Source organism: Cryptotermes secundus, unplaced genomic scaffold (assembly GCF_002891405.2).
Source record: "Cryptotermes secundus unplaced genomic scaffold, Csec_1.0 scaffold286, whole genome shotgun sequence".
Lineage (NCBI taxonomy): Eukaryota > Metazoa > Arthropoda > Insecta > Blattodea > Kalotermitidae > Cryptotermes > Cryptotermes secundus.
Window position 1 is genome coordinate 910,120 of NW_019736399.1, and position 116,857 is coordinate 1,026,976.

The window sequence follows — 116,857 nt, forward strand, 5'->3', positions numbered from 1 at the left end:
TACGGCGTGAAGTTATTTGTCGCGTTATACGCCCAATACGCGACAATATATATATATGTTCATATAATGTACTTTGAGGAAGCCACGCAAAGTGAGGTGCGAGAACACCATAAGACTCGAATCATGGATCTCTCAGACAAAATTTGAAACGTTTACGCCGCACTAGCCAGCTCAGTACGGAGAAATGCAACATGAACAAATACAATGGACAATTTATTTCAAATTTAATTCTGGCAGGCTTCCAACATGCAATTTGTAATGAGTCCCATGCGTTATCGAGCAATTAAAACGGTCTGTAATTAATTCTCATTGGTCTGTTTACACGTGTGACCTAATACACTCCATTACTTCGAAAAGTACAAGAGAACATTGACTTCCAATTAGGTGTAATTAATTTCAAATTCTGTTTCGGATTTTGCTTGATGGCTATCTGCTCCTTCGAATGTACCGATTCATTAGTTTTAAAGGATTTATTTTTCGCGGATGCAAACGGGAACAGGGGCGCATGGACGCTATGTACGTAGTTCCAGTGTGCTTCAGTCCGAGGAAGCAATTTTCAGAGCTTTAAGATGTCATAACTACCTTCCCAACAATGATATATATAGAGCGCACGCGGTAGCGTAGTTGGTTGAGGCACTATGCTATAAGCCGGAAGGTCTCGGATTCGACTCACAGATGAGATGGAGACTTTCAATTTACATGATCCTTCCAGCCTGGGGTTGATTCAGCCTCTAACAGAAATGAGTATCAGTAATCTTTCTGGGGGGGTAAAGGGCGGCCGGTGTGTAATGCTGACAACCTTACCGCCATCTGTGAGCCGATTGTCTAGAGAAAATGTGGGACATCTCACATCCTTTTGGGCCTTCACGGCCTGTTACAGAGATAGCGCAACTCCTCAAGCGTGTGCGACACACCATATGCATCCGCTGTTACATGCATCTAGCGTGAATTTAAGAGGGGGTACTTAAATCCCTCTCGGTGCTTTATTTTCGCAAGCATTGAAGGTTTTGTGCAGACATTTACCTAAATATTTTTAAATAACGAAATCGCTATTTGAAAAATTCCAAAAAATTATATTATATTTACAGTTGTTTACAGTTCATTATTATANAGGTTTGTTTTCTCTTTCCGTTTCTAAGTTTCGGTTTTGGGATTTTCTCGAATGAAATGCTGTCCCGTCAATCTCGTACATTCCATGTCGGTATCTGAAGGACGCCCTTTACACTTTTCTAAATTCTGTCCGTGGGACTTTGCTATGATCTTATTCACTAAGTTTATTCTGAATAACAGATTATCTCTCTTGTTACCAGCCTTGCAGTACAGAATGTAAGCATTCAACACTGCCGTATTTACTAAGTGGTTGAATAATTTCTTGTACCACGCTTTTTGCCTTTTCCTTTCTAGCAAGAATGTTTCTAGTAGCTGATCTTTCAAGTCTACACCTCCCATATATTTATTATACTCTATTACACACATAGGTTTATTTACAAATTCTAACCCACCCTTTCGACTTACGGGTTGCATTTCGTCTGAATGTTTAGTAGTCAGCACTGAGACATCGCGCTTATACTTACACTTCAACGCCACCAATTTCCCACACTTTGCACTAACTACTTCTCCTTTCTTCAGTTTCTTTTTTAGATCTATTGGCATACCTTTGCGCATGATTTTCACTGTTCCAACAGCATCTGTTGTCCTCTGAACTAATCTCTGGAAAAGATCGGGACTGGTATAAAAATTGTCCATATAAAACACATCTGCCCGAGTCTCATAGGTTCTCGCACAAACTTAGAACAACTTTTGTCGAGAAAAGATCTGTGTCTTTGGTGATTTCACAGCCTAATTTTGTCCTTGATCCACTGTAAATTATAAAATTCCACAAATATCCTGCGGAATTACAAAGTTCAAAGATTTTAATCCAAACCCGGGAAACTTTCATAGGAATATACTGTTCCCACGAAAGTCTACCTTTCCACAATAACAAAGAATCATCGACACTTACTTCTTTGCCCGGTATGTACACTTTCTGGAACTTCTTTTTCAAATATTCACTAAACGGAAGAATTTTGTACAATTTAGATTCTCTTTTCGCCATTTCCTTATTGGTAGTTATCTACGAAATGGAGAAATCTGGTCAGCAATAAAAACATTTCTTCATTCATTACAGTGGGAAAAAATGGTGCTTCTAACATATGTTTCCTACTAAAATACACCCTGAGGTTTGGTTTCTGAATTATTCCCATCAGCATAAGCAAACTTAGGTATACCCTAATTTCATTCGAAGTTGTAATAACCCACTTTTGAAACGGTGATTTTTTTGGGTCAGGATTTTTTTCTTTCTGATGAGCAAGAAAGTCTTCCGCATAACGGTTTGTTTCATTCACTATCATCGTAATCAGATCGTCATCAAAAAATAACTCAAAATATCCCAGAGGATCATCTGCACACTGAACAGGCATTATTTGCTTCCCAACTAAACCACACGCAAAAGGTAGAGGAGTATTAGCACTGTCGACTTCTTCCCAAGTATTACCTGGAGTATTCAGAGAAAATTGAAGTTCTTCCTCTTCCTCTTCGGAACTGGAATCGAGGGTATATCCACATGAACCCACAGAGGTTGTATCCGAATCTACTGAACAGATTCGTCCAAAAGATCTAGCACTCCTTCAGAAAAGTTACGAGAGCAAGATGCCATGGTGAACAAAGTAGCTCAGCTAGGGCAGGGTCCCAAGGCAGAAAAGAAACCTCTGGCAAACTCGCCAGGCAACCTCGATCCCTAGGTTCATAACATCGTAAACAAGACACCAGATAGTAAGTGGTTAGTAAAGTAAATCCAAGTCACGACAACTCACGTCAAATCACGGCAAGTCACAAGTCATGCCAAGTGACGTCAAATCACGCCAAGTCATGCCAAATTACGCCAAGTCACGTGAAGTCACGCCAAGTCACGTAAAATCACGCTAAGTCATGCCAAATTACGCCAAGTCACGTAAAATCACGCAAAGTCACGCCAAGTCACGTCAAGACACGTCACGTCACCTCACCTCACCTAACCAAACTTAACAGCAGGGAATGGTACCANGTAAGTGGTTAGTAAAGTAAATCCAAGTCACGACAACTCACGTCAAATCACGGCAAGTCACAAGTCATGCCAAGTGACGTCAAATCACGCCAAGTCATGCCAAATTACGCCAAGTCACGTGAAGTCACGCCAAGTCACGTAAAATCACGCAAAGTCACGTCAAGACACGTCACGTCACCTCACCTCACCTCACCTCACCTAACCAAACTTAACAGCAGGGAATGGTACCACTCAGTAACTGATTGATGCGGACAAGTCTACTGCGCTAAACTAACCTAACCTAACCTAGCATAGCCTTGCTTAGCCTCGCCTCGCCTCGCTCTGTCTCGCCTTGCCTCTCGTCAAGTCATGCCAAGTCACGTCAAATCACGCCAAGTTATATCAAGTAACGTCACGTCACTTCATGTCATTACACATCACCTCACCTCAACTCACCTCGCCGCCCCTCACTTCACCACACCTAACTTTTAGAGAAGGGAATGGTACTCCTCAGTTACTGATTGATGCACTCAAGTCTACTGCGCAAACCTAACGTACCCTAACCTAACCTAACCCCACCTAACCGAAACTAACCTAAACTAACTTAACCCAACCTAACATAACCGAACCTAACCTATACCAACCTAACCTAACACAACCTAATCTAACCTACACTAGCATAGCCTAGCCTAGCCTTGTCTCGCCTCGCCTCATGTCAAGACATGTCAAGTCACGCCAAGGACGTCAAGTCAGGCAACGTCGCGCCAAATCACACCAAGTCACTTCAAGTCATGTAAAACCACGCTAAGTCACGTCAACTAACGACAAGTCACGCCAAGTCGCGACAAGTCACGTCACGTCACCTCACCTCACTTCACCTCACCACACCACACTTCACCTCACATCACCTAACTTAACAGCAGGCAATGGTACCCCTCAGTTACTGATTGATGCGCACAAGTCTACTGCGCAAAACCTAACCTAACCTAACCCAACCCAAACTAACCCAACCAAACCCAAACTAACCGAACCTATTCTAACCTACCCTAGCCTAGCATAGCCTAGCATTGCTTCGCCTGGCCCCGTCTCGCCTCGCCTCATGTCAAGTCATGACGAATCACGCCAAGTAACGCCAACGACGTCAAGTCACGCCACGTCACGAGAAGTCTCAAGTCACATAAAGTCACTTGAAGTCTCGCCAAGTTATGTCAAGTCACGACAAGTCACGTCAAGGCATGCCAAGTTACGTGACCTCACCTAACTTAACAGCAGGGAATAGTACCCCTCAGTTACTGATTCATGCGCATAAGTCAACTGCGTAAACCTAACCTAACTTAACCTAGCCTAACATAACCTAACCTAACATAACCTAACCTAACCTAACCTAATCTAACCAACCCTAGCATAGCCTAGCCTAGCCTTGCCTCGCCTCGCCTCATATCAAGTCACGTCAAGTCACGCCAAATCAAGTGAAATCACGCCAAGTCACACGAAGTCACGTCAAGTCACGCCACGTCATGCCTAATCACGCAAAGTCACGTCAAGTCACGCCAAGTCACGTCACGGAAATCACGTCAAGGCACGCCAAGTCAGGCCATGTCACGACGAATCACGCCAAGTTACGTCAAGTCATGTCACGTCACTTCTAGTCACCTCACGTAACCTCACCACACGTCACCTAAATTTACAGCAGGGAATGGTACCCCTCAGTTACTGATTGATGCACACAAGTCTACTTCACAAACCTAACCTAACCTAAACTAGCCTAGCCTAGCCTAGCCTAGCCTAGCCCAGCTTGCCCTCGCCTCACGTCAAGTTACGTCAAGCCACATCAACTAACTTCAAGTCACGCTAAGTCACGTCAAATCACGTCAAATCAAGCCAAGTCAAGTCAAATCAAGCCAAATCACGTCAACTCACGTCACCTCACCTCACCTCATCTAACTTAACAGCAGAGTATGGTACCCCACAGTTACTGATTAATGCGCACAAGTCTACTTAGCCAACGTAACCTAACCTAACCTAACCTAACTTAGTATAATCCAACCTAACGTAACCAAACCTAGAAAAACCTAACCTAATCTAACTTAGCCTAGCCTAGCCTAGCCTAGCCTCGCCTCGCCTCTGCCTGTCTCGGCTCGCCTCACGTCATGTCACGACGAGTCACGCCAAGTCACGTCACGAAAAGTCACATCACGTCAAGTCACGCCAAATCAAGTCACATCACGCCAAGTCACGCCAAATCACGTCAACTCCCGTCACGCCACGTCACGTCACCTCACCTCAACTCACCTCACCTAACTTAACAGCAGGAAATGGTACCCCTCAGTTACTGATTAGTGCCCACAAGTCTACTGCGCAAACCTAACCTAACCTAACCCAACCTAACCTTACCAAATCTAACCTAACTTAGCCTAGCCTAACCTCGCCTCGAATCGCCGCCTCTCGCCTCTCCTTGCCTGACGTCAAATCACGCCAAGTCACGTCACGTCATCTCACCACACCTCACGTCACCACACCACACCTCACCTAACTTAACAGCAGGGAGTGGTACCTCTCAGTTACTGATTGATGGGCAAAAGTCTACTGCGCAAACCTAACTTAACCTAACCTAACCTAGCCTAACCTAACCTAACCCAACCTCACCTAAACAAATCTAACCTAACTTAACCTAGCCTAACCTCGCCTCGACTCGCCGCCTCTCGCCTCGCCTTGCCTGACGTCAAGTCACATCATATCACGCCAAGTCACGTCAAGTCACGCCAAGTCACGTCATGTCACCTCAACACACCACACCTCACCTCACCAAACCAAACCACACCTCACCTCACCTAACTTAACAGCAGGGAATGGTACACCTCAGTTACTGATTGATGCGCTTAATCTTAATCTAACCTAAAGTAAACCAACCTAACCTAACCTAACCTAAACGAACGTAATCTAACCTAGCCCAGCCTCGCCTCGCCTCGCCCCGTCTCGCCTCAAGTCACGTGAAGTCACGCCAAGTCACGTCAAATCACGCCAAGTTACGTCACGTCACTTCACGTAACCTCACGTAACCTCACCTCACCTAACTTTACACCAGGGAATGGTACCCCTCAGTTACTGATTGATGCACACAAGTCTACTGCGCCAACCAAACCTACCCTAACCTAACCTAACCTAGCCAAATGTAACCTAACGTAACCCAACCTAACCTAACCTAACCTAGCCTAGCCTCGCCTCACCTCGTCCCGTCACGACTCGCCTCACGTCATGTCACGTCGAGGCACGCCAAGTCACATCAAATCACGCCAAGTCACACCAAGTCACGTCAAGTCACGCCAAGTCACGTCACGCAAAGTCACGCCACATCACGTCAAGTCACGCCAAATCACGTCAACTCCCGTCACGCCACGTCACGTAAACTCACGTCACCTCACCTCACCTCAGCTCACCTCACCAAACTTAACAGCAGGGAATGGTACCCCTCAGTTACTGATTGATGCCCACAAGTCTACTGCGCAAACCTAACCTAACCTAGCCTAGCCTAACCTAACGTAACCCAACCTAACCTAACCAAATCTAACCTAACTTAACCTTGCCTAACCTCGCTTCGACTCGCCGCCTCTCGCCTCGCCTTGCCTGACGTCAAGTCATGTCAAATCACGCCAAGTCACGTCACGTCACCTAACCTCACCTCACCTCACATAACTTAATCTTTTTTTACCGTTATATAGCATAGCCTAGCCTAGCCTTGCCTCGCCTGGCCCCGTCTCGCCTCCCCTCATGTCAAGTCACGTCATGTCACGCCAAATCACGCCAAGTCAAGTCAAATCACGCCAAGTCACGTCGCGTCACCTCACGTCACCTCACCTCACCTCACTTAACAGCAGGGAATGGTACCCCTCAGTTAATGATTGATGCGGACAAGTCTACTGCGCCAACCTAACCTAACCTAACTTAACCTTGCCTAGCCTAGCCTAGCCTAACCTAGCCTCGCCTTGCCTCACGTCAAGTCACGCCAAGTTACGTCAAGTCACGTCACGTCACCTAACCTCACCTCAACTAACTTAATCTTTTTTTACCGTTATATATATATATATATATATATATGAACGAATTCTCGAACCTACTTTGTAATATTTTCTGTTTACTATGTGTTGGTCATTCATCGTGATACTTCTAACGAATGGGGTACGCGGTAGAGTAGTTGGTTGAGGCACTATGCTACAAGCCGGAAGGTCACGGGATCGAATCCCGATGAGGTCATTTAATTTTTTTCAATTGACCTAATCCTTCCAGCCGCATTATGGCCCTGGGGTCGACTCAACCTCTAATAGATATGAGTACCAGGAATATTCTTGGAATGTTCTTGGGTGTAAAGGGCGGCCGGCTCGTAGGGCTGACAACCTTACTGCCATCTGTGAGCCGATTGTCTATAAAATGTGGGAACCTCAACATCTCACAACCTCCACGGCCTGTTACAGGGATACATTTACTTTATTTTATTTTTCCTTCTTACTTCTAGCGATCTGGAGTGTGTAGCCATCTCTGAAATCTCGGTAGACGAACCCGTACCGTAGTCAGTATACTCACTTAGCTATCCTCGCTCTTTGCAGCAATATAGACCGATGAGGGAAGACGGCAGAATTCACATATTTTCCGGTTGCCAGATTCTCTGTCCAAAATTACGCCTGTCAGTTGGAATTTAAACAATTACATGTAATAAAGCTATACCAATTACAGCAGCCATGCGCGATGCGGTCGGCTTGGTATCTTCGTGGCTTAACGGTCTGGCCGCTATCCAGAACACAGGTTCCCTCGCATGAAGTCTGAGCGCCACTTCTTACAGTCAACAAACTGTTCCGAGCATAACAAGGCTGTGAACAGACCTGCACAAATCCCGGACCCCCGGTCACTATGGAGCCCAAAATTTCTAAGATGAGGCTTAGAATTTTCTTTCTATTCTACTACTTCCATTTAGGAGAGAAATAAATTATTTCTCTCTTCCCAAATTTCCTTTACTTCTCTCTCCCGTTTTGATTTCCTATACCATTTTAATTGTTCGTACTTCCTCGTTGTTCTCCCCATACCTTCTTCCCTCTCCTTCACGTTAAAAATTCCCTCACATCTCATCTTTCGTTACTCTGTCCCTTCTTCTCTTTCTTCCTTCCTTTGTCTCGTATTCGTTTCCTATTCTATTCACTTGTCCCCATACTTTTCTCCCTCTTCTTCACTTTAAAAATTCGCTCAGCCCGTTCTTCGTTCCTATGTCCCTTTATCTCCTCCCTTCCTTTCTTTCTTATTCCTGTTTTTATTTATCTATTTTATAGATATTCCTCTCTCTTTCTCCTATATACGGATCATTGGATTTCTCTCAAGCGTGGACGGAACTCGCTGTTATTCACGTGGATATATTTCGGTTTTCTTCTTACCAAGATGAGCAACGTTTTGGAGGGGCATATTTAAACCAGTTATGGAAATTCTCCGTATTCCCCTGCACTTTTTCATATTCTGTGTGTATTTAAAACACTTTGCGGATACATCATCATCAGATTTATTTCATCACGTTACCATTAATAGTTACTACGTAGATGTTATTTGCAAAGCATGATGGGAACCGGAGATATCGCTGAAAACAAAAGACTTTTCCTCCTACTGAAAGCATGATCTGGACTGAAAGATGTTTCAGACAGATCTACTAATGGCTCTTGTAACAGATGTTACTTTACTGATCAGTTCTCTGTTGCGGATGCAAAATTCAGTCTATGTAGATTCTGAATATATCAGTCTGGGAAATTCTGGCATGTTACCTTTTCCAGAACTATGGATTTGAGGAGGGTTATTGGAGTGACAGGGGGTGGAGAGACAGAACTTGGAAACTATTCGAGCAACCGTGAATGAGGGTTCTGATGCGAGAGGGAGGTACATAGGTTTGAGAGAAAGGAGAACGCGAATTCCCGCCAAAATGGATTCAGTGAACCAAAAAAGCGATCCAGACAGGCCACCAGTGGAAGTTCAGCTATTGGGATGTCGTTGAAGGAGGAATTCAAGCATTTCTCTCTCCCCTTCTTCCCAGCCACAAACACATAAACAACAATGAACAAACAAAACAACAGGGGGTACCGCTATTGTTCACCAAAATGTCATAAGCACACTCAGAATTAATAATAGAGAAATGTTCTGAATTCGGTTTTCAAAGCGACAGCCAAGAGGCGTGAAAGCTGTACCACAGAACATTTGTAGCAAAACCATTTTCGAGGAAAAGTGATCTATGCAGGTTTGGAATCTTGAATACATTCTGTTTCAGTGATTACAGAAAGAAAATCAATTGTTACCGTACACAAATAAATTTCTTTATCAATCTACCAACACTACGTTTCAGCCCAAAGATTCCGTCATCATGTGATTCATGTGGAATATACAGATGGTGACGGAATACTTTTTTACAAAAAAAAAAAATACATTCCCCGTTTAGAGACAGCTTAGAATACCTCCACCAGAGCCCCGCGAGTCGTAGAAGGCGACGAAATGAGAACCCAGTGCCTGGGGGTGTAACTGGGCCACCCTGTCACTGGGGGACATAAATACAGATACCTGGTCCTCCAGGCTGGAAGTTGGACGAAAGGCTGAAGACCTTGCTCTGTAAACTTTTTTTTTTTGCACTACAGCCCCAATTGGGCACGCGGTAGCGTAGTTCGTTGAGGAGCTATGCTACAAGCTGGAAGGTCGCGGGTTCAAGTCCCGATGAGGTCATTGGATTTTTTTCAATTGATCTAATCTTTCCAGCCGCACTATGGCCCTGGGGTCGACTCAGCTTTTAATAGAAATGAGTACCAGGAATTAATTAAATAGTTTTCCTGGAGAGCGTAAGGCTGACAACCTTACCGCCATCTTTGAGCCGACTGTCTAGATAATGTGGGACCCTCAACGTTTCACAACCCTATGGGCCTTCACGGTCTGGTACAGGGATAGCTTTATAGCTCACCCGGCACAGCGGCGGGCTACGGCTGGACGGCCAAGGAAGCGGGGTTCGATTTTAAGCAGGGACAAGCGATTTCTCTTCTCCAAAGTGATCAGACCGCCTCTGGCGCTTACCCAGCCTCCTATCCAAAGGGTCCCTGTGGCTGTTCCAGGGGCATGACAGTGTCGAGGTTTAGAATGGACAGACAACTTCTCCATACATCTTCATGGCGTAATTCTTAATTAATTGAGCAAAGGAACGTCTTGCATATAAGAGAGAGCTACCAGGGCCGTGTCCCCGGGGCCTCCACGAAGCAGAAATAGAATTCACATCTTTTGAGAGATTTTTTTTTAATTCGCTAAGTGGGGCGTGGAGTCCAACTGGGTCCACTCGGCACAGTGGCCACTGATTGGCCTATTGTAGCCTACCCCGGGTGATTATGATGATGGAAAATTTGGTGGAATGAAGACTGGCAGGGGAAACCGAAGTACTCGGAGAAAACCCGCCCCAGCGCCACTTTATCCACCACAAATCCAACTTGACCAGACCCGGGATCGAACCCGGGCCGCCGCGGTGGGAAGCCAGCGACTAACCGCTTGAGCTATGGCGCGGCCTTTGAGATATTTGTTTCTCTAAAATCATAAAAACTTGGGTTCTACTTTTAGTTATTACAGGAAATAAGAATAAAAAATGAATTGTCGGAACCTAAATTTGTTGTTACTGATAGGGGCCTCGACGTTCTTTTAGTTCCGGGACCCTCATAAATATAAGTAAGTTTTACTAAAGTTCTCACAAAAACCAATAACTTAAAGCACTTATACACTAAGAGATTGAAGTATCTCTCATGTAAACAGGCTTATAGTTTACCAGCACATACATACATTATACAGGGAACAAAACATAATAGAAATTTATACTGGCCCGCGTCCCTGTAACGGTTGGAAAGGGGGGGGGGGTTCTAATATCATTATGCACTACGGTACGGTCTTCCTTTGTCCTCAAAACTTTCCTCTCCGAAATCGCAAGGAAGCCGCAGTTTAATCAATGCGATGTTGCACATTCCACAGAAATAATAAAAATTGTAATTAATTGCTGAACGCTAAACCGTAGAAGCTTCCCTTTATTGTATATTTTTTTTACTAACTTATACGTTCAATTTCCGCATATTCTAGTATCCTAAATCACAGATTCAGGGTCAGTTACATTACCCTGTGAATGGCTGCGCCATAGCTCATGCGACTAGTCGCTGGCTTCCCACCGCGGCGACCCAGGTTCGATCCAGGGTCTGGTCAAGTGGGATTTGTGGTGGACAAAGTAGCGTTGGGGCGAATTTTCTCCGAGTACTTCTGTTTCCCCCCGAAATTAACGGCCGTGAGGATTCGTTGCGCTGACCACGCGGCACCCTCTATACGCAAAAGTTGGCACTAAACTTCGCCGACAAGCGGCGGTCGCTCGGTCGGTATAGTTCGCTTGCGGACTAAAATCACGGAATTTACTTCAATTTCCCTGTCAATCTTCATTCCACCAAATTCTCCATCATCATAATCACCAGGGGCAGGCTACAATAGGCCAATCAGTGGCCACCGTGCCGAGTGGACCCAATTGGACTAAGCGAATTAAAATAATAAAAAAAATACACTGTGAATATCGTTACTGAAAACTTAACAATATAAACGGAGACTGACAAACGGGGTCGTTCTTTATCGTGGTTACCGGGTGTTTTCAAGAAAACATCCTTGTATTCACATCTGTCTCGAAATACTGCAAAGAGCTCGTCAGTGGCTTCGAATATTGAAATGTCCTGTTCGATTATATATTATAGAGCCGAGGTTAAATAATTTGTGAATGAATAAGAAATGATTTTGAAGGAAACGGTCTGGTCCTAACCGAGGTATCGACCCAGCATTTACCTCGATTAAAGAAAACCAAGAAACCCACAGCCGATAGCCAGGATCCCGGCCCAGACTCGAATCCAGCACCGTCGAAACACCAAAGCCCACCACTGATACCTGTCCTCAACCAAATGAATCCAGTGCATATCATATATAAGATCCATTTTAATATTATCCTCCCATCTACATCTTGGTCTACCTAGTGGTTTCTTTACCTCTGGCTCTCCTATAGAAATCCTGTACGCATTCCTCTTCTCTCCCGTGCTACATACCCTTTCCATCTTATCCTCATTGAATCGATCATTTTAATTATAGGACCATTTGGCGAAGAGTACAAGTTATGAAGCTCCTCATTATGCTGTTCGCTTAAAGCTCCTAATATTTCATCTCTCTTGCGTCCAAATATTCTCTTCAGCACCGTGTTCCCCAAAACCCCCTCAGTCTATGTTTTCCCAAGTTTCACAACAACACAAATTACACACAAAATTATAGTTTTGCATATTTAATCTTTACGTTTTTGAATAGCAGACGAGGAGACAGAAGGTTCCGACCTGAATAACGACAAGTGTTTCTGAGAATCTTACGAACACATAAATACATTCCATGGGGAAAACGCAGTTCCTTAGTACTAAAGGATGTATTCTATACGGTAACCAGTGTTCTGTAAATGCTTAAAATGGATGTACTTCTGACTTATGTCACTTTTACTAACTATTTCTTTATTACAGTTCGTCACAACACAACAATACAAAGGTCAAGGCTAAAATTAGCTTGGCTACATGGTTCGGGTATTAAAGCCATCATCAGGCAACCACATGACTACCATATTTATATTGTTGTGTTGTGACGGACTGTAATAAAGAATTTGTATATAACAACACTTTTACTTACTTTTTAGTTCAGGGAAACGCGACAGCGTAGTTGGTTGAGGCACTATGCTACAAGCCGGAAGGTCGCGGGATCGAATCCCGATGAGGTGGATTTTAATAGGGCCGCGCCATAGCTCAAGCGGTTAGTCGCTCGCTTCCCACCGCGGCGGCCCGGGTTCGATCCCGGATCTGGTAAAGTGGGATTTGTGGTGGACAAAGTGGCGCTGGGGCAGGTTTTCTCCGAGTACTTCGGTTTCCCCTGACAATCTTCATTCCACCAACTGCTCCACAATCACTCTCACCTATCATCTGGGGCTGGTACAATAGGCCAGAAGTGGCCGCAGTACAAGGGACTTAATCCCACCCCACTAGCAATAAAAAAATACTTTTTAATCCAACTAACACACAAGTTAGTGAGGTGCAAACGTATAATCTGCAGATACTTGTCCACATCTTGGCCAAGACAGCGACTGTGCTAACACGCAAGTTAGTGAGGTGCAAACGTATAATCTGCAGATACTTTGTCCCCATCTTGACGGAGACAGTGACTGTACTAACACGCAAGTTAGTGAGGTGCAAACGTATAATCTGCAGATACTTTGTCCCCATCTTGATTAAAACAGCGACTGTGCTAACACGCAAGTTAGTGAGGTGCAAAAGTATAATCTGCAGCTACTTTGTCCCCATCTTGACTAAGACAGCGACTGTGCTAACACGCAAGTTAGTGAGGTGCAACGTATAATCTACAGATACTTGTCCTCATCTTGAACAAGACGGCGACTGTGCTAACACGCAAGTTAGTGAGGTGCAATGTATAATCTGCAGATACTGTGTCCCCATCTTGACTAAGACAGCGACTGTGCTAACACGCAAGTTAGTGAGGTGCAACGTATAATCTGCAGATACTGTGTCCTCATCTTGACCAAGCCAGCGACTGACGTGAATGCAATTTTTTCGGTGTTTTTATTAGTCTCTCTCTATGAATGCTATGATAGTGTCTGGAGCTAGGCCGTATCACCCCAAATCAATACCCGTTAACTCTTCGCCAATTTGTGACGCAGACCGTTACGTCGTTATTATAAAGTTACTAGGTGCTATTTTCAACATACTTCCGGTTTTCATATGCCAGTGGGAAATTCAAACATATTCCTACGTATGCAGGAATTCTGTTCCGTACGGTTGCCTGTGCAAGAAATACTGTACTTTGATTTGTAGAATGGATGTTTTTAACCCCTTAAAGCCTGGTGGTTATTACAGAGTGTAGTAGTATTTTTCGTACGGTTCTCACAGCAAACGGCGATTATTTCCTTAAATAGCATTAACCGGTTGATCTTTGCAGCTGATATGTAATGTTTCCTGTGAGGTATGAATTGAGATTTCATCAATTATTCAGAAGAAATTCAGTCTTCGAGTCCAGTAAATTGCTGCTGGCCCTCGCCAGCTAAGTATTTCTTGGTTTTGGGCCTTGTCGGGACCCATGACTATACTTTAATTTCGAAGAATTTTGCGTGTTTTGAAATGGGGCCTTCTCTTCGACGAGAAGGGTTTGACTACCACTGGTCACCCCCTCTACTGGGCGTGGTGACTCGCTATACAGCGAGGAAGAATCGTTTTTGCCTAAAGTCTTCACTTCAGAACTCAACCGTGGATAATTTGATGAGAGTTACTAAACCCATGTGTCAAGTGACAGCAGGGAGGCGGGAGGGATTTTCAGCATCTTCCGAGTGTAAATAGATCAAATTATAATGGTGGCAGTTCGTAAATCTGCAAAGGAATAGGAAATTGGTAACAGTGTCACTACCTTCAAAACGATCCGCTCTGCCTTACGGCTGAATATCACAGGCCAAGCAATCCACTGTGTAAGTCTGTTAGACTGAAAGAATCCATTAGCAGTCAGCTCGGGGCGCACAAATACAGGCACAAAACCCAGTGTTCGAGATTTCGATGCGGCCGAAGTTACGGCAATAAAAAACAGCTCTTTCCAACAAATGTTACGTAAGTTCTTAATCTTTAATGCCCCCACCTAAATGCCGCTTTTGAGCGAGTACTACTTTCTGTTGGTATTCTACATGCACCGATTCGACCAGGAGACAGATTTATCGTAGTTTTATGAAGTCCTACCAGTCAAATAATGGGATATATCTCGAAAAACGCCATGACCGCTTTCATTCACGAATTTATAGCTTATCATCTGCATATAATTCAACACTACGACCCATAGCTTACGAAGAAAAAGGTAACATATTATATTGGATTTGCGAAGTTACCTCTCAGAACTAAAAAACTACGTGGATTTAGTCCAAAAGCGAACTATACCGACCGAGCAACCTCGGCTTGTCGGCTAAGTTAGTGCCAATTTTAGCTAATAGAGGGTGTCGCGTGGTCAGCGAAACGAATCCCCACGGCAGTTAATTTCGGTTTTCTAGACCGACACCGCTATTTCATTGAAATAACTCCTCAATTATCCTCCCGAGGCTGAGTGGACCCCGTTCCAGACCCACTACTTCTCAGAAAATCTGGTAGCGCAGGGAATCGAACCCGGACCTCCGGACCTGTAGGCAAGAACTCTGACCACTGGACCACAGAGGCGGCCCTCAAAACTCAATACTCTTCAAATTATAGATTGCTTAGAAACACAAAATTAACCCTAATTACAATTAATGAAAATTAAGTTTGTGGTGGAAAAATATAATGTACAGAAAAACTAACTCCGTGGTTTTTGTCCGCAAGCGAACTGTGTATCCTATGGAAAATAATCGGAAACAGACTATAGACTCCGTGACAAATTACTATGCAGATGGAAGCTCCTGATGACAAATTACTCGAAACTGGACTCATTTCGTGATAAATGGCATACAGGATTTCATTAATAAAGTTTAACTAATTTACATTACTGGGTCCATAACGCCGAGTATCATAAAATAATCCTCTTTAGAGATATATCGATTACAGCTAAATCAGGCGCCACGTGGTCCAGAGTAATACACTATACTCGTACAGTGATTTCCAATTACACTTCATATTTTGCGTGGAGGTTAATGGTTTTTTTCTGTGGTTCACTTTACGACGCGGTCAATACCTAGTCTATCGCGCCGAAAAGTAGGATGACGAAGATGATTATCGGTTTGAAGGGTTTTGCAATGACGCAGTAGTCGCGTAATCAAGGTCCTATCTTGGCATTTTCATAGAACCGAGGAAAATCATGAAATGGCCAATGTCTCGGCCAAGATTCGAACCGATCATCTCAAAAAATACAAATCTAGGGCATTACTGCCATGCTAACCTGCTAGGTTAAGGCTAATGTTGATGGCGATATCAATAAATGATGAAATACTTAAAGTCATTAAATCTGAGAAGAAATTTGGAATGAATAAGGGTATTTAATTGGAACTAATTTACAAAGTAAATATAAACGTCATGCGAAGACCTTCAGTCTTCACCTTCAAGCATAGTTTTAAGTTGTACACCCTTTAAGGGTATAGGAATTTTATGTTAGTCACATATATTTACACTGTTAAACTGCAGAAAGGCTTCTGTATAAATATATACTGCTTACAAACTCACCAAATTCGATGGAGATTTCAGGTCGGGTTCTGGTAATAAACTCTTAAATACCGAATATGAACAAAAGCATCCAATCCTTCAGGCACTAGCAAGGGTCACTTTCACATTTTCTCATTATCAGAGAGGCTCAAAATATGTCAAAATGTTGAAGCAGGTTTCCTTCACAACCACAATAATTTATCATACTACGCACATGAGACAGCAAATACCATATACACAAACCATAACTACAAGTATTTACAACATAATTGTCACTACCCTTCCCCTCTGTTGGTAAATGAAATCAGTGCCTTCTATATCTTCTGTGCCTCAAGTTGCCTGTGAAATGAGTAATAAAGTTGTGAAATACAGCAACATAGATCTAAAAGAAGGTAGCACATGGGGAAGCATACCTGATATATTCCTGCATGTTTACTAAGTCAAAAAAGATGACAAACTACANCTACAAGTATTTACAACATAATTGTCACTACTCTTCACCTCTGTTGGTAAACGAAATCAGTGCCTTCTATATCTTCAGTGCCTCAAGTTGCCTGTGAAATGAGTAATAAAGTGGTGAAATACATCAACATAGATGTAAAAGAAGGTAGCACATGGGGAAGCATACCCTATATATTCCTGCATGTTTACTAAGTGAAAAAATATAACAAACTACACCAGTTTATTGCTGAAAATACCTGATACTGACATGCAGCTTATATTGGCATTTGCGTGTCAGTGATCATGGGGCATGCAGTGGCATAGTGTGTTACAAGTTCATTCCCAATAAGGTCACTGGATTTTTCAATTGACCTAATCCTNGGTTGAGGCACCATGTTATAAGCTGGAAGGTTAGAGGTTCATTCCCAATAAGGTCACTGGATTTTTCAATTGACCTAATCCTTCCAGCCATACTATGTGTCTGGGGTCAACTCAGCCTCCAAAAGAAATGAGTTACCAGGAATCTTCCTGGAGGGGGTAAAGGGCAGCCAATGCATAAGGCTGACAACCTCACCGCTGTGAGCCAACTGTCTAGAAACTGTGAGAGCCTTGACATCTCACAACCCTGTGGGCCTCCAAAGCCTGTTACACGGATAGCTTTGCCGTTTTATGTCAGTGATCAGCATGGTGATGCGTATTGAAGCAGTTATACATACATACCAATGGCAAGGCTGTCTTATTAGCTTCGCAGAATGCACAAAATATACAGATGTTTTGACTTGGGATATAATGATTTACAGATTTTGAGGATGTATAATCAATGACAGCATTTTAAATCCACATTAGAGCACCTGGCCACAATTTACTGAATTGTCTGTATATAAACCTTCTAGATGCCTATTATGAAGAACATTTTCTTACTCTCCTTAAATTATTAAATTGTGATCTCTCTACAATATCAAATTATTATTTGCTTCCCTTGGTAAGATTTACTACCAATATTCAGACAGCATATGACAATGAAATGAGGAACTGTGCACATGTAAATAAACAGGCCTAAACAAGACAAAGACATATGTAAACCAATATCAGAGGAAAATTGACATCATATACAACACAGTGTACTGCAATTCACGTAAATGGTTAATGTGAACATAAAAATACATTCCATCTGTAATAATTCACATCAATCGTAAGGATGTAAGTTCAGTAATAATTATCAAAATTAAATATTATAAAATAATCCTGATATGCAATAATCTGCTGACACGGAAATTTTGCAAGCACTGGCAAGCAACAGTCAGCAGGGGGCAGTGCTCCTACTTCTGGACTACAAAACGATACAGTATCAGTGTCAAACATATATGTAACGTGTATGGCATGGAAATCCATAGGCCTACAATTTACAGCTCCTGAAACACACAAACCCATAACAACTGTAACAACTACAATGTAACTTTCTGTATTTATCTGTTACAGCTTCTATGATCTTGCTGCAAACAAAACACCTGTGTCACAAGTGATACAAATGATGCCTCTGTTCTTGTGTCTTTGCTCAGTGTGGATATGACCACTGTTTTCAGTGTTTCAGAGTACATGCTGCCTCTGTCTTCAGGTTCAAAGTGAGTTGGGTGAGTGCCCATGGTTTTTGTCCAACAGACTAATGGTACAAGCAGTGAGGGCTGGTACCCAGCCTGGGTCAACAAGGATAGTGAGCATGGAGATGTTACCAGAAAAAGCCAATCAGTGCGTTAAAAAAACCGTCAGCCACTGGCATTCCCAAGTGCTCACCAAGCACAGTACTGGTCAACCTACTGTGCTGTGGGTTGGGTAATTTCAAAGGCAACAAAATTCTGCCTCCTCTAAGTGGATCTTACACATTCCCAGTCAGTAATCTTCACTAGATGAAAAAGAACAAGATTCAGATGCATAAAAAACAGATAAAACTACAGCTTATTTTAATTTTTGCTCATCTTTCTACTTTCTTACCAGAACTATAATGATTTTCATTACTGACTTCATTTTCAGGCAATGCCAATAAATGCTCGTGATATCCAGCTGCATCGTACGATGCAACTCTCTCTTATATAATGATGTGACTTGGTACTGCTTCTGGGAAACGGAGGGCACGATTTTATTTTTGCATTTCCATTCTGCTTTAGTTCCATTTACTAGTTTCTTAATCTGTGAACAGCATGACTGCTACATTCATTTAGTTGAGAAAGATATTCTGTCCTGGCATTTAAATGTATTCTTACAGAATTTCCTTGCTGGCTACTGACTGGATAACTATAGACTTCTGAAGGAAGTACCATCTCAGGCAGCACGAGAATGGGATATAAAACACATATCATAGAACACCTTTGAAATATATATTCCTTTAAGAACAGAGCTCTAATTCATGTCCAGGACAGTAATTCCGAAACCCTATCAGTCTGAGGCTCTCTTTATATTAAGAAAAAATACAGAGGCCTATAAATCCATAAAAATGACTCAAATGTGAAGGACCTGAGGTTCCCACATCGGTGGTTCTTCTGGGATAATACATTGCGTAGCATGTTGAAAGTCAACTTACATTTCAGAGCAACATGTCACCTCAATCTTCAGGGCCAAAGAATAAGCAGAGCATGAAACCAGCATGAAAACAAGTGGCAAGTGGAGTTTGGTTGACTTTCAGTGGACTACACAGCATTATATCCCAGAAAACAGCCTCATTCAAAGCAAATGCCAGTGCCCAATTAAAAAAAAAATAATTATTAGTAATTCTATATGTTATCTAAGTACTTATTACACTAAATTTTATGTTTGTATTCTAATGTCGCTTTTTAGAAATAAAAGTAATTAACTCTTTGACTGGCGCGAAGGGTATTTAAATCCCACCCATCCTGGCAGGCCNTCTCTGTTATTGGACTGTTTTCCAATAGTTCCTACGCAGTATGACTCCCACTAGGGGAACAGTTTAGGATATCCTTTAGAGGACACAGAAAGAAATTTACAAAAGTACAAAAAAAAAGATTCATTGTCTAACAGTTCTGGTGTTCAGTTACTTGTATTTTTTAACATTGCATACAGTCTCACTTAACACAAAATCAGAATACATAATCAGTATATTAAATATAAAATTGCCTTCACTGTGAGTAAAGTCTAAAGCTTAAAATTATGGGATATTGGCAAGATAATCTTTTACATTGGATGGATCGAGTCTTCTGAAACCTTGAGCATCACAAATTCCAACTTCAATATTATCTGCTGTCATTTGACCTTCAAACCCTTCCTTCAAGGTCAGAATTGCAGTATGAACAGCATCATCCAGTTCCAGATCTTCACTGTACCTACAGAACCAAAACAAAGACATAACTGTCATTTAAGACAGACAGACATCTAGATACTATACACCAAAGAGTTGCATGGATGTAAGAATACTTACGAAATGCAAATAGAACATAAAATGACTGAAAGAAAACACCAGTAAGCAAAGGATACTGAGATATCCAATGGTCGGAAGGAAAAGTGAGAAGTCAGAAAACAGGTCTACCTTTTTTCAAGGAATGTCTTCCCATTGACGAAGTTCTTGCCCATGGCCGTTGCTTTCCATGCAAAGTAGGCTCCAGACGGATCACATTGAAACAGGTACGGTTTCCCCTCATCCCAACCACATATCAGTAAGGACACTCCAAACGGTCTCACGCCACTAAAATGTATAAGAGCAGGGCAACAAGTCAGCATGTCCTCATGTTACGGAAGGGATGTGTTTCAATTTGTCTGTGTCCTGCAAAGCATCGGGGCCAGACCACAAGGCAACACATCTAGGAAAACAGTTATCTTCAAAAGGAATGATTTTGGCACCATAAGCATATGAATCAGAGAGCCAGGAAAGCACAGTCCTGGAGGGCCCAGCAGTTAGAGTTCAAGCCCCATTAGGGGCAACATCTTTCCCCTCTCCACATAGTCCAGACCAGTTACGGGGCCTGCTTAGCCTCCTATCCAATGGGTACTAGGAGTAAAGCAGCTGCAGAGTGAAGCTGACCGGTCACCTCCAACTAGCACCAAGGTCAAGAATACATCGATCTATACATCCACTCCCCCATACATTTTCTTGGCACAGTGCTTCAGCAGTTAAGGACAGGGACAACTTTAGGCATCTGAATTATGAAAAATGCTGATTTAAAAATAGTGACGTATTTGCGCTATGCAGGACACCCCTCCAGCATTGACATAGCAGCATCATAGCAACTGCCGCTGCTATGGTGACAGGCAAGTCAACACTCCATCACCCTCACCCGCGGTTACGTAACAAGGGGACACCGCTGTAACACGAGGCAACAGGGAACATTATAAAAACAGGTTGAGCAGTATGTGAAGAGAGTGTGATCAGGAGCGACACAATGTGGATCATGAAGTCGCCGAGGTCAGTTTCAATCTAGCAGTCACCGAGTATGGTTGCATTGAGTGCATGGCAGGGACTCCAGCAGGAGAAGTATTTGTGATACTGCCGATGGCAGTAGTTGTGGAACTGTAAATTGTGTAATTGTGAGAGTGAGTGTTCAATAAATTCACTAGATCCAGAAAGGCGTGAAGTTATTTGTCGCGTGACCTACCCAACATGTGACAATATATTCAATTTGAAAATAAACATTTTCTATCATATAAGAGACATGTAATCTACACTCATATAAGCTCTCTACAAATGTATTTCTTCATCTTCCTCCCTCTTTACCTCTGTTCTGTTTCTTCAAACCATGCCCTAAATTTCAAACAGATAAAATTTAAAGTCGTCATACCCTGACTGGGTGTACTCCTGCATCACCATGGCCACGCGCTGCACCAACTGTGCTGTCGGGATGGGCTCCCGATATACCAAAAAGTACTGCTGTGCCATCTTTCGTGCCCCTTTCACCAGGAGACGATAATCCGGCCCCATTCCTGCAAAAGAGATTCACAGGAAACTACTGCCGCATTAAGAACCCAGTAACAAAGAAGTTGGTTGAACATTACATCAGGGGGTCTCTTACGAAATTATTCAAAAAGGAAGTTTGATTTCATCAATGGCAGACTTGTAACTGAGCAGTTTAACTTCTGCTTCCTAACTCCCTCTAAATACATACCTTTTTAGTTGCAACAGTATGTACTCACCACTATATATCATTCCTATGTGGTTTGTTATCATCTCAACCTTGTGAACACTGTGTTCCTCATACAGAATTGATTTGTGCTTATTCTCTGTAGCAAGCACAACTCCATTGGAGGCTACAAAAAAATCAAAATATAATATTCATATTCACTGAAAACTCCCTGAATTGCATGATATTCATTACAAAGAAAACAATGTAAAACAGCCCAAATATGTTAGATTTCCTTGAAGTAACAGAAGTAAAAATCAAGTCCTTCTTTCGGCTTATTTTGGACTTCATCCATCGTCTGGTATGTAAAAGACAAAAGAAGTACAGTATACACCATCGTCAGAATCCTTTCAAGTCTAACCAAAAATCAAGTCATCTCTGAAACTCGAACACTAAGCAGTGCAGCATAGTTTGAGTTCATGTCACGTAATATTATCTTTGATATCAAGGAAATAGGCAGAGAGGACAGAAGGTGGATGGAACTGGCTCAGAATCATGTTCAATGGTAGGCTTTGGTATTAATGGTGTTAAATCACTGGATTCTACTACCTGGGATTTAGTTGTGAGTCTGGGAATAACTGATCATACAGTCAATATACTCGTAACTGTTGAAGTACTGTAAGTATACCTTTGATGCCAACAGATGGAGCTCCTGCTGCAACTGCTGCCAAAGCATATTCAATCTGCACCAGTTTCCCTGAAGGGCTGCAACAGCATCAGTATGAACTCAAATATAGACCCAAGTTTCAAAAATATATTTATATTTTTATATAAATGGAAGTCATCAGTATATATTAAAAGTTGATACACCCATTCAGTGCTAATCTCTAAATGACTTTCTTGCACCTTCCTAATGGCATATAGTAAAGAAGCAAAGTTGAAATAAAGTTACAATGTTTCTGACCATTCCAAAAAAGGAAATACATCACAGAAATGTTTACTGCATGCATCATTTAACACATTTTAATCAACCCAACAAATTTCATAGACTGAACTGAATGAAAATGTGTATTATTTCTCTAACCACACTGCATGATGTCTTTATGTCTATAAATAGCTCATGTAGTTCCCCATTGTACTGTATCTTCCAGATGCTGAATATCTGATCAGTAGTTGATACATTGCATTGAAATGCACACTGCCATTCCCCAATAATTTTGTTTACATAAGCTTTAGAGAAGAAATGTTGGATGTTTTCAATGTAGTTCACAACAGTGATATTCCTCATTATTTGGTTCAGTCAGTGTTACCGCAATCTTCAAAAACTGGGACAATAACAGAGTCTTTCCACTATGTTAATTATTATGCATCACCCCTGACTTACTATAAAGTCACATCTTTGTAAATTAAGATATTAAAAATGAGCTTTACTATTAAGTCAACTTTACTCCCTGGGGATGCACCGATTACATATTATGTTCACTTGGGCCCCCCCCCCCCGGTTAGAAAAACTAACATTAAACATATAAGCACAACTGCACCAGTCAAAATGAGGTTATGTTTGCTTAAAATTTAAATCATGAAATAAAAATCTGCAGTCCTAAAGAATAATACAGCATATAAACACACATATAGCAAAAGAAACTTTAAGAAAATAATACTAAAATGGAAGCAGCTCTCCTGTTTTACAAATACACAAGTCTGAGTAAATTACTGATATTTCAGCAACATTTAATTTTCGCGAAATGTAATAGCTATCGTGTAATCTTGTTATACTGAAACAGCCCTGCAAATACATACCTAAATGTTGTCAACGAGAAACTGTACCGCTCAGATGCCATGATTACTACGCACACTTCACAACTTGAATAACCCCATAGATAACACACTTATAGATGCGTAACTCCAATGCTGTTGCCTAGTGGGGCCAAACAAATTATGCTGCCATCTATGTAACAACTACCGGTAAATACAACGGCGACGTGCGTGGTGTAACCAGTAGTCAGATCGGAAAGGTTACCCACTCTTCAACCTTCAAAATACCTACCACCCCATCCATACCTCCAGTAAAACTAAAACTACACACATTCCACGAATTTAGAAACCCTGATTCGCAGAGGAACCTTCACCGTCTTTATCACTCTTACTGAAAGCCATAAAATATACATAGCGACGGGCTATGGGCTGGAAGGCCCGGGTTCGATTCCCAGCAATGCTAGATTTTTCCTTGAGACCCATCCATCCTCTTATCCAATGGGTACCGGGGGCTCTTTAACCGAAAGGTAAAACAACAGGGGCGTGAAGCTGACCACTCATCACCATCTAGTGCCGAGCTCAAGAAAGGTGAAGCTGTACCTTTACTACCCTGTGTCGTGAAAACATAGTGCTTAAGTAATTAAGCACAGGGACAGCATCTATCTATGAAGAAAGCAGTCTTCTGGGCTTTGGCGCCGTGTATATGTTGTGTTAACCGACGTTTCGGAGGNCACGTTTATATAATATGCAACTACAAGCCATAGCTTCTATCAATTTATGGACTCTATCGAATAATTCGTACCACACATAATTCCACAGTCATCAACGTATTCATCATCATTCACACCTTCATCCGTGTTTTTTCGTTTACACCATTCGATAGTTCTCACTCGATTCGCTCGATTCTGGCCGCCACCAAGTCGACTAGCTGTAATGCTAACGGTCGAACGATAGTCTGCCTCTTCCCTATTGGTGAATTGTTACTTCTGCTAGTAAAATAAATTATTATTATTGCTGTTACAATTGGGCATCATATATTTACTGTTGAAGAAAAGTAATTGATTCTCAACACTATATCAGCGTTTTCCGATTTAGTAGAAGAAATGTCTACTGTGCCAGATTCCAGAGCATCTCCGATGTCTGATGCCCCATCAGAAAGCGGGTTTACAACTTTGTCTTTGCGGGATAAAGCTTTAATTAAAAGAAATATTAATAGACACCATAATAGCAATTTCAGGTTCGTATACAAGTACGACGTGTAAAATTCATGTATGTAACTTTAATTTAGGATACTGCTAAGTGTTATTAGTAAATACAAATTACAGATTAAATACAGTAAAAGAAAACCTCATTTTTCGTGTTCATTTACCAGATATTAATTCTAACATCGTAAATTTTATTCCTGTGAAGAGGTTTGTACATTGTATTCTGTTGTAGAGCCGGTTATGTCCCAGTCCATGAGCAGTCACTCCACAAAACTGGATTACGAGGCAGAAAAACATATGCCTTCTGGACACTGGTAATGCTACTCTTCTTCCTTGCATTGGGAAATTTACTACTGACTTTCATCATTTTGGGTGTACTTCGTCTTGGTCAGGGCATGGAAAGCCTTGAACTTGTACCAGAGAAGTCACTTATCATGTTTTATGGAAATACAGACTTGGACAGGATATACAAACGTGATGGCAAATTGGAAGGTTTTTCCGAATGTCCCGTGGAAATGATAGGTGACAATGGTTCAGTTTATATTAATCTTGTAGACAAGGAAGGCCGGTTGACTGAACCTAGGATAAACATTAATCTCAGCATCACCACAGTAACTGGTGTTCATTCTTTTGATGTTCGTGATCCTCTGACTGGACAATCTGTCTTCTCAACGGGCTTCCCTAATTTTGGACTTCCTCGTGGTGTGAAGAAACTTGACATCAGGATGGCACAAACTCAACGAATTACAAGTCCTGTGAATGCCAGTCTCTTCCTACGTTCGGACACCTACACTCGGCTTCGTGGTACTGAGGGCACACGTATGGAAGGTCGGGAGATCGTGTGGTCAGCAGATCAAGATATTTATCTCAAAAGTGTTAATGGAAGCGTAATTCTGAGTGGGCATGAAGGTATTTCTGTTGATATTAAAAGCATTCCTATTGCATTAGGTGATGGAGGAAATCCAGCCTCAGTGCAATATAAAGTATGTGTCTGCATGCCTGAGGGCAAACTGTTTCGAGTCCCTGTTCCGTCTGGTGGGAATAACATGCATGTTGGATGTCATAATGTGAATCTCTCGTCCCAAACCAATCCATGCATGTAACAGTCAACTGTTCAATGTCGACTGTAGAATATCTAGTCATAATACTTTGTTCTTATTTGTGTATAGAACAGCTAAAACAGGCTTCCATGTGAGTGAACATATTGTCTAATTAGAGTGTAGAATTTGTATGTACATAATTAGTGCTGGGAAGAACATATTGTCTATGTGAAAATCATGATTGCTGTATACTGGGATGTGATGCCATGTGTGCACCAGACAGAGGCAGCATGCCCCTTGAAAATGTACAAAGGTACATGATGTCACATCCCAAAATACCATATTTATATTGTGTCCTTTATGTCTTGTGTTTCAGTCTGTATGATGAAGCTAGCAAGAACTGTAAATAGCTATAATGCAATTTAGTCATGCATTGACGTGTATAGTTTCCAGTAGTGAAGAGTGAAGCTACAACAGATTTTCCCAATATAATATCAGAACTGTATCACATCATTGCCTCTTTTGGGGGGAGGGGGGGAGGTGAACCAGCTGACACACAAATGTTTTGTCCAGAATTTGTAGGTATGCAGCTGATTAACTATCATGACCAAACTGAAAGACAGTTGACTTTTTTTATGGCTGCCATGTTATTGCTCTATATTCTACAAAAATTTACCGTAAGAAATGTGCATATTTTATGAAGATCTATTCATCATGCAAAATTTAAGGAACAATTTTTGTCGTTCATTGTCATTTACATTTGATATCTTTAGAGAATTGGACTCTCATTATTTTCGTGACCTTAGAACACACCTCATTACCACTTCTGTGGAAACATACAAAGGTTATATACTCATTGTCATGGTCCCCATTTATTTCTTTATGGGGGGGGGGATTGACTTGGATTCAAATTGATCAAATAAAATAAAAAATAATTGTCTGAAGCTTTTTTGATAAAATGCCCTGTTATCATTAGTTTCCAAGATATTAAGCATGATGGCCAGATACCATGAATATACATATATTATTATAAAGAATATGATGTGTATAGCATACATGTATCTTACCACATTCAGTACAGAACACAACACGTCTAACTCTAGATGTTACCAATTTCAATTAATTTACTCAAAACATACCAAAGGTATGCAAAGTCAAAGCACAGTATTATGAAGGCGAGACCTGACGCATCACTAGGAGGAGAACATTTTTCCTGTTATAAGTGAAATATAAGTGAAAATTATATTTCAGAACTATATGATCGACCTAATCGACCAGAAACCTTAGAAGTTGAACCGGAAGAAGAAGTAGATACAGACGAGAAAGGACCATATATTTTACAAAGTGAGGTGGAAAAAGCTATCAAGGAAATGAGGAAGGGAAAGGCTACAGGAGATGATGATGTACCTGGAGATGTGCTCAAGTTACTGGGGGAAGGTGGTTTGAAAACACTGACAAAACTAATGAACACCATATATGAAAGTGGAGAGTGGCCCAAGGACTTTACAGAAGTTACAATGATTGCCTTAAAGAAAAAGACAAAAGCTACAAAATGCAGCGACCATCGCACAATAAGTCTTATTGCACATACAGCAAAGATANATGAATATACATATATTATTATAAAGAATATGATGTGTATAGCATACATGTATCTTACCACATTCAGTACAGAACACAACACATCTAACTCTAGATGTTACCAATTTCAATTAATTTACTCAAAACATACCAAAGGTATGCAAAGTCAAAGCACAGTATTATGAAGGCGAGACCTGACGCATCACTAGGAGGAGAACATTTTTCCTGTTATAAGTGAAATACCTCTAAAGTCGTTGTGTAAATGACTCAGTTATCAAACCACATACTAACCTTACTGTCCCTGTGCTTAACTAATTAAGCACTACGCTATGAAGACGTGGGGGTGGATGTATAGCTCAACATATTCTTGACCTTGGCACTAGTTGTACGTGAGTGGGTCAGCTTCATGCCATGGCCACTTTACCCCCAGGGAGAAAGCCCCGTTACCCATTGGGTAAGAGGCTTGGTGGGCCCCATAACTGGCCTGGATGATGTAGAGGAGAAAAATCTTGCTCCTACTAAGACTCGAACGCTGACCCCTTGACCATCCAGCTTATAGCCAGTCACTATTATGACTGCGCTCAAAAGCTCTAATACCAAAGTCATTCACTGGACACAACCATCTACACATCTGACTACCAGTTTCAGAAAGATCTGAGAATAAATACTTGTATCATCTACCAGGAGAGGGACATCAGTGTGATTTACAGCCTGACATATCCATTGGCTATAGGTGTTTGTCAAGTGTTTGGCAGCTGCAGATCTTCTATGATGTTGAGAGAGGAGCTGCAAACTAACATTTTGCTATAATGCAATATCAACATGATTGAATCCTCTGGAGGGTATATATGAAGAAATGTGTCATAATTTTGACATGATAGGTCTGATGAGGTCATTGGATTTTTCAATTGACCTAATCCTTCCAGCTGCACTACGACCTGGGGCTGACTCAACCTCTAACAGAAATGGGTACCAGGAATCTTCCTGGGATAAAGGGTGGCTTGCACATAAGGCTGACCACCTCACCACCATCTGTGAGCGGACTGTCTAGAGAGTGTGGGAACCTCGATGTCTCAAAACCCTATTGGCCTCCATGGCTTGCTACAGGGATAGCTTTGGTTTTTTTAGGTTAATGAACATTCTACAACATAGATGAAACAAACAGAATTATATGATTCTTTCAGATATATTTTTAAGAACGTGAAGTTAATTTATGTATTGAACATCTATTTCTAGTGTAATACATGACTGTAGCCCTGATGTATGTACTAAGATACCAAAATTCATCATGTGATTAGTCACTGTGTTCAAAGTATTATGTTTTACATGCATCATATATTAACACTGTAAGCAGATACAAAATAAATTATGTAATATTAATATACTGGTGAGCAGTGATTTTTACATCCCACATCTACGGTACAAGATTTTGGGGCACAGAAATGATGCATGATACAAGCCAGTAACAGAATGGATCATGTCAAGATTTACATTCATCGCTCTTTTTATTCGGCACAAAATTGATATAACTACACACATCAAGTACAATAAGAAAATACACAAATTGACAGTAAATGCACAATGAGACTGAATATGGTGATGGCGCAACAGTCTTGTCACAATCTAAATATGTGATCAAAACAAATATTTCACTGGTACAGTAAGAATGTTTTTCTTACTGCTGTGCCTAGTTATCAGCTGTTTCCATAGCTTCATCTCCACCTCCATCAGCCTCCATATCATCTTCCTCACCATCCTTCTTTTCTGGGGGTTTCTCATATGCCTTATCAAGAGGAGACACTACCACTCCTTCCCATACTGACATTTCAGTTGCAATCCCTGAAAGAATAATTATGCCAAGTCTGTGTTCAAAGGAATAAGTAAAACTGTCATACCATTAATAAGCAAGAATGGCCTTAAGTATCTGTCTAAATGCAAGAATGCAGCTACATCCCCTTAAACAAACAAACTCCATGATTTTAGTCCGCAAGTGAACTATACCGACCAAGCGACTACCACTCGTCGGCGAACTTTTGCGGATAGAGGGTGTCGGGTGGTCAGCACAACAAATCCCCATGGCCATTAATCTCGGATTTTTAGACCAGAACCGCTATTTCCTTGAAATAGCTCCTCAATTATCATCTCAAGGCTGAGTGCATCCCGTTCCAGACCCAGAAAAAATCTGGTAGCGTCGGGAATCGAACCCGGACCTCTGGATCTGTAGCCAGGAACACTGACCACTAGACCACAGAGGCGGTCACATCCCCTTATCTAGATATTATATAGTTTAAATACAATAATTTCTAATAATTATGGGCCTCCAACTTAATAAGCAGTTACAATGCATTCCTAACCTTAGCACTGTTAAGAAGGTGAGTTTCCCATTCCACCTGCTTTACCCCAAGAGAATGAACTCTTAGTTCCCACTGGATACAAGGCTGGGTTGGCCCTTGACAGTGGTGAAGAGAAAAATCTTTGTACCTACCAGGAATTATATCCTGGTCACCCAACCCATATTCTAATCACTATAATGACTGAGCTACCCGAGGTCCTGTAGTTTTGATGATGTACTACTATTTAAAGTTGAGCTAGAAGCATCTCTCATGAAAACTTTCTTCAAACTATATCACTTGACTGCTTCTGGCTCCATTCAATTTCATTCAAATGCCTTGTCATGCACATGAGCAGAACAGTCACCTATCATGTGACTCCTGCAGGACGCTTACCAATCTCATTCTGCAGAAACTCCATGACTTTAAAAAAGGACAAGAGGAGAAGGTGAGGGAAAGCAGCAATGTGGTGGGATAACTCTTCAACATGCAGGCAGTACATGCTATACCTGAAAAAACAGCATAGCCATTATAGGATAATTATCTCTATGCCAAACCATGCAGTGCACTGACCTGCTTCACCGCTTGGCTCATCATCTGGCCAAGCACAATTGTCCATTTGTGTATCATTCTTAAGTTTAAAGGGGGGATGGAAGAGCCCATGCTAGCCCTACAGGATGGTCAGTGATGCAAAAGCATGAGGTAGAAAGAAAATATTCTAAGCATTTTCTTTGTTATTTCCCACGATGCACTGACAGCTATTCTGCCGCACAAGTATTAAGAAAGCAGAGGACGAAGACTCTTACTGTACCCCATACACGCTCTTGATGAATGAGGACAGAAGAACACTTTCCTGCCAGTAGCTTACTTGACTGGCAAGGAATAGAAATTAGTATATAAGCCACACTGTCAAGTGTATATTTACATGAATCCAGAAGTGAGAGAAGAACATTCACTACAAACAAATCCGTACAAGAAAATGCTTGTTGAAATAAGCTTCTTGTTATAGGCCACACTCATTATATGACACTTCTATTGCATATGAGCAATTACTTTACTGACAAGATAGAAGTTACTATAACAAAGTTAAAATGAGAACTTGAAATATCCGTACCACCCAAATCTGAAGTCGCTACGCTATAACTAAAAATATTTTAAACATGTAAAAGCCTTCAGTGTGTTCGTTTAATAAAAAACTGTGGTCTTAGTCCGCAAGCAAACTATACCGACCAAGCGACCACTTGTCAGCGAAGTTGTTGCCAACTTTAGCGAATAGAGGGTGTCGTGTGGTCAGCGCAATGAATCCCCACAACCATTAACACAGTACAAATTATACTATTCTTAATTACTACCAGTCGAAACTTACACCAATACAGATGCTGATGAATTAACATTCATACTGCTTACATCATTTACTTACATGAGACCGCAATTATCCAGTTGGGTAAAAAAGAAGGGGGGGGGGGAAATAAAGAAGTATATCTCTATAGACAGCAGTATTTATAAGTTACCTATTTTAGTTAATTGTACCAATATTGCACACCTTCACAAATATCCACTTATTACACAGAAAGTTAATATATAAAATACGATACATTCCATGGATGCAGGAATGAAATACACATACCTCCATGCCCTTCAAGACCCAGGATACGCCTGTACCCACCATGAGCTAGGACTCGTAGCAGAGTCTGGGCTGTTAGACACACCATGTCCTGCTGCTCAAGGCTCATGGCTGTGTGCACCCGAATGTTTCCTCCCTCACATGGGTCTGAGATGCCTACCAAGAGCATACAGATATGTAAAGTGGACAATTAATGAAATTTACACATGTAAATGAATAATGGCATACATAAAGTTTAATCAAAATCTGTCAAAGGGTTCAAAAGATGTATGTACAAGTTCATGTAGGTCAGTATGTAAAGCGGTCCTTAAAAATACGTAAACCTAAATAAAAAATAAATTAACAAAATTTAGTCTTTTTGAAACAAACTTAAAACTTAACAGTTTTACTGCCTTTATTATATGGAAGGTTAACAGTATTTGCATTCTGAACATTAGAAGGTAAAGGTAAAATTGCTCCTGTGCTTAATTAAGTACCATGCCATGAAGATGTATGGGGGAGTGGCTGTACAGTTCCATGCATTTGACAGAAATGAGTGGTCAGTTTCATGCTATACATAAAAAAGGTAAGAAGTAAAACTATCCCTGTAAGAGGTTGTGGAGACCCACAGGGTTGTGAGGCGTCAAGGCTCCCACATCTTCTAGATAATCAGCTCACAGATGGCAGTGAGGTTGCCAGCCTCATGTGGCAGCCACTCTTTTCCCCCAAGAAGATTCCTGGTACTCATTTCTGCTAGAGGTTGAGTCAACCCCAGGGCCATAGCGTGGCTGGATTAGGTCAACTGAAAAATCTAGTGACCTCACTGGGAATTGAATTCGCAACCTTCCAGCTCAGAGCACAATGCCTCAACCAACTATGCTATCGCATGCCCCCAGCTTCATGATATACCTGATTTAACACAAGATAAAGCAAACCCCAGCACCTACTGGACAAGAGAAAAGTCTGGCCCCAGAGCTGTCTAGGTGTTGTGGATAAGCAAACAATCTCTTGCCCCTGCTGGGAATGGAAACCCAATTGCTCCTCAGTCATTCAGCCAATAGTCTAGTCACTATATTGACTGAGTTAGCATGGCTTCTTTATTGACATTAGACCTATGATAAAACTATTAATCTACTTTTGATTTTCAATTTAGTTGCCAAAACTGATACATACAACCTCCAAGACAGGATAACTATCACACCAAGAATCAAAGTCACATAAAATTTAGAGCGGTCCAGAGTACACTAAACACACCAGCTGATCCAGGAAGAAAAAGACCGGCAGCTAGAAGCTGTAAGACCCGTCGATAAGCCTGGTTGATAGGTAGGGCCTGACGACTTGGATTGTTCATGATAGAACTGTGGGCCTGCAAACAAACAGAAAGATTTGTAGTTATAAAGGAATTTGATAGCACAGGTTGGGCTTCTCAAATCCATCATTCCATGGAAGAGCACCATGCATGGTCCAGCAGAAGTTCACTTTGGATGATGGCCCCTAAATATGTTCCAAAAAGACCAACAGGTGGCAGCAGCCGTGTCAGTAATTCTTGTAGGCACAAACACTGTACTCTATTCCTTGTAACAGTACCTTGAATTTGTTTAACAATGGTAATACATTATAGTTCAATGACTTATTTAGGTATTTTGGTGTTATAACACACTAATCACATGTGGTTTAGGAAGTTCACTGGTCCACCTCCAATCTGTTCCCAAGGGGGGGGGGGATGAGAGTTCCAACATACACCACCACTTACACAGCAAGAGAATAAGAACACAAGCAAAATGATTCCTCTATGACTTTTCATATCAAATAACCTACTTAATTACTATATTTCAAAGCATAATTCACATAATTTCTCCTCAAAACTTTCTGATTAAGAACTTGGCTTCACAATTTAAGAAATTGAGATGCCATCACTGTCTACCTGAATTATTTGTATAAGTGAAACACTTTCTCTGATTAACTCTTTGACTGGTGCTGGCGTGTTTTAACGCTGGGGTGATGCCAGCCGTTCCCTGGTGTTGGCGTGTTTTAACGCTTTGAAAATCTCTTCCCTTATTTGCTCTCTCGGCACTCATCAACCAAAGACATATATATGGTAGTTTTTGTGCATGGTTGTAAAGAACCCTTGTAAACTTTGTGGGGGTCTATATTACTGTCAGAACCCTCCGAGAAGGAAAAGTTCAAAAAATATTTCACATTCATTCAGTTTCACCATGGCTTCTCGCAGCAAGTGTCGACGTGTTCCTACAGACCAGCTGGAAAGTGTTGTGAAGGAGATTTGTGCTGATGATGATAGTGGCGATGAAATAATGATTCCTGAATTGGATGAAGTTGATAGTGACAATAATACAGTGATAGACAATGATCCACAAGACAGTAATGATGAACATTTAGTTAACACGAGTGCGGTGCCTGACACGCCCAGAAAAATACAAGAAGAGAAATTACAAATTCAAAGATTTTATATTGGACTGTGTAGAAAAAATGACAGAACCAAACAAACAGTGTGGAGAGGGAGAACAGTCAAGGAATGAAGTGAATGACGAAACTAATGCGTCAGACTCGAGTGCAGTCACGCCTCCGCACGCGACCTTGAAAAGACCACCAGTGAAAGACCCAGAAAATCGTCTAGAGGGTGGCCTGAAAGTTCACAAAATGGTCCATGTTCCTCCCAGTAACAATAAGAAGAATGGTGCCATGAGAAAGTGTCGAGTGTTTGCTAAGCACAAGATTAGAAAAGAAACAAGTGTCATGTGTGCAAGCTGTGGTGTGGCTCTCTGCAAACTTTCATGTTTCAATGTTTATCACACGAAGAAAAACTACTAAAAAGGTATGGAAAGACATTTATTGCATAAAATATTGTCTTTTTAATAGTTCCTGAAAATTTCATTTTTAAAAACCAATTTTTGTTGAAGTTGTTTAGAAAAAAGTAAGCACATGCATCTTAGCGACATAAGGTTTAAATGGCCTGCCAGGACAGGGGTGGGATTTAAATACCCTTCGCGCCAGTCAAAGAGTTAAATCAGAAATAATATAGCAACACAGTTGCCCCTGTATGTACTAAGCACCATATCCTGAAGTTATAAAGACAAACTGGAGGTACAGCTATACCATACTACTTCCTTTCTTCCAAGTTCAACTTCAAAGCAACCAACAAAATCAGCAACTAGTGCTACTTCTATTACAAACTTCACAGTAATACAGATACAGTATGCACCAAAACATACAGTACTGAAATGAAAAGACGTCCTGTTGATACCACTGTCCATTCATGTGAAGGCCCCTTGCATGACAGAACCTTCTCAAATCCTGAAGAAATGGTCCGATCACTATGTCCCTGTAGCGTTTGGATGATGGTATCATCCTCAATGAAATAGGGGCCTAATATACCACATGCTGACAAGGCACACCATATCATCACACATGTACTATGTAGCGGTTTCTGGACAATAACATCTGGCCACTCAAAACCAAGGAAGTGAGTTGTCTGGCAACCACTTCCATATGAGAGGAAATAATACTCAACTATGAATACTTTTTCCTCCGTTGAGAGACCCATTTCCAACAACTGCACAACACAACTTCCTTTCCACTACTGGGAACACGTGCGGCTGAAGCTATGTCCCGTTGACAAACACACATGCACGTCTGAGATGCGTGAGTTTCAGTACTGCATATTTTGGGGCATACTGTATTATAAAAACATTCAATGTAATCGGTTTTATTTCCTTAACACTTAAATTTATGCTTTTGCGTGTGAAGTGGGAACTCTGAAGTTGATATTTTCCAAAACAAATATCCTATTCGCAACAGTTTTCAGGTTTTCACAGTGGCAAACAATCATATTGTGGTCTCCTCAGTTGTAACATAGTGTCTTTGGGGGTGGGGGGTGAATACCAGCATTCCAGAGGAACACACTGCTACCATCTGCAGGGTAGAAGGAACTTCTTCAAGCCTTACAAGTGTTCCTCCAAAATCTCAGTATCCACTGTCCGAACTACATGGTGTCACAATGCAGAAGACAACAATGTTAATCTTACACCTACTTTGTACAGACAACACTGAATTTACTGAATATTGCAGCTGAGTGACTAGCACAACTGCTTCTTATTCAGGAGGTTCAGAGTTCAAAATCTAGTCTCAAGACTGAGAATTCTGAAGTTCCTGTGATTTTGCTCAGGTTCTCCAAGCAAATGCTGGGATGCTGCCCTAAAATAGGTCACAACTAGTTCCTTCCACACGCTTTCCAATTTTTCATTCAGTCATCTCAACATGCTACATAATCTATAAAAGGTAAAGAAAAAGCTATCCCTGTAACGGGCCATGAAGGCCCATAGGGTTGTGAGATGTCAAGGCTTCCATGTTTCCTAGACAATCGGCTCACAGATGGCAGTGACGTCAGCCTTATGCACCGGCTGCTCTTTAACCCCAAGAACATACCTGGTCTCATTTCTGTTAGAGGCTGAGTCAACTGAAAAATCCAATGACCTCATCAGGAATCAAATCATGACCTTCCAGCTTGTAGCACAGAGCCTCAACCAAGTACACTTTGCACGGCTACATAAACTACTTTTGAAAAACTATCATTACATAAATCAAGAAATGGTAATACACTCAACTTGCGATTATCCGGGATAATGGTGGGGATGGAAATCACGATTAATTGAAAACCCGGTTAAGACAAATGTTATTAAAAGTAGTACTGCAATACTGTACCTTCATAATACTATAGGTCTACCTGTATTTAAATTTATTCAACCTCATTTTTATGTCATCTCATGGCCTATTTAATACTTTTTTTACATTACACTGAAGTATGAATTAGTTATTTCAATCAGAGTGTTCAACAGCATCCAACACTTTTTACGAATATTCACACTTAACACTTAAAAAAATTTAATACTGTCATTTGCTTTTTCGCTGCATTTTCCTTTTTACGGATATCTGTACGAAGCCTACGTAATATTAGCTTGTCACTTAATAAACTATTCTCTTCACTCTCAAGATAGTCTAGTAAGGATTCCAAATGATTAAGAGCAGCACCATGTGATATTTTCTTACTAGCAGCACTGTCCACCTCTTCCTCATTCTCACTTTCTTCCCGCTCTTCTGGCTGCACCCCCACTGAACTTATAATTTTGTCACTGCTTAACATTTCAAAGCCCAGCTCACACGACTTTCTATNTCGCAAACTGGTTTATCTGCCCCCGGATAATCGAGAGTTGTGTATTTAATTTATCTCAAACTTTCTTGTAGTTAAAAAATATGTTTTCAAAAATAAAATTTTGGCATTGTTCAGTTTCCAGTTACGTAAATGGTAACTGTAGAGCATGGTCATGCAGAACATTAACAATGCAGCAGTACTGTGAACCATGTGACATTACAGAAGTAAGATAAAGAATGTTACTGATCACTAAATATGAAAACATACCAAGAGATCTAGCATCCATGGTGAGAGGGGCTCAAAACCTTCAAATCTGTTTCGAAGGTCCCGAAGAAGTCGAATCAACACCTTGATCGATGAGTGATGAGCATTTTCTTCAAACCAACGGCTTGAAAAGAAAAAGTGAAGAAAAGACTATATATCATAACAGTAATAAACTCATGACACAAGAACAGTCACACAATGTTTCTTCTTTATATCCAAATACAATTTACTGTCAACCCCATTTAACATTACTCTACAGCAGCAACTCTGAAGCAAAAATACCCTGCTTTAAGCATACAGAGCAGGTCATGGTAGCCGAGTGGTCTAAGGCATGTACTGTCTTCCCTTGCTCAGAAGGAGGGATCATGGGTTAGAATCCCATACAGGGCATGGATGTTTGGTATGTGTATGTTTATTCTGTGTTTGTGTTGCCCTGTGTTTAGGTAGCGGCCTTATGACGAGCTGATCACTTGTCCAAGGAGTCCTATTGTCTGTAAAAATGAACATGAAACTGAGAAATTAGCCCTATGCCCCAAAGTGGGAGTGAAAAGAAAAAAAAATTCAGAAACATGTTCTTGATAGTCACGGCTGTGACAACCTCAGATACCACTCCTTCCCACTGTTAATTCCATACTGTTCTGGGTTTGTGGCTTATTTTATTATGCTATCAGCATCAAACTGCAGGATGGTTGATGAATAATGAATTGGAAAGGTTCTGAAAGGAAACAGTTGTAGCCTGGGGTACTATTCTTGCACTTGCGAGGAGGGCCTTAGGAAAATCTGTTAGCATAGCTGATATAGCAGCTAAGACTCAGAACTATAGCATCTCATGCTGTATTCCTACACCACACTTGCATGACAAAGGCAGAAATATGTAATCAAATGAAGTACACTTACTTTCTTTAAACAATTTTTACTATTTTGAATCTCACTGCTCTAGGCTTATCATTATAAAGCTAATGCTACTACAAATGCCACATAAAATAGCCTCAGAAATGATTTTTCTTTCAGTTTTTCTCAAATGTAAACCACATCAAGAGATGTTTCAAAAAGAAGGTGAAAAACGTAATGAGATTCAGGCTGTATTTCATACTGAGTATCAGTTTTGGTTTTGCAGTCATTAATTGGTCTAAACTCATACAGTATGACTTCCGATTCATATACAAGCTGAGGTTTACCGGACCAATATGAACAGAAATTAAATTCCTCTGACAACTTTTAGTCCACAGTCCCCACTCATATTAAATTTCACTGAAATATGATCAGTATTCCGGTCTAGAAAACCAAGATTAATGGCCATGGGGATCCGCTGCGCTGACCATGTGACACCCTCTATCCACTGAAGTTGGCACTAACTTCACCGACAAGCAGTGGTCGCTCGGTTGGTATAGCTCGCTTGCAGACTACATGCCATGGAGTTTGGTTTAGTTTTGGTTTATGCTCAATATTTTCTGAGCAGCAACATGCAGCACAACTGACATACAGCAAGTCCCATGCATGTGTTCACTCTCTATACATAACACACAAAACTAACCTGTGCCTAATGGCTGCTAGATGACTCTGCAGGATCTTCTGATCAAGATGCAGCTCCGGGTCAAGTTTGCGCAAGTTATGGTGAACTGTGGTCATTAATATACGCACTGTCGCTTCTGAGCTGCTCACTTCAAATCCCCTATCATTTGTCAACACTGATAAAACTGGAGATGAAATAACATCACCACCATTAAAATTACATAATTATAGCAAACATAAAATTTCAGAAATAAGCAATAAATAGCACTAGTGTCACAATCACTTTTACTTATAAAACAAAGTCAGGTAAAACTATACTTACTACAACACTAACAAACTTGTATCCAAAAGTAATTAGAATGACAAAGTTGAGGAGGATGACATGGCCAGGGCATCTAGCGCAAATGGGAGGGAAAACAAATGCATACATTGAAGAAAGGACTCGTCTTGGATGTGGCGCCGTGTAGATATTATGTTAACAGACGTTTCGCAGGAAGGTATCACCTCCATCTTCAGGGTACAAGAAAAAAGAAGAAAACCCGCAAGCAAAGAACCAGCGTGAGCAGGTGCAAATAGACTAATGTTGAGAATAAACCCAGCTGTATACGAGCGGGAAGGGAAGGAAGAGGGGCTACATGGGAACTCAGTAGAGAGGAGAAGGGAAGGGTTTGGTGTGGTGGGCCAGCAGGTAGCGGGCTAGAGCAGGTTATTCTTGATATTAGTCTATTTGTACCTGCTCACACTGGTTCTTCGCTTGCGGATTTTCTTCTTTTTTCTTCTACCTTGAAGGTTGAGGAGATGCTCTCCTGCGAAACATCGGTTAACACAATATGTACACAGCGCCACATCTCAGAAGACTGCTTTCTTCATAGTCACCGCTCTGAAAACCTCTCAAATCTTACAAATGCATATTGTTTTGGTGGGGAAACGGGAGGTAGGTAGAAGGGTATTATTAAAATGGATCTTCAGGAAATGGGATGGAGTGGTATGAACTGTATTCATCTGGCTCACAAGAGGAACCAGTGACGGGCTCCTGTGAACACAGTAATGAACCTTCAGGTTCCATAAAATATTGCTACACTCTTGAGTAGCCGAGCAACTGGTGGCTTCTCAAGGACTCAGCTCCACTGAGTTAATTAGTTACTTATAATAATAATGTAATAAAAGCAAAATTGCTCTTAAAGTCAGCAGCAGGTCAAGATGGGTAGTCAGTTTCATGACCCAGCTGCTTTTCTCCCAGGAAAAGTAATCCTGGCACCCATTATTAATAGGCTGGGTGGGACAGTTTGGATATGTTAATCACGAAAAAAATTCCTGCTCCTTCTAGGAATAGAACCAATCATACAGCACACAGCCAGTTCCTATAATGACTGCACTAGCCCAGCTACCTTACTAAAACAAACCCCAGACTACAGCAAGCAGCTAGTCACTGTATTTGGCCTGAGTAATTTTAATAGCAGGACGTAGGTCACAGCAAACATAAGCAGTAAGGGAAAATAAATATTATTGGTATAGTAACTATAACCAAATTATAATCTATAACACCCAGACCAGCTCTGAGGCCAATCCAGCCTTCTACCCAGTGGGTACTGGTGTTTATTTCCTCATTATGAAGTGGCCAGGGCATGAAGCTGACCACTCACCTCCATCCAGTACCAAGATCAAGGATGGCGGGGCTACACCTCCCCTCCACCATAATATAGGCAACCCAAGAACCTAACTTCACACACATTCCAACATGTCACAAAGTTATCATTCGTCAGTCAATTGCTCTGTCTCATCTGACAACACGGAGTCAACGACAGTATGTGATGCCACTTCAAGGCTTCTCCTGAATACGGAATGCTGGTAACTTAGTAAAGGAGAGCTTGGCAGCCTGCTGACAGTGATGACCACATTCTAATCTTAAGCCTATCATAAGAGCTGCTACTTATTTCTCTTCACTACACATTTTCAATTGCGACGAGCTGATCACTCATCCAAGCAGTCTTACAATCTGTAAAATGGTCACAGAACTAAAAATCAGAGGCCAGGGCCCAAGGTATACTGTAGAGCCAGTGAAAAAAAAAAAATTCAGTTACCTTCATGAGGATCTTGGGACTTCAGATCTTCGTGCACTTTAATGCCAAGGGCTTCCACTGCTTCTCTGGTTGGCAATGTCTTCAGAATAACAACTATGTCCGCTACATTATGTCCAGTCATCATCGTGCCTTTCTTAAATGAGCCTACTTGACGAACTTCTTCTAATTGCTACAAACAATAATGAAAGCATTTATTTTTCTAAGTTCATACTGGGGTTACTTTAAACAAAGTAGGACCCCCCTTGAAAAAAAAAACACTACAGAACTTTGTTTGCAGACAGGCAGCAGAATTCCCTGCCTTCTTTTTTTTTGGCACGTTCTTGGTTTTTTCTAAAATCAGCTACAAAGTGGTTTTGTTATATTCATTTGGGTTTTGGATAATGTCTCTGATTACAATATTTTGTTATATTTTATCGTCCTGTTGCACTGATTTAAGTCCATGATTTATTTCACTGTCTTTTAGTGCATACACTTATCTACCTCACTCCTTTCTCCTGCACTACATCGTTTCGGCACAAAAGTGCCATCTTCAGGTGCTTATTCGATTAACGTCAAACTAGTTCACTGCATGCCTTGTCTTCATATCAAAATAATTAAAATATATATTTATCATATATACCGACAAACATCAAATATTAAAAATATTAAAATTGTTCAGGATTTTTCCTACGTCGTATCTCACTTCTCGAGTCACCTCTAATCTCTTCTGTCNGACAAGGCATGCAGTGAACTAGTTTGACGTTAACCGAATAAGCACCTGAAGATAGCACTTTTGTGCCGAAACATGTAGTGCGGGATAAAGGAGTGAGGTAGATAAGTGTATGCACTAAAAGACGGTGAAATAAATCATGGACTACAATATTTTATTTATATTTAATTATCAGCTTATTTACAGGCAATGAATGAGTAATCATGATATAATAATAATGTAACACACTTCATTTCCTTGGGCTTACTAGTATGTCTATATGTATAAATTACAAGTTCAAAATATAGTTACACCTATTTATATTACAATATAAACTCCTTACTTAATGTACAGGTACCACTTCTGTCAACTATTCACTTTACTTACACAGGCATCGAAAGTCCCAGGTGCAACAACTAAGTTGTCCATAACAGTCTGAATTTTGGTAACCAAGTTCAGAACCGATGTCTGTTCATGAGAAGATGGGGACAGGTCTGTGTTCCTCTTCAACAGAGCCTGTTACGACAAATAATGTCATGTACTTAAATTATGAATTTCTACAAAATGGCAAATACTCTTATAACTGTCTTATGTTTGTTACAAATTACACATACACATAAGTAATTTATTACCTGAGTAAAAGCAGCCTCATCTGGCAAAGCTTTAACTCTAGGGAATGCAGACTCACAAAGTGCAAGATCAAATGGATGTCGAGGTACAAATGGCTTTACTTTAAATGGTCCAAGTCGTCCCATTCCTCTTCCCATACCACCACGTCCTCTTCCTCGAACCATATTTGCTATTACCTAGTAACAGGAGAAAAATGCCACAGTTCATAAACTAACGCAAAAAGGCCTTAAACTTGCAACGCTGTCTTGTTTTGGTTATTTCTCGTAATCTTCAGAAACACTTCAACACATATATATATCTATCCAATACAAAAATGTGTTCCTCATATTACATCAAATTTATTTGACTCAAAATACAACACGAACACTTATACAGTATACTACTAATAATACAAACAATTGAATTACTTGTTACTAGCCGGCTAGCTTCATATATGTTTACAATGGCGGCGTCTATTAAAACCTTCCACTGCCTTCTATTTCGTTTCTACGCCCAATTCCTAGAATGTCTGCCGTTGTAAATGATAGCTAAACCAGTTTGGGTTCGATTGTGCATCGCGAAAATTACTTAACGATCTGGAGAGGGTACACACGAAGGAAACTGGCAACCGCAACATAACCGCAATTTCCGAGAATTGTTGAACAGCCACAATTTGCGCTGCTCCATTCAGTAACATGTGTTCAACTCAGGCTGTTGCGGTTTCATTGCGGTTGCCAGTTTCCTTGGTGTGTCCTCGCCCGTAATAACGTGGATAATCACGTTCATCGAACAGATTTGATGAAGCCTGAAAATCCTTGTTGGAGAGGGGAGTTATTTTACGACGCTGTTTCTGGACTATATATTATCGAATGTTAAGGAAGACTGATGAATGTTAAATTGGAAAGAATTTGAAAGGAAGTGGACGAGACCTACTAGAGTACTATCTCTGCATTTGATTGGAGGGACTAAAGAAAATCACAAAGAATGGACCGAAGAGAGATGAAGTGACAGAAGTTGTGCATAATGAGGATCTTCATAACTTGTACTCTTCGCCAAATATAATTAGAATGATCAAGTCAAGGAGGATGAGATGGGCCTGGCGTTGCAAATCTGTGGGTTTCAAGAAGGGTGGGGAATTTGTTAATCAACTGAGCAATTATTAGAATCTGTTGGTTGCTGGGTTAGTTTTTTTATATTGTTGCTAGTGGGGTGGGACTAAGTCCCTTGTACTGCGGCCACTTCTGGCCTATTGTACCAGCCCCAGATGATACGTGAGGGTGATTGTGGAGCAATTGGCTGAATGAAGATTGGCAGGGGAATCGAAGTACTCGGAGAAAACCTGCCCCAGCGCCACTTTGTCCACCACAAATCCTACTTGACCAGACCCGGGATCGAACCCGGGCCGCCACGGTGGGAAGCCAGCGACTAACTGCTTGCGCTATAGCGCGGCCTGCTGGGTTAGTTACTAGTTTAGTTAATTCTTTGTAGGGAGATACAAATTACTCACAGCTTGCTTTGATAAATAACACACATTGCGCAGTTTATTTGCGAGATTCCTTTGGTTCTGAGACGAAAGGACGATACCTCCCCCCCCCCCCCCAGATCCAGTAACCAATTTTACTCTGTAATTAATCGCATTGTGGTTTCAGTGAGATAAGAATAGACTTGTATCGTTTAAACAGCTACACCTTATAAAGAATTAATGAGTGTGGTGGAAGAAAACTTTTATTTTTCGGTGTTGAAAAATGGTAATTAACTGCATTGGCGTCTTTAGTAGTGCCATATTTCTACAGTAGATGTCAGGAAAGCAGCAATAGTAGCAACAGTCAGTTGTGTTAAGTTGCCATCAATAAATACGAGATGCCGCTATGGTATAGTTGCCCTTGGAGGTTGTTACAATCTCAGATGAGATAGGATTCTTCAGCAATGATTATGGTTGCGGCGGGAAACGAAGCTGACGGCGAAACATCAGACTGTCTGTGGTGGGGACACGGAAACGAAGATGAGCTACTTATATCAGGTGAGATGCATTCTGGAGATGGTGCAAGCATCTGCCAGTCTTCATACACTAACACCGACTGTACCATTTTACGTGATATAGTAAAAATAATCCATTTTCTTCCATCACATTCTATTAATTTAAACCCAGACATATTGTGATTTGAAATTAGAGAACGTTTTAGTGAAGACGCTGCATATGGAAGATAAAGAATTGTACACAACTTAAACAAGCTTGACTTCTTTTCATTTCTTTTTATCTTTATCTTTTATCCTTGGGTCTGGCATTCGAAAGACTCGGCCACAGGACAGAATTAATGACACACTGGTACATATAAGGAATTCATTTCAGTGTCATGCTTTAAAATTGCCGGGTGGTAAAATCAATTGAGGTAGGAAAAAGTTGTAGGTTACCTTCGTATGAATATATGTTTGTGCAACTTTTAAGCTGTAACTTTCATCCTGACCTTTAAGCAGAAGTAATAAAATTCTTTTTCATTTGTTTTCTTCCTTCGTCAGTTGCTGCTGGCAGAGTTTGTTTATAATTCAAACTGCGATTTCAACTGTCAGATGGTTCTTTGGTCATTCTTCACTTTTATTCAACAGTTTACTAAGAGCACAGGTGAGGTCCGCGCCATAGCTGAAGCGGTTAGTCGCTGGCTTCCCACCGCGGCTGCCCGGGTTCGATCCTGGGTCTCGTCAAGTGGGATTTGTGGTGGACAAAATGGCGCTGGGGCAGGTTTTCTCCGAGTACTTCGGTTCCCCTGCCAATCTTCATTCCACCAATTGCTCCACAGGGCCGGTCACGGTAGCCGAGCGGTCTAAGGCGTGCACTGTTTTCGCTCGCTCTGAAGCCGGGATCGTGGGTTCGAATCCCACTCAGAGCATGGATGTTTGTGTGCGTTTTTCTGTGTTTGTGTACAGGTAGAGGCCTTGCGACGAGCTGATCACCCGCCCAAGGAGTCCTACCGTATGTCTAAGATCTAGAAAAACTGAAGTGAACGGAGAAGTTCATGGAGGTAGGCCTAGCCCCACTGGGGCTGTAGTGCAAAGGTAAAAAAAAAATTGCTCCACAATCACCCTCACCTATCATCTGGGGCAGGTACAATAGGCCAGAAGTGGCCGCAGTACAAAGGACTTAGTCCCACCCCACTAGCAATAAAAGAAAAGAGGCAGAGGTGGCTGTCCCCATAAAGCACTTATAACTACCGTTGAAATGTACATCAGAAGACAATTATTGTTTTCATCTCATAATCGATCCTTTTGTACAAATATAGGAAATTTGGATGATATTTTCTTTCAAAAACTGCAGTACCTAATGAAACATTTATTTTATCTTCACTTTCCATAATATTTACTCATGTCATGAACTTTATTCTTTTGTAAATTAAGAATAAGGTATAATAATGCATTCTATATATTTCTGTATACTCATGTTTACTTTCTCTTTGTACTATAATACAACTTTAGCCTATTTTTCGATATAAAACTAAAATAGTTCGCTTTGGAATAAGAGGTAAATAATCCACAGCTTTACTAAGCTACCTCCAAGTTGACTGCTATGCACAGGTTTTGGTATAAGTTGCCGAGTAATAATCTGTGGACGAAACTTCATATTAAACGATTAAATGCATATTTTAGGGTTTTATTTGGACAGCAAGTGGTCTTTAATATGATTTCTGAAGTTGCGTTAGGCTTGTAAAGAAGAGGTTCTAATGGAAAGATGTCAAGTATGTTGCCAGATACACTTGTGTAGACTCCCGATATCAAATTTAATCAAAATCCGTCATAAAATATATTGACAGAAGGAGAGACACACCTCACTTAATGTGTTCACTTTATGCACTTTTGCAAAGAACGCATAACAACACAGAGGCTCTAGTTTGTTTCTTATTTAGCGATGCCCTTCTGATCAAGACTAGCGTCAGTGATAGGATGATTAATAAATATGGAGCACTTAGTGGATGAGTGTTGGTAAGAGAAACCAAAATACTCGGAGAAAATTTGCCCCAGTCCTCCACAAATCCCACATGACCTGACGTGTGATCGAAACTGGGCCGCCACTGTGGGAAGCTATCGACTAACCGCCTGAGGTATGAGACATCTCTCAAATAAGATACATCTGAAGTAACTTCATGTCATAGAAGATGTCTTCCCTTGCATTTTTGTTCATTTATTATTTTAAATAATAATTTAGATGTCCACAGAGTACACATAAGAGGTGCCTTCGTCAGAAAGAATTAGTTATACTCGTAAATCACATGCCAATATCCATTATTTTTGCGATAAGATGATATATTAATATAATATCGAAAAATATTTTTGCCGCAACGTATTATTGTATTTTAATTACATACATCTATACCCTATACGCATCTAGAAAAACCTAACGGAGATCATGGAGGTAGGCCTAGGCCCACTAGGGCTGTAGTGCTAAGGGGGAAAAAATACCCTATACGCATGTAAACATATACATTCGGTTGTGAAGAAATTTCGCTTATTATTATTAAAACTTAAAGGCTCCTGCAATCTTCGAGTGTGTTCGGAAAACCATTGCTCATATTTCGGCCATCTTCGAGTGTGTTCGGAAGACTGTCATTAATTGTCAAATTCTTGCTTAATGATCTCGAAAAGGACGAGACTTTTAGAAAGGAAATATGTATTATACATATATATGTAATATTTATTTTTTTTTAGCAATTTTCCCTCGAAACATTCTTTAATCCAATAAATACTTCAGCAGTGTTAACTGTAACCACTTCCAGTAGGGTGACGCGAAGTTGAATCGAAATTCTGTTCAAAGTGAGTTAGAAACATGGACAAACTCTTGTGTGCACCGAGGTACGTTATTCAGAAAAATAAAGAGGCGACTTTAAGTAATATTCCTTACGGACGGAAGAGCGGTAGCAAATGCTTTCAAGCTGCGCTGTTATTCTCAGAGGCTGGCTATCATCACTGACGCTTCTCGTATCTAGTCTCAGTCCTTTCAGGAAAATGTTAAAGTAGTCTCTTAAAACGCGTTAAGACCAGTTTCCCCCAATTTTCTCAGTTCATCATGCACAGTCATTCCTTCTTTCGACGCTATGTGCTTTAGCGTTGCTAAAGAAATTATTAAGAAATCTAAAATGTAAAGCTATCTCTATAACATGCCGTGGAGTTCCATAGGGTTGTGAGATTTCGAGACTCACACATTTCCTAGACAATCAGTTCACAGATGGTGGTGAGGTTGTCAGCCTTACGCCCCGGCCGTCCTGTACCCCCAGGAAGATTCCTGGTACTCATTTATGTCAAAGGCTGAGTCGACTCCAGGGCCATAGTGCGGCTGGAAGGATTAGGTCAATTGAAAAACCCAATGACCTCATCGGGACTCGACCTTCTGGTTTGTAACATAGTGCATCAATGAACTATGCCCCAAAGAAATTAAGAAGAATTTCAGTCAATTCTTCAGTTCATTTCATTTCTTTATTTTTATACATGCTGAACTCAATAGGCAGTGACCAACTACAGAGCCAACACAAAAACGACAAAATAAACAAAGAGATATAAACGAAATAGCAGATAGGAAATTGCCATATAATTTTAGATTATTTAAATTTAAACGCAAACATCTGAAAATATATACTACTGCTACTACTACTGTTGCTGCTGCTGCTCCTAATAACAATAATAATAATAATAATAATAATAATAATAATAATAATTCAATTCGTTTTTTATTTACGTGCAAACTTAACAGCACAGTGGCCAATTAAAAAGTTAACACGAGTACACAGAAATACACAAAAATAATTAAAGAGCAAAATACAAAATGTGACAGTCTATATAATAGCAATAAATTAATAACAATTCCAAGAAAATTTGAAGTTAGCTTTAACAGATGAGAAAAATAAAATACGTACATTTCCAATAGTTATGCCATTTGTGGCGAGAAAGGACAATACATGTACGTACACACATAGAAGTTAATAATGATAATAATTGTAATAATTCTTGAGTAGCTGCAGAATTGGCGGCTCCTTCAGAAGGGCTCAGCTCCATGAGTAAGTAAGTAAGTAAATAATAGTAATAATCTGGGATGCCAGTAATCAGAAATGCTACTGGAAGTATATTGAGATCACTTCAGAAGCATTTAGAAGATACTGTCTGTGAACAATCGAGCATCGCAGAATTGCAGAGGACGGCCATTTTGAGAACAGCGCACATGTTGAGGGAGGTAGTAAAGTAACTCATAATTTAATAGCAAATATATTTACAGGATGTTAATCACGTGATGATACTTAGGAACATGGCTGTCCCTGTCTTATGGACAGGATGCTCTGCAATTTTCTGTAAGAATATATAGTAATAATTCAATTATTTGTTTATTTACGTGCTTACTCAGCAGCACAGAGGGAAACTGCAAGTAACCACAAGGAACGAAATGCAACACAGGGGAACTTATATTATTCGGACAATTATAAGAATTCAGTAAGTGCAATCACCTCAACCATTATCCGGTGAGACAAAATATACGTGTACGTACATTCATATCGAATGCACTTAATATTTTAATAATTAAGTAAGGACCATTAAAGTTGTCCCTGTAATTAACTAATTAACCACTACACCATGAAGGCATATGGGGAGTAGTTCCCATGACCTCGGCACTAGCTGGGGGTGAGTGGTCAGTTTCACGCGCCGGCCGCTTTACNGCAATTATAGCCAAAGCATAACAACATCTCCCTTCATAAAAAAAAATTCAACGGAAACCAATGAAGAAATAACAACAAAAACTCACGAGAATAGCCCAAAGAACACGAATAAACACCAGAATAATAAGCCCCATGTTGTCTATAAGAGAAAAGATATAAAGTGTAAGCAGCTCTAAAGAAAGACAAAATTACCAAAAACAACATACTAACTCAAGACCAAGAAACTAAACTATTAAGTAGTCTAATCTCCCCTAAAAGATTTAAAGAAATATACGTGTACGTACATTCATATCGAATGCACTTAATATTTTAATAATTAAGTAAGGACCATTAAAGTTGTCCCTGTAATTAACTAATTAACCACTACACCATGAAGGCATATGGGGAGTAGTTCCCATGACCTCGGCACTAGCTGGGGGTGAGTGGTCAGTTTCACGCGCCGGCCGCTTTACTCCCGAGGATAAAGCCCCCGGCACACATTGGAAAGGAGACTGGATTGGTTCCAGACCCGGTATGGACGACAAGGAGAAGAGAAAATTCTTGACCCTACCGGGACTCGAACTCCGACTCCTCCGTCGTCCAGCCCGTAGCCAGTCGCTATACCAACTCCTAAGAAAGGACCACTATAAAACATAACAATATACTTGTGCTAGTAGTAATAGTGCCGATCCCAGTGGCCGCGCGGTCTAAGACACGAACAGTCTTCGCTCGCTCGGACACTGGGATCATGGGTTCGAATCCCAGTCAAGGCATGGATGTTTATCTGCGTTTTTTCTGTGTTTGTGTGGAGGTAGCGGTCTTGTGACGGGCTGATCCCCGATCCAAGGAGTCCTTCCGACTCTCTTATGATTAAAAAAACTGAAGTGAAAACAAAACGTCTCACGGATGCCCTATGCTCCAAAGTGAGAGGAACAGGGAAGAGAGAGAGATGAATAAAAGTGGTTGGAGAATAATTGAGGGAAAGAAGAGGAACGCCTAGAAACGTGCTTTGTTCTGCAGCCAGTGCTCGTAATACTCGCGACGTGACACAACGGAGACGGACAGGCACCCAGTGAGGAGGCTGGTCGGCCTTGGGCAGTAGCCCCGCACTTGCTATCACTTCTTTGTTTATGTTGATACCGCTCTTCGGTCTTTGCGCCGTGTGATGTGGGCTGTGTTGCCCCTCAGTCTTCGGTGTCGAAGTGAGGAGGGTGAGTGAGAGCTCATGTGTATATAGGGTTTGCCTCAACAGATGTAGAGGGAAGGTTAGGGGCTGGTGTCCAGTTTGCTCTGAAGATGGAGCCAGCATATTCATCCGAAACCTTGGTAACATTACCTACATTCACACAGTACGAAGACCCAAGAGCAGAATCTACATCGACAATGAGTCGCCCTACAAAATTAGAAATTCGTTCTGTACAGCTTTCTAAGTACAAAGTTCAAAATGTGAATGCACGTAAGAAAAATCATGTCTCTCCGTCTTTCTATCGACCCCTCAACATTTTTTTTCTTGGCACTACAGCCCGAGTGGGCCAAGGCCTACCTCTATGAACGTCTCCTTTCACTTCGGTTTTTCTAGATCTTACACATTCGGTATGACTACCTTGGGAGGGTGATCAGCTCGTCGCAAGGCCTCTACCTGTACACAAACACAGAAAAACGCACACACACAAACTAAACATCCATACCCTGAGTGGGATTCGAACCCACGATCCCGGTTTCAAAGCGAGCGAAGACAGTACATGCGTTAGACCGCTCGGCTACCGTGACCGGCCCCCTCAACATTAGCATGACCCTAATGATGAATTCAGAGATCTCTGAAACGTCGCTTTTTAACTCAACATTGATATAACACTTCTGTCATGGAGACAGAAAAAATATCTCAAACGTTGGTTCTTAACTCATCACTGACATAACTCTTACCACGAAGACAGGAAATACCTGAAACGTTGGTTTCCAAGAATATTTGAGCTCGTGTTTTTTTCGTCGTGAATCCTTTAAATTTAACGTAGAGAAGAGAAATATTTGACTTCCTGAATGTGGCACCGTTGATACTGAAATTCCTTCAAGACTTGTACTAGTAGTCTTTTGTTAATGTCAGATAAACCACATGTTTACACTTCCTCATGAGATCTCTACAAAACGACTAGAACTTCCCCTACCATGTTGCAGCTCTGTGGCTTTGTGGGAATCCTGCTGCTGGCACGGTGTTCCCTCGGAGTTCCTGCGAGTCCCTCGGACAGGCTGTGGGAAGAGATTGGGAATGTCAAAGCCATGATGGCCGCCGTATCAGGTGAGTCACTACCCAAAAATGCTTCCCTCAAGTTTGTTTCTTTGGTCGGTGGAACACAGAAACACATTGTTTTGCTAACCTACTTTTCAAGTTTTATAAACAACCACCATCTCATGCTATCATAAAAATATCCCAGTGTATTTGTACCATTATAAGAAGCTTTGAAGAAACTGACGGAGTTCCATGAACATTGTTAAGAATGTTAATTTTTAAAATACGACATCAAAAATGAAATTTAAGCCTTTCTGACTTACGTGGTGACAACGATAACAGTTTTTTAACTCCTTAAAGCACCGTAGTTACTCTATACACGAGCTAAGGTATCAAGCGGACTTCATTTCGAATTATTTTGACTCCAACATTTATTTAAAGGGCACTAAAAAGATTAGGGGTGCATATGCCGGTATAAGCGCTTGTGATGACTGGAAAATTGTATTCCCTCTGAGTCAATATCAATATCTACCGCCTATTTTAATAGTAAAGTAATCGCATTTTGACTACATAGTGGGTCTGAGTCTAAGTCTGAGTCTGAGTCTAAGTCTAAGTATGAGTCTGAGTCTGAGTCTGAGTATGAGTCTGAGTCTGAGTCTAAGTATAAGTCTGAGTCTGAGCCCTATGTCACGACCGACGGTCAGTCGGCCAGTCTGTCTTGGCATAAAGCACCCATCTGGGGCTTACTTCTAGACAATTATTGCTGTCAGGCACTTGCGGGTTTGTTGATGTGGGGCGCCCTCTCTGACGAGAGGAGGGGTCTGTTGTTTATAATTGCTGCTGGCCCTCGCTAGCGCAGTCAATCTCGGGTCCGAGTTCCTTGGGACTCGTGACCATATTTTACTGTCCCAGATTCCAGACTTCCCTTTTCGTCTCCTCCTACGACTCGCAGGCCTTCGGTGGAGGAATTCCTGGATCTGTGTTTTTCATTTGTTTCTAAAAATAAACAGTGACTCCGTAAACAGCATTACCGCGATGGTCTTTGTCTGGAGCTAACAATCTGATGTTTTATATGAAGATAGATTACAAACACAACTCAAAATTATGTAAGGAACACCTTTATATATTAATAATTAAAGGCATGGAAATAATACGGGATCATGGGAGTATATAAGGAAAGTTAATATCAACGAAATCTGTACTAGTGAAAAATGGAAATTATACACAAAAATGCGCTTGGTTGTAATTATCTGTCATCACGGATTGGCTTTTCATTTATTTATGTACGATATGAATAATTAGGCTATATTAATTAGATAAATATATTTTTAACATAATATCTGTCTACATAAAAAAGAGGAAGATTGAAAATAAATATTAAGGTGTGAAGAAAAACGATTTGAATGAATATATATGATTAAATAAAAAAAGTAAAAAATAAAGATATCCCTGTAACAAACCTTGGAGGCCCATAGGGTTGTGAGATGTTGAGGTTCCCACATTTTCTAGACAATCAACTCATAGATGGCGGTAAGGCTGTCAGCCCTACGCGCCGGCCGCCCTTTACCCCCAAGAATATTCTTGGTACTCATTTCTGTTAGAGTTTGAGTCGACCCCACGGCCATAGTGCGGCTAGAAGGATTAGATAAATTGAAAAAATTCAATTACCTCATCGGGATTCGATCCCGCGACCTCCCGGCTTGTAGCATGGTGCCTCAACAAACTACGCTACCACGTGCCCCTGTATATGATTAGATATAATGATAAGTTGGAGAGGGTGGTAAGAAATTACCAGAGTGAAGTAAAAATAAGTTTATATTACCAATAATAGATATGTATAATTAAAATATTAATGTATAACATATGATTCATTTACTAAATATACCGAAGCGCAGAACCAGGGAGTCAGACTCCGACATTCCAAATTGTAGAGGCATAAACAGGTGAAGTTATCCCTGTAACAGTCCGTGGAAGCCCATAGGATTGTGAGACGTCGAGGCTCCCACATTTTCTAGACAATCGTCTCATAGATGGGGGTGAGGTTGTTAGCCTTACGCACCGGCCGCCATTTATCCCCCAGGAAGATTTCTGGTACTCATTTCTATTAGAAGCTGAGTCGACCCCAGGGCCATAGTGCGGCTGGAAGGATTAGATAAACTGAAAGATTCAGTGAGCTCATCGGGAACCGAAACCAGGAGCTTGTAACGACCGAATAAAGCATTCAGCATGCGAAGAGAAGCAACAGCACGGGCCGTGCCACAGGGAATAGCGTGGCCTTCTGCAGAGAAGTGTCCTTTCTGGAAATGAGCTCGTGGAGTCTCAGGGTCGCAGAATTCAGGATTATCTGAACGCCCTCAATGGACGTTGACAAGGGGTGAGGAGACACGAACAAGTGGGTGTGCGCAGCTGAAGGCTGGGGATTAAGGAAACAGATCTTGTGATTTATGAAACTAAATGTTTTAGGGCCAAACACAAACTGACAGTGTGTCTCGTTATGTGACTTTCTCTTTTCCTTGTTATTCCCTCTCCCTGAACTCCAAACCCATGTTAAGTGGGTCCTTTGTCACCACAGCATGGCGCGTCCTCAGGTTGCGGATGGAGGAGGCGGCCTCCAGATATGGAGGGTAGGAGCAAATATGTTTATTAAAGAGTCGCTCACAGGCAACAAGGGGCGGTCTTCTAGTTGGGGATTGGACGTGGGGCTAACAACTCCTCACCCTAAAAATTAAGCTTGTTACTAAAGATCACAAGAAGCCTGGGATCTAGACGAATTCTTTGGATAAACGACGTAAGCGAAAGAAAATATTGTATGTACTGGCTCGATCTGGCTCAGGATAGGGACCAGTGGAGGGCTCTTGTGAACACGGTAATGAATTTTCGGGTTCCTTAAGATGCTGGGAAGTCCTTGAGTAGCTGCACATTTGGCGGCTTCTCAAGAAGGACCCAGCTCCGTGAGTAAGTGTATGAGATCCAAAAACTCACCTCAGAACTTTGCTCTTTAACACAATCTATGGCCTCCTCTTGCGGCGGCAGAATAAGTCCCATGTATATAGGCCTACGGGACTATCAGAAATATCATTTTGTAAGGTTTTATCCTTATGTGTATAGTAGGACACGGAATGCGTGTGTGCGTGCGCGAGAGTGAGTGTGTGCGGGAATAGGGAACTGCGGGAATAGAACGAATAAAATCGTGACTTAAAACCTGACATTGGTAACATCATGGGCGCACGCGGTAGCGTACTTGGTTGAGGCACTATGCTGCAAGCCGGAAGGTCGTGGGTTCGAGTTCCGATGAGGTGGATTTTTTTTTCAATTGACCTAATCCTTCCAGCCGCACTATGGCCCTGGTGGTCGACTCAGCCTCTAACAAAAATAAGTACCACGAATCTTCCTGAGGAGTAAAGGTGGCCGGCGCGTAAGGCTGACAACCTTACCGCCATCTGTGAGCCGATTGTCTAGAAAATGTGGGAGCCTTGACGTCTCACAACCCTATGGGTCTCCACGGCCTGTTACAGGGATATCATACGTTGCTGTTTGAGCTGGTATGCATACGGGCAAAATTGTCAAAATGTCCATACCCTCGTTTCCATTTTATGTTTCGACCTTTAAGCTAAAATCGAGCTTGAAGATACCGGCGCTATTTAAGAGCATGTAATTATACATAAATACATGAAAACACGAACAACACCTGAGCGGGTGGAACCTGCGGAAAAATCAACTCCGTTCGTGGAAGAACATTATAAAGCAGGCCCATGGTTATTAGGATCTGGCTCGTCTAGGCCAGGAGTCAATGAGAAGCTTTCGCTGTAGTGTGACGAATCGTTAATTCCAGTTGCGAGAAAATGCACCCTCAGAAAAAATGAACATTTTAGAGACAACTGCAGCGGAACGCAAAGCTCACTGCGAAACCCTAATAATATACACACGATGAGCTGTAAACAATGTTAATATATTTATTTCACTTTGACCTTCAACAGATATAGGCGCACGCGGTAGCGTACTTGGTTGAGGCACTATGCTACAAGCCGGAAAGGCGCGGGTTCGATTCCCGACGAGGTATTAGATTTTTCAATTTACCTAATCCTTCCAGACGCACTATGGCCCTGGTGTGGACTCAACCTCTAACAGAAATGAGTACCAGGAATCTTCCTGGGGGTAAAGGGCGGCCGGCGCGTAAGGCTAACAACCTCACCGCCATCTGTGAGCCTAGTGTCTACAAAATTTAGGAACCTCGACGTCTCACAACCCTATGGACCTCCACGGCCTGTTACAGGGATAGCTTTACTTATTTTTTAATTAGTTAATTCGATTTATTACAGTTATTATTTTGCCGGCGATGTGTAGACATGAGAACGGGTTTCACAGATGTGAATGACCAGGCGGTGTATTGGTGCATAGATTTATGTACAGAAAATAGACATATGCATATTGTAGCGTGTAGACTTGTTAGACAGCAGAGCGTCAATGGACTGGCTGAGTAGTGATCACTTGGGAAGTCCAACAGACACGGACGCAACAAAGGTACGGCAAGAGAGAAACGGTGTTTTCTACTAGGTCCATGCAAAGGTGTTATAAGGAGGACTATGGAAGCAAGAATAATCAGTTGGAAGGGAGCCGCGATTCAGAGAGGGCGTGAGCTCCGAGACAGAAGAACAACCATTGTTAAATCTGTTATGAGAGATTTCTAGTGAAGACATTGCAGGCTGGGAAATACTTGGCATGTGCTCTAGTGAACTGTAAAGTGTGAAAATTACCGATGGAGCTATAATTAAGTATGTTTGCGAGTTGTGTATATAAATTGTCACTAAATCCAATAACCAATCCAAAACCCCGTTGAGAATATGCAATCACATGCTTACGTACATGCATATATACATAGGCCTGCATATATATGCGCATGTGTGTAAAAGAAACATAAACATTTTTTCTTAATTCGCTTAGTGGGGGGGGGGGGTGGAGTCCAACTGGGTCCACTCGGCTCGGCGGCCGCTGATTGGCCTATTGTAGCCTACCCCGGGTGATAATGGTGATGGAGAATTTGGTGGAATGAAGATTGGCAGGGGAAACCGAAGTACACGGAGGAAACCTACCCTAGCGCCACTTTGTCCACCACAATTCCCACTTGACTTGAGCTATGGCGAGGCAAACTAGAACTAAGTGATAGTCCCACTTGTGAGAGGTGTCAAGAAGAAAATGAAACAGCCACACATATCCTGTACGAATATGAGGCCTTAGCGTATTTAAGATTGCGTCACTTGAGTCAATATTTTATGGAACCAAGTGACTATTTCGTCGCCGCCACGTACAAAATCCTGCGCTTCATTCGAAATGCAGGATTGTTGAGGGGCTAATCAGAAGGGGAAGCACAATAGATCACTGTGGTCGCGGTGCAAGGGGCAAGAAGGCCCACCCCTTATACATTCATTTCATTCATTCATACTTCTTGCTCTCAGGATAAAACTTCAGTTACTCCTTCAGTACTCCTTGCTCTCAAGGAACAACTTCAGTTATCCCTTGGTCTCAGGGTAAAACTTTAGGTACTCTTTGGTCTCAGGGTAAAGTAATAGGTATTTTTTCTTTTCAGAGTGATATTTCACCCACCTCTTTTCACTGGAGATTTAATTCTTATCTCAGACTGTGTTATCTTGCACTGTAAACACAAAACATTTCAAACAAACAAATAAATTTGTGAGAGACCATCGACCGTAATTCGAGTTGGGCCTAAGGAGCATAAGTAAGTAACTGGTAATGTCTGGTGTTTACATTTCAAGACGAGCTGGAGAAATTCAACAGTCTGTACCTCGGTAAACTGGAGTACCGGATGCTGTCTATGGCCTCGACACTCAGCAGCCTGGACAGTAACGTGAAGAACCTGCAGGAACGTGCCCATGTGTGGGACACCTTCCAACTGCATGTCGCCGCATGGAACGACCAGATGAGCACGCTGGACAAGAAAGTGGATATACTGAGCAGGTGAGAGGGAGGTCATAGGGCACGTATAACGTAAACTGGAAGGTCACCACGCCATGAAGCCAGACCTGGTGACTTGGTTCTTCTTAATGGAGGAGCACGGGGTCAACAGGCGCCATAACCGCCCACTGAACAAATGAGAGAACTTGTTACATGTTGCGGGATTTGACGTGTTCAAAGAGTTGGTCACGAAGAGTTCTTATCTTCTGCAATAGGGCGCTTCTGTAGTTCGTTGAAAATCAATTGACTTTGTTGCCTGCTTCATGCTTGTCTTACTCTTCAACCCTGGGAAAGGAGGCGACATGTTCCTCCGAAACGTCCGTTTGCTTTCAACAGAACACATAGTGTTATGTCTCAGAAGGTAGAACTTTTTATATGATGCTGGAGTAGGAGAAACTGTATTGTCAACAGGGGAGAAAAACAAACGAGCCTAGCGGTACAGTACCCCCTGTTTCGTGTTCGGATGTTCCCAGGTTAAGATCTCGGCACGTAGACCGGCCACCTTGACTGATTTTGTGCTTTTATTCAGTCTCTTAGTACATACAGGAACACTGCCTCAAATTATACTGTAATTCCTTCTTTAACGTCGTTTCAAATTCTGTAATCCTTCTACCATTTGATGTTATATAATCAGAATAATCTAGAATAATCCTGAATAACCTGGTTCAGAATATGAACTACTGGTGGGCTTATCTAAACACTCTAATGAGCTTTCGGGTCCCATAAAGTATGGGAAATTCCATGACTACTGTCAACAATTACGGTCTATCCGAGAAAGATTCTGTTTTACGGATTTTGTCTCAGTTTCAGAAGATGTTTACAGGCAAATGAGATAAGAAACCTTATCACAATTCGGAAGTTAATAAAGGTACTTTCAGTGCACTATAACGGCAGTCATCTTGGGAGACTGAGGGAAATCTAATTAGGATTACCGATATCATGGCCGAAATTTGATCCTGGCGTTTCATCACTATACCTATGTTCTCTTTTCACAAGGAACAGCAATATTTCTGTAGCGGTACTTGTACCGAGAGGATCCGAGATGCGCAGTCGATACAGCAACTTGATTATGAGCTTGACGTCAGAGGAACTGAATTTCGACTGCGGGCGCCCGAAAGAGATTTTCTTCTTCTCCACAGAGTTCACATCAGGTCTGAGGCTCACCCAGCTTCTTATATAATGTATAACTGGGCCTCTTCCCAGAGGTTAAAGCGGGTGGAGCCTGAAGCTGACCACTCTATCTCTCTATCTATCTATCTATGGCTCTACAGTCTTTTGTTCGGCCATGGCCGCTCTTATAGTTTCTTGATCTTTTACACAGTCGGTAGGACTCCTTGGACGGGGGATGAGCCCGTCGCAAGGTTGCTACATAAACAGGACAACACAAACACAGAATAAACGCACACAGACATCCATGCCTTGAGTGGGACTGGAACTCACGATCCCAGTGTTTGAGGGGGCGAAGACAGTTCAGGCTTTAAAACCCACGGCCACTGTGATCTGCGAAGCTGTCCACTCGCCTCCACATAATACTGAGGGTAATAAACATAAGAGTTATGGATTCAGGTTCCCTCACGTCTTCATGGCGTAACGTTTAATTAATCACAGGGACAAATAAATCTACAGTTTTAACTTCCAGTAGCCTCACGTACTCTGTGGGTGCTGTAGGGTTTTCCCCTGGGCCTTTACTCCAGTCGACTACTGCCGAAGGTTAAGAAAGACTGGTGATTTGTTTATCGACAAGAAGGCCAAGGTTCATAGTGGGCTGTGGTTGCAGTCCATCACTTCATTCTCGTATACTTTGTCTAAAGCATCTTTGTGGTTACGTCATAGTAGGCAACCATATTGAAGAAATATACCTACCCAACGGGATCTCTCGTGTGATGATTTTGGTTCCCATGTTTCTTCTAAATAGAATATAGTAGCTTTCTATCGATATATAAATATCCATGCCACTGTTTGACGATGACTCACAGTCAAAGATATTTTAGATTGACAGTATCAACGCTAACTCCAAGGCAGATGTGACGAGAATACTTATTTCGGGATGCCTGTATATCAACACATCCGATTCATAAGTAAAACAAACCTCAGAAACATGGCAGCTCTCCAAACCTCAAGGCAAATAATGAAGCAAAGAAATCAAAGCACAGACATATACAAATTTGTTTATCTTCAGTCAGAAGCTTGGGAGAATGTTCCAAATATTGAATTCTATGAATTTAGAGTTTAATATGCCTGATATGTGAACTATTCAAGGCGATTGCTTTCTTTGTTTCAAAATGTGACGAAGTCTCAAATATTTGGGGACGATAGTAAGAAACCAAATTTCATTTTTGAAGGTAATACGAACACACAATAACAGCAATACAGGATACTCGGGACACGTATTAAACACAGGACATGCATATGGTATAATAGAAAATACTGTTGATATCATAGCAACGAATAAGAAAGGACAATATTTAAACACATTATAAAACTATCATATATGCAGAACAACAAAGAAAAACACGCATATGAACAATATAAAGAAAGAAATATATAACCCAATATTTCATGAATTACACACAATTTACACAGAACAACATAACACAACCCTACCCCCACCACATTTACCCCCACAACATCATAACTTAATTAATACCGATCAATACGAAGACACACACACATCCAGCAATACAACGCACGCAGCCACAACAGAAGGACACATCACAAGACACAGTGAGCACTAAACATTATAAAACAACACGTAACAAATTGAAGTCAAAATATAATATTAATAAGTACCATTTTCACGTTGCAGGTATACACAAAATATAGGAAGAACGACTCCCATAACGGAAGATTGATATAATACGCGAGTTTGAAATACGACGTATAAGATGATAAATCTTAACAAATTTTAATATATAAATTTTATTATAGTACAAGACGAATATACATTTTAAATCATTTTATAAACGACACATGATGGCGAACAGTGCAATAGTTTAACGTAAATAACACACCTGAGGATGGCACAGTGATGCCGAAACATGTAGTGAAGTGACAAGTGAGACTGTGTCCACTAGAAGACGGTCAATACATACACATCATGGACCATAATAAGAACAGATTATATTTTGGGAACGCTTGCTATCGTTCAGTTCACAATATTTTAATTTCAAATATCGTATCTAAGGCAAATAAAATTAATGTATATTTTACCTCTTATTTTGAAATGATCTCAAACATGTTGTTTGTCCAAGACATTGCATAGCGAAACTCGATTCTTCTGTCGTTGAGCCCATGGCGTAGTCGCTGTACCGACTGTACTATTCGCTACTCGGTAAGCATCAATATTCTTAGGTGTAAACACTTCTGAGCATCCTGTTTTCAAATGCTGTAGTTTTCGTTCTTCCTGCGAAATACTTCACGTTTCACACACTACACAAACTTTCTAGCTGAGTCCTACTTGAGAAACCGCATATATATATATAAAGTATGTGATAAATAACCTGACAGGCCGATCACGGTGACCGCGCGGCCTAAGGCATGAATCGTCTTCATCCGCTCGAACGCTGGGATCGTGTGTTCGAATCCAAATCGAGGCATGGATGTCTGTGTGCATTTATTCTGTGTTTGTGTTGTTCTTCGTGTAGGTAGCGGCCTTGTGACGGGCTGATCCCCCGTCCAGGGAGTCCTACCGACTGTGTAAAAGGTCAAACAACTGAAAAACGAGGCCAGGGCCCAGCAAAAGACTGTAGAGCCACAGATAGAGAATTTGACAGATCGAATTCTTAATTTTCAAATGTTATATCGGTACAATATAATAGCGTATATATGCTTATATCTATTTATTTAAATGGCCGTGCTGTGGAGAACATGCGGGATAGAGTATGGTGTCCATATCTGTAATGTGTAATGTCAGGCACGATAAACCAGTGGCCAGTGTTCCACAAGCCGAACACAGAGATAAATGATGTTGATGCAAAATGTTACTTCAAAATACTAGTTTTAAATAAAAGTAGCAACTGAACGACCAACGAAACCTTAACTTATGTTAATTTACGTGCGAACATATGCAAGTAAGAATGAAATTTATTCAAGATCTGAAGTTTTCATGGCGACTACAAGGGATAAAATCGGAGGTTACAAGCCAAATTGACGTTGATCTTATTCCAAGAGATGTTATCAATGAAATTTATGTTTATTCAAGCAGACATTTTTTTTCTCCCTCGAGCTTTGGCACATAGCTTGAAAAATATTTGCATTCCTCATAGTTTATTCGTTCCTATATGTTCCACAGAATTATTTTCAGACATCTTAGGGATATTTATTTACTCAGACACCTGTTAAGGTTGCCTAACCTTTTAGTAGATTCTGAACAATTTTGGTGGTGGTGTATAGAACTCGGGATTACTGGGCTTTGAGGGCTTTGTCCGTCGTCCTGAGTTCTAAAAACCAGAGAACACAGCATTAAGAAATCTAAAGGGTTCTGACGATGACGTATAACACTCGGGATTAGTGGGTTTTTTACTTTGTCCATCGTCCTGAGTTCTAAAGAGCACAACATTTCGGAAACTGGATCCTGTTTCCGTCCTAAAATTAGGGGGTGAGAGGCACCCACTCCGTTGGGTCCGTTAGGGAGATCTAACCTTAGTTCTGTGGTTCAGGTTAGCTCTATCTAGTGGACCCAACAGAGTACATGTTTCCGACCCCCTCACCTTAGAACGGAAACAGATCCAGTTTCAGAAAGTTGTGCTCTTTATGAGCATGGATCCAAAAACCCAGTAATCCTAAGGCCCTAATTTATACGTTTGCAATGTTATGGAGGGCAAAATCATGACATAAAGATATATAAAAATGTTCCAAAAATTTGGCGCAGTTCAGATACTCGGGAACGACTATAACAAATCAAAATTTGGTTCAGGAGGAAATTAAGAGGACATTGAACTCGGGCAATGCTTGCTACCATTCAGTCCAGGATCTTTTGTCTTCTTGTCTGCTGTCCAAAAACATAAAAATTAGAATACACAAAACTATAATTTTGCCTGTGGTTCTGTATGGGTGTGAAACTTTGTCTCTGACATTAAGGGAGGAACATAGACTGAGGGTGTTTGAGAACAGGGTGTTGAGGAGAATATTTGTACCCGAAGAGAGATGAAGTAACGGGAGGTTGGAGAAAACTGCATAATGAGGAGCTTCATAACTTGTACTCTTCTCCAAGTATAATTAGAATGATCAAGTCAAGGAGGATGAGGTGGGCAGGGCATGTAGCACGAATGGGGGAGAAGAGGCATGCATGTAGGATATTGGTGGGAAGACCAAGACGTAGGTAGGTGGGCAGTATTAAAATGGATCTTAGAGCGATAGGATGGGATGGTAGGGACTGGATCGATCTGGCTCAGGATAGGGACCAGTGGAGGGCTCCTGTGAACACGGTAATGAGCCTTCGGGTTCCATAAAATGCTAGAAAGTTCTTGAGTAGCTACACAATTGGCGGCTTCTCAATGAGGGCTCAGATTCATGAAGTCAGTCAATGTTATGGGTTTCCTCATAAACATCAAACCGACAAGCTAGTATATACACAAAAGGGTGACTGCAGATTAAAACACAGTCGTCCTTGACTCTGTTCATTGACTGCTACATTATATGTGTAATTATTCTTGTACTTCTTTGTTGTAATGAATTTGCCATAGCTATATCCGTCTATGGACAGGATTACAATGTCCCACCTCGGAAATGAGAAATCCCCACCCAAACCAATTACAGCCTATGTTAATGTGATTCGATCTGTGATTGCACATGCACAGGTTGCCCCTAAAATATATGCACAATTTATTCACTTATATTTGCGCACACTATAGGAAAATGAGCCGGTCACGGTAGCCGAGGGGTCTAAGGCATGTACTGTCTTCGCTCGCTTGGAAATCGGGATCGTGGGTTCGAATCCCACTCAGGGCCTGGATGTTTAGTTTGTGTGTGTATGCGTTTTTCTGTGTTTGTCTACAGGTAGAGGCCTTGCGATGAGCTGATCACCTGCCCAAGGACTCCTACCGAATGTGTATGATCTAGAAAAACCGAAGTGAACGGAGAAGTTCATGGAGGTAGGCCTAGGCCCACTGGGGCTGTAGTGCCAAGGGGGAAAAAATAGGAAAATGATGTTAAATTGAACGAAGAACCATTGCTTTTTTGTTTTCAGCCTACGCCCCCTTTCTTTCTTTCATCTATTCCTTTAATACCTTCACATCTTTCCCTCATTTCTTCTTTAAAGAAATTAATTCAGTGATATATTTACCCTTCAGATGGGACAACATATATACCTGTACAAACAAACAAACTCCGTGATTTTAGTCCGCAAGCGAACTATACCAACTGAGCGACCGCCTCTTGTCGGCGAAGTTAGTGCCAACTTTTGCGGATAGGTGTCACGTGGTCAGCGCAACGAATACCCACGGCCGTTAGTTTCGGTTTTCTAGACCGGAGCCACTATTTCCTTGAAACAGCTCCTCAGTTATCATCACGAGGCTTTGTGGATCCCGTTCCAGACCCACTACTTCTCCGAAAAAAATCTGGTAGCGCCGGGAATCGAACCCGGACCTCTGGATCTGTAGCCAGGAACGCTGATCATTAGACCAGAGAGGCGGCATTGTATACCTGTACAGTAAACCTAATTTGTTTTTTGAATTTATTTGAGTAATTTACATGTCTCTAAGAAGAAAGTCGTCTTCTGGGTTTAGGCGCCGTGTATTCTTCGTTTTGGCCGACGTTTCGGAGGAACGTCGGCCAAAACGAAGAATACCCAGAAGACGACTTTTTTCATAGTCATCGCCGTGAAAACCTCAAAACTTACATGTCTCTAAGTTTTGTCGATGCGTTGTGGGAAATTCTGCAGAAGTAAGCCAACTGTATGTACCTATTACCTCTAGATTATGATCTTTTGATAATATTCTTACATATTCTGTCTGATATTTGTTTTGCACAGTTAATTCCTTTCGGACTATCAACTGCGTCACGCAGTCAATTAACAAATAGACTTGCAATCTTCATTTTTCAAATTTAAGGGTGTCCTAATGACATGTATCTAAAGCATCGTTCTATAAGAAATATAAAGAAGAAGAAACACAAGTCCTGCGTCAAGTGGGGTCCAGCATTTCGGTGTGGTAATAGGTCTTCGAAAAATGCTCATATGTGACTTGTGTAGGGAAATTTCTTTATATCGTCTAAACGACAAATTAATCCAAACTAATCTACAATTGAATACTTCTATATTCCGGGATATAACTCCGTCTAGTCCGTTTAAGGTCAAACGAAGTTTCAGTGGGATATGTCGCCTCCATCTTCAGGGTCGGAGAATAAACCAAGTAAGAAGACACCATGAAATAAGATGAAAAGCAGAGCTTTCCTGCTGGTTTCTTGCTTGACTTATTCTTCGACCCTGAAATTGGAGGTGACATGTTTCTTCCGAAACGTCGGTTTATTCTCAACCTAATACAGGGCATTATACCCCAGAAGACAGAACTCTTCATAACCACCGCTGTGAGAACCTCAAATCCTAAATAAATCTACAATTATCTTGATGACAGAAATTGCAGAACAATCATAAGCTGTGAAATCGTGTATTTCAGTGGAAATCCACGGACGTTTCGGAAGAACGTCTTACTTCATGTGGCATTGGTAGTGGACAAAGAAGCACTGCGGAGAGTTTTCTCCAGCTATTTCATTATTGCTTCTGCTAATTCTCATTCCAGCAGCTGCATCGTGTTCACTAATCAGCCTATCCTCGGCTCTGTCATCGTCGAATATATTTTTTTTCCCTTGGCACTACAGCTCCAGTGGGCCTAGGCCTACCTCCATGAACTTCTCCGTTCACTTCGTTTTTTCTAGATCTTACACATTCGGTAGGACTCCTTGGGCGGGTGATCAGCTCGTCGCAAGGCCTCTACCTGTACACAAACACAGAAAAACACACACACAAACTAAACATTCATGCCCTGAGTGGGATTCTAACCCACGATCCTGATCTCCAAGAGCGAAGACAGGACATGCCTTAGACCGCTCGGCTACCGTGACCGGCCATCAAATATATAACCGACTTAAATTTGCATCTTCAGGAGTGAAGAGTAAACCAAGAACTAAGAAGGCAATGAACAGACGGCACGTGTGAATAGTCTGTAAACACAGATACAAGTTATGCATGAAAAGTTGTTTACATTGTAACATTTACAAACAGGGCGGCAGCAAGACACTTACATGTACTACAGTAAATTTAACGTATTATGAATCTGCAGGTCTTACTCATCTAAACGGTCTAGACTATGCTTATAAGTGACAGTCTAGTTTTAAACATATAAAGGAACTGTTTACTCTATATACTATGTTTTTTAATATAATAAAACTCTTCATTCTGCCCACAAAGTGTATTTATGTTTTCCTTATGATTCTCACAATAAACATCGATTACTTTCCTAAACATCATTAACCGATTGGGCTTTGTCGCGATGACGTAATATGTTTCCTGTGAGGTACGGACTGGATTTGTATATATTACAGAACTGTGCATTCTGCCCACACACTGTATTTGTGTGTTCCGTATGGTTCTCATAATAAACAACAACTGTTTCCCTAAACAGTATTAACCGGTTGGTCTTTGTAGTGGAGACATAATATGTTTCCTGTAAGGTAAAGACTGAATTGTTATATAATACTTAGAATAAATTAATTTAAAGGATCAAAAATTATTTAATTATATTTACTGCTAACTTTACTATATATATTTAAATATTCGAAGAAGAATATATGCATTAATTTCTTCCAGAACTTATTAAAAATAATCTGTATATGTTTTATGTGTAAATATACCCGACCTTGTGGCACAGAATATATCATTAGATTTTGCTGTAATTCACCACATAACTATATATATACACGTATATATTCTGCTTTTAATTTCAATGTTTTTCCACAATTGGAAATTAGGAGCAACTGCCAAATTTTATGTTATTTCTTAGAAAATTTAGAGGGTCGCACCAGAGACAAGTCGTATCACTGAATTCTGTAGGTTTAGCTTGTGTATGCTTCTGTTTTATTGACTCATTCGTCAACAACGTGTAATCCCTTCACTATACGTATAATGTTATCCAGGGGTCAAGAGAAAATGGTTCTTCTTGATGGAAAGGTAAGTTCCCTGCTGGAGGTGGACTACAAGGTAGAACGAGTCGTAGAGAAGTTGGGTGAGACAGACCATAAATTGGCAGCTATTGGAAAGGCGCTGGACGACCAGAAGGACGGGCCCCTTTTTGGGGAGTTCACCACACGGGGCGTCCTCAGCACTCTCAAGGTGAGAACAGTGACTGAAGCTCTAAAGATCTGTCGTTCAAATTATATTTCGCTGCAAACGGAATTGTTCCATTTAGGTGCCTAATAATATAACGAAAGAAACTGGCTGAATGGATAAAGGCATCTGACTTGTATTTGGGATGTCTACCTGTCTCCCATTTTCAGGGTCGAAATATAAGCTAAGCAAGCAACTAGAAAACAGAACAGTTCTTTCTTCTTTTTTCTGGTTGCTTTCTTGGCTTACTCTTCGACCCTGCAGATGGTGGCACAACATTCCCGTGAAACCTCGGTGGTCTTTTGAATACGTGACGTCATAATACTTTTCGTTTTCGCGGCCTTGAGAGCCTCAAACCCAGGTCTTTGAAGAGATTCAAATTTGAAATTTGGGATGCTGGGTAGCAAAGAGAGTACCCTGAGACTGGATGTTTCTGAAGGGCTGGGATTTACAACACTCACGTGATTCATGATGTGCAGAAAACTGTTTGAAGTTGAAAGCCGTTGTAAATACTTTCAAAGCACTTCCACAAATCACTTGTCGACGTTACTGTAATTGAAGACTTCCTTATTTTTCTTTTAAGAGATGTTTAAGCATAAACTTTCCTCATTGTACCACCGGTGTCCATGCAGTTGCTATCGTCATCACAATCATCACCATCATCATCATCATCATCACCATCATTATTGTCGTCGTCGTGGATTTCGTGTTAGATTATGTCAAATGAATTGGTTCAGAATTGGTCTTTCCATTTTTAGTTATTAATTTAATTTTTTTTTTTTTCTGTGGCCCTACAGCCCCAATTTGGGCCTAGGCCTACCTCCATGAACTCCGTTCACTTCGGTTTTCTAGATCTTACACATACGGTAGGACTCCTTGGACGAGTGATCAGCTCGTCGCAAGGCCTCTACCTGTAGACAAACACAGAAAAACGCACACAAACATCCATGCCCTGAGTAGGATTCGAACGCACGATCCCGGCTTCCGAGCGAGCGAAGACAGTGCATGCCTTAGACCGCTCGGCTACCGTGACCGGCATTAATTTAATTTAATATGTTTAATTTCATTAACTCGCTACTATACATGATGGAACTTTTTTTGTCGGATAACCCATTTAGGACGGGAAATTAGGTAATTCTACTGAACATTAACTCCCAATAACATAAATTATTTATAACCAATGACAACTCGTTACTTCACATCTTGCTGTTCTTAATTTTGCAGCTAATAATTCAATGTGTAAGATTTGAAGTTTTCACGGCTGTGACTATGAAATAAGCAGTCTTCTGGGATGTGGCACCGTGTAGACATTGTATTAACCGACGTTTCGGAGGAACGTATCGCCTCAATTTTCAGGGTAGAAGAAAAAAGAAATCCGCGAGCGAACCAGCGTGAGCAGGTGCAGATGGAGGCGACACATTCCTCCGAAACGTCGGTTAAAACAATATCTATACGGCGCCACATCCCAGAAGACTGCTTACTTCAGTAACTCGTTGTGTATTAGATATGATAATCATAATGTGGGCATTAATTTGTTTCAGCTTATCGAAAGAAAAGTAGACAGACTTCAAGGTGGCCTTGTTCAGCATGTGGCGTCTCATCATCACCATGGCAACGGGAAATCGGGGCTGAAGTCTGTGCGACATGCCAATGGCGGCGGGTCCTCGAGGAGGAATGAGACGGCTGCCGACTGCCTGACTTGTGGCGAGGAGATGCCGCTAGGGGCCCGCGGTAAACTCGTGATCCGATGTAACACGCCCGTCATTGTGGAAGAACTGTTGCGTGATGTAGCATCCAAAGTTGACGTAATCTTTGACAAAGTTTCACGAGGAGAAGAAGAGGAAGTCTTGAAACTAAGAACCGCCGCCGATGAGTCTGTTGAAGAAGTCAGAGAACCACACGAGTTAAAGTTATTGGATAAGTAAGTAAGAAAACGTTGCAATTTAAATTTAGATAGGAATTTGGTATGAGAATTTGCGATAGCTCAGTCAGTATAGTGTCTGGATACAGAGTGGATGACGGGGGTTTGATACCCGGCAGGGGAAAAGATTTTTATCTTCTTTACAACATCCAGACCCAATCGACACCCCAACAACTTTCGTTAGAGTGGTTACCAAGAGCTAGTTCCCAGGGGGGCAAAGCGACAGGGTTACTACCCCATCTAGAGCAGAAGTTAGAATGGCGTCTTCACGGCGTCATGCTGTGCGTAATTAAATAAAAAGACATTTTTACCATCAGTAGGAATTTTACATGAAAGCAATTTTAGGTTAACCTTTCGAAGCATAAATTTCGCGTAAATATTATTTAATAATTCAGTCTAAAAAAAGATGAAAATATCCCTGTAACAGGCCTTGAAGGCCCATAGAGTTGTGAGACGTCGAGGCTCCCACATTTTGTCTAGACAATCGGCTCACTGATGGCTCACAGCCTTAGGCGTCGGCCGCCCTTTAAACCCCCCCAGGAAGATTCTTGTTACTCATTTCTGCCAGAGGCTGAGTCGATCCCAGAAGGACATAATGCGGCTGGAAAGATTAGGTCAATTGAAAAATCCAGCGACCTCATCGGGAATCGAAGTCGAAACCTTCCGGCTTGAAATGTAACATATACCATAGCCAACTACGCTACCTCGTTAAGCTCACACAAAAGAAAATAGGTCTCGTTTACAAAGACCAATCAATGCCTTCGGGGAAATACTCAATATTTATTGTGAGAATAACACGAAACACCAAAGCCCACCCTGTATCGTGGAGGGGGCACACAGAGTTCTTTAATGTTTAAACAAGTGTTAGCATAAGTAACCATTGTGTTTAGGCCGCTCCATAGCTCAAGTGGTTAGTCGCTGGCTTCCCACCGCTGCGGCCCGGGTTCGATCCCTGGTCTGGTCAAGTGGAATTTGTGGTGGACAAAGTGACGCTGGGGCACGTTTTCTCCGAGTACTTCGGTTTCCTCTGTCAATCTTCATTCCACCAATTGCTCCACAGTCACTCTCACCTATCATCTGGGGCTGGTACAGTAGGCCAGAAGTGGCCGCAGTAAAAGGGGCTTAGTCCCACCCCACTAGCAATAAAAAAAACATTGTGCTTCGAAGGGTTAATTCCGCTGAGATGAGAAATAATCGAAATGTTGGGTTGCTTCTGGAATTTGCTCCTTCAAATTACTCTTCAACCTTGAAGATGGAGGCAACACATTCCTCAGAAACTTTATCCAACCTCTACCAAACTGGCTTCTCATTTCAGCCATTTTCTCCGTCATGGGAACCTCAGAGCTAACATAGATGAATTACATCTGTATAGGTTATGGAAACGTCTGACCTCCCCACACAAGAAGACAGCCCGAGCTTTGGAGGCGATGGAGAAGACAATTCGGACAACCAGCAACACCACGGCGGCTCTGTGGGAGGATCAGATGGCCATGTTCGAACAACTGCTCTCTTGCTGCCAGGACACGCGTCGCGGCGTTCGCGTCTACGCGGGCGATGCCGACATGTTGCTCAAGAAAGTAGAAGGCACGCGCATTAACATCGCCTTCCAGGACGAGCAGCGAACAGAGGCTCTCCACAGCCACTTCAAGCAACAGAGAGAGTTCTTGGAGAAGATTGTGGCTTCGTCTTCTCTTTCTGTCAAGCCTGTGGTAAGTGTTGCTAAGCCGAATTTCATTTCATGTCCTACAGACATCATTGCAGAATGTACAGATTGCTCCAGAATAAGATTATCACATTGTGGCTGCATCTCTGCTGTTCGCCGTTACGTATCATCTTTGAACACTAACTGAAGACGTTTCGAAAGCATCCATTAACAACAACTTGGCGATACTCTTGTATTATCATTTTTCCTTGTTGTTGTATGTTTCTGTTTTGGCACTCCCAATCATAATCATCATAATCATCATCATCGTTATTGGCAAAACAGCCATTTTTTGAGCCATAACCTTGCATAGAAATTTCTGCCATATTGCATCCGGTTCTCACTTCCTTGGATTTCGTGACAATAATTTTTTTACAGAGCAAGGTCGTAAGCCTTGCGTCCAGTAGAGGATAAAACACTGGTAATAAATATTCTGGAATACACTTATTCCATATTTTAACAGATTTCGTTGCCCAAATAACAAAAATATTAAAACAATATACTAGAAGAATAGGACTCTATATCCACCTATACAGCGTGTCCCAGGAGGAAAGGACAATATTCTGGGAGGTCATAGTATCTGTCTTTCTAAGCGAAAAAGTGTATATGTACATGTGTCCTATTCCGAACGGTTTCCAAGATGAAGTTATTTCACTGTACAGTTCCAAAACTGTTGATAAGAAAGAGATATTACGTACTTTCTCTAATACCGGTATATGTTGTTACAAGTAACAAAGTTGGTGCAGTTTACCTAGTATAACGAAAATTCCACCGTCAACATCAATGCACTTTGCAACTCGTGTGAGGACATGGCGTGTTGCTCGTCTGTGCAGTGTACAGTGTACTGTACAGTGAAATAGCTCTATCTCGGTGCAACTCGTGTGAGGACATGGCGTGCTGCTCGTCTGTACAGTGTACTGTATACTGTACAGTGAAACAGCTCTATCTCGGAAACCGTTCGGAATAGGGCACACGCCGATACTATGACCACTATGACTTCCCAGAATACTGACCTTTCTTCCTGGGACGTTCTATATAGGACAGTCCTGAATCTGCCAAAACATGATCATCATCTTTCATGGATAGTTCCTGTGGCCTGCCCAATTGAGAATTAATTCCAAAATAATATATATTGGATTCATAAGAATAATGCATTTTTATTACAGGCAGAAACATTTTGAAAATTTTTGGGCTTATGAATATTGTCATTCCATTTCTACGGGCGGTCACTCAGTATTTGTTTACCTTTCCCTTCCACTTATTTACTTCTCCTCCTTAAACTATTTCTTTCGTATTCTTATCGTGCAGACAGTTAAACATTTCGGAGAATAAGGATTAATGAAGAAGCAGTGCTTGAGCTCCAAACCAACATACGACAGACGAAACGGATTAGTCTGCTAGATCGATAGGACATATGCAGTTCTTCCACCTGAAGGATGATTCAATTGGAGTTTTAAAAATAACAACCTTTTCATGTCTGGCTATCCCATAAATCTGTCTGGGGGGAAAGCCAATAAGATTTGTGGGCTCCAGTTACGTGCACCGCTGTGTCCTGTTGACAGGGTTAAACTTGGACTCGAGAAGAAAGTTGAATGCCCCAAATATAATCACAACACCAGCTCCGCACACAAACAGCGTTCAGACACCCCGACCATGCCATGTTTTAAACAATATTTGTATTCGGTTCAATTCCCTATTCGTGTGACTATGCTATAAAATTGTAAGCGCTCAGTCGGTATAGTTATAGGCTAGTCGTTCGATTCACAGTATTGCAGGATTTATCACCGCAAAGTCCAGACCGTCTCTGGTGTCCACCCAACCTCCTATCCGATGTGTACCGGTGGCTCTATCCCCGGGGGTAAAGCGGACGGGTGTGAAGCTGACCACTCCCCTCCATCTAGTGCCGAGGTCAAGAAAGGTAGAACTTCATTCTCCCATGTGTCTCTATGGCGTGGTACTAAACAAATTAAGCATATGGACAACTAAAAACTATATTTCAATACACGATTTAAAGATGGAACATGTGTGCAAACAAAAACAGCCGAAATTGTGAGACAGCGCATGCATTGCTATTCCTCTTTGTGCACAGAGTGTACGAAATAAACAGTATTATGAATGCTATGCTAAGGGCCGCGCCATAGCTCAAGCCGTTAGTCGCTGGCTTCCCACCGCCGCGGCCCGGTTTCGATCCCGGTTCTGGTCTAGTACAAAGTGGCGCTGGGGCGGGTTTTCTCTGAGTACTTCGGTTTCCCCTGCCAATCTTCATTCCACCAATTGCTCCACAATCACCCTCACCTATCATCGGGCTGGTACAATAGGCCAGAAGTGGCCGCAGTACAAGGGACTTAGTCCCACTCCACTAGCAATAAAAAAAAAAATGCTATGCTGTCTTGTCTGTTTATTTCATTATCAGAAGCTACCGGATGGATTTCAATAGAATTCAGTATTGAGACTCTAAGCTGTACGTTGTTGGGCGAATTTAATTTTGGTTCACACGAGACTGATTTAAACCAGACTGCATGGTGTCACATCCTAGTCAATAGTATTATTCATAGTCACGCCCGTCAGAACCTCAAATCCGACATCTAAATGTAATTTATACTCCATGCGACACTCACAGCGAATTTAACGATTTTCTAGAAGAATATTTGTTGTTTTTAATTCTTTAAAATGCGAAAATTTATCTGAAACGTTTTAAACTTAACAGCCTAGTTTAGCGGTGGCACTCTAGACTTGTATTCGGGAGGTTTTCGGTTCGAATCTTTGGTTTCCATGACTGAGAGAGTTCGTGGTTTTCCTGAGTCCGTCACTGTATGTATCTAGTAGAGCATGAAAGCTTCTTTTCACATTATTTTGAATTTATTATTAACATTCATAAAATTTATTGGCAGCGCCAATAAATGAACTGCAAAGAAAAGTAAACTTCAGTGGAGTATATTTTGCCGTGTATTTTGTGTAAATTTCAGTATGAGTATCTGTTGCTTCGTTGTGTGAATGGCGATGTTTATTTTATAGTTCAAACCTTGTATTTGGGAATCTTATGACGGCAATAAAAAGTATTTTCGGAAGGTTTTTATGGATGTCTGGGTAGGAAGTCTGTACATAGGCTCTAGTCCAGCCATCACCAGCCTGTGTCGCATATATTTATATATCGCGGAACTTCGGATATTTATGTTAAGTTGTATACAATATATACAACAAATACAGGGGCTTTAGGAATTCTCTCCTGTAAACCAGGTAATTTTATGAAAAGGGTTAGGAAAGTTATAAATAGGGCGAAGTTAAGATGTGGGGAAAATCATAAATAATGCAGTGAAGTGAGGTGAAGTGAGGTGAAGTGAGGTGAAGTGAAGTGAAGTGAAGTGAAGATCATGGCAAAATGTGAGTACATCAGTTCATGACATTAGGATTTTCATTCCTGTTACTGTTTAATGTATAGTTTGCTTATTTTTATTAATATTAATTTAGATAATTGTAGTTTTAATTGTATCTGTGTATTTGTAATTGTGTTTGCATTGTATTCATTGTGTAGTGTGTCCTTTATTTTTTGTGTAAGTTTGCATGCTGTGTTTTGTTTGAGCGTTGTGTTAGTTTATGTTAAGTGTATTATTTGTGTTGTGTCTTATTGTAGTACCACTTCCACCTGATAGAAACACATTTGCAGATAAAATTCAATTCAGTTATTTATTATTTATGTGGCGAGTCAACAGCCGCAAGGCCAATTACAGACAGAGCACAGTGTAGATACAAGTAATTATATTATGGACAACCACAACATAAAGCCAAAGTCAAATTACAAGCAAGCACTGGAGAAAAAACACATTAATGCAGTAAAGTAAATAATCATAATCATAATTTGCATTTACAGCTCCCAAAAATTTGCTATTCCGTCCACATATATCTCAATTTATCGAAGGTCTGGATGTGTCTTCTACCCTGAAAATGCAGGAAGCATATTCTTCCGAAATATTGAGAACCGCCTACCAGATTGCACGAAGTCATAACTCAGAAGACTAAATTTCACTACGGTGTATAACTCAAATCTCATATCAATGAATATTAAAACATAAAAAACTATAATTTTGCCTGCTGTTCTGTATGAGTGTGGAACGTGATTTCTGACACTAAGGGAAGAACCTAGACTGAAGGTACCTGAGAACAGGCTGCTGAGGAAAATATTTGGACCAGGGAGGGATCAAGTGATAGGAAGTTGGACAAAATTACGTGATAAGGAGTTTCATAACTTACACTCTTCGCCAAATATAATTATACAGATGAAGTCGAGAAGGATGGCATGAGACGGGCATGTAGCACGCATTGGCAGAAGAGGAATTCATATAGGATTTTTGGGGAATAGTGAGAAGAAAAGAGACGCCTATGAAGATTTAGAGCAGGCGGGCAGATAAGTGGACCTTTGAGAAAGAGTATAGATTGATCTCTCAGAATATGAACCAGTGGACGGGTCTCGTAAGCAGGGTAATTAGCCCTCGGGTCTCATAAAATGTTGGGAAATTTCTGAGTAGTTGAGCGACTGGCGGCATCTCAAGAATGGCTGAGTTTCATGGAGTTATTTATCTTTGTTAAAAATTTTGACGTTTACATAGCCTTAGGCCGCGCCATAGCTCAAGCGGCTAGTCGCTGGCTTCCCACCGCGGCTGCCCGGGTTCGGTCCCGGATTTGGTAAAGTAGGATTTGTGGTGGACAGAGTGGCGCTGGGGCGGCTTTTTCTCCGAGTACTTCAGTTTTCTCTGGCAATCTTCATTCCACCAAATTCTCCATCATCATAATCACCCGGGGCAGGTAAAATAGGCCAAAAAGTGGCCGCCGTGCCGAGTGGACCCATTTGGACTTCACTTCCACTAAGCGAAAAAAAAAAAAAGATTTCATAGCCTTAATTAATATTGTAGTATTACGTGTTGTGAAAGGAACATAGAACAGGAAAGTGGAAATCTTCATGGACACAGAGAATGGAAAGAGACTTATTTACTTACTTACTTACTTACTTACTTATTTATGGAGCTGAGCCCTTCTTGACGAGAAGCCAAATCTGCAGCTACTCAAGAATTTCCCAGCATTTTTTGGAACCCGAAGGTTTATTACTGTGTTCACAAGACCCCTCCACTGGTACCTATCCTGAGCCGGATCAATCCAGTCCATACCATCTCATCCTATCTCTCTAAGATCCATTTTAATATTGTTCACTCACCTACATCTTAGTCTTCCTAGTGTACAAGTTATGAAGCTCCTCATTGTGTAGTTTTCTTCAACGAATGAAAAGATAATTTTCTTCAGAAATGCCGATACCTAAAACTTAATAGTGTTTTTCTCAGGCACCTTGTAGCAGAAGTGACCCTGTAGCAGCCAGTCCTCTTCCGGAGCTCCCAGACACTGAGAGCAGCGGAGACGATGACTTGGGTTCGCGATGTAGAGGAGACTTGCAGCAAGTTCATGCGATAGAACCGATCGTGACGTCTAGAGCGGGCAGCTGTGAGGAGCTGATAGGTTCGGGCATGGACAGTGGGGTGTACAGTCTGCAGGACTGCGAGCTCAACTCAGCAGGTCGCGACTTCTACACCCGATACTGCGACATGAGGACAGACGGCGGAGGATGGACGGTGAGTGAACTGGTGACGAGGAATATTGCAAATTGGTTAACATTTCGGACCCTATGAACGTGATTTCTCGTCCAAGAGCACTAGTAATTCTACTTTGAATATCTCTCACGTTGTAATAATGTCATGATGAAGAATAATCCCCCAGATCTCCTTGCTTAAATAAAATATTTGTGGTGTTTCTTCAGTAGAGTTGGTTTAAATTGCAGTAGATAATATACAAAGACGAAGGCCATGCTATAACTCGGAAGGCCCGGGTTCGAGCCCGAGTCAAATCATGTGGGATTTCTTGTGGACAAAGTGGCATTAGGGTAGGTTTTCTCCGAGTACTTCTGTTTCCCCTGCCAATTCGCATTCCACTGATTGCTTCACAACCACCCTCACCTATCACCTGAGGCTGGTACAATAGGCCAATATTAGCCGCAGTACCAAGTGGACTCAGTTTCACCTCATGATAAAAATATAAAAAATACACAAAAGAATGATGAAAATTTGATATATGAAATTCTGGATGGAAATTTAAGAAAAAAAATCTTAAATTAGTGGTTGTCACCAACACAGATATTTTCATTAATGTTAACTCAATATGTATGACTGAGAATATATCGATACATTTAATAACATCCTCGAATGTTGAATAACATAATCACGTGACAGATACAATTTTGAAATAGTTGTGTAACTCGAACTCACTCCCGTCCAACCGTGTATTTGGCCTCCATTCTAGGTGCAGTAACCTTTGTAGCAACGGCAAATAATATAAATCCCTAAAATAACGTTACAATATACATCTGAATATATTGTCACGTGATATAGTGAATATAGACGGGGTTTGGTTTAGTAATCAAATTTATTGAACACTTTAACACATAATTCATGACTGCACTTTACAAATCACAGACTAGTATTCTCAGTCACGTCTTCCTTGCCGTTGCTCGGTAGCGGTTTCCAACAACGGACGTTCCCCTTCCTCTGGGTTCCCGAAAGGTCCCATTGTTTTAGCTACCGGTTTCTCATAACAACAGCTCATAATGGCTGAACCACAGCAGTTCTCTAACTTACCCACCAACTCACCGACTCTTCACTAACTGTTCCGCACGGCCCGCACAGAAAACACCGGGCTTCTGTAGCTATTACGGGCCGTTGCCACAATATAAAAACCATCTGAATTCTGCTGTCATCATCCAAAATTAAGGAACCAGTGGTCTGAAGGAATAACTTTGAAAAGATGTTGAATATAGGGTAAAGTCACTATATTTCGGATAGGCCCCCAATTTCGGAAGTAGGAGCGACACTGCGATGGTGGTCTTCTACCCGACCAATTTCTCAGCAGTGGTACTTTACTCTAGACGCGTTCCCCTACTGTGAATTAAACCGGGTTGCCCTGTCTTTAGTCTGAGATATCCCGGATCCGGCGTTGGGGCTATTAGGGTCTAAAACGTTGGCCATAACGACCTAAGATTATGCCTTAGTATAGAATGTTCTTGCGAAGTCCTTGCCCATCTCCACGGAGTATACAGAACGATTCTAAATTATTGTCGGGATTTCCATGGCCTATAATTTTTTCATATTGAAACAATAAAACATAATTTCATAACTTCCAAGGAGATATGAAAATATAACTCAAAAAGTTCTACTGTTTATTAAACGAAACTTTTTGTATTCAAATTTCATATGCCATAGGTAGTTTTATTTTCTTGTTTTATGTTTGAAAATTATAGGCCACTAAAACCTCATCTATCTGGGTTTATATTTCAGGTTTTGCAGCGTCGCGGGGAATTCCCGGGACCTCGCCTCAACTTCACAGTACCATGGCGGGATTACAAGAACGGTTTCGGGGTTCTGGATCAGGAGTTCTGGTTCGGAAATGATTACATTCACAGGTGACAGCTGCAGTGTTACTCACTTCCGGAGGTGCGCGAAAGACAACTGTCCTCTGAGGAATACGAGCGGGGCCTGATCTTGTTTCATACCAAAGGAAATAGAAAAAAAACGAGGCACATAACAGTTTAAGGGGTTAAGGATGACTTTATTGCGAATAATGTTAGAAATTCTGTCATCTCATTCCAAACATACTGCATCTCATATTGTGAATTCCTCAGTCATGACAACGTGTAGTCTGGAAAGTTGGGTACCAGCATTTCGGCGGAATGCAGTAACTCCTTCTTCATGGTACAAAATATCGTACTCTGTATCTCCGTTACAATATGAACTGTTTTTTTTTACGATAATTTTAACGAAATATATTCATATGTTCTGTGGGGAAAATGCAGGGATCTTGAATATTATGTCAGATGGTATGTATAGTTACCACAGTGTTTTAAGTGGTTAAATCATCCGATCCGCTTTGAACTAGAGAGTGAATCTGAATTAGAGTAACTTAAGTCAGTATTGTATAATTAAAATTTAATTATTTAGGCTCATCTATATTAAATTAGAGATTTATTTAGTTATATTCTTCCCAAACTGATTATCTAGATTTTATATTAATAAAGATTTCGAAGTAAGCCATTGTTTTTTAAATGCAAATAAAACTTGATTCGTAGAATTGTCTGTTTGTCTAGGTATCTAATTTCCTGCGCTCCTTTACTAACAGAAAGATGTAGTTGATTTGATTCATACTTTGTATCGTGTAACAGTTCACGCTATGGACATAAACTCTAACGACATGAGAGAAAGAGAATAAGATAAATGCACTGCTCTTGTCGTATCCTGCAGGTTGACTAATCTTCAGGAGCGAGTGACGCTGCGGGTAGACCTAGAATCTTTCGACGGGAAGACAGCTTGGGCTGAATATTCAAATTTCAGGTAAGTCGCTGCATCAATAAAACATTTTGGAAAGAAGTACAATTTTTAACGTGGAGGCGTCTCATCCTATCATTGCAGCTTCTTCGGAGATAAGTGAGTCGGACAGCCTAATATTGCAGGCGTACAGAGATCCATGTCAGCGAGGATTACTGGTTATTGTTTCACGGCGTCGTATCAAGTGCTGAGGCTATTCAAGCCTCAGAACTACATGTGGTAGAATAATTGTTTATGATGAATCTGGAAGTAAAGAGAATAAATTTGCAATGCCATATTTGTGATATCTGGAGGAACCGTAGAAAACCACAAGCACTCTAAGTGGAAAAGCTTATTCCTAGTCGGGGATTCCAATCAGAACCCCTCGAAATATTAGCCAAATACTTTACAGCTGTAATAGCTGAACTCATATTCAGGTAATTCATGGAGTTTCTGGAAGATTTTAACTGTGTATTTCATGAATTTGATTTGTTTCATTCTGGTCCGTCACACTAACAATTACAAAGGTAAAAACAACTTCTTCCAGTGTGACTATTTAAGCAACTGAAAGCAAAAATTAAAATACACAAACCGGAGGCCCCAATTAGACCGATAATAAACAACACTAATGCACCCACACATAAACTAGCTAAATACATACATCAAAGTCTAAACGACTATCTAAAATTAAAACACGAGTACAACATCATTAACACAAAACAATTTCCAGAAAACATAAGAAAACTAAAACTAAATCCAGATCATAAACTACTAACAGTGGATATTAAGGACCTCTACGTTAACATCCCAATCAGCGATACAATTCTCGTAACCAATAAACTACTCAAGGATAATCACATAGACGAAAGCATTATAAAAGAAATTTTGTCCATGCTTAAAATGATATTGAATCAAAACTATTTTCAATATAACGAAAAATATTACAAACCAAGAGCAGTCGTAGCCATGGGCTCCCCCCTATCAAGTACAATGGCAGAAATCTTCTTACAAGACATAGAACAAAACAGAATAAGTCATCTGCTGGAAGACAAGAAAATATCATACTATAACAGATACGTAGACCACATCTTCATAGTATATAAACAAACAAAAATAACCCCCCAAAGCATCCTCGAACATTTCAACAGACAACATAAAAACCTGTAATTCACAATACATGAGGAAATAAACAACCAAATAGCTTAACTGGACTTAAACATATTTAATAGACATGAACAAATAGAAATGGAAATATACAGAAAACCCACAACGACAGACATAACAATAAATAATAAATCATGACACCCTAAAGAACAAAAATTGGTAGCATATAAAAATTGGATACACAGACTTCTTACACTACCCCTTGAGGAAAATGCTAAAAACAAAGAATTAAATACTCTTATTAATATAGCACTAAATAATGGATATAGAAAGGAAGACATCACACATCTATATAACAAACTTAAGTAAAAGGTGGGTAACCCGGATAATAAAGACGAAAAAGAACAAAAATGGGTCACTTATATAGGAAATTACATACGAAAAATCACAAAACTATTCAAAAACACTAACATAAAGATAGCCTTCAAGACAACCCACACAATAGGTAAACTAAAAAATGAAAAACGAGAAATGAACCCCTAAGAACAAAGTGGGATATACAAAATAACATGCCAAAGTTGCCAAAAAGTATACATCGGCCAAACTGGTAGAAATCTAACAAGATACAAAGAACACATAAGAAACATAAGACTAAAGAAGGACGAATCAGCATTTGCCCAACACAGACAGTAATCGTGGAAATGATTGAAAAAGCAAAAAAAAAAAAAAAAAGCTAACCGTGTAACAGGCCATAAAGGCCCCTAGGTTTGTGAGACGTCAAGGCTCCCACATTTTCTTTGGACAAACAGCTTACAGATGGCAGTAAGATTGTGAGCATTATNAACCTCATAATACAACATCAGAACACACCCACATCAACGTCACAGACACAGGAAGTATAAATTACGCGGCACAGCACACTAGAACAGTGAAAACAGCACAGCAAGCCACGAACAAACAAGGACGATGCTAAGAATCTCCTCAAGATAGACAGGCGGCACAAGTTCAGCCCCCTCCAAGAAAGACGACAGGAGAAATCACACGAACCTGCATGGTTTATAAATTTTAACTTAAACAACAAAGTTTTTAAAACACTTTAAAAGTTTTAATACCAGGAAGGCTGCTGTGTTTGTGAAAAGTTGAATATTGTGTTATAACCGCCCACAAGCCTAAATGGTATTTTATTGAGAGTTATTCTCAATATTTTATAATAATTACGCAGAGTGCGTACGCAGAGTGTGACATAGCTCACCTCTTGCACACACGAAGCTGCCTGTTTCACAGATGGACCACACACACACAAAAACTCCAGATGGCCCCCTGGTGATTTAGTTCAGCATTTCTTGGAATTTTGGTTCCAGAGTCGCTCGGCGACTCACTTTGGAAATTTGACTCTTGACAGTTTCTGCTAGTCTTAAGTCACACGAAGGCGTGCCAGGAGGGGACGCTATGGCCAGCATACATCATTACCTTTCAAAAGGTACGTTAGGTCATTAAAGAAAAAAAATTGCCTCTAGAGTAAAAATGATTGGAAGTAGCGGATTCAGAGTCAACTCCCTTATTTCAAATCTGACCAATCCTCAAAAGTCGAGGGTGTGACTTGGGAACTTCGCGAAAACTGAAGAGGTTCACATCTCTTCAGAAAAAGTCTTCAATCAGTCTTCAAAAATTCATCAAACAGGCATCAAGTAGTCTTCAAATACTCTTCAAAAAAAAAAGTGGTGGTCCAGCTAGGAACAGTTGTTAGTGTTTGGAAGTTCACCTTGCAAAGAAGTGCCAGCACCTGGTGAATTGTGTATGTGAACTGTGTTTTGTTTTACGCTTTCTTCACAAAGAATAAATTATACTCACATGCAAAGTGCAAGTGTATCATTAGACGCTTCTGCCTCCCTGTCTCAGCGAGGCCCGTATAAAAGATCCTGAGACAGTCTCATCTCTACCTTCTGAGGTAAGAAAATTCACCTGTGTTCCTTTGGCAAAGAAGCATCAGCAACAGCCGCTGCAGGTGGAAGCCAGGTGAAGGAACAGGAAGGTAAAGGGGGGACGGCGACAACAAGAAGGTGACACCCAACGTAAAGGGCACTATACAGAGAGAGCGGTTACAGAGGAGGGTAAGTGCCGCCCAACCCAACGCGTGGGGCGGTCACAGTGTACATTGTGTATTCCAGGCAATATGTGTGTGTGTAATTTAGCACTCAGAACACCTATTGTGATAGTGGTTCCTGAATAAGTATTGATGTTCCCTCTGAAGATGATCCGTAAGGATCGAAACATGTAAGGGTGCTCAGTTTTCAAGTGGTAAAACTTAAATAGTCACACTGGACGGAGTTGTTTTTGTCTTTGTTGTGTCTTTCATCTTCGGAATTGCGTTCTTGGTTCGTAAGGTTCGAGACTGAATTTATGACGTAAACGCGAAGACGTTTTACCTAAAATATGCCATTCTACACATTCTGAGATAAAAACGTCTTTATATAACACATAAAAAGAAATATGAGTTGTAAGAAAAGAGATTTGATCACTGGATATGAAATTTTCGTGGGACATCTACTTGATTAATTAACTCTAATTGGCTCTATTTGTTCCAGAATAGCTGACGAAGAGAACGGATACCGACTGACCATCGGGGGTTACAGAGGTAATGCCACGGATTCACTTTCCGCACACAACGGGTATTCATTCAGCACGATAGATCGTACTAATGACAAGGCACCATCTTGTTGCCCCTGCGTTCCTGCATACGGAGGTGGCTGGTGGTTCTACAGGTAATATTGGTCATCTGAGGTGCAAGGGGCCACGAAAAGAAGTCCCATTGATGGTCTCCATCCTCTCCATTACCATCTGGCCTATATCAACCATCCCAAAGACCTTAACGTTAGTGGAAAGCTATGACATGGTTATTTCTTCCAACATTTGTATGAACACCACCGGAGGAGAATATAGGGTGCTGTGTTCCCTTTCAGTCTCATGTGGCCTACGTCAACCAGCTCAGAGGGCTTGTGGCTAGCGAAGGTTATTGCATGGTTCCCTGGGCCGGGGCGTGATACCGGCCATTCACATTCACCTAGTACGAAGATTAAGAAAGGGCGAAGCTATATCTTCACTTCCCCTTATTTCTTCATGGCGTGGTGCTTGTTTAATTAAGCACAGGGTAACTTTGCCTTTTATCTGTCTGTCTATCCATGGCTCTACAGCCCTTGTGGACCTTGGCCGCTTTTTCAATTGCTTTATCTGAACACACTCCTTGGATGGAGGATAAGCCTGTAGCAAGGCCGCTACCTGCACACAGGACAAAACAAACACAGAATAAAAGCAAACAGACATCCATGCCTCGAGTAGGATCCGTGTTCGAGAGATGAAGATAGTCCATACCTTAGACGGCGCGGACACTGTGATCGGCAACTTTGCCTTTTCCCTTATGAAATAAGTTTTGACATAATCCTTGAATTTCAGATTAAACATATATTTTCAGTACATTGAATTGCGTCCTTCTTTAATTTCACATTTCCTATGTTGCAGTTGTTTCGAAGCAAATCTGAACGGCGAGTTCTACTCTGCCACGGATCCTAGAGACGAATTCCGTGGCCTTATTTGGGAGCACTGGATTGGAGATGTATCTCTCAAGAAAACCGAAATGAAGATTAGATCACCAGACGTTATCACAACGACACAGGACCCTCATTTCGATGATCAGATCACAGAAGTACATCCAGATGATGTCAGACCTTTGAACATTCCTGAAGATCCTTAATGTAATGAAAATGATGAATTATCGTGCTACCAAATTTGATATATTCCTGGTGGGATTAAAGCTATGTCTTTATATTTTTGAGAGTCTAGGTAAGGATAATCAAACTGAAATATTGGTTAAGTTATAACAAAAATCAAATCATAATTTGTCTGAAAAAATTAAATCAAATTTATTTTGTCACTAATTTCTCATATTTTGCTTCTGCTGCATTTCATTATGAAAAGTAGCGTCCATATAATCAAATCGTGTCTTCAGGCAAATACGTGTATGTTTAAGTTGTATAGATCACTAATCTGTAACGAAAGTGTTGAATGAATCCATTTTTTTTTCAAACGTTACATGTTGTATAGTTGCGTTCACAATGCAATGGACGAAGGTTTCAAAACATGATGCTGATGCTTCGAAATGTTATCATAACTTTGGTGATAATCGCCTATTTCCGTCCAGTTTCTTCTCTCAAGAATTTATTGCTGTTACCCGAAATCAATATACTTGCTGAAGTTTTAAAATACGTTTTGTTTTAATAGACGAAGGGCGTGTTTAGTTAATACATTTTTATAAGTAACAGCATATGATGTACTTAAGAATATATTAATAAAAATCGATAATTTATTTCACATTTAAACGTGTATATGGAATGTTTTGAAAATGCTGCACAGTTCAGATATTTAGGAACGACTATAACAAATCAAAACCTGATTCAGGAGGAAATTAAGAGAAGATTTAATTTGGCTAATGTTTGCTACCATTCAGTCCAGAAACTTTTGTCTTCTCGTCTGCTGTCCAAAAACATAAAAATTATAATATACAAAAGTATAAAATTGCCTGTGGTTCTGTATGCGTGTGAAACTTGGTCTCTGATATTAAGAGAGGAACATAGACTGAGGGTGTTTGAGAACAGGGTGTTGAGGAGAATATTTGGACCGAAGAGAGATGAAGTGGCAGGAGGTTGGCGAAAATTGCATAATGAGGAACTTCATAGCTTATACTCTTCGCCATGTATAATTAGAATGATCAAGTCAAGGAGGATGAGGTATGCAGGGCATGTAGCATGAATGTTGGAGAGGAGGATTGCATGTAGTATATTGGTGGGAAAGCCGGAAGGAAGGAAGGAGACAACTTGGCAGACCAAGACGTAGGTGCGTGAACAATATTAAAATGGATCTTAGAGAGATAGGATGGGATGGATTGGATAGATCTGGCTCAGGATCAGGACCGGTGGAGGGTTCTCGTGAACACGGTAGTGAACCTTCGAGTTCCATAAAATCCTGGCAAGTTCTTGAGTAGCTAAACAATTGGCAGCTTCTCAAGAAAGGCTCAGCTCATTGAGTGAGTGAGTAGGGATGATAAAACATTGACACCAGTGCCATGCTTGGTTCAGTGGACATTTTGGTTCGTACCAGTCACTACGGGATTTTGCCAACATTAAATTCTCTACTCGCTTACTTTCAACGATTCAGTAACGTTTTCTTATACATTTGATATTACTTCCTGTTGACACCTAATACCGAAAAGTAGGATAACTACAAGAAAACACAAAGCTCTAATTTCTTTATCGACGCAGTTTCTTTATCCATTCTTCTCAGCCATGAACTACAGAAAGATAGGAGACCGTCGAACAAAGGACATGCGCACTTAGTGCCAGACCTAAGGCTCAACTTCTCTTTGTTTCTTGTAAATGGCTAAAGCCGGAGAAGTCTGTTGAAGAATAATCTCTTCTGGGAAGCGACGTCTTGTAGCAGACGTTTCGAAAGAAAATAGTGCCTCCAACTTTAATGTTCTGGGTTGAAGATAGGGGGAGAAATAGTTCCTCCGAAACGTCGGTGAACTTCTACTGTACTATACGGCGTAACATCCCAGAAGACGATATTCTCCATAGCCACCGCTGTGAAAATGTCAAAATCCTACGTAATATTCTGTTCATTATAGGTGAAAAGCATATCACCAACAAATTATTTAGTCCGTGTATAAGAGTCAAGTAAATTAGAGAAATATGGATTTTAATGCAGTTTCTGTAAAAAAGATAGTAGCTTATCTGTACTAGCTAAGAAATAAGATCTCAACTTTTCTTACCAATTTTGAGGTTGTATTAGTGGTGACTGATTATTTTTCTTTCTTAATTTTAGGTGTAGTAATCCTAGTGAGATAATTTTCACAGCTGTTACTCTTCAGACTGCGGTGTCATGGGTTGTGACATAGTAAAATCTTGTAAAGTCCTGTAGGCGGATACCGATGTTTCACATGAATAACCTACAGTAATCTTCATTATTGAATTCTTGTTTGTATTTCCTTAGAGAAGCTTCTTTCGAAATGATATGCAATAGCTCTTCATGACAAATTACGACTTCTTTTGAGTGAAACTTGGAAGAAAAATGGGAGATCTTGCAAGTAAAATATTGTGACATGTAAATCCATTGCCAAACAACTCCCGAACCACACACACGGACCGCGCAAAAAACACAGTTCTATTGTTGCTTAGCGCAGACCACACAGAAAACAAGTCATGTGATAGCTATCTCACCAGTCCATTGGAGCACTGATTGTTGCCTAGCAACGAGCTATAAACATTCGTCCTATTGTTGCGTGCGCGTTTCGAGGGGTGTTTATCGAGCCGTTGCCTGGCAATGCATTGACTTATCACAGTATAATCAATAATTGTCTTAATATATATATCTCACACATAAACTTCTAACATCATATCAAAATATATTTATTACAAATAAATATAAAAATATATAAAGGTATGAAAGTGTATATTTTTGTGTACTGAATTATGTATTAGAGGCTACTTTTATTAAATTAATTTTGTATATCAGTATTGGAATATTTCCTTTTTAAAATCACAATCCTTAAAATTTAATTTTTAATCATGCAACTTACATAATTTTTTAATTTATAATTTCTCAGAATTTAGAAACAAATCATGCGATGCAAATAAATAAAAAATACCTTATTTCTTCATGTTTTTATGAATTACTTATTTAAGCAATTATTCTCTTTTGACACAAATCAATTTGATTTTGGTGTTAAATTTACTTTTACTACTTTTGCCAATATTAATTAAAAACTTTCCTATGCCGTCTGCAAATTATTGTCACGGTTTCAGAGCTTCACCAGAATAAGAAAACTATACGCGTACAATACATAACTTAAATTTCATCACAACCCCTAAGTAAACACATACTTCATAAAATGTACTTCTCTTAACAATTACGTCACAGCATATTATTAAAATTGAGAAACATAAAGATATCTGCATAAAGGAAGATTTCCTACTTAACATCACTCTGCCTTATATTCTCCATTTTTCAAAGTATTTATGACTTGTCTAATTTGAGATTGGTTGGGCGTGCATTAAAAAATTGGAGAATTGTGGATGGAAGTTTTTGGTAAGAAAACCAGAAATGAAAAGATCACTTAAAAATCTAGGTGTAGGTAGGAGGATAATATTAAAGTAAATATTAAAATAATAGAATTGGAGGATATGGACTAGATTCATATGGTTCAGAATAGAGACAAATTGCGGGCTCTTGTGAGTATGATAAAGAACCTTCAGATTCCGTAATAATCCAGAATTTCTTGAATAGCTCAATAATGATTAGCTTCTCAATAAGGACTCAGCTCCATGGAGTTAGTTAGTTAGTTAGTTAGTTTATTGTTCTAATATTAGAAATGCTTTACAGTCCAAGCTGCAGGTGTGTCTGTCGCTGCCTCAGACTGCACAGTATGTATTAGTAGAAAGATTAATAAATGATGAGAAAGTATCTGGAAGGAAGCGACAATGGCCTATTTGAGGTGCTATTCCTGCATTTACATTAAGGGATTGAAAAAACCAGGAAAAACTTTAATCATAACAGTCATTGACAGAGTCTAGGTTCGAACCGAGCGCCTATCGAATTCAAGTCATACTTTCTGATTATATCAGTAATCAGGGCCGGATTTTCAGTTGTAGAGACCCCGGGACAATGAAAATACAGGGGCCCATAACAGTAACAACAGATTTAGCATATGGAAATTTCTTTTCTTATTCCTTATAAAAGTAAAAAGGAAAGCTCTCCCTGTAACAGGCCGTGAAGGCCCATAGGGTTGTGAGACGTTGAGGGTCCCAAATTATCTAGACAATCGGCTCAAAGATGACGGTAAGATTGTCAGCCTTACGCGCTGGCCGCGCTTCACTCCCCAGGAAAATTATTTAATTAATTCCTGGTAATTATTTCTGTTAGAGGCTGAGTCGACCCTAGCGCCCAGTGCGGCTGGAAGGATTAGGTCAATTGAAAAAATCCAATGACCTCATCTGGACTCGAACCCGCGACCTTCCGGCTTGCAGCATAGTGCCTCAACCAACTACGCTACCGCGTGTCCCCCTATTCCTTATATTTAAAAGTAATATTAACTTTTCGTGATTTTAGATAGGCAAACGTCCCAATAAAATATGTGGGTTACATTTCAGTTCTGTGCAGAACTCGACCCAGTTCGCTGCCCAATTAAATCCAGCCCCAAATTTAATCCATGACAAGACTCCCATGGCCTGTAGTCCGCAAGCGAACTATACCGACAGAGCGACCCTTCCTTGTCGGCGTAGTTAACGCCAACTTTTGCGGATAGAGGGTGTCGCGTGTTCAGCGCAACGGATCCCCACGGCCGTTAATTTCGGTTTTCTAGACCGGATCCGCTATTTCCTTGAAATAGCTCCTCAATTATCCTCACGATGCTGACTAATCCACTATAATATATTATAATACTATTTAATTACATAACGAAAGCATAAGCTTTCAGTTTCCCTTATACCAAAGTGTACATACATCAATTATAAATTTACATAAATTTAATGTATAGCGTAAAATATATTAGCTATTAAAACTAATGAATTTTATTGTTAAGTGTTTCATTTCAGATAATATGATATATAATTTTTTATTGCTAGTGGGATTTGTACTGCGGCCACTTCAGGCCTATTGTACCAGCCCCAGATGGTAGGTGAGGGTGATTGTGGAGCAATTGGTGGAATGAAGATTGGCAGGAGAAACCGACGTACTCTGAGAAAACCTGCCCCAACGCCACTTTGTCCACCACAAATCCCACTTGACCAGACCCGGGATAGAACCCGGGCCGCCGTGGTGGGAAGCCAGCGACTAACCGTTTGAGCTATGGCGCTACCCTTAATATGATATAAATAGAGAATATTTTCAGATCTCACGAATACAGAATCTATAGAATCCTTGTAAACTTAAAGAATGAAATTTATATGAATTATTGGATTAAGCTTCATGTTTATATTAAAATTAATAACGCGGTATACACAGAAATGGCCTGGACATCCTGTCGAATGGTCGGTTTAGGGCAGTGCCCTTCTCTGAAGGTTCGATGTTTACATAACTATTGAGAGGCATGAGTCAATGGTGTTGAAGGAAAGACAGTACTAACTCCACACGATACTCTCAATCCAGGGCACGAACCGGGACACTCTGGTGTAGATAGCCGGAGAATTCTTGGAACCACAAATACTCCCAAAGGACGTGATTCCCACTATATCGAACATGCAGTATGGTTCGGCCATCCGGACGTGAAGGGGACCTCCCGAGTCACCCTGCAAAAGTAAGATCAATCATCATCATCATCATCTGAGTCAGCGTCGCTGTAGTCATCTTCATTTTCTGGCTGTGACAGAGAAGACTTAAAGTTGGCACTAACTTCAACGACAAGAGAAGTATAGTTCGCTTGCGGACTAAAGCCACGGAGTTTTCTTTTGACAGAGAAGACTGGAAATATATAACCTACAGGAGCGAAGTACAAACGTTATGTGTCTTTAAATATATTATGACGTCACTTATCCTAATATGACATGAAAAATTCTGTACCTAAGGAACACAACCCTGTACGTTATTTAGGCATATACGAGTTACAGATAAAACGTACTGTTACAAAACCAATATGGCATCATAGGTGTAATAACACTAATAGCAAAACATATATTTCCTTGAATTTCTATATACATTCGCATACTAACCGCCATATTCTGATGTATAGTATATTGGAAGGAACTAGGAATGAAGCGTAGTAGCCTAAACGATTTTCTACTTCGGTATTTGCCTGGAGAGACTGAAGAGAATCACCGAAACCTCAATCAGGACAGCCGATGACCCAGAAGAGACTCCAAGGGAGTTCCTCCGAATACAGGCTCATAGCCTTACCTGTAGACCAGTATCTGCGGGAGCAGCTGTGGTGATTGTAATCTCAATAGTGCTACTGGTAGTAAAGAAGTGGCCATGGCAGAGATTGTGTTGGTTTCTGGTGTCGCTATTGGTGGTTATGCATGTTCTCTTATGGTTCATTTAGCAACGATGCCAGTAGCTCAGAATATAGCAGGACGATTTGGAAAGTGGTCGCTCACGGTGTCCAAGCGGCCTAAGGCCCGCTCAAACACTTGGATCGTGAGTCCGAATCCCACTCATAGCATGGTTGTCTGTTTGTGTTTATTCTGTGTTTGTGTTGTTCTGTGTGTAGGTGGCGGTCTTGCGACGGGCTGATCGCCCGTCCAAGGAGTTCTACCGACTATCAACAACATCCATAGTACCATATTATTTCTGGCCTAATACAGAAGGAAGAAGAAGTATTGGAAGGGATTTGGCAGGAAGCAATCGTGGTCTAAATGAAGACATAGCCTGACATTTGTCTGGGGGAACCAACCTCCAGGACCCTCAGTCAGGAGAATCGATGTCCCTGCTGGTATTCGAACCGAACACCTCCCCAGTGTAAGATAGAAGCCTTATGACTAGGCCATCTTTCTCAATTTGGCTGTGATACTGAGACTGATGTTGATACTGTCGTTATGTTGTGTTGGTGTTGCCATTGGCGTTGGCGATGTCATTGGTGTTGGTGTTGGTATTGGTGTTGCCATTGTCGTTGGTGTTGGTGTTGGTGTTGGTATTGGTGTTGCGTAAGGTATTGCCGTTGGTGTCTGTGTTAGTGTTGCCATTCTCGTTGGTGTTGGTGGTTGAGGCGTTGAGGCGTCGAGGGACCAGCGAGACAATATTCAGCTCACCTTGCAGGTGTCTTTGCCACCGTCGAGGTTCCCCACACACAACATGCTTTCATCTGTGATCCCAACTCTCAGTTTCCTGCCCCCTATCATGGGGCTGAATGTGTCGTTACAGATCTCGGGATTGACGAAGTTAAGACCAACTTTCAGCAACATATCACTCCCTTTCGCACCAACTAGAAGAGAAAGACGAAATCGGAATATTAGGTAAAGTCGATCAGTTTTCACATTATCAGATTTGAAGTAAATATATTTAACACATGAGTAGGTTTCCAATCCGTTATACTTAATAGGCCTTGATAATCATTTATACCAGTTTCAATTTCATTGCTGCAACTACTACTATCACACTACATAGTGCAAGAAAGCACTTTTACTTGAATCTTGCGTATTCATTCATTATACTAACTCCATGGCCTTGAGCCCTTCTTGAGAAGCTACCAGACACTTAACTACTCACGAATTTCCCAAAACTTTACGGAACCCAAAGGTTCATTTCCGTGTTCACGACAGTTCGCAACTGACCCCTTTCCTCAGCCACATCAATCCAGTCCATACCACCCCATTTTAATATTATCACACCATGTGGGTGTAGATCTTCCTAGTGGTCTCTTTCCTTCTGGATTTCCCACCAAATTCATACATGCATTCTTTTCGCCTCACGCTTGCTACATGCCTTTCTAATCTCATCCTCCTTGACTTGCTCAGTCTATTTATACTTATATTCACTATACGAAGAGTCAAAATAAAGATGTGTTCATTTTAAACAGAATTATATAATTTATTATATACTAATTTCTATACTATAAACCGTTTTATATAAAATTTTTACTTTCTTAAATTTAAAATATTGATTAAATTTAACGGATGTTACTCAAAATTAAATTTACGTGACGAAGTCTAAAGTCTTTGTGGAAATCGTTCAATTCCATATGAGGCAAGATATGCGACCTTCCAACTATGCATTAATTTTAAGTACTTCATACAAGATAACTCCTAAAATTTAAATAAGGAATACACTGAAATATTTGCCGTTGTCTCATTGTCATTAGCAGACTCACAGCGCTGTCTGTCCCAAAATATGCAGAGTCCCAGAGTCCCACGTGAGGATGAAACTGCAGTACTTTGCTCAAGATGTGTAACAATTTGGTATAAACGTGGACAGGTGTAGTCGGCGTGTCGGTCAATAGATCTGTGAAATTCTAAATTCCACTTATGACAATCACCACTCACTTTCCTAATTACTCTCAATATATTTAATGAAGTGGTATACTATTTTATTCTTCCTAAATAAAATAATTGTACAAAAAGAAATCTAAGTTCACGAATAAATGTTTTCAAAATTTTACAGATTTTTCCGTAAAGGTGTTAAGGATATCGTCAAGTAGCCAGAATCGGATGAAATTGTATATATTTATTAAGTATTTTTCAAGATAAAGTGTATAAGTTATCTATATTGTGATCTTATGATCTTATGGGTTATGACATTGTTTGCCTTGAATATGGAGGCAACATGTTTCTCCGAAACTTTGGAAAACACCTACAATTATCTACCACGAAGAAGGAGGCAGTGTATTCCCCGGGTACATGCCTAACAACTACATGTTATCTTTACCTAGAAGATCACCCCGTAGGCTGCAGTATCATAAGTCGGTGATTCCATATTTTCAGAAACAAAGTTGAACCATGGGACACAACTTTGGGAACTTCCACAGATGAGGGACAATAGGAGGCCGCCATCTGTTCACCCTCTTTACATGTTATATATGCACTCCTTAGTCATAGGCAGTAACTGTCTACTCACTCCAATCTGTGAGACCCCAACCGATGGCCTCCGGTTGCTTAGTGGGGACATCTTGCTCCACGTGAAGACACGCTGGGCGTACGTATCCGTCGAATTTGACATCCCTGTCAAGTTGCAACAGGCCAATGTCGTTGTAATGAGCCGGAGAAGAGTATTCTGGGTGTCGGAATATTCTGGATACCGAAAAATCCTGAGTTCTTGTATTGTCATTTGTTGTCTTAAGGTTCAGATCACCGAGACGAACCCACTTCGCCAAACCCCTTCAGAAACACGTGAAAGAGAACATTTAGTGTTTCCTGTGGAAACAAGCGAATGAGACCATATCGTGATCCTGCAGAAACAATAATGAGAGCATACTGTGACCCTGCAGAAATATTAATGAGATCATATCGTGACCTTCAAGAAACATTAATGAGATCATATCGTGCCCTTCAAGAAAAATTAATGAGATCATATTGTGACCCTGCAGAAATATTAATGAGATCATATCGTGACCCTGCAGAAACATTAATGAGATCATATCGTGACCTTCAAGAAAAACTAATGGGATCATATCATGACACTGCAGAAACATTAATGAGATCATATCGTGACCCTGCAGAAACATTAATGAGATCATAAAGTGACCCTGTAGAAACGTGCGAATTAAATCCTCTAACTCTTCCTGTAGAAGCACATCAACAGATCATGTAATGGTGCTTGTAGAAACACCTGAATGAGATCATCTCATGGTGTCTGTAGAAACACAAATGAGATAATCTAGCGCCCAGTGTAGAAACATGAGAAAGAGATCATCTGGCTGCCCCTGTACAAACACATGAATGAGATTACCTAGCGGCAGAGATGTATGAATGAGACATCGCATGCATGACTGTACCTGTTGCGCACTCTTTAACCTTAAAATTCCGAACTTCAGCGTGTTTCAGAGCCGTCCAAGACATCCGACAAGAAACATGCGCTTTCATCAGAGGCCACTCTACCTTTACACTTTGTATTTCTTGCCGCCCATAACACCGACATAATAACTCCGAGGTGGAATCGATATTAACGTCACTTAACGTGGATCTCTGAAAATTTGTGTAGTGACAGATATTCGAAAAGTATTTAAATGCTGTTAAAATCATATTTATTGCTTCGCAGAATGTACAATTGCATGCTTATCGGCCAAAATATTATATGGGTTTTTATAAACTCCGTGACCTGTAGTCCTCAAGCGAACTATAAAGACTGAGCGACCGCCACTTGTCGGCGACGTTAGTGCCAACTTTAGCGGATGGAGGGTGTCGCGTGGTCAGCCCAACGAATCCCCACGGCCGTTAACCTCGGTTTTCTAGACCGGAGTCGTTACTTTTCCATTCAAGTAGCTCCTCAATTATCCTCACGAGGCTGAGTGGACCTCCTTCCAGACCCACTACTTCTCAGAATATCTGGTAGCGCCGGAAATAGAACCCAGGACCTCTAAATCTGTAGTCAGGAACTCTGACTACTAGACCACAGAGGCGGTCTTTATAAGGGTAATTAATTAACCTTGGAGCTAAGCACGTCAACTATTGCATGGAGATAAATTACAAACACATATTATTAAAATGTGTCACTTTTGGGGGGGGGTGGATAACAAGGGAATTATGCAAGAACCCTCATATTAACTTCGCTGTCTCTCTCTGTCTGCCTATCTGTATGTAACAATTTGAGGATCTTTGAAGGGATTTTATAAAATTTTATATTGGAGTTTCATTAAATCATCCAATTTTAGATTAAATCGGAAAATAATTACGGATAATTTATGTGAAATTCTACATGCGTTTCTGCACGCATCTTGAAATCAAATAATTAACACAGAAAGAGACAAAAATTATTGAAATATGACACGATGTTTATATTCAATAAACATTTTCAGTAAGTCTTTGCGGTTTTAGAGATAATAACAAGGAAATGTAGTGAACTCTCCAACAGTGTTCGCATTAATGTGCATTCCAAACTTGTTTTTCTAAACAAGGACCATTTTTGACCTCATGAGCTGGTTTTTGGTGCAAACTACTGACCAATCGCGTGAGGAGAGGCAGTGCGCAGCTGTGAGGATGAACTTCTCACTGATGAGACTTCCACCACACGCCCAGTTGATCTGGCTCCTTTCACCATAACCTACCGCGGCCTGGAACAGCGAATAGGAGGATTTAAGCACCGTCTTCGAAGTCTTCATTTTGTAAGCAATGTGAAACTCTATCCATGGCTATACAGCCCTTGTGGATCTTGGCAGCTTTTTCAGTTTCTTAATCTATACACAGTTGGTAGAACTCCTTGGATGGGGGATCAGCCCATCGCATGGTCGCTACCTCCACACAGAAGAACACAAACACAATATAAATGTACACAGACATCCATGTCTTGAGTGGGATTCGAACCCGCGACCCCAATGTTCGAGCGGACGAAGGCAGTTCATGTCTTAGAACTAGCGGCCACTGTGATTGGCAATGGGAAGCTGCACACGTATGAGCTATGTCACATATGTAGTCACAATTTACGTCTGTATGTATTTTAAGATATTTTAATGCTTTAATTTATTTATAAATATATTTTCAATAATTTTCTAAATACTTCGAGAAATGTTAGAAATTTCTGTCTTCGAACTAAATTGATTATAATCTCTAAAATTTGGTTTATTTAACAAGTACCAAATCTGACATGAGCACATTTGAAGATGAAACAATTGAAATATGGCCAGACATAAAATTACCATCATGTGTTAATACAATATTATGTTGACCTAATTTTAAAGGAGGTATAACTACCAAAATACATTTTAGTTTAACTCTATCCATTATGAGAAAGAGGTTGCGTCAATCAGTTAGTGACGTTGAAGGTTACGTCATCATTAGAACGTTACTTGATTCTACTTTCAACACACTTCCTCTATTGCTACGTCTGTGGGAAATTCAAATAAAATTACAGGAAATTCTTCATACTTTGCCAACATAATTATGCCATACCCTGGTTCCTAGACTTGTTCCTTACGCATTATCCTATTTACCAGTAACTTACCACGTGGGGAAACTCCATTGGTTCAGCCTCAACACCCCCAATAATGAGTTTCTTGCCATCCACACACTGTGACACTTTTTCCGGTTCAAAATCCGGTATTAGGACCGTCGCGCCCTCTTTAACATAAACTAGAGACGAGTACTCCTTACACTCTGTAAAAACAATTCGCAATAAGTACACGTATTCTCAACAGAAGAACGCAATGGCGAACTTCATCCATTTCCAATGATATAGTTCATGAACACAAATTTTCAGAAATTAAATCCATTCACATCGTCTTCTGTAATTTTGGAGAAGATACTCCTCCGTCAGACCAGTTAGAGAGAGCTCATCTCGACCACTAAATGTGCCCAAGAATGTATTCCTAAAAATAAAAATGCCACGGCGTTTTGGCACGCCATATTGGCATGGACCGTGACGTGAGACTGTTCTGCTTGTTGCATAATGACAGCCTTACATTCTTAAATTCAGAATTGAACGGCAGAGAGCTAACGAAACGAACACACTTAAATTGGATTAAAACTTCTACTTCAGGTCATTACATGGAGCATAAAGCTGACTGTTTACTTTCATTCAGTGCCGTGGTCAAAAATGGTGGACCCATAATTCCACCCCCACCCCACCCTGTACATCTTCTAATTAAACACAGGGACAATTTTACCTATACTATAAAGTCATCAAGCCGGTCACGGTAGCCGAGCGGTCTAAGGCATGTACTGTCTTCACTCGCGCGGAAGCCGGGATCGTGGGTTCGAATCCCACTCAGGACATGGATGTTTGGTGTGTGTGTGTGTGTATGTACAGGTAGAGATGCCTTGCGACGAGCTGATCACCCGCCCAAGGAGTCCTACCGTGTGTCTAAGATCTAGAAAAACCGAAGTGAACGGAGAATTTCATTGAGGTAGCCCTAGGCCCACTGGGGCCGTAGTGCCAAGGAAAAAAAAATAAGTCATCAAGCCGGTCACGGTAGCCGAGCGGCCTAAGGCATGCACTGTCTTCAATCGCTCGGAAGCCGGGATCGTGGGTTCGAATCCCACTCAGGACATGGATGTTTGGTGTGTGTGTGTGTGTGTATGTACAGGTAGAGATGCCTTGCGACGAGCTGATCACCCGCCCAAGGAATTCTACCGAATGTCTAAGACATAGTAAACCGAAGTGAAACGGAGAGTAATGGAGGTAGGACAAAGCCAAAATTGGGGCTGTAGGGCCTAAGGAAAAAAAGAGTCATCATATAACTACTGTATGTAAAACCATTAACACAAATACTCTTAATTTTTTTTATTTCTGCTTTCGGGCGTCATGTCAAAATAACGTTGCGTTATTAAATGAAATCTTTCTATTTTAAAGAAAGCAACAAATGCTTTAAGAACAGTTCTTTTATAATTTTTATTTGGTGCCGTCTACGTTGAAGAGACGTGTCATGAGGGCGTGTGGGTACCCAAGAAAAATCCGGTACACTGCCCTGAACCCGTCTAGTTCGATTATATCGCTAGGAACCTTAACCAAACGTGTTTGAAACGTATAATTATTCATTGCTTCTCCTTCCCTATGAATGGAATAAAGGTTAGATTCCATATGGGATTTACATTTTTCACAGAGCTTAGCATATGAATTGAGGTGAGCACTTTGTAACGGACCCAACAGGGCAGGTGCCTCCAATCCTTTTACCTGAGGATGGAAACAGACTCAGTCTCCGAAACTTTGTGTACTTAGAATACCAGACGATGGAGGACGAAGACCAAAAACTCAATAATCCTAAATATATAAAATTTGAGGTTTTCACTGCGGTGAATATGAACAATGTCGTCTTCTGGGATATGGCGCCGTGTATATCTGTATGAAACGACGTTTCGGAGGAACGTATCATCTCCATCTTCATGGTAGACAAATCCGCGAGCGAGAAACCAACGTGAGCAGGTGGCTGCAGGGTAGATCTACACGGCGTCACATCCCAGAAGACGCCGTTCTTCAATCCTATAAGCCATGTAGTCCGATTAAAGAAAACGTATGTTTTGGACGAATATGTCGCCTCCACCTTCAGGGTCGAAATATAAGCCAAGCTAATAACGAGCATGAAGCATGTAGCGAGCAGCATGCAATTTTATAATTTTATACAAACCAATAAAAGAATTTTGCTATAAGTAGATTACATGGTGACATAACCCAGAAAACTACAAACTAGGTGCCATGTTTTGTTGCCAAGAGCTACTCACTCTGCTTGCTCTTGCTCTGTTCGGTTGGTATCACTGATGCAGTTGGCGCAGGGCGAGTTGGCCGTAGTGTAGTTGACCGCGGTGCGGGACAACAGACTATCGGAACTCGTGCATCGAACCCGCATATCGAAGGTAGATTTCCCTTCCTAATTTCATCCTTGGCTGCCTGGCATTTTTCTATATTTTTACAGACACCTTCAGACCTATCGTGAGTGGTGCAAGTATCACCTGTAAACAAACCAAATTTAATTAATTTCAACAACCGACAGTTTAAACACGTCTCACAAATTGCACACTCACACTTCCCTTCCAGACTATTTCCTGCTGCATTCTTCCTTGTCCTTGTAAATTATTCAGACCCTGAAGAACTCATTCAGGAAGAAAGCAAAGAGATTTCAATAAATAAATCTATACAGTAAAATGGTAATTGCTGGTCACGGTAGCCGAGCGGTCTAAGGCATGTACTGTCTTAGCTCGCTTGGAAACCGGGATCGTGGGTTCGAATCCCACTCAGGGCATGGATGTTCAGTTTGTGTGTGTCGTTTTTCCGTGTCTGTCTACATGTAGAGGCCTTGCGACGAGCTGATCACCCGCCCAAGGAGTCCTACGGAAGGTGTAAGATCTAGAAAAACCGAAGTGAACGGAGAAGCTCATGGAGGTAGGCCTAGGCCCACTGGGGCCGTAGTGCCAAGGAAAAAAAATGGTAATTATGATTCTTGAGATTGTAGTAACATACGGCTCCAGTAATGCTTCACATGCTGGTTGCTGGTGGTACTGTCTCTGCCGATAGGTGGTTCTGTCTTCAGGTATTGTTATTTTCACGAGAAGCTTGGTTTTTTTTATTCGCTTAGTGGGGGATGGAGTCCAGTTGGGTCCACTCGGCACGGCGGCCACTGATTGGCCTATTACACCTGCCCCGGGTGATTATGATGATGGAGAATTTATTGGAATGAAGATTGGCAGGGGAAACCGAAGTACTCGGAGAAAACCCTCCCCAGAGCCACTTTGTCCACCACAAATCCCACTTGAACAGGCCCGGGATGCAACCCGAGGCGCCGCGGTGGGAAGCCAGCGACTAACCGCTTGAGCTATTGCTCGGCCGGAGAAGCTTAGTTAGTAAGGCTTCATAAAACATGCATTGTGTATCTTTTCAATATTGCTTGATGAGGTTGGATTGTAAGCGAATCAAACACCCTATCAGATAAATAAATAAATAAGTAAATGGAAGAGAGAAACACATAAAGAATATCGAATGGGGGAGAAGACAGGTGGGCGGCCTCACAGTCCAAGGAAACCAANGCTGATTTCTTCACAGTGTTTGAGAATTTCATGTTATTAACTGTGACGAAGTATTGATAAAGTTAATTGGAGGGCTGCAGAATTTCTCGCCTGGAGCAGTATTCGGGCAGCTGTTTGCTGTGGGGTCTTTCTTTCTTCCTTGTTTTCATTCTATCCTGGGTTGTTTAACGGTGTTCTCAGTAGCTGTATTTTATAGTGACGTATAACAGGATGACTGGAGAATTGTAAAGGACTTGGAAGGAAGCAATTGTGTCCTGATAGACACACTATCCCGACATTTTCTTGGACAAAATGAGAAAAATAACAAAAAGTTTCATTCAGAATATATTATGTCCAGGGCGAGATCTGAACAGAGCATCCCTTGAAAACGGCTCTAGCTTTATACCCCCTGCCAAACTCGTTCTGTTCAACCAGTTTGACAAATAACAATGGGAACCAATGTCAGGAAAATGTTGAAGGCTTCCTGATTAAATATCAACGAAGTTATTGAAAATTTCAAGTATCCGATGATAAAATAACACTCTGTGTGTTTCAGTCAAACAAAAATAAATACTAGACCACAACATTTATAATATACCACGTATTTGAAAATTGCTGTCTTAAAGGATTCCGTATGTGCTATTGACAAACTTCTAGATACACTCGTACAAATTCTTGCAGACTAAGCAATCTTTAATTTAAATTGTTTCATTTGAATCTATGACACATCGAGTTGCTGTATCTGTTTAATGAGTCATCTTACGAGGACGCACGCATGTCGAAACAGCAGAGCAGGAAACACTGGTCACTGAAGATCGCATGTCAATACGCCTGCCTGCAGCTTCGTGTAATCTGTTTTCTTTCCAAGATGCTCATGACGTAAGCACATAATCGGGAGGCCATGTCTGTCCCTCCGTACACATGTTTAAGTTATTACGCCCGACTTAAACGAATCTGAATAACCGAAAAGCCTTAATATAAGGCGATTTCCTGTTTTGAAATGAACAAATCAGAAAAAAAAAAATATTTTGATAAAATTGAATATGTAATTTTGTCCTGAGGGTTGTAAGCAGAAGTAAGTAAAATTATAATTTAAAGAAGCAATAAATTAAAAAATTTAATACCTTAAATATAATTATAAATATTTTCGTTAATATCATTAGAATTAGCAATTATATTTCATCATAATTATTTTCTTTATATATCTATTCTTAATGACCTGAAATGAAGGCGACCCCGCTTTCTAAGAAAGAGTGCTCAAAAAAATCTAGACTTTTGTTCGAGCTGATGCGGTAAAGTTTATATTTACAATATACAGATGATATTTATGATATGACGCCGTGTGATCTGGTAGAATTTTATAATTAGAATGATCAAGTTACAGAAAATTAGATGGGCGGGACATGTAGCACGAATGCGGGCGAAAAGAAATGCATATAGGATATTGGTGGCGAAGTCAAAAGGAAAGAGACAACTAGGAAGACCAAGATGTAGGTGGGTGGACAATATAAAATGAATCTTTGACAGAATGGCTTGGTGTGAACTGGACTGATCTGAAAAATGCGGTTTTCTGGGATGTGGCGCCGTGTAGATCTTGTGTGATCCGACATTTCGGGGGAACGTATCGCCTCTATCTTCAGGGTAGAAAAAACCGCGAGCTCAGTCTGCAGCCACTTGCTCATGCTGGTTACTCGCTCTCGGATTTTTCTACCCTGAAGATGGAGGTGATACGTTCCTCCGAAACGTCGGTTTACACAAGATCAACACGACGTCACTTCCCAGAAGACGGCATTCTTCATAGTCACCATCGTTAAAATCTCAAATCTTACATACCTAACGATGTATATAAAAATTAATTTGATTGCTTCGTTATACAAAAAAAATTCTATTTTGGCCGATAAAAGTTGGCATACGTTTTCAATTAAACCACATTTTCTTTATCGAACTCTATATCGAATATGGCCTCGGTTTCCTTGCATCGAGGTTTGAATCTGTCATTTCTATTGGTCGACGGTTGAGTGAACGTCCATCTTGTGGTACGTCAGACCACACATCTTCAACAATTTTTTGCAGTAACTTCATGGGCGGAAACGTGTCTCTCTGGTTTTTATATGCTAACCGTTTAAATTCGTTCCAGACATGGTAATGTAACGGATTCAAATGCGCAGAATTTGGTGGCCATTATGTGGACTTGATAACTTCAACCGTAACGTCATCTGATACTTTCAAAGGACGGTTAGTGTGAATGCATGAATGTTTATTTTTAATATTCAAAATTAAAAATATTTTTCTATATAATGACTTTACCGAACAGAATATATATTTTTATATACCTACTTAAGTATGTTCTACACAACTTTATATAGATGAATAATAGTTAAGGCACCGTGGTATGTGCCGAACACGGTACTACACAAGGACCTAGATGTACCAACAGTACGAGAGGAAATAAAAAAAAACAGCAAAAAGTATAAAATCAGACTCCAGGGCCATCCGAACGACTTGGCACAAAAACTGCTCGACGACGAAGGGGAAATCAGGAGGCTAAACAGATTTAAACCATCAGATTTGCCCACCAGATTCAAATAATACAACACTTAACTGCAGATTACTAAGCAGTTAAAATAAGTATTGAGCATGTTCATTGGAATATGCTCACCACGTCAAGTACTCTCTTTCCTTTTGCTATACGTAAATTAACCATAAAATGTACTTATTATCCACATTTAATGGATAGATTGTATAATTATTGGAGTTAAATAAAAAAAACTTTATATGAATAAGAACTAAAATGTTGTTACTGTGGTATATTATTAAAATCATTGATTTTATTGCCATTAACAAACCTAAATTAAATGCAATCGATAGAACTGGCCTTTATCTCCAGAGATAGATATAATTATTGGAGTTAAATAAAAAAACTTTATATGAATAAGAACTAAAATTTTGTTACTGTGGTATATTATTAAAATCATTGATTTTATTGCTATTAACAAACCTCAGTTAAATGCAATCAATAGAACTGGCCTTTATCTCCAGAGATAGTGACTATCTCCATTGATTGGACCCAGATGAGGACGAAGACGAAATCCTGTCTACAAAATGTCGCTTTGACTATAAATAGGACGATGGATAATGCCCAAAAAATCAACCACTGAACTTCATTTTTGCCATTTTTATATCTTCAGATTTTGTTCACGATCCTTTATGAAAATCTCCTCACACCCGTTGTCCATTGTGGCGTATAAGACATGAATACTACGTTAGAATAACTCTGAAGTCTGGACGCGTTAGTTACTGCCGAAGGATCTGACGTTTACGCAGAAAATTAGTAACGAATCTATCTCACTACTATTACACACACAGTGCAGGATAAATTTCCTACTGCAACTTTAATTTTTATTGGCTTTCATTAAAAATTAGAGCTCACATTCATATAAATTAAATATTTTTTATTTTTCCTGCTGTTTTGTATGTGTGTTAAACTTGGTCTCTGACATTAAGAGAGGAACATAGACTGAATGTGTTTGGAAACAAGATGCTCAGAGGAATATTTGGACCGAAGAAAGATGAAGTGACGGGAGGTTGGAGAAAACTGCATAATGAGGAGCTTCATAACTTGTACTCTTCTCCAAGTATAATTAGAATGATCAAATCAAGGAGGATGAGATGGGCAGGGCATGTAGCACGAATGGGGGCGAATAGGAATACATATAGGATATTTTTGGGAGAGCCAGAAGGAAAGAGACCACTCTGAAGACCAAGATGTAGGTGTGTGGATAACATTAAAATAGATCTTAGAGATATATGATGGGGTAGTATGGGCTGGACTCATGTGGCTCAGGTAGGGACCAGCGGAGGGCTCTCGTAAACACGGAAGTGAACCTTTGAGATCCATAAAATTTTGGAAAATTCTTCAGTAGTTAAGGACTAGCGGCTTCTCAAGAAGAGCTCATCTCCATGGAGTCAGTTACGTATTTTCTAATGCACTTCTTGGATTACAGTCTTTTGGAGCATGACCCAGTGTATTTAAGTAGAGAGGTTAGAAAAGGAACATGTGGCCCCCATCTTCTGTGTGGAAAAGAATTCTCCCCCAACTCTGAACATGGATGCAGGATGTTCCTCCGAACCTTAGGAATATACTGACCAAATCGTATGGCATCACATCTCAGAACACAACTCAGAAGTCCGTAGTCTGAATATTCACGACCGAACGGCCTTGAGAACCTCAGGTCTCCATGGAATTTACAATAAACCGTAAACAAACAAATAAATCGTGCAGTTTGAATAGCGTAGTTAAGTAAACAAATTCTTCTCATTCCATCTTACACAACTACAGGTGAGCCTCTACTTACGAACTTTCAAGAAACGAATAATTCGTATTTAAGTATGTTGAACAGACTAATAATTCATTTAAAGAACCCAGAACCCTGTTCTTACGAGCATTTCAACAAATTAGCATTAATAAATTTAATGATAAATTTTAAAAACTATCCCTGTAACAGGCCGTGAAGGCCCATAGGGTTGTGAGACGTCGAGCCTTCCACATTTTCTCTACACAATCGGCTCACAGATGGCGGTAAGTTTGTCAGCCTTACGCACCGGTCGCCCTTTACCCCCCCCCCCCCCCAGAAAGACTCTCGTTCCTATTTTCTTTTCACTGGTCACACAGCCCCCCGCCGCANTTCCTGTTGCTCATTTCTGTTAGAGGCTGAGACAACCCCAGGGCCATAGTGCGACTGGAAGGATTAGGTAAATAAAAAAAAAACTACCTCATCGGGACTCGAACCCGCGACCTTCCGGCTTGCAGCATAGTACTTCAACCAGCTACACTACCGAGTGTCCACAACGATATATCTTATGAAAAAAAAAATAAATTCAACTTACGGACATCCAAGTTACAAACACATTTAAAAGAATATTACATTCATAAGTTGGGGTTCACCTCTACCGTATTATAACGTTTGAAATTAAATATAACTATAGTTCAACTGGGCCGGTCACGGTAGCCGAGCGGTCTAAGGCATGCACTGTCTTCGCGCGCTTGGAAGCCGGGATCGTGGGTTTGAATCCTACTCAGGCCATGGATGTTTGTGTGCGTTTTTCTGTGTTTGTGTACAGGTAGAGGCCCTGCGACGAGCTGATCACTCGCTCAAGGAGTCCTACCGTATGTGTAAGATCTAGAAAAACCGAACTGAACGGAGAAGTTCATGGAGGTAGGCCTAGGCCCACTGGGGCTGTAGTGCCAAGGAAAAAAAAAATAGTTCAACTGGAGTCATTAAATGAAATGCAAATCAACTAACCTCATTACCTACATTCTCAATTTAATTTCGTTTGAAGTGTTACACTAAATGAAAGAAAATTTTAGTGTCATAATCCATGTCTTAACAAAGCACGTGGCGCAAACAAAGAGAATTCGTAAATATGGACGGAAATTGTACAGATAACTGATTTAAGGCTTTGGCGGTCATTCATTATCGATATTAATTCCATTCTTGGTTCTTTACGCCGCTTGCGCTTGCGCAATGTTGACGGAATTTTCTAAGTAAACTCTGCCTCTCTCTTCAAGGTCTATCATGAAGATAGATGTGTCATTATCTTCGAAAGATAGAGGTAACGTATACCTCCGAAACGTCTCATCCACACAGCGAAGAAACGCGTCTGTATAATGAACATCAATAATATAAATTTTCATCGTTGGCCCTTTCGAGGAACTATGAGATTTTTGGTTGTAATTCCTAAGCCACATACGTGTAGTGTTGTGTAAACCTGTGCAAGACAAGGATCCTGATATAAAAAAGAACAGGACATGAAAGCCGAGCGCCCGGTAAACGTTGTGTAACTCAGCAGTCATGACATTGAGACTGCCGGTTGAACAAAGACTGCTATTACATCTCCTTGACGTAAAGCACTCGATCATAATATCGCTTTGCTTATGACCTTACTTTTATTTCACAGTAATTACGTGCAGTAATTATTAATTGAAACATTCCTACCGAACAGTCTGATATGACTATAATGGTTTACATGCCGGTCACGGTAGCCGAGCGGTCTAAGGCATGCACTGTCTTCGCTCTCTCGGAAGCCGGGATCGTGGGTTCGAATCTGTTTCCTGTGAGGTACGAACTGAGTTCTTATATATTATTCTTATACACTGACGGTTACGGTAGCCGAGCGGCCTAAGGCATGTACTGTCTTCGCTCGCTCGGAAGCCGGGATCGTGGGTTCGAATCCCACTCAGGGCATGGATGTTTGTGTGCGTTTTTCTGTGTTTGTCTACAGGTAGAGGCCTTGCGACGAGCTGATCACTCGCCCAAGGAGTCCTACCGTATGTGTAAGATATAGAAAAACCGAAGTGAACGGAGTTCATGGAGGTAGGCCTAGGCCCATTGAGGCTGTAGTGCCAAGGAAAAAAAAAATAGTTCAACTGGAGTCATTAAATGAAATGCAAATCAACTAACCTCATTACCTACATTCTCAATTTAATTTCGTTTGAAGTGTTACACTAAATGAAAGAAAATTTTAGTGTCATAATNTATACGTAAATTAGGCCCCGAGAGTTTCCTTCCAAATCCTTTACAATTCATCATTCATCTACCATTCGACGTTTCATAGTCTAGCTACTGACAGCATCGTTAAGTAACATATAAACTTAAATTCTGACTGAAAATATGTCGACAAGGAGAACAAATTCAGCATAATTGTCATGCTAATCCAAAATGTCCTAACTTATGTCTTTAGAGAAAATTCGTAAATTTCAATTTGGACTTCGTATAAATTATTGATTGTTTATTATGGTTATGAATCAAATTAAATTCTTCCTATATCGTTGGATGTAGATTCTAAACAAACATTTTATGGAAATTATTTGTGAACTTTCATAAATATAAGAGCAGAAACACCTTCTCCATCATGCGTTCACTTAGTGTAAGTCATAGCGAGAACTAAACGTACAAGTAAAATAACATTGGTTAATAACCTGTCAGGAAATCAACACAGCCAACGTTCGCTTATAACTTACCCTCAAATTGTTGAGCAGAAATATAAGTAGCTAGAAATAAGAACGCGATAAAAGACGACATTTCCTTTCGAATCTTCTGCCAAGTGTCACACGTATGAAACCACCTTACGAACTGACCTGCTGGTCGTCATGCTAACTACAATATATACAGAACCTGTCTCGGACGTCATGCAAGTCCGTGATGACGTCAAAGATGTAGCATCATTTTCCGCGCTACTGAATCCCATTTCCTCCAACTACAGAAACGAGGAAACTCTCAAGTAAAAATCGGATTTATAGAAGAAGAGAACAAGTACACACCGCTTTCTCATTCGCCTAGGACCAGATTCCAGTTCGTTTCGGTCAGGAAATATTACAGCAGCCTTCAACTTTGCAGCCGAGAATGGCACATCCGCGCACCTAACATTGTACAAGGGCCGCGCCATAGCTCAAGCGCTTAGTCGCTGGCTTCCCACCGCGGCGGCCTGGGGTCGAACCCGGGTCTGGTAAAGTGGGATTTGTGGTGGACAAAGTGGCGCTGGGGCAGGTTTTCTCCGAGTACTTCGGTTTCCCCTGCCAATCTTCATTCCAACAATTGCTCCACAATCACCCTCACCTATCATCTGGGGCTGGTACAATAGGCCAGAAGTGGCCGCAGTACAAGGGACTTAGTCCCACCCCACTAACAATAAAAAAAAATTGTACAAAGTCAAATCAGCCAAACGTGACAAGTAAAGATGTTATGGCGGTGAATGTACTGTAGATTATGCACACAGACATCTGGGATATGACGCCTTGTAGTCTGATTTATCGTTACAGAACTTTGGGAGAAACCTGCTACTTCCATATTCAAGCCGTATCTTCATGGTACTCTTAAAATGTGAAGTTGGAGGCAGCAAATTCTTTCAAAACAATTATAAAAATATAAAAATATAGCGGCCCGGGTTCGATCCCGGGTATGGTCAAGTGAGATTTGTGGTGGACAAAGTGACGCTAGGGCGGGTTTTCTCCAAGTACTTCGGTTTCCCCTGCCAGTCTTCTTTCCACCAAATTCTCCATCATCATAATCACCCGGAGCAGGCTACAATAGGCCAATGAGTGACCGCCGTGCCGAGTGGACCCAGTTGGACTCCACCCCCCACTAAGCGAATTTAAAAAAACTACAGAGCCTGAATTCTTAACAAAGGCATGACTAACAAAAACATGGCAAGACTTACTTAGCATATCTCTGTACTCAGGAAATCTTGACGCGTGAAGTGTCTATCTATCTATCTATCTATCTATCTATCTATCTATCTCTCTATCTATCTATCTATCTATCTATCTATCTATCTCTCTATCTATCTATCTATCTATCTATCTATCTATCTCTCTATCTATCTATCTATCTATCTATCTATCTATCTCTCTATCTATCTATCTATCTATCTATCTATCTATCTCTCTATCTATCTATCTATCTATCTATCTATCTATTTGTCTATCTATCTATCTGTCTATCTGTCTATCTATGGTTCTACAGCCCTTTGTTGGACCTTACCCGCTTTCTCAGTTTCCTGATCTTTTACACAATCGGTATGACTCCTTGGAAGGGGGATCAGCCCATCGCAAGGCCTTTACCTCCACATAGGGCAGCACCCCTCATAAGTTGCATCGCTGTCAATTTCGCCGTTTTGTCTTTTAGGAAGAAATTCCCTTAAAAATAGTCTGTCATCGACCGGAACCAAAATTAAGCCAACTCCCCTTATTTGAATCAGCCTAGGGAAATTAGGGGGAGAGGAAAATAGGCAGATACAACTCAGTTAGGAACTCTGGTTCGGCAGAGAGTTCAGTCTAATATTTTTAGTCGTCTATCAACTTTTGAACTTGGCGGAGGCCAACCCCGCATCACTCGCGCTAAACGATAATTCTAAGAAGTACAAAAATTTGCTCTCATAACGACTCATATTGAGATTTAGCTTAATCAACAAGAGCGCGGCACCAACTAATTTGGCGAGCTGATCGAGTGCATTTTTGTGTAACACCAGCTGCTGTAAGCTGAAACTAAAGCAGTTTGTGAGAAGTTACGCAGCCGAGTGTCCCTAAGAAGAACACCAATAAAGTGTTGTGGTGGTACAGTGAATTGTGTTGATTAGAGGTGCGTCACCTTCACTTGTCCGAGCCTGGCCCATATCCGACCTGAAGAGAGACTCATCTCCACTAGCTAGTCAAACCCACCGTCAGTTTTCACATGCTCATTCCTTCCCCACTTACTATGAATCGTAAACAGTCTCTAGCTGTTTCCTGGCGCCCATATTCTCGGATCAAATCTGTAAATCCAAGCACTAATAATCTCAACTGAAGGAAGAAGCGGTGGAGCCGGATCAAGCCGAAACCAGCTACGACCTGGCAGCTTCAGCAGCGGCAATACCAGGTAAGGCAGCGTCAAAGTTGTCATATGAGCAGAGGGGCCGATCGCCATCGACTCCCACTCTCTGCACTACTGCACTGCCTGTCATTTGTCCCTATGAATATTTCGTAACATATTATTTGTTTCCGAGCAATCCAGTCACAGAATGATGTATCACCCTCTGTCAGCTGTCCGCTACTGCTTATGCAACATATTTGTACCTTCCTGATGGCGTACCAATATTGTGATGAAGAGGAATCCTTGAGGCACTGTGCTAAAAGCCGGAAGATCGCTGGTTCAATTCCCGATGATGTCAGTGGATTTTCCAATCGACCTAATCCTTCCAGCCGCACTACGGCCTTGGGGTCGACTCAGTCTCTAACAGAAATGAGTACCAGGAATCTTCCTGTGTGGGGGAAGGACGGTAGGTGCGTATGGTTGGCAATCTCACCGCCAAATATGAGTCAATTATCTAAAAAATGTGGGAGCCTAGATGTCCCACAACTTTATGGGCCTCCAAGGTCTGTTAGAGGGATAGCTTTACCTTTATTAGTTTCTGTATCAAAATTATTTGTCATTGCAAATCCATTGACAAAATTAGCTTGAAGGTTCATAGGAATGTAATCGTTTCGTTGTTGTATTATTTTATTTGTCTATAGTTCATTAGATGTTGAGACCAGTAACTCCGATTATATTCCCCTTTCGGCAGTTACAGCAGCAACCTGTGAGAAATGCTGTGTCCGATCCACGCTGCTGCCAGCTTTCCTCGATCATTGAATACGCTGTAGAATGATTGGTGAACAACGAATGAGAGAAATTCTGCAAGAAAGCCGCCATACCTTAATTTGGGGTACTATATTGGACGTCTTGAGGGACTGGAGAAGACCACTAGAAACCTGAGTCAAGACAACCTATTTGAAGGCAGAGATCAGAATTCGAAACCTCGCGAATACGAAGCTCAATCACCCGTAATTTTCGGAGAGAGCCATTGATATAAAAAAGGTCAAAAATAGTAGACTAACATGAAGATGTGGATAGCTATCCACAAGCTGCCTTGCCAAGTTCTTTTTGCTAGTGGGGTGGGATTAAGTCCCTTGTACTGCGGCCACTTCTGGCCTATTGTACCAGCCCCAGATGATAGGTGAGGGTGATTGTGGAGCAGTTAGTGGAATGAAGATTGACAGGGGAAACCGAAGTACTCGGAGAAAACCTGCCCCAGCGCCACTTTGTCCACCACAAATCCCACTTTACCAGACCCCGGGATCGAACCCGGGCCGCCGCGGTGGGAAGCCAGCAACTAACCGCTTGAGCTATGGTGCGGCACGCCTTCGCAAGTTATAAAATCATCCGTCGTTTCATACACGTATCAGCACAATATTACTCCCTCGTTCGTTGTTGTGACGTTTCTTCTGTCTTCTCATGTAAGATACAATGTCTGCTGCATATGCCAGTTTGTCTATGAAACCATGTTGATTCATGTTATCGTTATTAAATATCTTTAAATATCTCTCGCAACCCCAATAGGATTGTTAGTTTATTTCTTCTCCTAACTGACCTTACACGAGGAAGTACCTATAAGTATTTCGCCACATAACGAAACCACTCCTATTTGGACTTTTTCTTTTTCGCGAACATAAACAAGTGTTACTTAAGACCGGTTCCTCTAAACCTCATGGCATTTTTTATCTCTCAGCCTTTTCCTGGGTCTTCCGACATCCCTAGGACTGGTACTGAAAATTCAGTTTGACTAAGCGGCTTAAGACAGCTGGACTGTAAGGTAAGAAAGGTAAAGTTGTCCCTGTGTTCAACGAATTTAAGCACTACGCAATGAAGGCATATTGGGGAGTGGATGTATAGATCCTTATTTTCTTGACCTCGGCACTAGGTGCAGGTGAGCGGTCAGCTTCACGTCCCGGCCGCTTTACCCCCGGGGAAAGAGCCCTCGGTACACCTTCGATAGGAGCTTGGGTTGAACCCAGAGCCGGTCTGGAAGATTTGGAGAAGTGAAAATTCTTGACTCTATAGGTACTCGAACTCCATCCCCTCTGTCGTCAAACCCATAGCCACTCGCTATACCGACTACGCTACTCCGGCTCCTCGGACTGTAAGGTAAAGCAAAAGTAATGCAAAGTAAATTTGTCCCTGTGCTTAATCAATTAAGCACTACGCCATGTAGACGCATGAGGGAGTGAATGTATAGACCCAAGCTTTCTTGACCTCGGCTGTAGTTGGAAGTGAATGGTCAGCTTCACGTCCAGCCGTTTTACCCCCGGATTCACATTTCATAGGAAGCTGTGCGAGCCCCAGAGCCGATCTGGACGAAATGGTACGCCGAGGTTGAGCAAACGTATTAAAGAAAAGCAGTGGCACGCACACATAGAACCTGCACAAAATAACAGGCGAGTTGTGCTGAAAGCAAGAGGTAGCCGCTGTAGCACATATAAGCGTAGAAAAGGTATCTCTCTGATTTTGATTTTAAATCTAAATTTAAATTTTAAATATTAAAGCTAAATTGAGAATTTAAAATTTTAAATCAATCGATGCCTGAATATTAATAAAGATTTGAACATATTGGCAAAATCGACAAGGGAAGTTCTGGAATATCGGGTGCCGATTGAAGACAGAGCAATGAACGATTGGAAATCTGGAGTTTAAATGTTAATATTGAGTGCAGTGTGACAGCTACGTGAAGTGAAATATGCCTGATGATGGCCGGTTGCGGCCGAAACTTCTAGTATGAAAGAAGGGGACAAGAACTACAATAAAGTGTTACATTACGACGGAGTTTATATTATACATATAGAGGGCCTAACTTTTATGTCTAGGATCATCAAGAGCAAAAAAAGGAGCGAAAGATCCGGAGTTCAACAAAGAGCATGCTCATCGTTTTTTTTTTTCGACGTGAAGGGGGTTGTACACCGTGAATTTGTTCCTCTTAACACTAGGTCAACTCTGACTTACTGTGACGTTTTGAAACGCTTGAAAGAAAATGTGAGACGAAAAAGACCGGCACTTGTCGCAACCACAACTGGCTCCTCCAACGTTGACAACGCGCCCGCCCACACGTACCAAAAAACCACAGAGTTTGTAACTAACAGCAACATGGTTATCCTTCCCCATCCTCCCTACTCACCGGACTCAGCCCCCTGTGATTTCGCTTTGTTCCCAAATTGAAAATGAAATTGAAAGAACGACGTTTTGAAACAGTGTCTGACATCCAAAAGAAAAAGGACAAGAAATAATAAACACTATCATATATATGGGCACAACTTAGAACTTTATAATAGTAATCCTTCAGTAGCTGGCTGTATCTTTTACAACAAATTGCCTAACAACATAAAAGAAATAGAAAACAAAAATCAGTTCACAAGGGAATTGAAGAAGTTACTTATTCAGAGGTGCTATTACTTAACGGAGGACTATTTGAACGATGAATTCTCGAATATTGGCTACTGGTATAAGCAGACGTATATAGTATATAACGTATAAAATTTTGTATATCTTATACAATTTTTTAGTATTAAGATTATTGTAATTTAATCATGTATATTAGCTGAAAGGCTTGTCCTATATCATTGTATCATGATCTACAGGATTAATAAAAGAATGAATGAATGAATGAATGAATCGCAAGCGGTACTCGACAGCATTAAAGAAATGACCTCCACGGTGCTTTTGAAGCGTCGAGAAACCGATGGGATCGCTGTATATGTTCCCAAGGAGACTATTTTGAAGGAGATGGCAGCCAAAATTGAGTAACTTAAGCCAGCATTTATTTTCTTACCTAGTACGGGAACTTTCCGATAAACCTCGTATTATCCAAATAATCTTTAAGCTTGCTATGCCGTAGAAAGTCGCCCGTCCTGAACAATTGAAACAAAACATTTTGCTGTTAATACATGGTAGACTAAATATCCGAAATTCAAGGTCTTCTTTGCAAGCAAATTACATATATAATGCTTTGAAGGCGGTGGAAACGCTGTTTGATCGTCTTATGCGCCTGTTTTCAACGTCTACTGATAGAGGGCAATGAACATGGACGTGAGGTAAAAAAATAAATAAATAAATGAAAAGTTGGGGCAATCTGTGATCCCAAGTCATTTTATTTCGCAAAATATCAGGTGAAAATTAAAAATGTATCCGCTTTTATTTATATGATCAGAATTGGATGACAAGATTGTTAGAATTATTTTGCGTTATGTTTGCCCTGTAGTTCGTTGTTGTGGAAAGTATGGTTTGGCATCAGCTGCTGCTATATTTGTCAAATTTTGCATACATATTTCATTAGAAATGATACGTATATGGAAAATTATTAAGCATAATGATTACAGTAGTGATAAGTAATTTATAAATTGGTACGTGAAATAACTAAGTGTGCATTATTTATGTATTGAATTATATTGACACTATCTCATTTACAATTGGGTTATTGGACCCAGTAAATAAACTTAAGAATAAACTAATTATTGTAAGAAATGGTTATTATTATTATTATTATTATTATTATTATTATTATGGAGCAGTTGTGCTTGTAATGTTATAGACCTGCTATGCGGCCCTGTTCCAAAAGAAAGTTGTGGTGAAAGGACTTCTAAAAGTCTTGGCAGGTAATATATCTAAGAATTATAGTCTGGGTGGTGTTGTGAGCAGTAACTTTAAAGTTATGAACATATATGTGGTACATTTGCTTTATAAGATTTACTGAATTAAAGAATTATGTTCTATTATTGAGGCTGGAGTCGTGGAAGATGGAAGGCCATGAGGAGCCTCGAAGCAGTAATAATGGTGAAAAGCTGTCATGGTCTGAACTGAGGAATGTGGTTTGTGATTTACGTCGGCAGTTATCTGGTTTATCAACAATGGTGCCAGGTTCTGTGTCATTCCGGACATTACCTGATGGAAGGACACGCATTTATTTTTTAAGCACACCAGCAAATGGGTGGGAAATGACATTACTTTATGCAGATGTAATGAATGGTGCCCATCACACAGGATCACATCGCTTACAGTGGGTACCTGTTATAGAAGCAAACTTCCAGAGTCTCTCAAGTGTGAGCAGGTATGTGTAGTGTACAGACTATTTAATCAAATAACAGTATCTTGTATTTTATGGATCTGTGTGTCATTTGACAAGAGACCAGCATTTCAAACTGATTCCTGCTTTGTATTTGGGAGATCCCATGAAAAACTTTATATTCTAATTTTGTTTTCTGCGATTTTCTTTATTCCAAATAGACATACTATTTCCAGTATATCTCTCACAGGATTCCTGTTAGACATTACATAGTTTGTGCAGTCAATATAGTATCTTTTTAAACAAGCAAAAAATAATGCATCCTTTCAGGATGGACATATTTGGTGGCCTGTCATTTTTACTGTGATGCTTTGGCAGATGGTGGAGGTTTGATGATAAATCCTACAGTGCTTCCTTACTAGTAGAAGTAGATCAGATCTGGAAGAAAAATTACAAACATTCTCTGAAAAAGGATAGGATTTTGTGTTATTCTTGCCTACAGTATGTCAACAACAGTATGGAAAAAATAAATATGATTGATTTATGTTGTCATCGTCTTGTATGTGTCTGTACAGGCTGCAACAGAAATACCTGATGGTTTTTTTAGATGTAATTCCCAACTTTCCTTCTTCACAGTTCTTTCTTACTAACACCCATTGTGTAGATTGCTCTTTAGTGTTTACTTGAGATGGAGCAGTGGTCTGTTCAACACCTCATTGTGGCTGTGGGACTGTGTATCAGAGCAGAGTCTATTACAGCTACACAGCTTGGTTTCTGACTTCAGTTTCGAGCATAGGAAGCGCTTGGCTGCAATACTCTGCCATCATGGGTATCAAAATGGTATCAGAAAGGATTAGTGAAAGACAGTAAACCTCAAGGATGTCCACATTCAATGTGTAGACCTGATGATGCGGAGAAAGTAAGAGAAGCCACATTGCAAAGTCCCTGTAGGTCAGCTCGTCAGCAAGCCGTCACACTAGGTTTGAAAAACAGTAGCATTGGGTGAATTCTGCACAAAGATTTACAGTGAACAGGAGGACACAGTGAACCAACTTCAGTTTCGCAATCAATCCTTAGGCCTGAACAATCGCAACATTGTGAACTTGTTACTGATGTCAGATGAGGTCCACTTCCACATGTCAGGTTCTATGAATAAACAGAATTGTCGGTTTTGGGCTTCAGACAACCTGCATGAACTTAACCAACACCCTCTATGTAAGTCAAAAGTGACAGTGTGGTGTACAGTTTCTTCTGGTGGCATTATTGGTCCATATTTCTCTGAGGGAAAGCAGGGACAAACTGTAACAGTCGATGCTGGAAACATTCCTGTGAAATGAGTTAAATCGCCATCAGTTTAATTCACTGTGGTTTCAACAAGATGGAGCAACCTCTCACTCAGCACAAATTTCTGTGGTAATTCTTGGAGGTGTCTCCAGGCACACACATTTCTTGTTTCGGGGACATCAACTGGCATGCCCTTTCAATTGAGCTTTTAACATCATATAACTTTATTTGGGGCTACATCAAAAGCAAGATGCAGGAGACACGTCCTGCCGATTTTGTTGACTTGAGACAGCAAATTTGGGAGTGCATTCACATAGTGCCTAGTGAAATCCTAGAACATGTTATGGCACCCATGCTGTCTCAACTGCAGGAATGTGTTTAACAACAAGAAAATCACCTTGAACGTGTTGTATTCAAACATTAATACTTAAAAGAAATGCTCGATGGAAATGGAAATGTATCTGCCTGTGTTAATAAATTTTTCCACTTTGCTTTGTAAAGTTATTTCATTTCAAAAACTGTCATTTGTTTCTGGCCATTCTGTATATCCGCCTGTCACCATCACTGCCAATTAACTGTTAAACATATACAAGGATCTTCATGAAACTTGTTAACAACGTCATGTTGCAAGAGGCCACATCACTTTTCCATATTTCTTCTTATTAATAATACCATTGTGGTATCCCTGTGAAGTTGTTTGGTAGGACCCATTCTGCTGTCAGTTCTAGGGCACCAGAACTGATTCCTGACATTTTGTGAAAATATATAATATCTGTTGATTTTTTGTAACATGTGAAACAATGACAGTAGTTTTGCTGAATCATCCTCTAGCCTTTGGTTTGATAGCAGTAACTAATGATTCATTGCAGTTGGGCATGCAACATTTTGCAGAGGTGTAGATCATAAGTGTGCCACCGAGTTCTGTATGAACATTCTATTATACATTAATAACTGCAAATGGAGTGATGTGAAACTTCAAGCTTGTGTTGGAAAAATTTAATGTATTTTGAATCCATACTAATAGAAATTATCTACATAAATGGTTCACTAAATTGTATAATTATTTATTTGTAATTCTTTACTACCTTGCCATATGCAATGAAACATGTAATGGAAAATTAATGTTCTGACGCTTTACCATAATTTTTTTGCTGTTAATCAGATTTGTTCATTTGTATTCCTGACAGCACCTTCTCACGTGAAGAGCAGCTACTTTCGGAGCGTAGGAGGTTAGCAACATGGGGAATCACTTCATATGAACTCCACCAAGAGTCAGGAAAACTTGTCTTTCCAGCAGCTGGCAGTTTGTTCCAGTGTCTTGACACTGGATTTGTGGTGAGAAGTCTGACAGAATTAAAGAAATATTTATAGAGCAATTTGTTAGTATTGGGTAAGGTATGGAGGTAGTTCAGTAAGTTTCCTCTGAATGACAGTCATTTCATCGCATTTCTAGATCTAGAATTTGTTTCATTTTGAGTATCTTTTGCACTTGTATGTTGTCCCTGTTTCATTTATGAATCTCAGTGGTAAACCTTTGTTTTGTTGCCATTTTTTCAGTATGTTGTTTAATGTCAGTGTCGGTATCAAGTCTTTATAGTGTCAGTGAGTGTCAGTGATAGAATGATTCAATGAATATGGAGCATTTGGCAGAATGAGACTTGGCACAGGAAACTGAAGTACTCGGAGAAAACCTGCCCCAGTGCCGTATTGTCCACCATAAATCTCAGATGACCTGACCTGTGATCAAACCTGGGCTGCTGCAGTGAGAAGCCAGCAGCAAACCAACTGAGCTATGCCAGTTAGTGCTCTACACAAGCATCACATAGTGTTCATAAACCTCCAGAATTTTGTAAGATTTGAGGCTCTCACGGTGGTAGAAGGAAAAATATAAGAAATCCGCAAGCGAAGAGACCGTGAGAACCGGTAAAAGCAGACTGCAGCATTCAAATCAGTGTTGAGTTACATTAATTCTAGGTGCCAAATGAAAGTGAAATTACATACAAGTAGTCTTTCATGAAAGAAACTGTTCCTAGTTCATGACTTGAAACTGAGACTTTGATGTGACAGCCTTTCACTTTGTCACAAATGCCCTTATCAGTAGTGTGAGTTGAGTGCTCAGATCTGTGTGTCAGCTCTTGACTTTCTCCCTGATTTTAAGTGCTTGTTCCAAAACTTTATTTGGTTGTAAGTAGGTGAAGATTCCTTGTAGATGTAATATTGAATCTCCTTGGAAGTTTTTTGTACTTTTGTGTGAAATTTAGTCGCTGCTTGGTGTCCAGGTTTTACTAAATATATACAGTCACGTAGAACGCTTTAAACATATATTGTCTTTCTGAACGTACTTCATCCACTTAACTCACAATGAATTGGTGTACCCTGGACTCAAGATAGAGAACAGTGGCAGGCTCATATATACATGAAATTGAACCTTTTTTTCTATAAAAGGCAAGAAATCTCTTGACTGCTTTAGTGACAGCTTCTCAAAAAGTGAGCTCCATGGTGTAAGTTTTGTAATATACAGATACACAGTAATAAATAATGTCTTCAGCTATGCAACACAAGAATCAAAAGCACTGTAATTGTAGTTTGTAGTTTATTGAATGATGCTGTTAGTAACTCAGACTGTATAGTGTCAAATGACCAGATGATAGTTGTTAATGAATTGGAGAGGATATAGAGGAAAGCAGTTGTGGCCTAATTTAAGGCACTGTCTTGACATACCTTGAGAAACTGAGAAAAAACATGAAAAACCTTTGTCAGGTTATTGTCTTGGCTGAGATTCGAACCAAGCACTTCCTGAATACAAGTCAGAGTTATCTTGCTAACTAAGAATCAGCAAAATATATAAGAGATTCCTCTGTTAACGACTAACTTTCATATTTTGTCATGTCAAAATGTGTATAATAATCTTTTAAGTAAAATGTTAAAAGGTTCACAATGTGGGAACTGCCCACATTCAAGCAGGTGTGACAACACAAGCTTCATTGCTTAGCAACGACGAGTAAACAGCTGTTGCTAGGCAATGCCTACAACAATACGGACAGTGATGTGTTTTCTGTATGTCCGACTCTAGGTTACATAAGAAGATACATTGAGTGGAA

General features: G+C 40.7%; 6 protein-coding genes across 9 annotated transcripts in view; 3 read left to right on the forward strand and 3 right to left on the reverse strand.

The window, feature by feature from the left end:
• Positions 1 to 19,767: 19,767 nt before the first annotated feature.
• On the reverse strand, positions 19,768 to 23,718 carry LOC111869842 (proteasome subunit alpha type-2). The gene is made up of 6 exons (XM_023861670.2): positions 23,613 to 23,718; positions 22,501 to 22,577; positions 21,886 to 21,999; positions 21,534 to 21,675; positions 20,288 to 20,443; positions 19,768 to 20,084 (listed from the first exon to the last, which is right to left on the reverse strand). The coding sequence occupies exons 1-6, from the start codon at positions 23,651 to 23,653 to the stop codon at positions 19,910 to 19,912; spliced, it is 705 nt and encodes a 234-aa protein (XP_023717438.1). The 5' UTR covers positions 23,654 to 23,718; the 3' UTR covers positions 19,768 to 19,909.
• A 605-nt stretch (positions 23,719 to 24,323) lies between these two features.
• LOC111869861 (beta-sarcoglycan) lies at positions 24,324 to 26,458 on the forward strand. The gene is made up of 2 exons (XM_023861700.2): positions 24,324 to 24,804; positions 25,005 to 26,458. The coding sequence occupies exons 1-2, from the start codon at positions 24,671 to 24,673 to the stop codon at positions 25,873 to 25,875; spliced, it is 1,005 nt and encodes a 334-aa protein (XP_023717468.1). The 5' UTR covers positions 24,324 to 24,670; the 3' UTR covers positions 25,876 to 26,458.
• A 2,415-nt stretch (positions 26,459 to 28,873) lies between these two features.
• Positions 28,874 to 42,182, reverse strand: LOC111869854 (interleukin enhancer-binding factor 2 homolog). Its single transcript, XM_023861684.2, has 9 exons — positions 42,076 to 42,182; positions 41,671 to 41,844; positions 41,426 to 41,554; positions 40,351 to 40,519; positions 38,292 to 38,454; positions 36,761 to 36,881; positions 32,581 to 32,692; positions 31,351 to 31,503; positions 28,874 to 29,232 (listed from the first exon to the last, which is right to left on the reverse strand). Exons 2-9 carry the CDS (start codon positions 41,830 to 41,832, stop codon positions 29,081 to 29,083), a joined length of 1,161 nt encoding a protein of 386 aa, XP_023717452.1. The 5' UTR covers positions 41,833 to 41,844; positions 42,076 to 42,182; the 3' UTR covers positions 28,874 to 29,080.
• A 1,410-nt stretch (positions 42,183 to 43,592) lies between these two features.
• On the forward strand, positions 43,593 to 83,347 carry LOC111869860 (angiopoietin-related protein 1). Its single transcript, XM_023861699.2, has 11 exons — positions 43,593 to 43,667; positions 50,488 to 50,608; positions 56,311 to 56,512; positions 65,639 to 65,834; positions 67,370 to 67,749; positions 69,122 to 69,458; positions 74,782 to 75,066; positions 76,822 to 76,946; positions 77,782 to 77,871; positions 81,534 to 81,710; positions 82,465 to 83,347. The coding sequence occupies exons 1-11, from the start codon at positions 43,650 to 43,652 to the stop codon at positions 82,694 to 82,696; spliced, it is 2,163 nt and encodes a 720-aa protein (XP_023717467.1). The 5' UTR covers positions 43,593 to 43,649; the 3' UTR covers positions 82,697 to 83,347.
• Positions 83,348 to 87,775: 4,428 nt separating this feature from the next.
• LOC111869856 (venom protease) lies at positions 87,776 to 105,217 on the reverse strand. Its single transcript, XM_023861689.2, has 7 exons — positions 105,091 to 105,217; positions 96,792 to 97,019; positions 94,579 to 94,730; positions 93,582 to 93,691; positions 91,540 to 91,799; positions 89,739 to 89,911; positions 87,776 to 88,283 (listed from the first exon to the last, which is right to left on the reverse strand). Exons 1-7 carry the CDS (start codon positions 105,149 to 105,151, stop codon positions 88,116 to 88,118), a joined length of 1,152 nt encoding a protein of 383 aa, XP_023717457.1. The 5' UTR covers positions 105,152 to 105,217; the 3' UTR covers positions 87,776 to 88,115.
• A 6,243-nt stretch (positions 105,218 to 111,460) lies between these two features.
• The window catches only part of LOC111869858 (dipeptidyl peptidase 9), a 26,163-nt gene continuing 20,766 nt past the window's right edge, over positions 111,461 to 116,857 (forward strand). For 2 of the 4 annotated variants that reach the window (XM_023861691.2, XM_023861694.2), the window contains exons 1-4: positions 111,461 to 111,504; positions 112,002 to 112,065; positions 112,191 to 112,517; positions 114,944 to 115,091. In XM_023861691.2, the coding sequence (XP_023717459.1) occupies positions 112,207 to 112,517; positions 114,944 to 115,091 (459 nt within the window). In that variant the 5' untranslated portion in view covers positions 111,461 to 111,504; positions 112,002 to 112,065; positions 112,191 to 112,206. The other 2 variants (XM_023861692.2, XM_023861693.2) reach the window with 2 other exon arrangements.

Coding starts and splice junctions, on each gene's coding strand:
- LOC111869842 (XM_023861670.2), bottom strand. CDS start 23,653: ATGGCATCTGAGCGGTACAGTTTCTCGTTGACAACATTTAG. Junction 20,444..21,533: donor CAGGAGTACACCCAGTCAGG/GTATGACGACTT, acceptor TATACATTTTAG/TGGCGTGAGACCGTTTGGAG. Junction 20,085..20,287: donor AAGACATTCCTTGAAAAAAG/GTAGACCTGTTT, acceptor TTGGTTCTGTAG/GTACAGTGAAGATCTGGAAC.
- LOC111869861 (XM_023861700.2), top strand. CDS start 24,671: ATGTCTACTGTGCCAGATTCCAGAGCATCTCCGATGTCTGATGCCCCA. Junction 24,805..25,004: donor CACCATAATAGCAATTTCAG/GTTCGTATACAA, acceptor ATTCTGTTGTAG/AGCCGGTTATGTCCCAGTCC.
- LOC111869854 (XM_023861684.2), bottom strand. CDS start 41,832: ATGGTTCGAGGAAGAGGACGTGGTGGTATGGGAAGAGGAATGGGACGA. Junction 38,455..40,350: donor GTCCCAAGATCCTCATGAAG/GTAACTGAATTT, acceptor TTTCATCTCCAG/TTTTATCAGTGTTGACAAAT. Junction 32,693..36,760: donor CATGGATGCTAGATCTCTTG/GTATGTTTTCAT, acceptor GTTTGTTTGCAG/GCCCACAGTTCTATCATGAA.
- LOC111869860 (XM_023861699.2), top strand. Junction 56,513..65,638: donor AAAGTGGATATACTGAGCAG/GTGAGAGGGAGG, acceptor AATGTTATCCAG/GGGTCAAGAGAAAATGGTTC. Junction 67,750..69,121: donor GAGTTAAAGTTATTGGATAA/GTAAGTAAGAAA, acceptor ACATCTGTATAG/GTTATGGAAACGTCTGACCT.
- LOC111869856 (XM_023861689.2), bottom strand. CDS start 105,151: ATGTCGTCTTTTATCGCGTTCTTATTTCTAGCTACTTATATTTCTGCT. Junction 94,731..96,791: donor ACAGAGCAAGAGCAAGCAGA/GTGAGTAGCTCT, acceptor TTGTTTTTACAG/AGTGTAAGGAGTACTCGTCT. Junction 89,912..91,539: donor TTGGGGTCTCACAGATTGGA/GTGAGTAGACAG, acceptor TTTCTCTTCTAG/TTGGTGCGAAAGGGAGTGAT.